This window comes from Pseudophryne corroboree, unplaced genomic scaffold, assembly GCF_028390025.1.
Source record: "Pseudophryne corroboree isolate aPseCor3 unplaced genomic scaffold, aPseCor3.hap2 scaffold_401, whole genome shotgun sequence".
NCBI classification, from domain to species: domain Eukaryota; kingdom Metazoa; phylum Chordata; class Amphibia; order Anura; family Myobatrachidae; genus Pseudophryne; species Pseudophryne corroboree.
In genome coordinates, this window is record NW_026970041.1 from 37,317 (window position 1) to 179,733 (window position 142,417).

At 44.5% G+C, this 142,417-nt stretch overlaps 33 non-coding genes and 1 pseudogene across 33 annotated transcripts; 1 reads left to right on the plus strand and 33 right to left on the minus strand.

The window, feature by feature from the left end:
- Positions 1 to 37,497: 37,497 nt before the first annotated feature.
- Positions 37,498 to 37,571, minus strand: TRNAN-AUU (transfer RNA asparagine (anticodon AUU)). Its single transcript has one exon. It is a non-coding gene; the product is annotated as a tRNA-Asn (tRNA).
- Positions 37,572 to 39,836: 2,265 nt separating this feature from the next.
- On the minus strand, positions 39,837 to 39,910 carry TRNAN-AUU (transfer RNA asparagine (anticodon AUU)). The gene has a single exon. It is a non-coding gene; the product is annotated as a tRNA-Asn (tRNA).
- Positions 39,911 to 44,513: 4,603 nt separating this feature from the next.
- TRNAN-AUU (transfer RNA asparagine (anticodon AUU)) lies at positions 44,514 to 44,587 on the minus strand. Its single transcript has one exon. It is a non-coding gene; the product is annotated as a tRNA-Asn (tRNA).
- A 9,716-nt stretch (positions 44,588 to 54,303) lies between these two features.
- Positions 54,304 to 54,466, minus strand: LOC135023901 (U1 spliceosomal RNA). Its single transcript, XR_010220791.1, has one exon. It is a non-coding gene; the product is annotated as a U1 spliceosomal RNA (small nuclear RNA).
- Positions 54,467 to 54,618: 152 nt separating this feature from the next.
- LOC135023906 (U1 spliceosomal RNA) lies at positions 54,619 to 54,782 on the minus strand. Its single transcript, XR_010220795.1, has one exon. It is a non-coding gene; the product is annotated as a U1 spliceosomal RNA (small nuclear RNA).
- A 671-nt stretch (positions 54,783 to 55,453) lies between these two features.
- Positions 55,454 to 55,616, minus strand: LOC135023936 (U1 spliceosomal RNA). Its single transcript, XR_010220825.1, has one exon. It is a non-coding gene; the product is annotated as a U1 spliceosomal RNA (small nuclear RNA).
- A 152-nt stretch (positions 55,617 to 55,768) lies between these two features.
- LOC135023930 (U1 spliceosomal RNA) lies at positions 55,769 to 55,932 on the minus strand. Its single transcript, XR_010220818.1, has one exon. It is a non-coding gene; the product is annotated as a U1 spliceosomal RNA (small nuclear RNA).
- A 670-nt stretch (positions 55,933 to 56,602) lies between these two features.
- Positions 56,603 to 56,765, minus strand: LOC135023933 (U1 spliceosomal RNA). The gene has a single exon (XR_010220822.1). It is a non-coding gene; the product is annotated as a U1 spliceosomal RNA (small nuclear RNA).
- Positions 56,766 to 56,917: 152 nt separating this feature from the next.
- On the minus strand, positions 56,918 to 57,081 carry LOC135023911 (U1 spliceosomal RNA). The gene has a single exon (XR_010220800.1). It is a non-coding gene; the product is annotated as a U1 spliceosomal RNA (small nuclear RNA).
- A 671-nt stretch (positions 57,082 to 57,752) lies between these two features.
- Positions 57,753 to 57,915, minus strand: LOC135023895 (U1 spliceosomal RNA). Its single transcript, XR_010220786.1, has one exon. It is a non-coding gene; the product is annotated as a U1 spliceosomal RNA (small nuclear RNA).
- Positions 57,916 to 58,067: 152 nt separating this feature from the next.
- On the minus strand, positions 58,068 to 58,231 carry LOC135023916 (U1 spliceosomal RNA). Its single transcript, XR_010220805.1, has one exon. It is a non-coding gene; the product is annotated as a U1 spliceosomal RNA (small nuclear RNA).
- A 671-nt stretch (positions 58,232 to 58,902) lies between these two features.
- Positions 58,903 to 59,065, minus strand: LOC135023934 (U1 spliceosomal RNA). The gene has a single exon (XR_010220823.1). It is a non-coding gene; the product is annotated as a U1 spliceosomal RNA (small nuclear RNA).
- A 152-nt stretch (positions 59,066 to 59,217) lies between these two features.
- LOC135023912 (U1 spliceosomal RNA) lies at positions 59,218 to 59,381 on the minus strand. Its single transcript, XR_010220801.1, has one exon. It is a non-coding gene; the product is annotated as a U1 spliceosomal RNA (small nuclear RNA).
- A 671-nt stretch (positions 59,382 to 60,052) lies between these two features.
- Positions 60,053 to 60,215, minus strand: LOC135023896 (U1 spliceosomal RNA). Its single transcript, XR_010220787.1, has one exon. It is a non-coding gene; the product is annotated as a U1 spliceosomal RNA (small nuclear RNA).
- Positions 60,216 to 60,367: 152 nt separating this feature from the next.
- Positions 60,368 to 60,531, minus strand: LOC135023917 (U1 spliceosomal RNA). The gene has a single exon (XR_010220806.1). It is a non-coding gene; the product is annotated as a U1 spliceosomal RNA (small nuclear RNA).
- Positions 60,532 to 61,204: 673 nt separating this feature from the next.
- LOC135023889 (U1 spliceosomal RNA) lies at positions 61,205 to 61,367 on the minus strand. The gene has a single exon (XR_010220780.1). It is a non-coding gene; the product is annotated as a U1 spliceosomal RNA (small nuclear RNA).
- A 152-nt stretch (positions 61,368 to 61,519) lies between these two features.
- Positions 61,520 to 61,683, minus strand: LOC135023913 (U1 spliceosomal RNA). The gene has a single exon (XR_010220802.1). It is a non-coding gene; the product is annotated as a U1 spliceosomal RNA (small nuclear RNA).
- Positions 61,684 to 73,040: 11,357 nt separating this feature from the next.
- LOC135023932 (U1 spliceosomal RNA) lies at positions 73,041 to 73,203 on the minus strand. The gene has a single exon (XR_010220820.1). It is a non-coding gene; the product is annotated as a U1 spliceosomal RNA (small nuclear RNA).
- Positions 73,204 to 73,874: 671 nt separating this feature from the next.
- On the minus strand, positions 73,875 to 74,037 carry LOC135023883 (U1 spliceosomal RNA). Its single transcript, XR_010220775.1, has one exon. It is a non-coding gene; the product is annotated as a U1 spliceosomal RNA (small nuclear RNA).
- Positions 74,038 to 74,189: 152 nt separating this feature from the next.
- Positions 74,190 to 74,353, minus strand: LOC135023923 (U1 spliceosomal RNA). Its single transcript, XR_010220812.1, has one exon. It is a non-coding gene; the product is annotated as a U1 spliceosomal RNA (small nuclear RNA).
- Positions 74,354 to 75,029: 676 nt separating this feature from the next.
- On the minus strand, positions 75,030 to 75,192 carry LOC135023900 (U1 spliceosomal RNA). The gene has a single exon (XR_010220790.1). It is a non-coding gene; the product is annotated as a U1 spliceosomal RNA (small nuclear RNA).
- Positions 75,193 to 75,344: 152 nt separating this feature from the next.
- On the minus strand, positions 75,345 to 75,508 carry LOC135023931 (U1 spliceosomal RNA). Its single transcript, XR_010220819.1, has one exon. It is a non-coding gene; the product is annotated as a U1 spliceosomal RNA (small nuclear RNA).
- A 686-nt stretch (positions 75,509 to 76,194) lies between these two features.
- LOC135023899 (U1 spliceosomal RNA) lies at positions 76,195 to 76,345 on the minus strand (annotated as a pseudogene).
- Positions 76,346 to 76,497: 152 nt separating this feature from the next.
- On the minus strand, positions 76,498 to 76,661 carry LOC135023929 (U1 spliceosomal RNA). The gene has a single exon (XR_010220817.1). It is a non-coding gene; the product is annotated as a U1 spliceosomal RNA (small nuclear RNA).
- A 671-nt stretch (positions 76,662 to 77,332) lies between these two features.
- LOC135023897 (U1 spliceosomal RNA) lies at positions 77,333 to 77,496 on the minus strand. Its single transcript, XR_010220788.1, has one exon. It is a non-coding gene; the product is annotated as a U1 spliceosomal RNA (small nuclear RNA).
- A 152-nt stretch (positions 77,497 to 77,648) lies between these two features.
- On the minus strand, positions 77,649 to 77,812 carry LOC135023918 (U1 spliceosomal RNA). The gene has a single exon (XR_010220807.1). It is a non-coding gene; the product is annotated as a U1 spliceosomal RNA (small nuclear RNA).
- Positions 77,813 to 78,484: 672 nt separating this feature from the next.
- LOC135023890 (U1 spliceosomal RNA) lies at positions 78,485 to 78,645 on the minus strand. The gene has a single exon (XR_010220781.1). It is a non-coding gene; the product is annotated as a U1 spliceosomal RNA (small nuclear RNA).
- Positions 78,646 to 78,796: 151 nt separating this feature from the next.
- LOC135023907 (U1 spliceosomal RNA) lies at positions 78,797 to 78,960 on the minus strand. The gene has a single exon (XR_010220796.1). It is a non-coding gene; the product is annotated as a U1 spliceosomal RNA (small nuclear RNA).
- A 671-nt stretch (positions 78,961 to 79,631) lies between these two features.
- Positions 79,632 to 79,794, minus strand: LOC135023905 (U1 spliceosomal RNA). Its single transcript, XR_010220794.1, has one exon. It is a non-coding gene; the product is annotated as a U1 spliceosomal RNA (small nuclear RNA).
- Positions 79,795 to 79,946: 152 nt separating this feature from the next.
- On the minus strand, positions 79,947 to 80,110 carry LOC135023915 (U1 spliceosomal RNA). The gene has a single exon (XR_010220804.1). It is a non-coding gene; the product is annotated as a U1 spliceosomal RNA (small nuclear RNA).
- A 673-nt stretch (positions 80,111 to 80,783) lies between these two features.
- Positions 80,784 to 80,946, minus strand: LOC135023904 (U1 spliceosomal RNA). Its single transcript, XR_010220793.1, has one exon. It is a non-coding gene; the product is annotated as a U1 spliceosomal RNA (small nuclear RNA).
- A 152-nt stretch (positions 80,947 to 81,098) lies between these two features.
- LOC135023914 (U1 spliceosomal RNA) lies at positions 81,099 to 81,262 on the minus strand. The gene has a single exon (XR_010220803.1). It is a non-coding gene; the product is annotated as a U1 spliceosomal RNA (small nuclear RNA).
- Positions 81,263 to 81,936: 674 nt separating this feature from the next.
- On the minus strand, positions 81,937 to 82,099 carry LOC135023898 (U1 spliceosomal RNA). The gene has a single exon (XR_010220789.1). It is a non-coding gene; the product is annotated as a U1 spliceosomal RNA (small nuclear RNA).
- A 3,898-nt stretch (positions 82,100 to 85,997) lies between these two features.
- Positions 85,998 to 86,071, plus strand: TRNAN-AUU (transfer RNA asparagine (anticodon AUU)). Its single transcript has one exon. It is a non-coding gene; the product is annotated as a tRNA-Asn (tRNA).
- Positions 86,072 to 142,417: the final 56,346 nt, after the last annotated feature.

The following is a 142,417-nucleotide window of genomic DNA, read 5'->3' on the forward strand; positions in this document are numbered from 1 at the left end:
CCTGCCTCAGTAACCCACTATACCAGTCACCCCTGCTTTAGTCACCCACTGTCACCCTATCACCCCTGCTTCAGTCACCCACTATCCCTGTCAACCCTGCCTCAGTCACCCACTATCTCCCAGTCACCCCTGCCTCAGTCAGCCACTATCCCTGTCACCCCTGCCTCAGTCTCTTACTGTCCCTGTCACCCCTGCCACAGTCATCCACTATCTCCCTATCACCCCTGCCTTAGTCATTTATTATACCTGTCACCCACTTTCTTCCCATACTTACCCAACCCCTTCCTATCACCCCTCCCTCAGTAACCCACTATCTCCCTGTCACCCACTATCTCCCAGTCACCCCGGCCTCAGTCACCCACTATCTCCCACTCATACATGCTTCAGTCACCCACTATCTCCCAGTCATCCCTGCCTCAGTCACCTACTGACACCAGTGTAGACATTTCTGCTGCGGCCTCTCCACTCTCCAGCGTGAACGTCCTGACGACTGAGGAAATCCGCTTCCTAGTTGAGGACTCCGGGAATGAACACTGCCGATATTGCTGTCAGATGACTTTCTACCCAACGGAGGATTTTTGATACTTCCAGCTTTGCCATGCAGTTTCGAGTGCCGCCTTGATGATTTGTGTACACTACCGTGGTGGCGTTGTCAGATTGTACTTGAACAGGCCTGTTTTGTACTAGAGGCAGGGCCAGTGTCAATTAATTGAACACTGCCTGCAATTCCAGAATGTATATCAGGAGGAGAGATTCCTCCCTGGTCCACCGACCCTGGAGAAAGTGTTGCTCCAACACCATGGCCCAGCCCAAAAGACTGGCATCCATTGTCAGGAGGACACAGTTGGAGATCCAGAAGGGATGGCCCCTGCTCAACTGTTGGTCCTGTAGCCACCAGCTCAGTGTCAGACGAACCTCCGGAGTCAAGGAGATCATTTGAGACATCATCCGATGAGGCAGGCCGTCCCACTTGTAGAGGATTAACCTCTGCAGAGGGCGGTAATGAAATTGAGCGTACTCTACCATATCGAAAGCCGACACCATGAGGTCTAGTACTTGCATCGCTGTGTGTATCAACACTCTTGGGCGAGAGAGGACGATACTGTCCTGAGGACTTTCTCTGGAGACAGAAACAATTGTTGGCTGTGTGTGTCCAGCAGTGCCCCTAGGTGCACAATGTTCCGAGCAGGGACCAGCGAGGACTTTTTTCAGTTGATGAGCCACCCGTGGACTTTTAGGAATTGGACCGCCAGTTCCAGATAACTGTGGAGAACCTCTTGGGAGTTCACCAGGATCAGCAAGTCGTCCAGATTTGGCAGGATCCTGATTCTCTGATGGTGAAGGGTCGTCATCACGGCCATGACCTTGGTGAATATCCGAGGTGCCGTGGCCAAACCAGAAGGCAGGACTTGAAATCCAAAAACAAACCAGGCACAACACTGCTTAGCTTCCATCATCAGATGAGATTGGACCAGTGGCGTAACTACTGCCCCCGCAGTCCTCGCGGTGGCTTGGGGGCGAGGGGCTGCGGGGGCGCCACTGATTTACAGCAGACTGACATGCGGACGAGCGTCCGCATGTCAGTCTGCAGTCTCCTTCCCTCCGCCGCTTTTTGGAGGGACACGGAGGGCACACAGCGCGCCTCCCTGTGTCCCTCCTGTTGCATCATCTCCGGCGGCCGCGGGTCTAATAGGGGGAAGTGCCGTCCGTGAGCTCTAATTGGCTCACGAACCGGCACTTCCCCCTATTAGACCCGCGGCCGCCGGAGATGATGCAGCAGGAGGGACACAGGAGAGACGAGCTGTGCCCTCCGTGTCCCTCCAAAAAGCGACGGCGGGGGGTGTGTGTAAATATCTGGCACTGGGGGCATATATGGCACGGGGGGGGGGGGAAGGAATATCTGGCCACTGGGGGAGATATCTGGCACTGGGGCATATATGGCACTGGGGGGGAATATCTGGCACTGGGGGCATATATGGCACTGGGGGGGGGGTATCTGGCACTGGGGGCATATATGGCACGGGGGGCATATATGGCACTGGGGGGAATATCTGGCACTGGGGGCATATATGGCACTGGGGGGGAATATCTGGCACTGGGGGCATATGTGTACCTGGCACATGGGGGGACGACTATATTTGGCACTGGGGCATGTAAGTACCTGGCACCGTGGGGGAATATCTGGCACTGGGGACATATGTGGCACTGGGAGCACAGCCCTAGCAACAAGGACTACCTCCTAGCAACGAGCATGACACCCAGTGCATGAAACATCTGGCAACGAGCATGACACCCAGTGCATGAAACACCTGGCAACGAGCATGACACCCAGTGCATGAAACCCCTGGCAACGAGCATGACACCCTGAGCATGAAAACCGCTGGCACCGTGCATGGAACCAAGAGCATGAAACCCCTGGCAACGAGCATGACACCCAGTGCATGAAACCCCTGACAACGAGCAGGTAATTGAAAAGTAATTAGAAGCCTTACTGTAGGACTTAATGTGTAATGGGCATTACGGTGTGTGGCATAATGTATCACGGACATTGCGGTGTGTGTCATAATGTGTCGCAGGCATTACGGTGTATGGTATACTATATCGCAGGCATTGTGATATGTGGTATAATGTCTCAGGGTCATTGCAGTGTGTGGCATAATGTATCACGGACATTGCGGTGTGTGTCATAATGTGTCAGGCATTACGGTGTGTGGTATACTATATCACGGGCATTGTGGTATGTGGTATAATGTCTCAGGGTCATTGCAGTGTGGCATAATACATAACGGGCATTGCGATGTGTGGCATAGGGTATAACGGGCAGGGCATTGCGGTATGTGTCACAGGCATTACGGTGTATGGTATACTATATCACGGGCATTGTGGTATAATGTCTCAAGGTCATTGCAGTGTGTGGCATAATGTGTCACAGGCATTGTATGTGCTATAATGTATCGGGCATTGCAGTGTGTGGCATAATGTATCACGGACATTGCGGTGTGTGTCATAATGTGTCACAGACATTGTATGTGCTATAATGTATCAGGGGCATTGCAGTGTGTAGCATAATGTATAACGGGCATTGCGATTCCTGTCATAATGTGTCACAGGCATTACGGTGTGTGGCATAATGTGTCACAGACATTACGGTGTGTGGCATAATGTGTCGGGGGCATTACAGTGTGTGCATATTGTGTCGTGCATTATTGTGTGCGGCATAATGTCTAAGGGCCATTGCAGTATGTGGCATAATGTATACTGGGCATTACTATAAGGAGGAAAAATGACAAATAATGTAAGGGGCATGAATCAGGATTATTTTTTCTTTCCTGTGGTGGCCAACGTATGGGCGTGCAGGTTGCAAAACTGGGGTATAAGGTAGTCTTTTCCTGCAATGCCACGCCCCTTTATGCAAAACCACGCCCACTCCAACAAAACCACGCCCCTTTTTTGACGCGCGCACCTTAGGCGCGCGCATATTTATCCCTTTCTTGCTCCCAATTATGGAGCATGAAGGGGGGGGGGGTGGGGGGCGCCGAAGAATTTTTTGGCTTGGGGGAGAAAAATTTCTAGTTACGCCACTGGATTGGACATATCCAGTGTGATGCGGCTGTAGATGATTTTTGCTGTTTCTAACTTCTACATCAATGAATAAGTTTCAAAATAGAATGCATCAAGAGAACGGTGTTGGTAGTATAAAACTACCTACAGCACCTGGTATTCCCAGGTGGTCTCACATCCAAGAACAAACCAGGCCTAAGATCAGGTGATATTGGGCATATACAGTGTGGTGTGGCTGTAGATGAGCTTAGTGGTTTCTGTTAGAGTTCTTCTACTTCTAACTACTCGTACATAAATGAATAAGCGGACGATTTATTAAACCTGGTGAAATGATAATTTGCATGGTGATAAAGTACCAGCCAATCAGCTCCTAATTGCCATGTCACAGGCTGGGTTTGAAAAATGACAGTTAGGAGCTGACTGGCTGGTACTTTATCACCTTGCACTTTATCAGTTCACCAGGCTTAATAGATCTGCCCCAATGTTTCAAAATGGAATGCATCAAGAGAACGGTGTTGGTATTGTAAAAATACACACAGCTCCTGGTATTTCCTGGTGGTCTCCCATCCAAGTACTAAAACCAGGACCAACACTGCTCAGCTTCCATGATCAGGAGAGATTGGGCAAATCCAGTGTGCTGTAGCTGTAGATGAGCTCGTGGTTTCTGTTAGAGCTCTTCTACTTCTAACTTCTGGTACATAAAAGAATATGTGTAAAAATTAAATGTACAGTACCAAGAAAAGGGTGTTGGTAGTTTAAAAACACCTAAAGAATCTGATAATACATGGATGGGAGACTGCTTGGTAGTAACAAAGTCCAATACTGCTTTGCTTCAAAGATCAAATGAGATTGGGCATATCCAGTGTGGTGTGGCTTTAGATAAGCTTTGTGGTTTCTGTTAGAGCTCTTCTACTTCTAACTACTGGTACATTAATGAATATGTATAAGGTTGTAGTTTATCCAATATCCCTTTACTACATTACCTCCCCCCCCCCCCCCTCCCCTCCCCTCCCCTCCTTATAGCTTCCTTTGTTCTATCCTCCTCGTGTGTGCGTTATTTGTTTTCTCATACGTCCTAGAGGATGCTGGGATCACATTAAGAACCATGGGGTATAGACGGGATCCGCAGGAGACATGGGCACTTTAAGACTTTCAAAGGGTGTGAACTGTCTCCTCCCTCTATGCCCCTCCTCCAGACTCCAGTTTTAGAATTGTGCCCAGTGAGACTGGATGCACTACAGGGGAGCTCTACTGAGTTTCTCTGAAAAGACTTATGTTAGTTTTTCTTATTTTCAGGGAGGCTGCTGGCAACAGTCTCCCTGCTTCGTGGAACTTAGGGGAGAGAAGTATGACCAACATCTAGTGAGTTCAATGGCTCTGCTTCTGGCTGACAGGACACCATTAGCTCCTGAGGGTGCTGATCGCTGGGTACGCCTAGATGCCCACTCCCGTAGCCTGCCATCACCCCCTTACAGAGCCAGAAGTCAGAAGACAGGCGAGTAGCAGAAGAACAGAAGACTTCTTCTCCAGTGACGGCATTCTGAGGTACCACGCAGCGAGCGGAATGCTGTGCGCCATGCTTCCACACAAACACAGGCACTGCAGGGTGCAGGGCATGTGGGTGGGTGGGGGGGGGCACCCTGGGCAGCATAAATTCCTCACAAAAGGCTGGCAAAAGTGGACATTAGTGCCTGGGCACTGTCCTTACCCCGCCAGCGTAATTAATTATTTGTTTCTGAGCGGGACAGAAGCGTGCCATTACAGCGGCGGGGCTTCTTCCTCACCTCACCAGCACATCTATAGAGCGTTACAAGTCTATCACTATAGAGTTTATTATTTCCCAGACTGTGTACTTTTGGCGCTGGGTTGTGAGCTGAAAAATCCTCTCTGTCCCTCTGACAGATTTACTGTAGGTCTATCCCCGATAAGCCGATGTGTCTGTGGGTACTTGGTACATATGTGTCAACATGTCGGTGGCTGAATGTTTTTCCCAAGAGGAAACTATATTAGGAATGCAGACATATGATGGTGGCCCTGTTGGCACCACCAATAACTGACTGGGTGAAAGTTTCAATAATATCAGAGTGAGGTTGGATAAATCTGTGTCCCAGACACAGACGTAGAGAATAGATGTGATGTTCATGGCTATGCTTCTTTTCCCTCAGGCCCGCAAAAATGTTACTACACACTGATACTGACTCGGATACTGATTCCTATGTCGACCATAATATTTCCTGATTAGATCCAATATTGGCAAGGAGCATTCAGTACATGATTGTGGATATTAAGGACATATTAACATCACTGAGGACCCTGCTGTTCCTGACAAAGGGGTCTATATGTATGTATATATAGATATATAATGAAAGCTGATGTAACGTTCCTCCATCTCTGTTTGAGAAAGTCTGGGCCAGCTCGACAAGATGGTTTCAAATCCCCAAAAGGTTTCCGATTGTTTATTCATTTCCTGCTGCGGACAGAATAAAGTGGGAGTCACCCCCTGTTCTGCACGGGGCCCTGTCACAAATCCAGCGGATCATATGCAGGAAGCTACATTATTTCTAGTTATGTAACCACGGGTACATTACTTAGACCTGCCATTACATGCGCATGGGTGAGTAGTAGTATTCAAGAATTGGTCGAATACCTTGTCTTCCGATATAGATATCTTGGAGAGATGGGATACTCCTTACGTTGGATCATATCAAGGACACTGCAGCATACTTACGACTGCAAGGGATATAGGACTCTTGAGTTCACGGGCCAATTTCATGGCAGTCTCGGATAGGAGGGCATTGTGGATTCACCAAGGGAATGCTGATGCTGACTCCAAGAAGAAAGGGAGTCTCTTCCCTATGAAGGTGAAGCCTTGTTTGGCAACGGCCTAGTTAATTTGATCTCGGCAGCTCCCGCAGGTAAGTCAACCTTCTTGCCCTATGTTCCCTCTCAACGGATGAAGACGCATCATTGTCTAACGCAGTCATTTTGTCCCAATAGATATGCAAGAAGTTAAGATTCCCCTTTCTTTGCAGGTAGAGGAAGGAGAAGAGGGAAGAGGTCTGTAGCCTCTTCAAGATCGCAGGAGCAGAGATCGTCCTCTGCTTCTGCCAAATCCACTGCATGACGCTGGGGCTCTCTTGCAGGAGCCCACACCAGTGGGGGCACGTCTAAAACACTTCAGTCAGTTCTGGATTAATTTGGACCTGGACTCGTGGGTTTTACAAATAGTGTCACAAGGGTACAAACTGGGGTTTCAAGACGTTCCCCCTCACCGATTGTTCAAATCGGCCTTAGTCAGCAGGGAGAAGGTTTTTATTCAAGCCTCTTCGTGCTCCCGAAGCCGGACGGCTCAGTCAGACCAATCTTAAATCTGAAATCCCTCAATTTCTACCTGAAGAAATTCAATTTCAAGATGGAATCTCTCAGGGTAGGGATCTCCAGTCCGGAGGAAGGAGATTTCATGGTTTTGGTAGACATAAGGATGCCTAATTACATGTTCCCGTTTAGCCACTGCATCAAGCTACCTGAGGTTTGCAATTCAGGATTGTCATTACCAATTTCAGACGTTGCCGTTTGGTCTGTCCACGGCTCCGAGGATTTTCACCAGGGTGATGGTGGAAATGATGGTTCTCCTTCGCAAGCAAGGAGTCACAATTATGCCGTACTTGGATGATCTCCTGATAAAGGCGAGATCCAGGGACCAGTTGGTGCAAAACATCTACTCTCCCTGACAGTTCTTCAACAACATGGTTGGCTCCTAAACTTGCCAAAATCGCAGTTGGTCCCAATGACGCGGTTGTTGTTTCTGGGAGTCATACTGGACACAGAAGAGGCTTTCTTCCAGTGGAAAGGCTATGGAGTTCCAGAGTCTGGTCAAACAAATTCTGAAACCAGCAAGAGTGTTAATCCATCAATGCATTCTGTTGCTGGGGAAGATGGTTGCGGCCTACGAGGCCATTCAGTTTGGCAGGTTCCATGCCAGAGTGTTTTCCAGTGGGACCTGTTGGACAAGTGGTCCGGATCCCACCTACACATGCACCGGAGGATAATCCAGTCTTCCAAGACCAGAATCTTACTCCATTGGTGGCTGCACAGTTCTCACCTCCTAGAGGGGCGATGGTTCGGGATCCAGGACTGGATCCTAGGGACCATGGATGCAACCCTCCGAGGCTGGGGAGCAGTCACACAGGGGGAAAACATCCAAGGAAGATGGTCAAGTCAGGAAAGTTTTCTCCACATAAATGTTCTGGAGTTAAGGGCCATTTAATAACTGCAGACACAGTACGCACTGGGACGGGTGCCCAGCATCCTCTACGGACTAAGAGAAAAGGATTTACCGGTAGGTATTAAAATCCTATTTTCTCTAACGTCCTAGAGGATGCTGGGGACTCCGTAAGGACCATGGGGATAGATAGGCTCCGCAGGAGACATGGGTACTTTAAGAAAGACTTTAGTTCTGGGTGTGCACTGGCTCCTCCCTCTATGCCCCTCCTCCAGACCTCAGTTTGATACTGTGCCCAGTGGAGACTGGGTGCTTTTCAGGAGCTCTCCTGAGCTTTCTGACAGAAAGTATTTTGTTAGGTTTTTAATTTTCAGGGAGCACTGCTGGCAACAGACTCCCTCATCGAGGGACTGAGGGGAGAGAAGCAGCCCTACTCTCTGAGTTGCAAGGTCCTGCTTCTTAGGCTACTGGACACCATTAGCTCCAGAGGGATTAGAGGGGCTGCGGGGGCGCCACTGATTTACAGCAGACTGACATGCGGACGAGCGTCCGCATGTCAGTCTGCAGTCTCCTTCCCTCCGCCGCTTTTTGGAGGGACACGGAGGGCACACAGCGCGCCTCCCTGTGTCCCTCCTGTTGCATCATCTCCGGCGGCCGCGGGTCTAATAGGGGGAAGTGCCGTCCGTGAGCTCTAATTGGCTCACGAACCGGCACTTCCCCCTATTAGACCCGCGGCCGCCGGAGATGATGCAGCAGGAGGGACACAGGAGAGACGAGATGTGCCCTCCGTGTCCCTCCAAAAAGCGACGGCGGGGGGTGTGTGTAAATATCTGGCACTGGGGGCATATATGGCACGGGGGGGGGGGGGGAAGGAATATCTGGCCACTGGGGGAGATATCTGGCACTGGGGCATATATGGCACTGGGGGGGAATATCTGGCACTGGGGGCATATATGGCACTGGGGGGGGGTATCTGGCACTGGGGGCATATATGGCACGGGGGGCATATATGGCACTGGGGGGAATATCTGGCACTGGGGGCATATATGGCACTGGGGGGGAATATCTGGCACTGGGGGCATATGTGTACCTGGCACATGGGGGGGACGACTATATTTGGCACTGGGGCATGTAAGTACCTGGCACCGTGGGGGAATATCTGGCACTGGGGACATATGTGGCACTGGGAGCACAGCCCTAGCAACAAGGACTACCTCCTAGCAACGAGCATGACACCCAGTGCATGAAACATCTGGCAACGAGCATGACACCCAGTGCATGAAACACCTGGCAACGAGCATGACACCCAGTGCATGAAACCCCTGGCAACGAGCATGACACCCTGAGCATGAAAACCGCTGGCACCGTGCATGGAACCAAGAGCATGAAACCCCTGGCAACGAGCATGACACCCAGTGCATGAAACCCCTGACAACGAGCAGGTAATTGAAAAGTAATTAGAAGCCTTACTGTAGGACTTAATGTGTAATGGGCATTACGGTGTGTGGCATAATGTATCACGGACATTGCGGTGTGTGTCATAATGTGTCGCAGGCATTACGGTGTATGGTATACTATATCGCAGGCATTGTGATATGTGGTATAATGTCTCAGGGTCATTGCAGTGTGTGGCATAATGTATCACGGACATTGCGGTGTGTGTCATAATGTGTCAGGCATTACGGTGTGTGGTATACTATATCACGGGCATTGTGGTATGTGGTATAATGTCTCAGGGTCATTGCAGTGTGGCATAATACATAACGGGCATTGCGATGTGTGGCATAGGGTATAACGGGCAGGGCATTGCGGTATGTGTCACAGGCATTACGGTGTATGGTATACTATATCACGGGCATTGTGGTATAATGTCTCAAGGTCATTGCAGTGTGTGGCATAATGTGTCACAGGCATTGTATGTGCTATAATGTATCGGGCATTGCAGTGTGTGGCATAATGTATCACGGACATTGCGGTGTGTGTCATAATGTGTCACAGACATTGTATGTGCTATAATGTATCAGGGGCATTGCAGTGTGTAGCATAATGTATAACGGGCATTGCGATTCCTGTCATAATGTGTCACAGGCATTACGGTGTGTGGCATAATGTGTCACAGACATTACGGTGTGTGGCATAATGTGTCGGGGGCATTACAGTGTGTGCATATTGTGTCGTGCATTATTGTGTGCGGCATAATGTCTAAGGGCCATTGCAGTATGTGGCATAATGTATACTGGGCATTACTATAAGGAGGAAAAATGACAAATAATGTAAGGGGCATGAATCAGGATTATTTTTTCTTTCCTGTGGTGGCCAACGTATGGGCGTGCAGGTTGCAAAACTGGGGTATAAGGTAGTCTTTTCCTGCAATGCCACGCCCCTTTATGCGAAACCACGCCCACTCCAACAAAACCACGCCCCTTTTTTGACGCGCGCACCTTAGGCGCGCGCATATTTATCCCTTTCTTGCTCCCAATTATGGAGCATGAAGGGGGGGGGGGGGGGCGCCGAAGAATTTTTTGGCTTGGGGGAGAAAAATTTCTAGTTACGCCACTGGATTGGACATATCCAGTGTGATGCGGCTGTAGATGATTTTTGCTGTTTCTAACTTCTACATCAATGAATAAGTTTCAAAATAGAATGCATCAAGAGAACGGTGTTGGTAGTATAAAACTACCTACAGCACCTGGTATTCCCAGGTGGTCTCACATCCAAGAACAAACCAGGCCTAAGATCAGGTGATATTGGGCATATACAGTGTGGTGTGGCTGTAGATGAGCTTAGTGGTTTCTGTTAGAGTTCTTCTACTTCTAACTACTCGTACATAAATGAATAAGCGGACGATTTATTAAACCTGGTGAAATGATAATTTGCATGGTGATAAAGTACCAGCCAATCAGCTCCTAATTGCCATGTCACAGGCTGGGTTTGAAAAATGACAGTTAGGAGCTGACTGGCTGGTACTTTATCACCTTGCACTTTATCAGTTCACCAGGCTTAATAGATCTGCCCCAATGTTTCAAAATGGAATGCATCAAGAGAACGGTGTTGGTATTGTAAAAATACACACAGCTCCTGGTATTTCCTGGTGGTCTCCCATCCAAGTACTAAAACCAGGACCAACACTGCTCAGCTTCCATGATCAGGAGAGATTGGGCAAATCCAGTGTGCTGTAGCTGTAGATGAGCTCGTGGTTTCTGTTAGAGCTCTTCTACTTCTAACTTCTGGTACATAAAAGAATATGTGTAAAAATTAAATGTACAGTACCAAGAAAAGGGTGTTGGTAGTTTAAAAACACCTAAAGAATCTGATAATACATGGATGGGAGACTGCTTGGTAGTAACAAAGTCCAATACTGCTTTGCTTCAAAGATCAAATGAGATTGGGCATATCCAGTGTGGTGTGGCTTTAGATAAGCTTTGTGGTTTCTGTTAGAGCTCTTCTACTTCTAACTACTGGTACATTAATGAATATGTATAAGGTTGTAGTTTATCCAATATCCCTTTACTACATTACCTCCCCCCCCCCCCTCCCCTCCCCTCCCCTCCTTATAGCTTCCTTTGTTCTATCCTCCTCGTGTGTGCGTTATTTGTTTTCTCATACGTCCTAGAGGATGCTGGGATCACATTAAGAACCATGGGGTATAGACGGGATCCGCAGGAGACATGGGCACTTTAAGACTTTCAAAGGGTGTGAACTGTCTCCTCCCTCTATGCCCCTCCTCCAGACTCCAGTTTTAGAATTGTGCCCAGTGAGACTGGATGCACTACAGGGGAGCTCTACTGAGTTTCTCTGAAAAGACTTATGTTAGTTTTTCTTATTTTCAGGGAGGCTGCTGGCAACAGTCTCCCTGCTTCGTGGAACTTAGGGGAGAGAAGTATGACCAACTTCTAGTGAGTTCAATGGCTCTGCTTCTGGCTGACAGGACACCATTAGCTCCTGAGGGTGCTGATCGCTGGGTACGCCTAGATGCCCACTCCCGTAGCCTGCCATCACCCCCTTACAGAGCCAGAAGTCAGAAGACAGGCGAGTAGCAGAAGAACAGAAGACTTCTTCTCCAGTGACGGCATTCTGAGGTACCACGCAGCGAGCGGAATGCTGTGCGCCATGCTTCCACACAAACACAGGCACTGCAGGGTGCAGGGCATGTGGGTGGGTGGGGGGGGGCACCCTGGGCAGCATAAATTCCTCACAAAAGGCTGGCAAAAGTGGACATTAGTGCCTGGGCACTGTCCTTACCCCGCCAGCGTAATTAATTATTTGTTTCTGAGCGGGACAGAAGCGTGCCATTACAGCGGCGGGGCTTCTTCCTCACCTCACCAGCACATCTATAGAGCGTTACAAGTCTATCACTATAGAGTTTATTATTTCCCAGACTGTGTACTTTTGGCGCTGGGTTGTGAGCTGAAAAATCCTCTCTGTCCCTCTGACAGATTTACTGTAGGTCTATCCCCGATAAGCCGATGTGTCTGTGGGTACTTGGTACATATGTGTCAACATGTCGGTGGCTGAATGTTTTTCCCAAGAGGAAACTATATTAGGAATGCAGACATATGATGGTGGCCCTGTTGGCACCACCAATAACTGACTGGGTGAAAGTTTCAATAATATCAGAGTGAGGTTGGATAAATCTGTGTCCCAGACACAGACGTAGAGAATAGATGTGATGTTCATGGCTATGCTTCTTTTCCCTCAGGCCCGCAAAAATGTTACTACACACTGATACTGACTCGGATACTGATTCCTATGTCGACCATAATATTTCCTGATTAGATCCAATATTGGCAAGGAGCATTCAGTACATGATTGTGGATATTAAGGACATATTAACATCACTGAGGACCCTGCTGTTCCTGACAAAGGGGTCTATATGTATGTATATATAGATATATAATGAAAGCTGATGTAACGTTCCTCCATCTCTGTTTGAGAAAGTCTGGGCCAGCTCGACAAGATGGTTTCAAATCCCCAAAAGGTTTCCGATTGTTTATTCATTTCCTGCTGCGGACAGAATAAAGTGGGAGTCACCCCCTGTTCTGCACGGGGCCCTGTCACAAATCCAGCGGATCATATGCAGGAAGCTACATTATTTCTAGTTATGTAACCACGGGTACATTACTTAGACCTGCCATTACATGCGCATGGGTGAGTAGTAGTATTCAAGAATTGGTCGAATACCTTGTCTTCCGATATAGATATCTTGGAGAGATGGGATACTCCTTACGTTGGATCATATCAAGGACACTGCAGCATACTTACGACTGCAAGGGATATAGGACTCTTGAGTTCACGGGCCAATTTCATGGCAGTCTCGGATAGGAGGGCATTGTGGATTCACCAAGGGAATGCTGATGCTGACTCCAAGAAGAAAGGGAGTCTCTTCCCTATGAAGGTGAAGCCTTGTTTGGCAACGGCCTAGTTAATTTGATCTCGGCAGCTCCCGCAGGTAAGTCAACCTTCTTGCCCTATGTTCCCTCTCAACGGATGAAGACGCATCATTGTCTAACGCAGTCATTTTGTCCCAATAGATATGCAAGAAGTTAAGATTCCCCTTTCTTTGCAGGTAGAGGAAGGAGAAGAGGGAAGAGGTCTGTAGCCTCTTCAAGATCGCAGGAGCAGAGATCGTCCTCTGCTTCTGCCAAATCCACTGCATGACGCTGGGGCTCTCTTGCAGGAGCCCACACCAGTGGGGGCACGTCTAAAACACTTCAGTCAGTTCTGGATTAATTTGGACCTGGACTCGTGGGTTTTACAAATAGTGTCACAAGGGTACAAACTGGGGTTTCAAGACGTTCCCCCTCACCGATTGTTCAAATCGGCCTTAGTCAGCAGGGAGAAGGTTTTTATTCAAGCCTCTTCGTGCTCCCGAAGCCGGACGGCTCAGTCAGACCAATCTTAAATCTGAAATCCCTCAATTTCTACCTGAAGAAATTCAATTTCAAGATGGAATCTCTCAGGGTAGGGATCTCCAGTCCGGAGGAAGGAGATTTCATGGTTTTGGTAGACATAAGGATGCCTAATTACATGTTCCCGTTTAGCCACTGCATCAAGCTACCTGAGGTTTGCAATTCAGGATTGTCATTACCAATTTCAGACGTTGCCGTTTGGTCTGTCCACGGCTCCGAGGATTTTCACCAGGGTGATGGTGGAAATGATGGTTCTCCTTCGCAAGCAAGGAGTCACAATTATGCCGTACTTGGATGATCTCCTGATAAAGGCGAGATCCAGGGACCAGTTGGTGCAAAACATCTACTCTCCCTGACAGTTCTTCAACAACATGGTTGGCTCCTAAACTTGCCAAAATCGCAGTTGGTCCCAATGACGCGGTTGTTGTTTCTGGGAGTCATACTGGACACAGAAGAGGCTTTCTTCCAGTGGAAAGGCTATGGAGTTCCAGAGTCTGGTCAAACAAATTCTGAAACCAGCAAGAGTGTTAATCCATCAATGCATTCTGTTGCTGGGGAAGATGGTTGCGGCCTACGAGGCCATTCAGTTTGGCAGGTTCCATGCCAGAGTGTTCCAGTGGGACCTGTTGGACAAGTGGTCCGGATCCCACCTACACATGCACCGGAGGATAATCCAGTCTTCCAAGACCAGAATCTTACTCCATTGGTGGCTGCACAGTTCTCACCTCCTAGAGGGGCGATGGTTCGGGATCCAGGACTGGATCCTAGGGACCATGGATGCAACCCTCCGAGGCTGGGGAGCAGTCACACAGGGGGAAAACATCCAAGGAAGATGGTCAAGTCAGGAAAGTTTTCTCCACATAAATGTTCTGGAGTTAAGGGCCATTTAATAACTGCAGACACAGTACGCACTGGGACGGGTGCCCAGCATCCTCTACGGACTAAGAGAAAAGGATTTACCGGTAGGTATTAAAATCCTATTTTCTCTAACGTCCTAGAGGATGCTGGGGACTCCGTAAGGACCATGGGGATAGATAGGCTCCGCAGGAGACATGGGTACTTTAAGAAAGACTTTAGTTCTGGGTGTGCACTGGCTCCTCCCTCTATGCCCCTCCTCCAGACCTCAGTTTGATACTGTGCCCAGTGGAGACTGGGTGCTTTTCAGGAGCTCTCCTGAGCTTTCTGACAGAAAGTATTTTGTTAGGTTTTTAATTTTCAGGGAGCACTGCTGGCAACAGACTCCCTCATCGAGGGACTGAGGGGAGAGAAGCAGCCCTACTCTCTGAGTTGCAAGGTCCTGCTTCTTAGGCTACTGGACACCATTAGCTCCAGAGGGATTGGTACGCAGGATCTCACCCTCGCCGTCCGTCCCAGAGCCGCGCCTCCGTCCCCCTTGCAGAGCCGGAAGATAGAAGCCGGGTGAGTATGAGAAGAAAAGAAGACTTCAGAGGCGGCAGAAGACTTCATGATCTTCACTGAAGTAACGCACAGCACTGCAGCTGTGCGCCATTGCTCCCATACACCTTACACACTCCGGTCACTGTAAGGGTGCAGGGCGCAGGGGGGGGGGGGGCACCCTGGGCAGCAATATAAACCTCTTTTTGGCAAAAATATAACACATATACAGCGGGGCACTGTATATATGTATGAGCCCCCACCAATTTTACAGTTTAAGCGGGACAGAAGCCTGCCGCCGAGGGTGCGGGGCTTCTCCCTCAGCACTCACCAGCGCCTGGGCAAACATTAAGTTACTGTGTATTCCTGGGTTATATAGCGCTGGGGTGTGTGCTGGCATACTCTCTCTCTGTCTCTCCAAAGGGCCTTGTGGGGAAACTGTCTTCAGAAAAAGCATTCCCTGTGTGTGTGGTGTGTCGGTACACATGTGTCGACATGTCTGAGGAAGAAGGCTATATTAGAGAGGAGCAGGAGCAAATGAATGTGGTGTCTCCGCCGACAGCTGATTGGATGGATATGTGGAATGTTTTAAATGCTAGTGTAAACTCATTGCACAAAAGATTAGACAAGGCTGAAGCTTTGGGACAGTCAGGGTCTCAACCCATGCCTGATCCTATGTTGCAGGGACTGTCAGGGTCTCATAAGCGCCCACTATCCCAGATTGTTGACACAGATACAGACACGGATTCTGACTGCAGTGTCGATTACGATGATGCAAAGTTACAGCCAAAATTGGCAAAATCCATTCGATATATGATTATGGCAATAAACTGCAGGGAGAACACATTTTCAGACGAATGTGGGAGGGCAGAAGGCTGCCTAATACTGAAGCACCCCCAAACAACAAACCAAATGCAACAACTACTGCAAGCATTCCTGGGGGAAGGCCTGCAGCAGATGGTTTTGCATATAGTGATGTCATCCAAGCAGTGGGCATAGTTGGCTGCAACCCTCGTCTGCATATGAAAAGAGAAAAGGGTCACGCAGGGCATGGCGGCCTTTGTGGGGTTGCGCTTGGATGACCCCTAAATCACTTTATACACCCCCACCCCCCATCAGTGTGGGCTCATGTTGGCCATGCCCCAGCCCCTGAAGCATTCAAGCTGATTTCTTGCAGCAGCTGGACCCAGAAACAGCTCCAGAGTTGCTCTACAAGACAAGTAAAAGGGTGTGAGCCCTGCAGCACCACCTGTAGTTTGCATACACACATATATAGGACAGCATCTCTTATATGCCCCAGGGTCAATAAAATAGTATCCTTATCTAGGGTATCCATCCCCTCAGATAAGGTATCCGTCCATGCCGCTACAGCACTACACACCCAGGCCGACGCAATTGCCGGTCTGAGTAAGGTACCTGAATGTGTATAAATGGACTTCAGGGTAATCTCCTGTTTGCGGTCAGCAGACTCTTTGAGGGTAGCCGTATACTGGGACGGGAGGGCTACCTTCTTGGATAAGCGTGTTAATGCTTTGTCCACCCTAGGGGAGGATTCCCATCGTAACCAATCCAATCCATTGATGGGAAAGGATACGCCATAAGAATCCTTTTGGAAATCTGCAGTCTTTTATCTGGAGATTCCCAAGCTTTTTCACATAACTCGTTCAGCTCGTGTGACCCCCTCAAAGGTTACCTCAGGCTTCTTTCCCTTGTACATATGTAACCTCTTGTCAGGGACAGGGGGTTCCTCTGTGATGTGCAAAACATCTTTTATTGCCATAATCATATATCGAATGGATTTTGCCAATTTTGGCTGTAACTTTGCATCATCGTAATCGACACTGGAGTCAGAATACGTGTCGGTATCTGTGTCAACAATCTGGGATAGTGGGCGCTTATGAGACCCTGACAGTCCCTGCAACATAGGATCAGGCATGGGTTGAGTCCCTGACTGTCCCAAAGCTTCAGCCTTGTCTAATCTTTTGTACAATGAGTTTACACTAGCATTTAAAACATTCCACATATCCATCCAATCAGGTGTCAGCGGAGACACCACATTCATTTGCTCCCGCTCCTCTCTAATATAGCCTTCTTCCTCAGACATGTCGACACACGTGTACCGACACACCACACACACAGGGAATACTTTTTCTGAAGACAGTTTCCCTACAAGGCCCTTTGGAGAGACAGAGAGAGAGTATGCCAGCACACTCCCCAGCGCTATATAACCCAGGAATAACACAGTAACTTAATGTTTGTCCAGTAGCGCTGCTGTATGTAATTTGCGCCGAATTATGTGCCCCCCCTCTCTTTTCAACCCTCTTCTCTACCATGGTATAAGCAGGGGAGAGTCCGGGGAGCTTCCTCTCAGCGGTGCTGTGGAGAAAAAATGGCGCTGGTGAGTGCTGAGGGAGAAGCCCCGCCCCCTCGGCGGCGGGCTTCTGTCCCGCTTAAACTGTAAAATTGGTGGGGGCTCATACATATATACAGTGCCCAGCTGTATATATGTTATATTTTTGCCAAAAAGAGGTTTATATTGCTGCCCAGGGCGCCCCCCCTGCGCCCTGCACCCTTACAGTGACCGGAGTATGTGAGGTGTATGGGAGCAATGGCGCACAGCTGCAGTGCTGTGCGCTACCTCAGTGAAGATCATGTACTCTGTGGAGCCCGTCTATCCCCATGGTCCTTACGGAGTCCCCAGCATCCTCTAGGACGTTAGAGAAACTAGGATTTTAATACCTACTGGTAAATCCTTTTCTCTTAGTCTGTTGAGGATGCTGGGCACCCGTCCCAGTGTGTACTGTGTCTGCAGTTATTAAATGGCCCTTAACTCCAGAACATTTATGTGGAGACAACTTTCCTGACTTGACCATCTTCCTTGGACGTTTTCCCCCTGTGTGACTGCTCCCCAGCCTCGGAGGGTTGCATCTGTGGTCCCTAGGATCCAGTCCTGGATCCCGAACCATCGCCCCTCTAGGAGGTGAGAACTGTGCAGCCACCAATGGAGTGAGATTCTGGTCTTGGAAGACAGGATTATCCTCCGGTGCATGTGTAGGTGGGATCCGGACCAATTGTCCAACAGGTCCCACTGGAACACTCTGGCATGGAACCTGCCAAACTGAATGGTCTCGTAGGCCACAACCATCTTCCCCAGCAACTGAATGCATTGATGGATTAACACTCTTGCTGGTTTCAGAATTTGTTTGACCAGACTCTGGATCTCCATAGCCTTTCCACAGGAAGAAAGCCTCTTCTGTGTCCAGTATGTGTTATGATTCCAGCACTCTGGTCAGAGAAGATCTTATGGCAAGGACCGGAGCACTGGAACGGAATGCTGGGGAAGGGAGCAGGACAGGAAAATAGCCCCTGGCGCCCTAACTCTGTTGTCAGAAATCTCCTGCGAGACTATGGTTTCTTGAGCCCTTGGCAGCCGCGTTTGAAGGGCGGATTATGTCTGCCCAACTTCGATGCCCCCCGGTCTTAATGAGAGACAAAGGGAAACCCGAGACAGGGTGATAACAAGAGGCCCTCTAACTAAACAACCAGGCCAGGTGCTAAGCAAACTCAAAACTATAATATGTGCGGAGAAACCGCCAGGAAAAAGGACAACCAAAATATCCACTTGTCCAATTCTCCTACCCGGCACCGCCGAGTACCAGAGAGGACTTGTGGAAGCGGAACCCTCCGCAAATGCTCCAAACACAAAATATAAAAGGTAAAGCGGCTGAGCCGCAACACACGGCAGAGCCGCAACTCACGAACACCACTGGATATAAAACGGTGATCAGTCAGGACTCCAGGGAACCAAACGACCTCTTGGGATGAGATGACAACTCCCGAATACCGGACTTCTGCGGACTGGAATGACCGGATACAGCAGGACTGGAAACAGACTCTCAGCAAACAAAGGCAGCATGCAGGAAGCTATTACCGGCATCTGTGAGAAGCCCTGGGAGTGTATTTAACAAGGAGTCCTCCAATCAGCTGCTAAAGGCTGATTAGAATAAATGCCGTGCAGCTGCCTTGCTGCACGGCCAGAGAGCAGGTGAATATCTTAATTTCCTAAAGCCTAGCAACGGGGAACGCGGTCCACCAGTGGCGTCCCCGTTGCTAGGGTCCGTGCGGCTCAGCGCGCCCGGCGTCTAGCGTTGCTAGGGAGCCGGCGGCTGTACGTGCACGGCATCTCTAGTTGCTAGGCGCCGGGCCGCGCAGACCATCAAGCGGACCCCGGCGCCTAACAGTACCCCCCCCTTGAGGAGGGGTCAAGGAACCCCTAAAGCCAGGTTTCTGAGGAAATTCCCGAAAAAATGCCCTCTTGAGCCTCGGGGCATGAAGATCCTTATCCAGGACCCAAGACCTTTCCTCCGGACCATAGCCTTTCCAGTGACCCAGAAAATACAGCCGATCCCGGGACAATTTGGAATCGAGAACCTTCTCTACCAAGAACTCCTGTTGTCCCTGTACATCCACTGGAGATCTACCCTGAGAGATCTTCCGAGGAAATCTACTGGAAGAAACGTATTGTTTCAACAGGGAACAATGAAACGTATTTCCAATCCTGAGAGATCTTGGTAAACGTAACCGAAAGGCAACTGGGTTGACTCTTTTAATAATAAGAAATGGCCCAATAAATTTGGGTCCCAGTCTAGCTGAGGATTGTCGAAGCCTGATGTTGCGAGTCGACAACCACACCCTATCTCCCACCTTAAAAGTGCAAGGACGTCGGAGCCTGTCAGAAAATTTCTTCTCTCGAAAGGCCGCTTTTCTGAGAGCAAGGTGCACCTTTTTCCAAATGGCTCTGAGATGGGAGGTTAAGGTAAGCGAGGAGACTGAGGAATGATGAAAAAAAGAATTAGCTCTGGGGTGAAAACCAAAAACTGAAAAGAATGGAGACTCTTTAGTGGAGGAATGACAAGAATTATTGTAAGCAAATTCAGCCAACGGAAGAAACTCGGACCAATCATTCTGGAGTTTGGCTGAATACAAGTGCAAATATTGTTTCAATGATTGGTTAACTCGTTCGGTTTGCCCGTTGGATTGTGGGTGGTAACCGGATGTTAACGACAATTTCATCTTCAATGAGGCACAAAAACATTTCCAGAATTGTGCGATGAATTGTGGACCCCGATCAGAAACAATATCAGTAGGCAACCCATGAAGCCTGAATACATGGCGGAGAAACAAAACTGCCAACCCTTGGGCAGAAGGCAATCGGGGAAGAGCAATAAAATGAGCCATTTTACTAAAACGGTCCACTACCACCCATATGACTCGGAATCCGGCTGAAAGGGGAAGGTCAACCACAAAATCCATGGAAATATGAGACCACGGCCTGAGAGGAACATTTAAGGGCATAAGTTGCCCGATGGGCAAGGAACGGGGAACCTTATGCTGTGCACAAACCTGACATGAATAAACAAATTCCTTGACGTCTTTAGAAAGACCAGGCCACCATACTGAGCGAGAGACTAACTCCAATGTCTTAGAGACTCCTGGATGCCCTGAAACTTTGTTATCATGGAATTCCGTTAAAACAGTAACTCTCAAAAACTCAGGGACGTAAAGACGACCAGCAGGAGTAATTCTAGGAGCTTGGTGTTGAAGCTGTTTTAACTGGGTAAATAAATCTTGTTTGAGGCCCGCCCAGATGACCGAAGATGGAAGTATAGGGGTAACAGGATTGTTATTGTGAACCGGAAGAAAGCTATGTGACAGGGCATCAGCCTTAGTATTCTTGGAACCAGGCCTGAAAGTGATTATAAATTTGAAACGCGTAAAAAATAATGCCCAACGTGCCTGCCGGGCATTAAGCCGCTTAGCCGATTCAATCTATTGCAGGTTCTTATGGTCAGTCAATACCGAAATAGTATGTTTTGCTCCCTCCAGCCAATGCCTCCACTCCTCGAAAGCCCATTTTACCGCCAGTAACTCCCGATTACCAACGTCATAGTTGGATTCAGCGGAGGAGAATTTCCTGGACATAAAGGCACAAGGATGTAACTCCAGAGACTCCGGATCCTTTTGAGAAAGGATAGCCCCCACTCCAACCTCCGAGGCATCAACCTCCACCACAAAGGGCAATTCCGGATTAGGATGTCTGACTGGAGCCGAGACAAAGGCTTGTTTCAAGGCCCGAAAGGACAACTCAGCTTCACGCGACCAGTTGGTAGGATCCGCTCCTTTCTTTGTCAGAGCTACAATGGGAGCAACCAGGTCAGAAAAAGAATGAATGAACCTCCTATAATAATTCGCAATCCCTAAAAAACGCTTAATTGCTTTTAAATTGGTGGGTTGCGCCCAACTAAGGATGGCCTGGAGTTTCTTTGGTTCCATGGAAAATTATGTACCCTAAAAAAGATACTTCCGTGACATGAAACTCACACTTCTCCAGCTTGGCATATAAATGATTCTCACATAACTTTTGAAGAACCAGACGCACCTGGGTAACATGTTGTTCCATTGATTTAGAAAAAATCAGGATGTCGTCTAAGTAAACGACCACAAATTTCCCTAGGAAGTCACGGAGCACATCGTTAATGAGGTCTTGAAAAACTGCCGGAGCATTGGACAGGCCGAACGGCATCACCAGGTATTCGTAGTGACCCGACTGAGTACTGAAGGCCGTTTTCCACTCATCTCCAGATTTAATTCGGATGAGGTTGTACGCTCCTCTAAGGTCAATTTTAGAAAAAATCACAGCAGAACGTAACTGATCAAAGAGTACAGAAATCAACGGCAAAGGATAGGTGTTTTTAACTGAGATCTTATTCAGGGCTCTAAAATCAATGCAAGGTCTAAGCGAGCCATCCTTTTTCTCCACAAAGAAGAAGCCTGCACTTAAAGGAGATTTTGATGGTCTAATAAATCCTTTCTCAAGGCTCTCCTTTACATAATCATTCATAGCCGCAGTTTCTGGCCCGGATAATGCATATAATCTTCCCTTTGGCAATGCGGCACCAGGAATTAACTCAATAGCACAATCATAAGGCCGATGGGGAGGCAGAATGTCCGCATTGCCTTTGGAGAAAACATCAGCAAACTCCTGGTATTCCACCGGAATGAGTTCTGGAATGATAGCTGCTACTCTGACTGGAAACGTGATACATTCCTTATCACAAAAAGTACCCCAATGTGAAATCTCCCCCGACCGCCAATCAATGGTGGGATTATGAAAGGCCAGCCAAGGGTGACCCAGAACAACTGGAACTGCTGGGCAATGTGTAAGAAAGAACTCGATTTTCTCGGAATGTAGAGCTCCTACTGTAAGTGTACGGAGAGAAATAATCCCATTAGACAGCGGACTCCCATCTAAGCCATGCATGGTGACACACCTACCCAAAGGTAACTGAGGAATGCCTAAGGCCTTAGCCCAAGTTAAATCCATAAAGTTTCCTGCAGCTCCACTGTCAACAAAAGCCGACACCAAAGAACTGAGGCTGCCAAAGGAACCTTTAACTGGGACTAAAAGGGAGTTATTCGAGGAGATAAGCTGCAGACCTAGGTGAACCCCCTCACAATTCACCTGGTCAAAGCGTTTCCCGACTTGTTTGGACAATTACGAGCAAAATGTCCCTTACCCCCACAGTACAGACAAAGACCAGAATTTTGCCTTCTGGCTCTTTCTTCAGGAGACAGCCCGGAGAGACCCATCTGCATGGTCTCCTCTACGTCTTCAGGAATGGAATATACACACGGACTTGACCTTACAGGTGCTCCTTTTTCAGCCCTCCGCTCTCTGAGACGACGATCAATCTTAATAGAAAGCTCCATGAGTTTATCGAGAGTCTCAGGAGCGGGGTACTGAAGGAGACTGTCTTTTATAGACTCTGATAAGCCGAGGCGAAACTGACTGCGCAGGGCTGGGTCATTCCAGCCACAGTCGTTCGACCAACGGCGAAACTCCGTACAACAAACCTCTGCAGGATTTCTACCCTGTCTGAGAGCGCGCAACTGACTTTCAGCGGACGCCTCTCTATCAGGGTCATCATACAAGAGCCCTAAAGACTCAAAAAAAGCGTCAATTGACAACAATGCCGGATCCTCTGCTCTTAAACCAAATGCCCAGGTCTGAGGATCCCCCTGGAGCAAAGAAATAATAAACCCGACCCGCTGAGATTCAGTACCCGAGGAAGTCGGTCTTAAACGAAAATAAAGTTTACAGGATTCTTTAAAATTAAAAAACTCTTTTCTATCACCAGAAAAACGGTCAGGCAAATGCATCTTTGGTTCAGGGACTACCCTTGGGGAAGCTCGCAAAAGATCTTCCTGCGACTTCACCCGAAGAGAAAGATCCTGAACCATCTGAGAAAGTTCTTGAATCTGGCTGACTAAGAGCTGACCAGGATTTGGCCCTAAACCTGTTGGATTCATGAGGCCGATAAACTCTCACAAAACTGAATGAGAAAAAATTAAACCCCGTTTAATTTTAAGTTTTGGTATGGCCGGTAATAATGTTATGATTCCAGCACTCTGGTCAGAGAAGATCTTATGGCAAGGACTGGAGCACTGGAACGGAATGCTGGGGAAGGGAGCAGGACAGGAAAATATCCCCTGGCGCCCTAACTCTGTTGTCTCACCCATGTTGTCAGAAATCCCCTGCGAGACTATGGTTTCTTGAGCCCTTGGCAGCCGCGTTTGAAGGGCGGATTATGTCTGCCCAACTTCGATGCCCCCCGGTCTTAATGAGAGACAAAGGGAAACCTGAGACAGGGTGATAACAAGAGGCCCTCTAACTAAACAACCAGGCCAGGGGCTAAGCAAACTCAAAACTATAATATGTGCGGAGAAACCGCCAGGAAAAAGGACAACCAAAATATCCACTTGTCCAATTCTACCCGGCACCGCCAAGTACCAGAGAGGACTTGTGGAAGCGGAACCCTCCGCAAATGCTCCAAACACAAAATATAAAAGGTAAAGCGGCTGAGCCGCAACACACGGCAGAGCCGCAACTCACGAACACCACTGGATATAAAACGGTGATCAGTCAGGACTCCAGGGAACCAAACGACCTCTTGGGATGAGATGACAACTCCCGAATACCGGACTTCTGCGGACTGGAATGACCGGATACAGCAGGACTGGAAACAGACTCTCAGCAAACAAAGGCAGCATGCAGGAAGCTATTACCGGCGTCTGTGAGAAGCCCTGGGAGTGTATTTAACAAGGAGTCCTCCAATCAGCTGCTAAAGGCTGATTAGAATAAATGCCGTGCAGCTGCCTTGCTGCACGGCCAGAGAGCAGGTGAATATCTTAATTTCCTAAAGCCTAGCAACGGGGAACGCGGTCCGCCAGTGGCGTCCCCGTTGCTAGGGTCCGTGCGGCTCAGCGCGCCCGGCGTCTAGCGTTGCTAGGGAGCCGGCGGCTGTACGTGCACGGCGTCTCTAGTTGCTAGGCGCCGGGCCGCGCAGACCATCAAGCGGACCCCGGCGCCTAACAGTATGACTCCCAAAAACAACAACCGCGTCATTGGGACCAACTGCGATTTTGGCAAGTTTAGGAGCCAACCATGTTGTTGAAGAACTGTCAGGGAGAGTGCAATGTTTTGCACCAACTGGTCCCTGGATCTCGCCTTTATCAGGAGATCATCCAAGTACGGGATAATTGTGACTCCTTGCTTGCGAAGGAGAACCATAATTTCCGCCATCACCCTGGTGAAAATCCTCGGAGCCGTGGACAGACCAAACGGCAATGTCTGAAATTGGTAATGACAATCCTGAATTGCAAACCTTAGGTAGCTTGAGGCAGTGGCTAAATGGGAACATGTAAGTAGGCATCCTTTATGTCTACCAAAACCATGAAATCTCCGTCCTCCGGACTGGAGATCACTGCCCTGAGAAATTCCATCTTGAAATTGAATTTCTTTAGGAAGAAATTGAGGGATTTCAGATTTAAGATTGGTCTGACTGAGCCGTCCGGCTTCGGGACCACGAAGAGGCTTGAATAAAAACCTTCTCCCTGCTGACTAAGGCCAATTTGAACAATCGGTGAGGGGGAACGTCTTGAAACCCCAGTTTGTACCCTTGGGACACTATTTGTAAAACCCACGAGTCCAGGTCCGAATGAATCCAGAACTGACTGAAGAGTTTTAGACGTGCCCCCACTGGTGTGGGCTCCTGCAAGAAAGCCCCAGTGTCATGCAGTGGATTTGGCAGAAGCAGAGGACAATCTCTGGTCCTGCGATCTTGAAGAGGCTACAGACCTCTTCCTTTTCCTTCCTCTACCTGCAAAGAAAGGGGAATCTAAACTTCTTGCATATCTATTGGGCCAAAATGACTGCGGTAGATAATGATGCGTCTTCATCCGTTGACAGGGAACATAGGGCAAGAAGGTTGACTTACCATTGAAATGAGGATGCATCTTGCTGCCTTTCCAATGAAGCAAGTTTAATTTAGTAATAGGTGAAAAACCATCCTTACAAAGGTGTTAATCAGAGACTTGGCTTTGTGGACACTTTTCAGAGAACAAATTTGTTAGCATAAAAATAAAGCCAGAAAATGAAGAGCTGTTTAATCACTCAATTGGATTTTTCTGCCAGCATATTTTTTTTCTCTGCAACCCACTGCTAAATTGTGCTTCCTAGCTGTTTTTATAAAATCACTGAATCAAATCTAACTCTGATTACATCAGAGAAGGCCAGGTACCCTACACCATAACAGGGGGTTTGAAATTTTGACTTGTCTACTTAAAGATCACCAAAATCTGATAACAAGGTCAATTAGGTCCCTGGGTGGGATTGAACCACCAACCTTATGGTTAATAGCCGTACATACTAACTGATTGCGCCACAGAGACACTTTGCAAAAGTTTATACTGACAAAGGCTAATAAGCATTCATCTAAAACGTTTCCTAGAAAAACTTTAAAAAGTCAATAATCTGGAGAGTTTTTGTAAGATGTTTCTTCCATCAACCAACGAAGAAACACATTGGTACTTTCCCATGATGAGTGAGTGCTTCAGGATCTCTTGCACTTACATGTGCAGCAGAGTACTGCAATGGAAGCATGCTGGGCCCATAACCCAGAGGTAGGCAGATTGAAACTATCCTCTGCTATATGCATTTTTGTGTTTGTTAATTAAAGTAATCCAAAACTGGGATTGATATTTTGTCTCTTTTATTTTTACTTAAAGTACAATAACTTTTACCATTTTAATTTGTTTTAATAGTATATTGACAGTATTGTTTACTTTCAAAAATCCACTTAATTTTCTTTACCCTATTATTAAAATGGTAATTGACAAAAACAAACTACATTGTCACCAGAAGAGCAATACAAAATGTACAAGTGATATATTAAAATCATCTTTCCAGCTTGAATTTCAATGATGCATTGGGGCAACGATTTTGTGAGAAACATCTTCACCCTTAAATAAAGATTTTCTTAATTCCTTACCTGTGTGCTAATTAGATATCACCTTGTTTTCACATTAAACAGACTTCCACATGAGAAAGCAGCAAGGATGCAGTGGCGTTAATGTTTCCTGGTGTCAACCTGTATTATTTCAGTAGACATTGAAATGAGGATGCATCTTGCTGCCTTTCCAATGAAGCAAGTTTAATTTAGTAATAGGTGAAAAACCATCCTTACAAAGGTGTTAATCAGAGACTTGGCTTTGTGGACACTTTTCAGAGAACAAATTTGTTAGCATAAAAATAAAGCCAGAAAATAAAGAGCTGTTTAATCACTCAATTGGATTTTTCTGCCAGCATATTTTTTTTCTCTGCAAACCACTGCTAAATTGTGCTTCCTAGCTATTTTTATAAAATCACTGAATCAAATCTAACTCTGATTACATCAGAGAAGGCCAGGTACCCTACACCATAACAGGGGGTTTGAAATTTTGACTTGTCTACTTAAAGATCACCAAAATCTGATAACAAGGTCAATTAGGTCCCTGGGTGGGATTGAACCACCAACCCTTTGGTTAATAGCCGTACATACTAACTGATTGCGCCACAGAGACACTTTGCAAAAGTATATACTGACAAAGGCTAATAAGCATTCATCTAAAACGTTTCCTAGAAAAACTTTAAAAAGTCAATAATCTGGAGAGTTTTTGTAAGATGTTTCTTCCATCAACCAACGAAGAAACACATTGGTACTTTCCCATGATGAGTGAGTGCTTCAGGATCTCTTGCACTTACATGTGCAGCAGAGTACAGCAATGGAAGCATGCTGGGCCCATAACCCAGAGGTAGGCAGATTGAAACTATCTTCTGCTATATGCATTTTTTTTTGTTAATTAAAGTAATCCAAAACTGGGATTGATATTTTGGCTCTTTTATTTTTACTTAAAGTACAACAACTTTTACCATTTTAATTTGTTTTAATAGTATATTGACAGTATTGTTTTCTTTCAAAAATCCACTTCATTTTCTTTACCCTATTATTAAAATGGTAATTGACAAAAACAAACTACATTGTCACCAGAAGAGCAATACAAAATGTACAAGTGATATATTAAAATCATATTTCCAGCTTGAATTTCAATGATGCATTGGGGCAACGATTTTGTGAGAAACATCTTCACCCTTAAATAAAGATTTTCTTAATTCCTTACCTGTGTGCTAATTAGATATCACCTTGTTTTCATATTAAACAGACTTCCACATGAGAAAGCAGCAAGGATGCAGTGGCGTTAATGTTTCCTGGTGTCAACTTGTATTATTTCAGTAGACATTGAAATGAGGATGCATCTTGCTGCCTTTCCAATTAAGCAAGTTTAATTTAGTAATAGGTGAAAAACCATCCTTACAAAGGTGTTAATCAGAGACTTGGCTTTGTGGACACTTTTCAGAGAACAAATTTGTTAGCATAAAAATAAAGCCAGAAAATGAAGAGCTGTTTAATCACTCAATTGGATTTTTCTGCCAGCATATTTTTTTTCTCTGCAACCCACTGCTAAATTGTGCTTCCTAGCTGTTTTTATAAAATCACTGAATCAAATCTAACTCTGATTACATCAGAGAAGGCCAGGTACCCTACACCATAACAGGGGGTTTGAAATTTTGACTTGTCTACTTAAAGATCACCAAAATCTGATAACAAGGTCAATTAGGTCCCTGGGTGGGATTGAACCACCAACCTTATGGTTAATAGCCGTACATACTAACTGATTGCGCCACAGAGACACTTTGCAAAAGTTCATACTGACAAAGGCTAATAAGCATTCATCTAAAACGTTTCCTAGAAAAACTTTAAAAAGTCAATAATCTGGAGAGTTTTTGTAAGATGTTTCTTCCATCAACCAACGAAGAAACACATTGGTACTTTCCCATGATGAGTGAGTGCTTCAGGATCTCTTGCACTTACATGTGCAGCAGAGTACTGCAATGGAAGCATGCTGGGCCCATAACCCAGAGGTAGGCAGATTGAAACTATCCTCTGCTATTTGCATTTTTTTTTGTTAATTAAAGTAATCCAAAACTGGGATTGATATTTTGTCTCTTTTATTTTTACTTAAAGTACAATAACTTTTACCATTTTAATTTGTTTTAATAGTATATTGACAGTATTGTTTTCTTTCAAAAATCCACTTCATTTTCTTTACCCTATTATTAAAATGGTAATTGACAAAAACAAACTACATTGTCACCAGAAGAGCAATACAAAATGTACAAGTTATATATTAAAATCATCTTTCCAGCTTGAATTTCAATGATGCATTGGGTCAACAATTTTGTGAGAAACATCTTCACCCTTAAATAAAGATTTTCTTAATTCCTTACCTGTGTGCTAATTAGATATCACCTTGTTTTCACATTAAACAGACTTCCACATGAGAAAGCAGCAAGGATGCAGTGGCGTTAATGTTTCCTGGTGTCAACCTGTATTATTTCAGTAGACATTGAAATGAGGATACATCTTGCTGCCTTTCCAATGAAGCAAGTTTAATTTAGTAATAGGTGAAAAACCATCCCTACAAAGGTGTTAATCAGAGACTTGGCTTTGTGGACACTTTTCAGAGAACAAATTTGTTAGCATAAAAATAAAGCCAGAAAATGAAGAGCTGTTTAATCACGCAATTTGATTTTTTTTGCCAGCATATTTCTTTTTCTCTGCAACCCACTGCTAAATTGTGCTTCCTAGATGTTTTTATAAAATCACTGAATCAAATCTAACTCTGATTACATCAGAGAAGGCCAGGTACCCTACACCATAACAGGGGGTATGAAATTTGACTTGTCTACTTAAAGATCACCAAAATCTGATAACAAGGTCAATTACGTCCCTGGGTGGGATTGAACCACCAACCTTTTGGTTAATAGCCGTACACACTAACTGATTGCACCACAGAGACACTTTGCAAAAGTCCATACTGACAAATGCTAATAAGCATTCATCTAAAACGTTTCCTAGAAAAACTTAAAAAAGTCAATAATCTGGAGAGTTTTTGTAAGATGTTTCTTCTATCAACCAACGAAGAAACACATTGGTACTTTCCCATGATGAGTGAGTGCTTCAGGATCTCTTGCACTTACATGTGCAGCAGAGTACAGCAATGGAAGCATGCTGGGCCCATAACCCAGAGGTAGGCAGATTGAAACTATCCTCTGCTATATGCATTTTTGTGTTTGTTAATTAAAGTAATCCAAAACTGGGATTGATATTTTGGCTCTTTTATTTTTACTTAAAGTACAATAACTTTTACCATTTTAATTTGTTTTAATAGTATATTGACAGTATTGTTTACTTTCAAAAATCCACTTAATTTTCTTTACCCTATTATTAAAATGGTAATTGACAAAAACAAACTACATTGTCACCAGAAGAGCAATACAAAATGTACAAGTGATATATTAAAATCATCTTTCCAGCTTGAATTTCAATGATGCATTGGGGCAACGATTTTGTGAGAAACATCTTCACCCTTAAATAAAGATTTTCTTAATTCCTTACCTGTTTGCTAATTAGATATCACCTTGTTTTCACATTAAACAGACTTCCACATGAGAAAGCAGCAAGGATGCAGTGGCGTTAATGTTTCCTGGTGTCAACCTGTATTATTTCAGTAGACATTGAAATGAGGATGCATCTTGCTGCCTTTCCAATGAAGCAAGTTTAATTTAGTAATAGGTGAAAAACCATCCTTACAAAGGTGTTAATCAGAGACTTGGCTTTGTGGACACTTTTCAGAGAACAAATTTGTTAGCATAAAAATAAAGCCAGAAAATAAAGAGCTGTTTAATCACTCAATTGGATTTTTCTGCCAGCATATTTTTTTTCTCTGCAAACCACTGCTAAATTGTGCTTCCTAGCTATTTTTATAAAATCACTGAATCAAATCTAACTCTGATTACATCAGAGAAGGCCAGGTACCCTACACCATAACAGGGGGTTTGAAATTTTGACTTGTCTACTTAAAGATCACCAAAATCTGATAACAAGGTCAATTAGGTCCCTGGGTGGGATTGAACCACCAACCTTTTGGTTAATAGCCGTACATACTAACTGATTGCGCCACAGAGACACTTTGCAAAAGTATATACTGACAAAGGCTAATAAGCATTCATCTAAAACGTTTCCTAGAAAAACTTTAAAAAGTCAATAATCTGGAGAGTTTTTGTAAGATGTTTCTTCCATCAACCAACGAAGAAACACATTGGTACTTTCCCATGATGAGTGAGTGCTTCAGGATCTCTTGCACTTACATGTGCAGCAGAGTACAGCAATGGAAGCATGCTGGGCCCATAACCCAGAGGTAGGCAGATTGAAACTATCTTCTGCTATATGCATTTTTTTTTGTTAATTAAAGTAATCCAAAACTGGGATTGATATTTTGGCTCTTTTATTTTTACTTAAAGTACAACAACTTTTACCATTTTAATTTGTTTTAATAGTATATTGACAGTATTGTTTTCTTTCAAAAATCCACTTCATTTTCTTTACCCTATTATTAAAATGGTAATTGACAAAAACAAACTACATTGTCACCAGAAGAGCAATACAAAATGTACAAGTGATATATTAAAATCATATTTCCAGCTTGAATTTCAATGATGCATTGGGGCAACGATTTTGTGAGAAACATCTTCACCCTTAAATAAAGATTTTCTTAATTCCTTACCTGTGTGCTAATTAGATATCACCTTGTTTTCATATTAAACAGACTTCCACATGAGAAAGCAGCAAGGATGCAGTGGCGTTAATGTTTCCTGGTGTCAACTTGTATTATTTCAGTAGACATTGAAATGAGGATGCATCTTGCTGCCTTTCCAATTAAGCAAGTTTAATTTAGTAATAGGTGAAAAACCATCCTTACAAAGGTGTTAATCAGAGACTTGGCTTTGTGGACACTTTTCAGAGAACAAATTTGTTAGCATAAAAATAAAGCCAGAAAATGAAGAGCTGTTTAATCACTCAATTGGATTTTTCTGCCAGCATATTTTTTTTCTCTGCAACCCACTGCTAAATTGTGCTTCCTAGCTGTTTTTATAAAATCACTGAATCAAATCTAACTCTGATTACATCAGAGAAGGCCAGGTACCCTACACCATAACAGGGGGTTTGAAATTTTGACTTGTCTACTTAAAGATCACCAAAATCTGATAACAAGGTCAATTAGGTCCCTGGGTGGGATTGAACCACCAACCTTATGGTTAATAGCCGTACATACTAACTGATTGCGCCACAGAGACACTTTGCAAAAGTTCATACTGACAAAGGCTAATAAGCATTCATCTAAAACGTTTCCTAGAAAAACTTTAAAAAGTCAATAATCTGGAGAGTTTTTGTAAGATGTTTCTTCCATCAACCAACGAAGAAACACATTGGTACTTTCCCATGATGAGTGAGTGCTTCAGGATCTCTTGCACTTACATGTGCAGCAGAGTACTGCAATGGAAGCATGCTGGGCCCATAACCCAGAGGTAGGCAGATTGAAACTATCCTCTGCTATTTGCATTTTTTTTTGTTAATTAAAGTAATCCAAAACTGGGATTGATATTTTGTCTCTTTTATTTTTACTTAAAGTACAATAACTTTTACCATTTTAATTTGTTTTAATAGTATATTGACAGTATTGTTTTCTTTCAAAAATCCACTTCATTTTCTTTACCCTATTATTAAAATGGTAATTGACAAAAACAAACTACATTGTCACCAGAAGAGCAATACAAAATGTACAAGTTATATATTAAAATCATCTTTCCAGCTTGAATTTCAATGATGCATTGGGTCAACAATTTTGTGAGAAACATCTTCACCCTTAAATAAAGATTTTCTTAATTCCTTACCTGTGTGCTAATTAGATATCACCTTGTTTTCACATTAAACAGACTTCCACATGAGAAAGCAGCAAGGATGCAGTGGCGTTAATGTTTCCTGGTGTCAACCTGTATTATTTCAGTAGACATTGAAATGAGGATACATCTTGCTGCCTTTCCAATGAAGCAAGTTTAATTTAGTAATAGGTGAAAAACCATCCCTACAAAGGTGTTAATCAGAGACTTGGCTTTGTGGACACTTTTCAGAGAACAAATTTGTTAGCATAAAAATAAAGCCAGAAAATGAAGAGCTGTTTAATCACGCAATTTGATTTTTTTTGCCAGCATATTTCTTTTTCTCTGCAACCCACTGCTAAATTGTGCTTCCTAGATGTTTTTATAAAATCACTGAATCAAATCTAACTCTGATTACATCAGAGAAGGCCAGGTACCCTACACCATAACAGGGGGTATGAAATTTGACTTGTCTACTTAAAGATCACCAAAATCTGATAACAAGGTCAATTACGTCCCTGGGTGGGATTGAACCACCAACCTTTTGGTTAATAGCCGTACACACTAACTGATTGCACCACAGAGACACTTTGCAAAAGTCCATACTGACAAATGCTAATAAGCATTCATCTAAAACGTTTCCTAGAAAAACTTAAAAAAGTCAATAATCTGGAGAGTTTTTGTAAGATGTTTCTTCTATCAACCAACGAAGAAACACATTGGTACTTTCCCATGATGAGTGAGTGCTTCAGGATCTCTTGCACTTACATGTGCAGCAGAGTACAGCAATGGAAGCATGCTGGGCCCATAACCCAGAGGTAGGCAGATTGAAACTATCCTCTGCTATATGCATTTTTGTGTTTGTTAATTAAAGTAATCCAAAACTGGGATTGATATTTTGGCTCTTTTATTTTTACTTAAAGTACAATAACTTTTACCATTTTAATTTGTTTTAATAGTATATTGACAGTATTGTTTACTTTCAAAAATCCACTTAATTTTCTTTACCCTATTATTAAAATGGTAATTGACAAAAACAAACTACATTGTCACCAGAAGAGCAATACAAAATGTACAAGTGATATATTAAAATCATCTTTCCAGCTTGAATTTCAATGATGCATTGGGGCAACGATTTTGTGAGAAACATCTTCACCCTTAAATAAAGATTTTCTTAATTCCTTACCTGTTTGCTAATTAGATATCACCTTGTTTTCACATTAAACAGACTTCCACATGAGAAAGCAGCAAGGATGCAGTGGCGTTAATGTTTCCTGGTGTCAACCTGTATTATTTCAGTAGACATTGAAATGAGGATGCATCTTGCTGCCTTTCCAATGAAGCAAGTTTAATTTAGTAATAGGTGAAAAACCATCCTTACAAAGGTGTTAATCAGAGACTTGGCTTTGTGGACACTTTTCAGAGAACAAATTTGTTAGCATAAAAATAAAGCCAGAAAATAAAGAGCTGTTTAATCACTCAATTGGATTTTTCTGCCAGCATATTTTTTTTCTCTGCAAACCACTGCTAAATTGTGCTTCCTAGCTGTTTTTATAAAATCACTGAATCAAATCTAACTCTGATTACATCAGAGAAGGCCAGGTACCCTACACCATAACAGGGGGTTTGAAATTTTGACTTGTCTACTTAAAGATCACCAAAATCTGATAACAAGGTCAATTAGGTCCCTGGGTGGGATTGAACCACCAACCTTTTGCTTAATAGCCGTACATACTAACTGATTGCGCCACAGAGACACTTTGCAAAAGTATATACTGACAAAGGCTAATAAGCATTCATCTAAAACGTTTCCTAGAAAAACTTTAAAAAGTCAATAATCTGGAGAGTTTTTGTAAGATGTTTCTTCCATCAACCAACGAAGAAACACATTGGTACTTTCCCATGATGAGTGAGTGCTTCAGGATCTCTTGCACTTACATGTGCAGCAGAGTACAGCAATGGAAGCATGCTGGGCCCATAACCCAGAGGTAGGCAGATTGAAACTATCTTCTGCTATATGCATTTTTTTTGTTAATTAAAGTAATCCAAAACTGGGATTGATATTTTGGCTCTTTTATTTTTACTTAAAGTACAACAACTTTTACCATTTTAATTTGTTTTAATAGTATATTGACAGTATTGTTTTCTTTCAAAAATCCACTTCATTTTCTTTACCCTATTATTAAAATGGTAATTGACAAAAACAAACTACATTGTCACCAGAAGAGCAATACAAAATGTACAAGTGATATATTAAAATCATATTTCCAGCTTGAATTTCAATGATGCATTGGGGCAACGATTTTGTGAGAAACATCTTCACCCTTAAATAAAGATTTTCTTAATTCCTTACCTGTGTGCTAATTAGATATCACCTTGTTTTCATATTAAACAGACTTCCACATGAGAAAGCAGCAAGGATGCAGTGGCGTTAATGTTTCCTGGTGTCAACTTGTATTATTTCAGTAGACATTGAAATGAGGATGCATCTTGCTGCCTTTCCAATTAAGCAAGTTTAATTTAGTAATAGGTGAAAAACCATCCTTACAAAGGTGTTAATCAGAGACTTGGCTTTGTGGACACTTTTCAGAGAACAAATTTGTTAGCATAAAAATAAAGCCAGAAAATGAAGAGCTGTTTAATCACTCAATTGGATTTTTCTGCCAGCATATTTTTTTTCTCTGCAACCCACTGCTAAATTGTGCTTCCTAGCTGTTTTTATAAAATCACTGAATCAAATCTAACTCTGATTACATCAGAGAAGGCCAGGTACCCTACACCGTAACAGGGGGTTTGAAATTTTGACTTGTCTACTTAAAGATCACCAAAATCTGATAACAAGGGAAATTAGGTCCCTGGGTGGGATTGAACCACCAACCTTATGGTTAATAGCCGTACATACTAACTGATTGCGCCACAGAGACACTTTGCAAAAGTCATTACTGACAAAGGCTAATAAGCATTCATCTAAAACGTTTCCTAGAAAAACTTTAAAAAGTCAATAATCTGGAGAGTTTTTGTAAGATGTTTCTTCCATCAACCAATGAAGAAACACATTGGTACTTTCCCATGATGAGTGAGTGCTTCAGGATCTCTTGCACTTACATGTGCAGCAGAGTACTGCAATGGAAGCATGCTGGGCCCATAACCCAGAGGTAGGCAGATTGAAACTATCCTCTGCTATATGCATTTTTTTTTTGTTAATTAAAGTAATCCAAAACTGGGATTGATATTTTGTCTCTTTTATTTTTACTTAAAGTACAATAACTTTTACCATTTTAATTTGTTTTAATAGTATATTGACAGTATTGTTTTCTTTCAAAAATCCACTTCATTTTCTTTACCCTATTATTAAAATGGTAATTGACAAAAACAAACTACATTGTCACCAGAAGAGCAATACAAAATGTACAAGTGATATATTAAAATCATCTTTCCAGCTTGAATTTCAATGATGCATTGGGGCAACGATTTTGTGAGAAAACATCTTCACCCTTAAATAAAGATTTTCTTAATTCCTTACCTGTGTGCTAATTAGATATCACCTTGTTTTCACATTAAACAGACTTCCACATGAGAAAGCAGCAAGGATGCAGTGGCGTTAATGTTTCCTGGTGTCAACCTGTATTATTTCAGTAGACATTGAAATGAGGATACATCTTGCTGCCTTTCCAATGAAGCAAGTTTATTTTAGTAATAGGTGAAAAACCATCCCTACAAAGGTGTTAATCAGAGACTTGGCTTTGTGGACACTTTTCAGAGAACAAATTTGTTAGCATAAAAATAAAGCCAGAAAATGAAGAGCTGTTTAATCACGCAATTTGATTTTTTTGCCAGCATATTTCTTTTTCTCTGCAACCCACTGCTAAATTGTGCTTCCTAGATGTTTTTATAAAATCACTGAATCAAATCTAACTCTGATTACATCAGAGAAGGCCAGGTACCCTACACCATAACAGGGGGTATGAAATTTGACTTGTCTACTTAAAGATCACCAAAATCTGATAACAAGGTCAATTACGTCCCTGGGTGGGATTGAACCACCAACCTTTTGGTTAATAGCCGTACACACTAACTGATTGCGCCACAGAGACACTTTGCGAAAGTACATACTGACAAATGCTAATAAGCATTCATCTAAAACGTTTCCTAGAAAAACTTAAAAAAGTCAATAATCTGGAGCGTTTTTGAAAGATGTTTCTTCTATCAACCAACGAAGAAACACATTGGTACTTTCCCATGATGAGTGAGTGCTTCAGGATCTCTTGCACTTACATGTGCAGCAGAGTACAGCAATGGAAGCATGCTGGGCCCATAACCCAGAGGTAGGCAGATTGAAACTATCCTCTGCTATATGCATTTTTTTTTTGTTAATTAAAGTAATCCAAAACTGGGATTGATATTATGGCTCTTTTATTTTTACTTAAAGTACAATAACTTTTACCATTTTAATTTGTTTTAATAGTATATTGACAGTATTGTTTTCTTTCAAAAATCCACTTTATTTTCTTTACCCTATTATTAAAATGGTAATTGACAAAAACAAACTACATTGTCACCAGAAGAGCAATACAAAATGTACAAGTGATATATTAAAATCATCTTTCCAGCTTGAATTTCAATGATGCATTGGGTCAACAAATTTGTGAGAAACATCTTCACCCTTAAATAAAGATTTTCTTAATTCCTTACCTGTGTGCTAATTAGATATCACCTTGTTTTCACATTAAACAGACTTCCACATGAGAAAGCAGCAAGGAAGCAGTGGCGTTAATGTTTCCTGGTGTCAACTTGTTCTATTTCAGTAGACATTGAAATGAGGATGCATCTTGCTGCCTTTCCAATGAAGCAAGTTTAATTTAGTAATAGGTGAAAAACCATCCTTACAAAGGTGTTAATCAGAGACTTGGCTTTGTGGACACTTTTCAGAGAACAAATTTGTTAGCATAAAAATAAAGCCAGAAAATGAAGAGCTGTTAAATCACTCGATTGGATTTTTCTGCCAGCATATTTTTTTTCTCTGCAACCCACTGCTAAATTGTGCTTCCTAGCTGTTTTTTTTATAAAATCACTGAATCAAATCTAACTCTGATTACATCAGAGAAGGCCATGTACCCTACACCATAAGAGGGGGTTTGAAATTTTGACTTGTCTACTTAAATATCACCAAAATCTGATCACAAGTTTAATCACGTCCCTGGGTGGGATTGAACCACCAACCTTTCGGTTAATAGCCGAACACACTAACCGATTGCGCCACAGAGACACTTTGCAAAAAGTGCATACTGACAAAGGCTAATAAGCATACATCTAGAACGTTTCCTAGAAAAACATTAAAAAATCAATAATCTGGAGAGTTTTTGTAAGATGTTTCTTCCATCAACCAACGAATAAACACATTGGTACTTTCCCATGATGAGTGAGTGCTTCAGGATCTCTTGCACTTACATGTGCAGCAGAGTACTGCAATGGAAGCATGCTGGACCCATAACCCAGAGGTAGGCAGATTGAAACTATCCTTTGCTATATGCATTTTTTTTGTTAATTTAAGTAATCAAAACTGGGATTGATATTTTTGCTCTTTTATTTTTACTTAAAGTACAATAACTTTTACCATTTTAATTTGTTTTAATAGTATATTGACAGTATAGTTTTCTTTCAAAAATCCACTTAATTTTCTTTACCCTGTTATTAAAATGGTAATTGACAAAACAAACTACATTGTCACCAGAAGAGCAATACAAAATGTACAAGTGATATATTAAAATCATCTTTCCAGCTTGAATTTCAATGATGCATTGGGGCAACAATTTTGTGAGAAACATCTTCACCCTTAAATAAAGATTTTCGTAATTCCTTACCTGTGTGCTAATTAGATATCACCTTGTTTTCACATTAAACAGACTTCCACATGAGAAAGCAGCAAGGATGCAGTGGCGTTAATGTTTCCTGGTGTCAACCTGTATTATTTCAGTAGACATTGAAATGAGGATGCATCTTGCTGCCTTTCCAATGAAGCAAGTTTAATTTAGTAATAGGTGAAAAACCATCCCTACAAAGGTGTTAATCAGAGACTTGGCTTTGTGGACACTTTTCAGAGAACAAATTTGTTAGCATAAAAATAAAGCAAGAAAATTAAGAGCTGTTAAATCAAGCAATTTGATTTTTTTGCAAGCATATTTCTTTTTCTCTGCAACCCACTGCTAAATTGTGCTTCCTAGATGTTTTTATAAAATCACTGAATCAAATCTAACTCTGATTACATCAGAGAAGGCCAGGTACCCTACACAATAAGAGGGGGTTTGAAATTTTGACTTGTCTACTTAAATATCACCAAAATCTGATGACAAGGTCAATTACGTCCCTGGGTGGGATTGAACCACCAACCTTTTGGTTAAAAGCCGTACACACTAACTGATTGTGCCACAGAGACACTTTGCAAAAGTACATACTGACAAAGGCTAATAAGCATTCATCTAAAACGTTTCCTAGAAAAACTTAATAAAGTCAATAATCTGGAGAGTTTTTGTAAGATGTTTCTTCTATCAACCAACGAAGAAACACATTGGTACTTTCCCATGATGAGTGAGTGCTTCAGGATCTCTTGCACTTACATGTGCAGCAGAGTACAGCAATGGAAGCATGCTGGGCCCATAACCCAGAGGTAGGCAGATTGAAACTATCCTCTGCTATATGCATTTTTTTTTTGTTAATTAAAGTAATCCAAAACTGGGATTGATATTATGGCTCTTTTATTTTTACTTAAAGTACAATAACTTTTACCATTTTAATTTGTTTTAATAGTATATTGACAGTATTGTTTTCTTTCAAAAATCCACTTTATTTTCTTTACCCTATTATTAAAATGGTAATTGACAAAAACAAACTACATTGTCACCAGAAGAGCAATACAAAATGTACAAGTGATATATTAAAATCATCTTTCCAGCTTGAATTTCAATGATGCATTGGGTCAACAAATTTGTGAGAAACATCTTCACCCTTAAATAAAGATTTTCTTAATTCCTTACCTGTGTGCTAATTAGATATCACCTTGTTTTCACATTAAACAGACTTCCACATGAGAAAGCAGCAAGGAAGCAGTGGCGTTAATGTTTCCTGGTGTCAACTTGTTCTATTTCAGTAGACATTGAAATGAGGATGCATCTTGCTGCCTTTCCAATGAAGCAAGTTTAATTTAGTAATAGGTGAAAAACCATCCTTACAAAGGTGTTAATCAGAGACTTGGCTTTGTGGACACTTTTCAGAGAACAAATTTGTTAGCATAAAAATAAAGCCAGAAAATGAAGAGCTGTTAAATCACTCGATTGGATTTTTCTGCCAGCATATTTTTTTTCTCTGCAACCCACTGCTAAATTGTGCTTCCTAGCTGTTTTTTTTATAAAATCACTGAATCAAATCTAACTCTGATTACATCAGAGAAGGCCATGTACCCTACACCATAAGAGGGGGTTTGAAATTTTGACTTGTCTACTTAAATATCACCAAAATCTGATCACAAGTTTAATCACGTCCCTGGGTGGGATTGAACCACCAACCTTTCGGTTAATAGCCGAACACACTAACCGATTGCGCCACAGAGACACTTTGCAAAAAGTGCATACTGACAAAGGCTAATAAGCATACATCTAGAACGTTTCCTAGAAAAACATTAAAAAATCAATAATCTGGAGAGTTTTTGTAAGATGTTTCTTCCATCAACCAACGAATAAACACATTGGTACTTTCCCATGATGAGTGAGTGCTTCAGGATCTCTTGCACTTACATGTGCAGCAGAGTACTGCAATGGAAGCATGCTGGACCCATAACCCAGAGGTAGGCAGATTGAAACTATCCTTTGCTATATGCATTTTTTTTGTTAATTTAAGTAATCAAAACTGGGATTGATATTTTTGCTCTTTTATTTTTACTTAAAGTACAATAACTTTTACCATTTTAATTTGTTTTAATAGTATATTGACAGTATAGTTTTCTTTCAAAAATCCACTTAATTTTCTTTACCCTGTTATTAAAATGGTAATTGACAAAACAAACTACATTGTCACCAGAAGAGCAATACAAAATGTACAAGTGATATATTAAAATCATCTTTCCAGCTTGAATTTCAATGATGCATTGGGGCAACAATTTTGTGAGAAACATCTTCACCCTTAAATAAAGATTTTCGTAATTCCTTACCTGTGTGCTAATTAGATATCACCTTGTTTTCACATTAAACAGACTTCCACATGAGAAAGCAGCAAGGATGCAGTGGCGTTAATGTTTCCTGGTGTCAACCTGTATTATTTCAGTAGACATTGAAATGAGGATGCATCTTGCTGCCTTTCCAATGAAGCAAGTTTAATTTAGTAATAGGTGAAAAACCATCCCTACAAAGGTGTTAATCAGAGACTTGGCTTTGTGGACACTTTTCAGAGAACAAATTTGTTAGCATAAAAATAAAGCAAGAAAATTAAGAGCTGTTAAATCAAGCAATTTGATTTTTTTGCAAGCATATTTCTTTTTCTCTGCAACCCACTGCTAAATTGTGCTTCCTAGATGTTTTTATAAAATCACTGAATCAAATCTAACTCTGATTACATCAGAGAAGGCCAGGTACCCTACACAATAAGAGGGGGTTTGAAATTTTGACTTGTCTACTTAAATATCACCAAAATCTGATGACAAGGTCAATTACGTCCCTGGGTGGGATTGAACCACCAACCTTTTGGTTAAAAGCCGTACACACTAACTGATTGTGCCACAGAGACACTTTGCAAAAGTACATACTGACAAAGGCTAATAAGCATTCATCTAAAACGTTTCCTAGAAAAACTTAATAAAGTCAATAATCTGGAGAGTTTTTGTAAGATGTTTCTTCTATCAACCAACGAAGAAACACATTGGTACTTTCCCATGATGAGTGAGTGCTTCAGGATCTCTTGCACTTACATGTGCAGCAGAGTACAGCAATGGAAGCATGCTGGGCCCATAACCCAGAGGTAGGCAGATTGAAACTATCCTCTGCTATATGCATTTTTTTGTTTGTTAATTAAAGTAATCCAAAACTGGGATTGATATTTTGGCTCTTTTATTTTTACTTAAAGTACAATAACTTTTACCATTTTAATTTGTTTTAATAGTATATTGACAGTATTGTTTTCTTTCAAAAATCCACTTAATTTTCTTTACACTATTATTAAAATGGTAATTGACAAAAACAAACTACATTGTCACCAGAAGAGCAATACAAAATGTACAAGTGATATATTGAAATCATCTTTCCAGCTTGAATTTCAATGATGCATTGGGGCAACGATTTTGTGAGAAACATCTTCACCCTTAAATAAAGATTTTCTTAATTCCTTACCTGTGTGCTAATTAGATATCACCTTGTTTTCACATTAAACAGACTTCCACATGAGAAAGCAGCAAGGATGCAGTGGCGTTAATGTTTCCTGGTGTCAACCTGTATTATTTCAGTAGACATTGAAATGAGGATGCATCTTGCTGCCTTTCCAATGAAGCAAGTTTAATTTAGTAATAGGTGAAAAACCATCCTTACAAAGGTGTTAATCAGAGACTTGGCTTTGTGGACACTTTTCAGAGAACAAATTTGTTAGCATAAAAATAAAGCCAGAAAATAAAGAGCTGTTTAATCACTCAATTGGATTTTTCTGCCAGCATATTTTTTTTCTCTGCAACCCACTGCTAAATTGTGCTTCCTAGCTTTTTTTTATAAAATCACTGAATCAAATCTAACTCTGATTACATCAGAGAAGGCCAGGTACCCTACACAATAACAGGGGGTATGAAATTTGACTTGTCTACTTAAAGATCACCAAAATCTGATAACAAGGTCAATTACGTCCCTAGGTGGGATTGAACCACTAACCTTTTGGTTAATAGCCGTACACACTAACTGATTGCGCCACAGAGACACTTTGCAAAAGTACAAACTGACAAATGCTAATAAGCATTCATCTAAAACGTTTCCTAGAAAAACTTAAAAAAGTCAATAATCTGGAGAGTTTTTGTAAGATGTTTCTTCTATCAACCAACGAAGAAACACATTGGTACTTTCCCATGATGAGTGAGTGCTTCAGGATCTCTTGCACTTACATGTGCAGCAGAGTACAGCAATGGAAGCATGCTGGGCCCATAACCCAGAGGTAGGCAGATTGAAACTATCCTCTGCTATATGCATTTTTTTTTGTTAATTAAAGTAATCCAAAACTGGGATTGATATTTTGGCTCTTTTATTTTTACTTAAAGTACAATAACTTTTACCATTTTAATTTGTTTTAATAGTATATTGACAGTATTGTTTTCTTTCAAAAATCCACTTAATTTTCTTTACCCTATTATTAAAATGGTAATTGACAAAAACAAACTACATTGTCACCAGAAGAGCAATACAAAATGTACAAGTGATATATTAAAATCATCTTTCCAGCTTGAATTTCAATGATGCATTGGGTCAACAAATTTGTGAGAAACATCTTCACCCTTAAATAAAGATTTTCTTAATTCCTTACCTGTGTGCTAATTAGATATCACCTTGTTTTCACATTAAACAGACTTCCACATGAGAAAGCAGCAAGGATGCAGTGGCGTTAATGTTTCCTGGTGTCAACCTGTATTATTTCAGTAGACATTGAAATGAGGATACATCTTGCTGCCTTTCCAATGAAGCAAGTTTATTTTAGTAATAGGTGAAAAACCATCCCTACAAAGGTGTTAATCAGAGACTTGGCTTTGTGGACACTTTTCAGAGAACAAATTTGTTAGCATAAAAATAAAGCCAGAAAATGAAGAGCTGTTTAATCACGCAATTTGATTTTTTTGCCAGCATATTTCTTTTTCTCTGCAACCCACTGCTAAATTGTGCTTCCTAGATGTTTTTATAAAATCACTGAATCAAATCTAACTCTGATTACATCAGAGAAGGCCAGGTACCCTACACCATAACAGGGGGTATGAAATTTGACTTGTCTACTTAAAGATCACCAAAATCTGATAACAAGGTCAATTACGTCCCTGGGTGGGATTGAACCACCAACCTTTTGGTTAATAGCCGTACACACTAACTGATTGCGCCACAGAGACACTTTGCGAAAGTACATACTGACAAATGCTAATAAGCATTCATCTAAAACGTTTCCTAGAAAAACTTAAAAAAGTCAATAATCTGGAGCGTTTTTGAAAGATGTTTCTTCTATCAACCAACGAAGAAACACATTGGTACTTTCCCATGATGAGTGAGTGCTTCAGGATCTCTTGCACTTACATGTGCAGCAGAGTACAGCAATGGAAGCATGCTGGGCCCATAACCCAGAGGTAGGCAGATTGAAACTATCCTCTGCTATATGCATTTTTTTTTTGTTAATTAAAGTAATCCAAAACTGGGATTGATATTATGGCTCTTTTATTTTTACTTAAAGTACAATAACTTTTACCATTTTAATTTGTTTTAATAGTATATTGACAGTATTGTTTTCTTTCAAAAATCCACTTTATTTTCTTTACCCTATTATTAAAATGGTAATTGACAAAAACAAACTACATTGTCACCAGAAGAGCAATACAAAATGTACAAGTGATATATTAAAATCATCTTTCCAGCTTGAATTTCAATGATGCATTGGGTCAACAAATTTGTGAGAAACATCTTCACCCTTAAATAAAGATTTTCTTAATTCCTTACCTGTGTGCTAATTAGATATCACCTTGTTTTCACATTAAACAGACTTCCACATGAGAAAGCAGCAAGGAAGCAGTGGCGTTAATGTTTCCTGGTGTCAACTTGTTCTATTTCAGTAGACATTGAAATGAGGATGCATCTTGCTGCCTTTCCAATGAAGCAAGTTTAATTTAGTAATAGGTGAAAAACCATCCTTACAAAGGTGTTAATCAGAGACTTGGCTTTGTGGACACTTTTCAGAGAACAAATTTGTTAGCATAAAAATAAAGCCAGAAAATGAAGAGCTGTTAAATCACTCGATTGGATTTTTCTGCCAGCATATTTTTTTTCTCTGCAACCCACTGCTAAATTGTGCTTCCTAGCTGTTTTTTTTATAAAATCACTGAATCAAATCTAACTCTGATTACATCAGAGAAGGCCATGTACCCTACACCATAAGAGGGGGTTTGAAATTTTGACTTGTCTACTTAAATATCACCAAAATCTGATCACAAGTTTAATCACGTCCCTGGGTGGGATTGAACCACCAACCTTTCGGTTAATAGCCGAACACACTAACCGATTGCGCCACAGAGACACTTTGCAAAAAGTGCATACTGACAAAGGCTAATAAGCATACATCTAGAACGTTTCCTAGAAAAACATTAAAAAATCAATAATCTGGAGAGTTTTTGTAAGATGTTTCTTCCATCAACCAACGAATAAACACATTGGTACTTTCCCATGATGAGTGAGTGCTTCAGGATCTCTTGCACTTACATGTGCAGCAGAGTACTGCAATGGAAGCATGCTGGACCCATAACCCAGAGGTAGGCAGATTGAAACTATCCTTTGCTATATGCATTTTTTTTGTTAATTTAAGTAATCAAAACTGGGATTGATATTTTTGCTCTTTTATTTTTACTTAAAGTACAATAACTTTTACCATTTTAATTTGTTTTAATAGTATATTGACAGTATAGTTTTCTTTCAAAAATCCACTTAATTTTCTTTACCCTGTTATTAAAATGGTAATTGACAAAAAAAACTACATTGTCACCAGAAGAGCAATACAAAATGTACAAGTGATATATTAAAATCATCTTTCCAGCTTGAATTTCAATGATGCATTGGGGCAACAATTTTGTGAGAAACATCTTCACCCTTAAATAAAGATTTTCGTAATTCCTTACCTGTGTGCTAATTAGATATCACCTTGTTTTCACATTAAACAGACTTCCACATGAGAAAGCAGCAAGGATGCAGTGGCGTTAATGTTTCCTGGTGTCAACCTGTATTATTTCAGTAGACATTGAAATGAGGATGCATCTTGCTGCCTTTCCAATGAAGCAAGTTTAATTTAGTAATAGGTGAAAAACCATCCCTACAAAGGTGTTAATCAGAGACTTGGCTTTGTGGACACTTTTCAGAGAACAAATTTGTTAGCATAAAAATAAAGCCAGAAAATGAAGAGCTGTTTAATCACTCAATTGGATTTTTCTGCCAGCATATTTCTTTTTCTCTGCAACCCACTGCTAAATTGTGCTTCCTAGCTGTTTTTATAAAATCACTGAATCAAATCTAACTCTGATTACATCAGAGAAGGCCAGGTACCCTACACCATAACAGGGGGTTTGAAATTTTGACTTGTCTACTTAAAGATCACCAAAATCTGATAACAAGGTCAATTACGTACCTGGGTGGGATTGAACCACCAACCTTTTGGTTAATAGCCGTACACACTAACTGATTGCGCCACAGAGACACATTGCAAAAGTATATACTGACAAGGGCTAATAAGCATTCATCTAAAACGTTTCCTAGAAAAACTTTAAAAAGTCAATAATCTGGAGAGTTTTTGTAAGATGTTTCTTCCATCAACCAACGAAGAAACACATTGGTACTTTCCCATGATGAGTGAGTGCTTCAGGATCTCTTGCACTTACATGTGCAGCAGAGTACAGCAATGGAAGCATGCTGGGCCCATAACCCAGAGGTAGGCAGATTGAAAATATCCTCTGCTATATGCTTTTTTTTTGTTAATTAAAGTAATCCAAAACTGGGATTGATATTTTGGCTCTTTTATTTTTACTTAAAGTACAATAACTTTTACCATTTTAATTTGTTTTAATAGTATATTGACAGTATTGTTTTCTTTCAAAAATCCACTTAATTTTCTTTACCCTATTATTAAAATGGTAATTGACAAAAACAAACTACATTGTCACCAGAAGAGCAATACAAAATGTACAAGTGATATATTAAAATCATCTTTCCAGCTTGAATTTCAATGATGCATTGGGGCAACGATTTTGTGAGAAACATCTTCACCCTTAAATAAAGATTTACTTAATTCCTTACCTGTGTGCTAATTAGATATCACCTTGTTTTCACATTAAACAGACTTCCACATGAGAAAGCAGCAAGGATGCAGTGGCGTTAATGTTTCCTGGTGTCAACCTGTATTATTTCAGTAGACATTGAAATGAGGATGCATCTTGCTGCCTTTCCAATGAAGCAAGTTTAATTTAGTAATAGGTGAAAAACCATCCCTACAAAGGTGTTAATCAGAGACTTGGCTTTGTGGACACTTTTCAGAGAACAAATTTGTTAGCATAAAAATAAACCAGAAAATGAAGAGCTGTTTAATCACTCAATTGGATTTTTTTGCCAGCATATTTTTTTTCTCTGCAACCCACTGCTAAATTGTGCTTCCTAGCTGTTTTTTTATAAAATCACTGAATCAAATCTAACTCTGATAACATCAGAGAAGGCCAGGTACCCTACACAATAAGAGGGGGTTTGAAATTTTGACTTGTCTACTTAAAGATTACCAAAATCTGAACACAAGGTCAATTACGTCCCTGGGTGGGATTGAACCACCAACCTTTTGGTTAATAGCCTTACACACTAACCAATTGCACCACAGAGACACTTTGCAAAAGTACATACTGACAAAATCTAATAAGCATTCATCTAGAACGTTTCCTAGAAAAACTTTAAAAAGTCAATAATCTGGAGAGTTTTTGTAAGATGTTTCTTCCATCAACCAATGAAGAAACACATTGGTACTTTCCCATGATGAGTGAGTGCTTCAGGATCTTTTGCACTTACATGTGCAGCAGAGTACTGCAATGGAAGCATGCTGGGCCCATAACCCAGAGGTAGGCAGATTGAAACTATCCTTTGCTATATGCATTTTTTTTGTTAATTAAAGTAATCCAAAACTGGGATTGATATTTTGGCTCTTTTATTTTTACTTAAAGTACAATAACTTTTACCATTTTAATTTGTTTTGATAGTATATTGACAGTATTGTTTTCTTTCAAAAATCCACTTAATTTTCTTTACCCTATTATTAAAATGGTAATTGACAAAAACAAACTACATTGTCACCAGAAGAGCAATACAAAATGTACAAGTGATATATTAAAATCATCTTTCCAGCTTGAATTTCAATGATGCATTGGGGCAACGATTTTGTGAGAAACATCTTCACCCTTAAATAAAGATTTTCTTAATTCCTTACCTGTGTGCTAATTAGATATCACCTTGTTTTCACATTAAACAGACTTCCACATGAGAAAGCAGCAAGGATGCAGTGGCGTTAATGTTTCCTGGTGTCAACTTGTATTATTTCAGTAGACATTGAAATGAGGATGCATCTTGCTGCCTTTCCAATGAAGCAAGTTTAATTTAGTAATAGGTGAAAAACCATCCCTACAAAGGTGTTAATCAGAGACTTGGCTTTGTGGACACTTTTCAGAGAACAAATTTGTTAGCATAAAAATAAACCAGAAAATGAAGAGCTGTTTAATCACTCAATTGGATTTTTTTGCCAGCATATTTTTTTTTCTCTGCAACCCACTGCTAAATTGTGCTTCCTAGCTGTTTTTTTTATAAAATCACTGAATCAAATCTAACTCTGATAACATCAGAGAAGGCCAGGTACCCTACACAATAAGAGGGGGTTTGAAATTTTGACTTGTCTACTTAAAGATCACCAAAATCTGAACACAAGGTCAATTACGTCCCTGGGTGGGATTGAACCACCAACCTTTTGGTTAATAGCCTTACACACTAACCAATTGCGCCACAGAGACACTTTGCCAAAGTACATACTGACAAAATCTAATAAGCATTCATCTAGAACGTTTCCTAGAAAAACTTTAAAAAGTCAATAATCTGGAGAGTTTTTGTAAGATGTTTCTTCCATCAACCAATGAAGAAACACATTGGTACTTTCCCATGATGAGTGAGTGCTTCAGGATCTTTTGCACTTACATGTGCAGCAGAGTACTGCAATGGAAGCATGCTGGGCCCATAACCCAGAGGTAGGCAGATTGAAACTATCCTTTGCTATATGCATTTTTTTTGTTAATTAAAGTAATCCAAAACTGGGATTGATATTTTGGCTCTTTTATTTTTACTTAAAGTACAATAACTTTTACCATTTTAATTTGTTTTGATAGTATATTGACAGTATTGTTTTCTTTCAAAAATCCACTTAATTTTCTTTACCCTATTATTAAAATGGTAATTGACAAAAACAAACTACATTGTCACCAGAAGAGCAATACAAAATGTACAAGTGATATATTAAAATCATCTTTCCAGCTTGAATTTCAATGATGCATTAGGGCAACGATTTTGTGAGAAACATCTTCACCCTTAAATAAAGATTTTCTTAATTCCTTACCTGTGTGATAATTAGATATCACCTTGTTTTCACATTAAACAGACTTCCACATGAGAAAGCAGCAAGGATGCAGTGGCGTTAATGTTTCCTGGTGTCAACTTGTATTATTTCAGTAGACATTGAAATGAGGATGCATCTTGCTGCCTTTCCAATGAAGCAATTTTAATTTAGTAATAGGTGAAAAACCATCCTTACAAAGGTGTTAATCAGAGACTTGGCTTTGTGGACACTTTTCAGAGAACAAATTTGTTAGCATAAAAATAAAGCCAGAAAATGAAGACCTGTTTAATCACTCAATTGGATTTTTCTGCCAGCATATTTTTTTTTTCTGCAAACCACTGCTAAATTGTGCTTCCTAGCTGTTTTTATAAAATCAATGAATCAAATCTAACTCTGATTACATCAGAGAAGGCCAGGTACCCTACACAATAAGATGGGGTTTGAAATTTTGACTTGTCTACTTAAATATCACCAAAATCTGATCACAAGGTCAATTACGTCCCTGGGTAGGATTGAACCACCAACCTTTTGGTTAATAGCCTTACACACTAACCAATTGCGCCACAGAGACACTTTGCAAAAGTACATACTGACAAAGGCTAATAAGCATTCATCTAGAACGTTTCCTAGAAAAACTTTAAAAAGTCAATAATCTGGAGAGTTTTTGTAAGATGTTTCTTCCATCAACCAATGAAGAAACACATTGGTACTTTCCCATGATGAGTGAGTGCTTCAGGATCTCTTGCACTTACATGTGCAGCAGAGTACTGCAATGGAAGCATGCTGGGCCCATAACCCAGAGGTAGGCAGATTGAAACTATCCTTTGCTATATGCATTTTTTTTGTTAATTAAAGTAATCCAAAACTGGGATTGATATTTTGGCTCTTTTATTTTTACTTAAAGTACAATAACTTTTACCATTTTAATTTGTTTTGATAGTATATTGACAGTATTGTTTTCTTTCAAAAATCCACTTAATTTTCTTTACCCTATTATTAAAAAAAATGGTAATTGACAAAAACAAACTACATTGTCACCAGAAGAGCAATACAAAATGTACAAGTGATATATTAAAATCATCTTTCCAGCTTGAATTTCAATGATGCATTGGGGCAACGATTTTGTGAGAAACATCTTCACCCTTAAATAAAGATTTTCTTAATTCCTTACCTGTGTGCTAATTAGATATCACCTTGTTTTCACATTAAACAGACTTCCACATGAGAAAGCAGCAAGGATGCAGTGGCGTTAATGTTTCCTGGTGTCAACCTGTATTATTTCAGTAGACATTGAAATGAGGATGCATCTTGCTGCCTTTCCAATGAAGCAAGTTTAATTTAGTAATAGGTGAAAAACCATCCCTACAAAGGTGTTAATCAGAGACTTGGCTTTGTGGACACTTTTCAGAGAACAAATTTGTTAGCATAAAAATAAAGCCAGAAAATGAAGAGCTGTTTAATCACTCAATTGTATTTTTTTGCCAGCATATTTTTTTTATCTGCAACCCACTGCTAAATTGTGCTTCCTAGCTGTTTTTTATAAAATCACTGAATCAAATCTAACTCTGATTACATCAGAGAAGGCCAGGTACCCTACACAATAAGAGGGGGTTTGAAATTTTGACTTGTCTACTTAAATATCACCAAAATCAGATCACAAGGTCAATTACATTCCTGGGTGGGATTGAACCACCAACCTTTTGTTAATAGCCTTACACACTAACCAATTGCGCCACAGAGACACTTTGCAAAAGTACATACTGACAAAGGCTAATAAGCATTCATCTAGAACGTTTCCTAGAAAAACTTTAAAAAGTCAATAATCTGGAGAGTTTTTGTAAGATGTTTCTTCCATCAACCAACGAAGAAACACATTGGTACTTTCCCATGATGAGTGAGTGCTTCAGGATCTCTTGCACTTACATGTGCAGCAGAGTACTGCAATGGAAGCATGCTGGGCCCATAACCCAGAGGTAGGCAGATTGAAATTATCCTTTGCTATATGCATTTTTTTTTGTTAATTAAAGTAATCCAAAACTGGGATTGATATTTTTGCTCTTTTATTTTTACTTAAAGTACAATAACTTTTACCATTTTAATTTGTTTTAATAGTATATTGACAGTATTGTTTTCTTTCAAAAATCCACTTAATTTTCTTTACCCTATTATTAAAATGGTAATTGACAAAAACAAACTACATTGTCACCAGAAGAGCAATACAAAATGTACAAGTGATATATTAAAATCATCTTTCCAGCTTGAATTTCAATGATGCATTGGGGCAACGATTTTGTGAGAAACATCTTCACCCTTAAATAAAGATTTTCTTAATTCCTTACCTGTGTGCTAATTAGATATCACCTTGTTTTCACATTAAACAGACTTCCACATGAGAAAGCAGCAAGGATGCAGTGGCGTTAATGTTTCCTGGTGTCAACCTGTATTATTTCAGTAGACATTGAAATGAGGATGCATCTTGCTGCCTTTCCAATGAAGCAAGTTTAATTTAGTAATAGGTGAAAAACCATCCCTACAAAGGTGTTAATCAGAGACTTGGCTTTGTGGACACTTTTCAGAGAACAAATTTGTTAGCATAAAAATAAACCAGAAAATGAAGAGCTGTTTAATCACTCAATTGGATTTTTTTGCCAGCATATTTTTTTTCTCTGCAACCCACTGCTAAATTGTGCTTCCTAGCTGTTTTTTATAAAACCACTGAATCAAATCTAACTCTGATAACATCAGAGAAGGCCAGGTACCCTACACAATAAGATGGGGTTTGAAATTTTGACTTGTCTACTTAAATATCACCAAAATATGATCACAAGGTCAATTACGTCGCTGGGTGGGATTGAACCACCAACCTTTTGGTTAATAGCCTTACACACTAACCAATTGCGCCACAGAGACACTTTGCAAAAGTACATACTGACAAAGGCTAATAAGCATTCATCTAGAACGTTTCCTAGAAAAACTTTAAAATGTCAATAATCTGGAGAGTTTTTGTAAGATGTTTCTTCCATCAACCAATGAAGAAACACATTGGTACTTTCCCATGATGAGTGAGTGCTTCAGGATCTCTTGCACTTACATGTGCAGCAGAGTACTGCAATGGAAGCATGCTGGGCCCATAACCCAGAGGTAGGCAGATTGAAACTATCCTTTGCTATATGCATTTTTTTTGTTAATTAAAGTAATCCAAAACTGGGATTGATATTTTGGATCTTTTATTTTTACTTAAAGTACAATAACTTTTACCATTTTAATTTGTTTTGATAGTATATTGACAGTATTGTTTTCTTTCAAAAATCCACTTAATTTTCTTTACCCTATTATTAAAATGGTAATTGACAAAAACAAACTACATTGTCACCAGAAGAGCAATACAAAATGTACAAGTGATATATTAAAATCATCTTTCCAGCTTGAATTTCAATGATGCATTGGGGCAACGATTTTGTGAGAAACATCTTCACCCTTAAATAAAGATTTTCTTAATTCCTTACCTGTGTGCTAATTAGATATCACCTTGTTTTCACATTAAACAGACTTCCACATGAGAAAGCAGCAAGGATGCAGTGGCGTTAATGTTTCCTGGTGTCAACCTGTATTATTTCAGTAGACATTGAAATGAGGATGCATCTTGCTGCCTTTCCAATGAAGCAAGTTTAATTTAGTAATAGGTGAAAAACCATCCCTACAAAGGTGTTAATCAGAGACTTGGCTTTGTGGACACTTTTCAGAGAACAAATTTGTTAGCATAAAAATAAAGCCAGAAATGAAGAGCTGTTTAATCACTCAATTGGATTTTTTTGCCAGCATATTTCTTTTTCTCTGCAACCCACTGCTAAATTGTGCTTCCTAGCTGTTTTAATAAAATCACTGAATCAAATCTAACTCTGATTACATCAGAGAAGGCTAGGTACCCTACACAATAAGAGGGGGTTTGAAATTTTGACTTGTCTACTTAAATATCACCAAAATCTGATCACAAGGTCAATTACGTCCCTGGGTAGAATTTAACCACCAACCTTTTGGTTAATAGCCGTACACACTAACCAATTGCGCCACAGAGACACTTTGCAAAAAGTACATACTGACAAAGGCTAATAAGCATTCATCTAGAACGTTTCCTAGAAAAACTTTAAAACGTCAATAATCTGGAGAGTTTTTGTAAGATGTTTCTTCCATCAACCAACAAAGAAACACATTGGTACTTTCCCATGATGAGTGAGTGCTTCAGGATCTCTTGCACTTACATGTGCAGCAGAGTACTGCAATGGAAGCATGCTGGGCCGATAACCCAGAGGTAGGCAGATTGAAACTATCCTCTGCTATATGCATTTTTTTTTAATTAAAGTAATCCAATATTGGGATTGATATTTTGGCTCTTTTATTTTTACTTAAAGTACAATAACTTTTACCATTTTAATTTGTTTAATAGTATATTGACAGTATTGTTTTCTTTCAAAAATCCACTTAATTTTCTTTACCCTATTATTAAAATGGTAATTGACAAAAACAAACTACATTGTCACCAGAAGAGCAATACAAAATGTACAAGTGATATATTAAAATCATCTTTCCAGCTTGAATTTCAATGATGCATTGGGGCAACGATTTTGTGAGAAACATCTTCACCCTTAAATAAAGATTTTCTTAATTCCTTACCTGTGTGCTAATTAGATATCACCTTGTTTTCACATTAAACAGACTTCCACATGAGAAAGCAGCAAGGATGCAGTGGCGTTAATGTTTCCTGGTGTCAACCTGTATTATTTCAGTAGATATTGAAATGACGATGCATCTTGCTGCCTTTCCAATGAAGCAAGTTTAATTTAGTAATAGGTGAAAAACCATCCCTACAAAGGTGTTAATCAGATACTTGGCTTTGTGGACACTTTTCAGAGAAAAAATTTGTTAGCATAAAAATAAAGCAAGAAAATGAAGAGCTGTTTAATCACTCAATTGGATTTTTTTGCCAGCATATTTCTTTTTCTCTGCAACCCACTGCTAAATTGTGCTTCCTAGCTGTTTTTTTTATAAAATCACTTAATCAAATCTAACTCTGATTACATCAGAGAAGGCCAGGTACCCTACACCACAAGAGGGGGTTTGAAATTTTGACTTGTCTACTTAAAGATCACCAAAATCTGATAACAAGGTAAATTACGTCCCTGGGTGGGATTGAACCACCAACCTTTTGGATAATAACCGAACACGCTAACTGATTGCGCCACAGAGACACTTTGCAAACGTACATTCTGACAAACGCTAATAAGCATTCATCTAGAACGTTTCCTAGAAAAACTTTAAAAAGTCAATAATCTGGAGAGTTTTTGTAAGATGTTTCTTCCATCAATCATCGAAGAACATTCAAGCTGATTTCTTGCAGCAGCTGGGCACTGTAACAGCTCCAGAGCTGCTCTGTAAGGGAACTAAAAGGGTGTGGGCCCTGCAGCACTACCTGTAGTTCGCATTGTGCGTTGGAAGGCACAAAGTAAGCAGACGGGAGAAGTCAGGATAGTGCGCAAGGGCATAGAAGGGAGCGGCTCAAGAAAAGAGAAGTGGAAACAGACAGCAAACTAGGCTGGAGAGAGACCTGAGACAAAGAGATCTGAATTATACGAGAGCCGACCAGGGGAAACACAAATTATGCAGTCGAGTTTCCCACATTTGGGGAAATAGCTGGAGCAGCACACACAGAGTGCAATGGGTGAGCCTTGCCCTGGGAGAAGCACCTTCATGATCATAGTATCTCACCTGGCAGGTAAGTAGGAGTTGGGCAAGAGCTGAGGAGGGTCGCTGCTCGGGCACCCCCCTGTCAAGTGAAGGAGATCCAACTGAGGCAGCACAAGAGAACTCTCGAAAGAAGAACAAGGCTAGAGGAAGATCTGAGACACAGAAATCTGGCTTTTACCAGAGCTGACCAGAGGAAAGCACAAACACAGTCCCCCACTACCACAAATTATGCAGTCGAGTTTCCCACATTTGGGGAAATCACAGGGGTCAGCATACCCAGAATGCAATGAATGAACCTCACCCTGGGAGAACAATCTTCATGACCATGGTATCTCCTATGCAAAATAAGTATGATTTGGGATAGGGCTGGGGAGGGCCGCTGCTCAGGCACATCTCTGTCAAGTAAAGGAGATTCAACTGAGGCAGCACAAGGGAACTCTCATCTGGGGACAACAACTGCAGGGAGAACACATATTTTCAGATGAACATGGGAGGGCAGAAGGCTGCCTAATACTGAAGCACCCCCAAACAACAAACCAAATGCAACAACTAGTACAAGCATTCCTGGGGGAAGGCCTGCAGCAGATGGATTTGCATATGGTGATGTCATCCAAGCAGTGGGTCAAAGTTGGCTTCAACCCTCGTCTGCATATGAAAAGAGAAAAGGGGCGTGCAGGGCATGGCGGCCTTTTGCGGCGCTTGGATGACCCCTAGTTCGCATTAAACACCTCCACCCTACTTCGGTGTGGGGCTCATGTTGGCTATGCCCCAGCCCCTGAAGCATTCAAGCTGATTACTTGCAGCAGCTGGGCACTGTAATAGCTCCAGAGCTGCTCTGTAAGGCAAGTAAAAGGGTGTGGGCCCTGCAGCACTACCTGTAGTTCGCATTGTGCGTTGGAAGGCACAAAGTAAGCAGATGGGAGAAGTCAAGATAGTGCGCAAGGGCATAGAAGGGAGCGGCTCAAGAAAAGAGAAGTTGAAACAGACAGCAAACTAGGCTGGAGAGAGACCTGAGACAAAGAGATCTGAATTATACGAGAGCTGACCAGGGGAAACACAAATTATGCAGTCAAGTTTCCCACATTTGGGGAAATCGCAGGAGCAGCACACCCAGAGTGCAATGGGTGAGCCTTGCCCTGGGAGAAGCACCTTCATGATCATAATATCTCACCTGGCAGGTAAGTAGGAGTTGGGCTTGAGCTGGGGAGGGTCGATGCTCGGGCACCCCCCTGTCAATTGAAGGAGATCCAACTGAGGCAGCACAAGGGAACTCTCGAAAGAAGAACAAGGCTAGAGGAAGATCTGAGACAAATAAATCTGACTTTTACCAGAGCTGACCAGAGGAAAGCACAAACACAGTCCCCCACTACCACAAATAATGCAGTCAAGTTTCCCACATTTGGGGAAATCATAGGAGTCAGCATACCCAGAATGCAATGAATGAACCTCACCCTGGGAGAACAATCTTCATGACCATGGTATCTCCTATGCAAAATAAGTATGATTTGGGATAGAGCTGGGGAGGGCCGCTGCTCAGGCACATCTCTGTCAAGTAAAGGAGATTCAACTGAGGCAGCACAAGGGAACTCTCATCTGGGGACAACAACTGCTGGGAGAACACATATTTTCAGATGAACATGGGAGGGCAGAAGGCTGCCTAATACTGAAGCACCCCCAAACAACAAACCAAATGCAACAACTAGTACAAGCATTCCTGGGGGAAGGCCTACAGCAGATGGATTTGCATATGGTGATGTCATCCAAGCAGTGGGTCAAAGTTGGCTTCAACCCTCGTCTGCATATGAAAAGAAAAAAGGGATGTGCAGGGCATGGCGTCCTTTTGTGGCGCTTGGATGACCCCTAATTCACATTAAACATCTCCACCCTCCTTCGGTGTGGGTCTCATGTTGGCTATGCCCCAGCCCCTGAAGCATTCAAGATGATTTCTTGCAGCAGCTGGGCACTGTAACAGCTCCAGAGCTGTTCTGAAAAGCATGTAAAAGGGTGTGGGCCCTGCAGCACTACCTGTAGTATGCATTGTGCGTTGGAAGGCACAAGTAAGCAGACGGGAGAGGTCAGGATAGTGCGCAAGGGCATAGAAGGGAGCGGCTCAAGAAAAGAGAAGTGGAAACAGACAGCAAACTAGGCTGGAGAAAGACCTGAGACAAAGAGATCTGAATTATACGAGAGCCGACCAGAGGAAACACAAATTATGCAGTCAAGTTTCCCACATTTGGGGAAATCGCAGGAGCAGCACACCCAGAGTGCAATGGGTGAGCCTTGCCCTGGGAGAAGCACCTTCCTGATCATAGTATCTCACCTGGCAGGTAAGTAGGAGTTGGGCTAGAGCTGGGGAGGGTCGCTGCTCGGGCACCCCCCTGTCAAGTGAAGGAGATCCAACTGAGGCAGCACAAGGGAACTCTCGAAAGAAGAACAAGGCTAGAGGAAGATCTGAGACATAGAAATCTGATTTTTACCAGAGCTGAGCAGAGGAAAGCACAAACACAGTCCCCCTCTACCACAAATAATGCAGTCGAGTTTCCCACATTTGGGGAAATCACAGGGGTCAGCATACCCAGAATGCAATGAATGAACCTCACCCTGGGAGAACAATCTTCATGACCATGGTATCTCCTATGCAAAATAAGTATGATTTGGGATAGGGCTGGGGAGGGCCGCTGCTCAGGCACATCTCTGTCAAGTAAAGGAGATTCAACTGAGGCAGCACAAGGGAACTCTCATCTGGGGACAACAACTGCAGGGAGAACACATATTTTCAGATGAACATGGGAGGGCAGAAGGCTGCCTAATACTGAAGCACCCCCAAACAACAAACCAAATGCAACAACTAGTGCAAGCATTCCTGGGGGAAGGCCTGCAGCAGATTGATTTGCATATGGTAATGCCATCCAAGCAGTGGGTCAAAGTTGGCTTCAACCCTCGTCTGCATATGAAAAGAGAAAAGGGGCATGCAGGGCATGGCGGCCTTTTGCGGCGCTTGGGTGACCCTTAGTTCGCATTAAACACCCCCACCCTCCTTCGGTGTGGGGCTCATGTTGGCAATGCCCCAGCCCCTGAAGCATTCAAGCTGATTTCTTGCAGCAGCTGGGCACTGTAACAGCTCCAGAGCTGCTCTGTGAGGCAAGTAAAAGGGTGTGGGCCCTGCAGCACTACCTGTAGTTTGCATTGTGTGTTGGAAGGCACAAAGTAAGCAGACGGGAGAAGTCAGGATAGTGCGCAAGGGCATAGAAGGGAGCGGCTCAAGAAAAGAGAAGTGGAAACAGACAGCAAACTAGGCTGGAGAGAGACCTGAGACAAAGAGATCTGAATTATACGAGAGCCGACCAGGGGAAACACAAATTATGCAGTCAAGTTTCCCACATTTGGGGAAATCACAGGGGCAGCACACCCAGAGTGCAATGGGTGAGCCTTGCCCTGGGAGAAGCACCAACATGATCATAGTATCTCACCTGGCAGGTAAGTAGGAGTTGGGCTAGAGCTGCGAAGGGTCGCTGCTCGGGTACCCCCCTGTCAAGTGAAGGAGATCCAACTGAGGCAGCACAAGGGAACTCTCGAAAGAGGAACAAGGCTAGAGGAAGATCTGAGACAAAGAAATCTGATTTTGACCAGAGTTGACCAGAAGAAAGCACAAACACAGTCCCCCACTACCACAAATAATGCAGTTGAGTTTCCCACATTTGGGGAAATCACAGGGGTCAGCATACCCAGAATGCAATGAATGAACCTCACCCTGGGAGAACAATCTTCATGACCATGGTATCTCCTATGCAAAATAAGTATGATTTGGGATAGGGCTGGGGAGGGCCGCTGCTCAGGCACATCTCTGTCAAGTAAAGGAGATTCAACTGAGGCAGCACAAGGGAACTCTCATCTGGGGACAACAACTGCAGGGAGAACACATATTTTCAGATGAACATGGGAGGGCAGAAGGCTGCCTAATACTGAAGCACCCCCAAACAACAAACCAAATGCAACAACTAGTGCAAGCATTCCTGGGGGAAGGCCTGCAGCAGATTGATTTGCATATGGTAATGCCATCCAAGCAGTGGGTCAAAGTTGGCTTCAACCCTCGTCTGCATATGAAAAGAGAAAAGGGGCATGCAGGGCATGGCGGCCTTTTGCGGCGCTTGGGTGACCCTTAGTTCGCATTAAACACCCCCACCCTCCTTCGGTGTGGGGCTCATGTTGGCAATGCCCCAGCCCCTGAAGCATTCAAGCTGATTTCTTGCAGCAGCTGGGCACTGTAACAGCTCCAGAGCTGCTCTGTGAGGCAAGTAAAAGGGTGTGGGCCCTGCAGCACTACCTGTAGTTTGCATTGTGTGTTGGAAGGCACAAAGTAAGCAGACGGGAGAAGTCAGGATAGTGCGCAAGGGCATAGAAGGGAGCGGCTCAAGAAAAGAGAAGTGGAAACAGACAGCAAACTAGGCTGGAGAAAGACCTGAGACAAAGAGATCTGAATTATACGAGAGCCGACCAGAGGAAACACAAATTATGCAGTCAAGTTTCCCACATTTGGGGAAATCGCAGGAGCAGCACACCCAGAGTGCAATGGGTGAGCCTTGCCCTGGGAGAAGCACCTTCCTGATCATAGTATCTCACCTGGCAGGTAAGTAGGAGTTGGGCTAGAGCTGGGGAGGGTCGCTGCTCGGGCACCCCCCTGTCAAGTGAAGGAGATCCAACTGAGGCAGCACAAGGGAACTCTCGAAAGAAGAACAAGGCTAGAGGAAGATCTGAGACATAGAAATCTGATTTTTACCAGAGCTGAGCAGAGGAAAGCACAAACACAGTCCCCCTCTACCACAAATAATGCAGTCGAGTTTCCCACATTTGGGGAAATCACAGGGGTCAGCATACCCAGAATGCAATGAATGAACCTCACCCTGGGAGAACAATCTTCATGACCATGGTATCTCCTATGCAAAATAAGTATGATTTGGGATAGGGCTGGGGAGGGCCGCTGCTCAGGCACATCTCTGTCAAGTAAAGGAGATTCAACTGAGGCAGCACAAGGGAACTCTCATCTGGGGACAACAACTGCAGGGAGAACACATATTTTCAGATGAACATGGGAGGGCAGAAGGCTGCCTAATACTGAAGCACCCCCAAACAACAAACCAAATGCAACAACTAGTGCAAGCATTCCTGGGGGAAGGCCTGCAGCAGATTGATTTGCATATGGTAATGCCATCCAAGCAGTGGGTCAAAGTTGGCTTCAACCCTCGTCTGCATATGAAAAGAGAAAAGGGGCATGCAGGGCATGGCGGCCTTTTGCGGCGCTTGGGTGACCCTTAGTTCGCATTAAACACCCCCACCCTCCTTCGGTGTGGGGCTCATGTTGGCAATGCCCCAGCCCCTGAAGCATTCAAGCTGATTTCTTGCAGCAGCTGGGCACTGTAACAGCTCCAGAGCTGCTCTGTGAGGCAAGTAAAAGGGTGTGGGCCCTGCAGCACTACCTGTAGTTTGCATTGTGTGTTGGAAGGCACAAAGTAAGCAGACGGGAGAAGTCAGGATAGTGCGCAAGGGCATAGAAGGGAGCGGCTCAAGAAAAGAGAAGTGGAAACAGACAGCAAACTAGGCTGGAGAGAGACCTGAGACAAAGAGATCTGAATTATACGAGAGCCGACCAGGGGAAACACAAATTATGCAGTCAAGTTTCCCACATTTGGGGAAATCACAGGGGCAGCACACCCAGAGTGCAATGGGTGAGCCTTGCCCTGGGAGAAGCACCAACATGATCATAGTATCTCACCTGGCAGGTAAGTAGGAGTTGGGCTAGAGCTGCGAAGGGTCGCTGCTCGGGTACCCCCCTGTCAAGTGAAGGAGATCCAACTGAGGCAGCACAAGGGAACTCTCGAAAGAGGAACAAGGCTAGAGGAAGATCTGAGACAAAGAAATCTGATTTTGACCAGAGTTGACCAGAAGAAAGCACAAACACAGTCCCCCACTACCACAAATAATGCAGTTGAGTTTCCCACATTTGGGGAAATCACAGGGGTCAGCATACCCAGAATGCAATGAATGAACCTCACCCTGGGAGAACAATCTTCATGACCATGGTATCTCCTATGCAAAATAAGTATGATTTGGGATAGGGCTGGGGAGGGCCGCTGCTCAGGCACATCTCTGTCAAGTAAAGGAGATTCAACTGAGGCAGCACAAGGGAACTCTCATCTGGGGACAACAATTGCTGGGAGAACACATATTTTCAGATGAACATGGGAGGGCAGAAGGCTGCCTAATACTGAAGCACCCCCAAACAACAAACCAAATGCAACAACTAGTGCAAGCATTCCTGGGGGAAGGCCTGCAGCAGATTGATTTGCATATGGTAATGCCATCCAAGCAGTGGGTCAAAGTTGGCTTCAACCCTCGTCTGCATGTCAAAAAAGAGAAAAGGGGCGTGCAGGGCATGGCGGCCTTTTGCGGCGCTTGGATGACCCCTAGTTCGCATTAAACACCTCCACCCTCCTTCGGTGTTGGGCTCATGTTGGCTATGCCCCAGCCCCTGAAGCATTCAAGCTGATTTCTTACAGCAGCTGGGCACTGTAACAGCTCCAGAGCTGCTCTGTAAGGCAAGTAAAAGGGTGTGGGCCCTGCAGCACTACCTGTAGTTTGCATTGTGCATTGGAAGGCACAAAGTAAGCAGACGGGAGAAGTCAGGATAGTGCGCAAGGGCATAGAAGGGAGCGGCTCAAGAAAAGAGAAGTGGAAACAGACAGCAAACTAGGCTGGAGAGAGACCTGAGACAAAGAGATCTGAATTATACGAGAGCCGACCAGGGGAAACACAAATTATGCAGTCAAGTGTCCCACATTTGGGGAAATTGCAGGAGCAGCACACCCAGAGTGCAATGGGTGAGCCTTGCCCTGGGAGAAGCACCTTCATGATCATAGTATCTCACCTGGCAGGTAAGTAGGAGTTGGGCTAGAGCTGGGGAGGGTCGCTGCTCGGGCACCCCCCTGTCAAGTGAAGGAGATCCAACTGAGGCAGCACAAGGGAACTCTTGAAAGAGGAACAAGGCTAGAGGAAGATCTGAGACAAAGAAATCTGACTTTTACCAGAGCTGACCAGAGGAAAGCACAAACACAGTCCCCCTCTACCACAAATAATGCAGTCGAGTTTCCCACATTTGGGGAAATCACAGGGGTCAGCATACCCAGAATGCAATGAATGAACCTCACCCTGGGAGAACAATCTTCATGACCATGGTATCTCCTATGCAAAATAAGTATGATTTGGGATAGGGCTGGGGAGGGCCGCTGCTCAGGCACATCTCTGTCAAGTAAAGGAGATTCAACTGAGGCAGCACAAGGGAACTCTCATCTGGGGACAACAACTGCAGGGAGAACACATATTTTCAGATGAACATGGGAGGGCAGAAGGCTGCCTAATACTGAAGCACCCCCAAACAACAAACCAAATGCAACAACTAGTACAAGCATTCAACCCTCATCTGCATATGAAAAGAGAAAAGGGGCGTGCAGGGCATGGCGGCCTTTTGCGGCGCTTGGATGACCCCTAGTTCACATTAAACACCTCCACCCTCATTCGGTGTGGGGCTCATGTTGGCTATGCCCCAGCCCCTGAAGCATTCAAGCTGATTTCTTGCAGCAGCTGGGCACTGTAACAGCTCCAGAGCTGCTCTGTAAGGCAAGTAAAAGGGTGTGGGCCCTGCAGCACTACCTGTAGTTCGCATTGTGCGTTGGAAGGCACAAAGTAAGCAGACGGGAGAAGTCAGGATAGTGCGCAAGGGCATAGAAGGGAGCGGCTCAAGAAAAGAGAAGTGGAAACAGACAGCAACGCTAGACGCCGGGCGCGCTGAGCCGCACGGACCCTAGCAACGGGGACGCCACTGGCGGACCGCGTTCCCCGTTGCTAGGCTTTAGGAAATTAAGATATTCACCTGCTCTCTGGCCGTGCAGCAAGGCAGCTGCACGGCATTTATTCTAATCAGCCTTTAGCAGCTGATTGGAGGACTCCTTGTTAAATACACTCCCAGGGCTTCTCACAGACGCCGGTAATAGCTTCCTGCATGCTGCCTTTGTTTGCTGAGAGTCTGTTTCCAGTCCTGCTGTATCCGGTCATTCCAGTCCGCAGAAGTCCGGTATTCGGGAGTTGTCATCTCATCCCAAGAGGTCGTTTGGTTCCCTGGAGTCCTGACTGATCACCGTTTTATATCCAGTGGTGTTCGTGAGTTGCGGCTCTGCCGTGTGTTGCGGCTCAGCCGCTTTACCTTTTATATTTTGTGTTTGGAGCATTTGCGGAGGGTTCCGCTTCCACAAGTCCTCTCTGGTACTCGGCGGTGCCGGGTAGGAGAATTGGACAAGTGGATATTTTGGTTGTCCTTTTTCCTGGCGGTTTCTCCGCACATATTATAGTTTTGAGTTTGCTTAGCCCCTGGCCTGGTTGTTTAGTTAGAGGGCCTCTTGTTATCACCCTGTCTCGGGTTTCCCTTTGTCTCTCATTAAGACCGGGGGGCATCGAAGTTGGGCAGACATAATCCGCCCTTCAAACGCGGCTGCCAAGGGCTCAAGAAACCATAGTCTCGCAGGGGATTTCTGACAACACGGGTGAGACAACAGAGTTAGGGCGCCAGGGGCTATTTTCCTGTCCTGCTCCCTTCCCCAGCATTCCGTTCCAGTGCTCCAGTCCTTGCCATAAGATCTTCTCTGACCAGAGTGCTGGAATCATAACATTATTACCGGCCATACCAAAACTTAAAATTAAACGGGGTTTAATTTTTTCTCATTCAGTTTTGTGAGAGTTTATCGGCCTCATGAATCCAACAGGTTTAGGGCCAAATCCTGGTCAGCTCTTAGTCAGCCAGATTCAAGAACTTACTCAGATGGTTCAGGATCTTTCTCTTCGGGTGAAGTCGCAGGAAGATCTTTTGCGAGCTTCCCCAAGGGTAGTCCCTGAACCAAAGATGCATTTGCCTGACCGTTTTTCTGGTGATAGAAAAGAGTTTTTTAATTTTAAAGAATCCTGTAAACTTTATTTTCGTTTAAGACCGACTTCCTCGGGTACTGAATCTCAGCGGGTCGGGTTTATTATTTCTTTGCTCCAGGGGGATCCTCAGACCTGGGCATTTGGTTTAAGAGCAGAGGATCTGGCATTGTTGTCAGTTGACGCTTTTTTTGAGTCTTTAGGGCTCTTGTATGATGACCCTGATAGAGAGGCGTCCGCTGAAAGTCAGTTGCGCGCTCTCAGACAGGGTAGAAATCCTGCAGAGGTTTATTGTACGGAGTTTCGCCGTTGGTCGAACGACTGTGGCTGGAATGACCCAGCCCTGCGCAGTCAGTTTCGCCTCGGCTTATCAGAGTCTATAAAAGACAGTCTCCTTCAGTACCCCGCTCCTGAGACTCTCGATAAACTCATGGAGCTTTCTATTAAGATTGATTGTCGTCTCAGAGAGCGGAGGGCTGAAAAAGGAGCACCTGTAAGGTCAAGTCCGTGTGTATATTCCATTCCTGAAGACGTAGAGGAGACCATGCAGATGGGTCTCTCCCGGCTGTCTCCTGAAGAAAGAGCCAGAAGGCAAAATTCTAGTCTTTGTCTGTACTGTGGGGGTAAGGGACATTTTGCTCGTAATTGTCCGAACAAGTCGGGAAACGCTTTGACCAGGTGAATTGTGAGGGGGTTCACCTAGGTCTGCAGCTTATCTCCTCGAATAACTCCCTTTTAGTCCCAGTTAAAGTTTCCTTTGGCAGCCTCAGTTCTTCGGTGTCGGCTTTTGTTGACAGTGGAGCTGCAGGAAACTTTATGGATTTAACTTGGGCTAAGGCCTTAGGCATTCCTCAGTTACCTTTGGGTAGGTGTGTCACCATGCATGGCTTAGATGGGAGTCCGCTGTCTAATGGGATTATTTCTCTCCGTACACCCCCTGTACTACTTACAGTAGGAGCTCTACATTCCGAGAAAATCGAGTTCTTTCTTACACATTGCCCAGCAGTTCCAGTTGTTCTGGGTCACCCTTGGCTGGCCTTTCATAATCCCACCATTGATTGGCGGTCGGGGGAGATTTCACATTGGGGTACTTTTTGTGATAAGGAATGTATCACGTTTCCAGTCAGAGTAGCAGCTATCATTCCAGAACTCATTCCGGTGGAATACCAGGAGTTTTCTGATGTTTTCTCCAAAGGCAATGCGGACATTCTGCCTCCCCATCGGCCTTATGATTGTGCTATTGAGTTAATTCCTGGTGCCGCATTGCCAAAGGGAAGATTATATGCATTATCCGGGCCAGAAACTGCGGCTATGAATGATTATGTAAAGGAGAGCCTTGAGAAAGGATTTATTAGACCATCAAAATCTCCTTTAAGTGCAGGCTTCTTCTTTGTGGAGAAAAAGGATGGCTCGCTTAGACCTTGCATTGATTTTAGAGCCCTGAATAAGATCTCAGTTAAAAACACCTATCCTTTGCCGTTGATTTCTGTACTCTTTGATCAGTTACGTTCTGCTGTGATTTTTTCTAAAATTGACCTTAGAGGAGCGTACAACCTCATCTGAATTAAATCTGGAGATGAGTGGAAAACGGCCTTCAGTACTCAGTCGGGTCACTACGAATACCTGGTGATGCCGTTCGGCCTGTCCAATGCTCCGGCAGTTTTTCAAGACCTCATTAACGATGTGCTCCGTGACTTCCTAGGGAAATTCGTGGTCGTTTACTTAGACGACATCCTGATTTTTTCTAAATCAATGGAACAACATGTTACCCAGGTGCGTCTGGTTCTTCAAAAGTTATGTGAGAATCATTTATATGCCAAGCTGGAGAAGTGTGAGTTTCATGTCACGGAAGTATCTTTTTTAGGGTACATAATTTCCCCTCAGGGATTTTCCATGGAACCAAAGAAACTCCAGGCCATCCTTAGTTGGGCGCAACCCACCAATTTAAAAGCAATTAAGCGTTTTTTAGGGTTTGTGAATTATTATAGGAGGTTCATTCATTCTTTTTCTGACCTGGTTGCTCCCATTGTAGCTCTGACAAAGAAAGGAGCGGATCCTACCAACTGGTCGCGTGAAGCTGAGTTGTCCTTCCGGGCCTTGAAACAAGCCTTTGTCTCGGCTCCAGTCCTCAGACATCCTAATCCGGAATTGCCCTTTGTGGTGGAGGTTGATGCCTCGGAGGTTGGAGTGGGGGCTATCCTTTCTCAAAAGGATCCGGAGTCTCTGGAGTTACATCCTTGTGCCTTTATGTCAAGGAAATTCTCCTCCGCTGAATCCAACTATGACGTTGGTAATCGGGAGTTACTGGCGGTAAAATGGGCTTTCGAGGAGTGGAGGCATTGGCTGGAGGGAGCAAAACATACTATTTCGGTATTGACTGACCATAAGAACCTGCAATACATTGAATCGGCTAAGCGGCTTAATGCCCGGCAGGCACGTTGGGCATTATTTTTTACGCGTTTCAAATTTATAATCACTTTCAGGCCTGGTTCCAAGAATACTAAGGCTGATGCCCTGTCACATAGCTTTCTTCCGGTTCACAATAACAATCCTGTTACCCCCATACTTCCATCTTCGGTCATCTGGGCGGGCCTCACACAAGATTTATTTACCCAGTTAAAACAGCTTCAACACCAAGCTCCTAGAATTACTCCTGCTGGTCGTCTTTACGTCCCTGAGTTTTTGAGAGTTACTGTTTTAACGGAATTCCATGATAACAAAGTTTCAGGGCATCCAGGAGTCTCTAAGACATTGGAGTTAGTCTCTCGCTCAGTATGGTGGCCTGGTCTTTCTAAAGACGTCAAGGAATTTGTTTATTCATGTCAGGTTTGTGCACAGCATAAGGTTCCCCGTTCCTTGCCCATCGGGCAACTTATGCCCTTAAATGTTCCTCTCAGGCCGTGGTCTCATATTTCCATGGATTTTGTGGTTGACCTTCCCCTTTCAGCCGGATTCTGAGTCATATGGGTGGTAGTGGACCGTTTTAGTAAAATGGCTCATTTTATTGTTCTTCCCTGATTGCCTTCTGCCCAAGGGTTGGCAGTTTTGTTTCTCCGCCATGTATTCAGGCTTCATGGGTTGCCTACTGATATTGTTTCTGATCGGGGTCCACAATTCATCGCACAATTCTGGAAATGTTTTTGTGCCTCATTGAAGATGAAATTGTCGTTAACATCCGGTTACCACCCACAATCCAACGGGCAAACCGAACGAGTTAACCAATCATTGAAACAATATTTGCGCTTGTATTCAGCCAAACTCCAGAATGATTGGTCCGAGTTTCTTCCGTTGGCTGAATTTGCTTACAATAATTCTTGTCATTCCTCCACTAAAGAGTCTCCATTCTTTTCAGTTTTTGGTTTTCACCCCAGAGCTAATTCTTTTTTTCATCATTCCTCAGTCTCCTCGCTTACCTTAACCTCCCATCTCAGAGCCATTTGGAAAAAGGTGCACCTTGCTCTCAGAAAAGCGGCATTTCCAGAGAAGAAATTTTCTGACAGGCTCCGACGTCCTTGCACTTTTAAGGTGGGAGATAGGGTGTGGTTGTCGACTCGCAACATCAGGCTTCGACAATCCTCGGCTAGACTGGGACCCAAATTTATTGGGCCATTTCTTATTATTAAAAGAGTCAACCCAGTTGCCTTTCGGTTACGTTTACCAAGATCTCTCAGGATTGGAAATACGTTTCATTGTTCCCTGTTGAAACAATATGTTTCTTCCAGTAGATTTCCTCGGAAGATCTCTCAGGGTAGATCTCCAGTGGATGTACAGGGACAACAGGAGTTCTTGGTAGAGAAGGTTCTCGATTCCAAATTGTCCCGGGATCGGCTGTATTTTCTGGTTCACTGGAAAGGCTATGGTCCGGAGGAAAGGTCTTGGGTCCTGGATAAGGATCTTCATGCCCCGAGGCTCAAGAGGGCATTTTTTCGGGAATTTCCTCAGAAACCTGGCTTTAGGGGTTCCTTGACCCCTCCTCAAGGGGGGGGTACTGTTAGGCGTCGGGGTCCGCTTGATGGTCTGCGCGGCCCGGCCCCTAGCAACTAGAGATGCCGTGCACGTACAGCCGCCGGCTCCCTAGCAATGCTAGACGCCGGGCGCGCTGAGCCGCACGGACCCTAGCAACGGGGACGCCACTGGCGGACCGCGTTCCCCGTTGCTAGGCTTTAGGAAATTAAGATATTCACCTGCTCTCTGGCCGTGCAGCAAGGCAGCTGCACAGCATTTATTCTAATCAGCCATTAGCAGCTGATTGGAGGACTCCTTGTTAAATACACTCCCAGGGCTTCTCACAGATGCCGGTAATAGCTTCCTGCATGCTGCCTTTGTTTGCTGAGAGTCTGTTTCCAGTCCTGCTGTATCCGGTCATTCCAGTCCGCAGAAGTCCGGTATTCGGGAGTTGTCATCTCATCCCAAGAGGTCGTTTGGTTCCCTGGAGTCCTGACTGATCACCGTTTTATATCCAGTGGTGTTCGTGAGTTGCGGCTCTGCCGTGTGTTGCGGCTCAGCCGCTTTACCTTTTATATTTTGTGTTTGGAGCATTTGCGGAGGGTTCCGCTTCCACAAGTCCTCTCTGGTACTCGGCGGTGCCGGGTAGGAGAATTGGACAAGTGGATATTTTGGTTGTCCTTTTTCCTGGCGGTTTCTCCGCACATATTATAGTTTTGAGTTTGCTTAGCCCCTGGCCTGGTTGTTTAGTTAGAGGGCCTCTTGTTATCACCCTGTCTCGGGTTTCCCTTTGTCTCTCATTAAGACCGGGGGGCATCGAAGTTGGGCAGACATAATCCGCCCTTCAAACGCGGCTGCCAAGGGCTCAAGAAACCATAGTCTCGCAGGGGATTTCTGACAACACGGGTGAGACAACAGAGTTAGGGCGCCAGGGGCTATTTTCCTGTCCTGCTCCCTTCCCCAGCATTCCGTTCCAGTGCTCCGGTCCTTGCCATAAGATCTTCTCTGACCAGAGTGCTGGAATCATAACACATACTGGACACAGAAGAGGTTTTCTTCCAGTGGAAAGGCTATGGAGATCCAGAGTCTGGTCAAACAAATTCTGAAACCAGCAAGAGTGTTAATCCATCAATGCATTCAGTTGCTGGGGAAGATGGTTGTGGCCTACGAGGACATTCAGTTTGGCAGGTTCCATGCCAGAGTGTTCCAGTGGGACCTGTTGGACAAGTGGTCCGGATCCCACCTACACATGCACCGGAGGATAATCCTGTCTTCCAAGACCAGAATCTCACTCCATTGGTGGCTGCACAGTTCTCACCTCCTAGAGGGGCGATGGTTCGGGATCCAGGACTGGATCCTAGGGACCACAGATGCAACCCTCCGAGGCTGGGGAGCAGTCACACAGGGGGAAAACGTCCAAGGAAGATGGTCAAGTCAGGAAAGTTGTCTCCACATAAATGTTCTGGAGTTAAGGGCCATTTAATAACTGCAGACACAGTACACACTGGGACGGGTGCCCAGCATCCTCAACAGACTAAGAGAAAAGGATTTACCGGTAGGTATTAAAATCCTAGTTTCTCTAACGTCCTAGAGGATGCTGGGGACTCCGTAAGGACCATGGGGATAGACGGGCTCCACAGAGTTCATGATCTTCACTGAGGTAGCGCACAGCACTGCAGCTGTGCGCCATTGCTCCCATACACCTCACATACTCCGGTCACTGTAAGGGTGCAGGGCGCAGGGGGGGCGCCCTGGGCAGCAATATAAACCTCTTTTTGGCAAAAATATAACATATATACAGCTGGGCACTGTATATATGTATGAGCCCCCACCAATTTTACAGTTTAAGCGGGACAGAAGCCCGCCGCCGAGGGGGCGGGGCTTCTCCCTCAGCACTCACCAGCGCCATTTTTTCTCAACAGCACCGCTGAGAGGAAGCTCCCCGGACTCTCCCCTGCTTATACCACGGTAGAGAAGAGGGTTGAAAAGAGAGGGGGGGCACATAATTCGGCGCAAATTACATACAGCAGCGCTACTGGACAAACATTAAGTTACTGTGTTATTCCTGGGTTATATAGCGCTGGGGAGTGTGCTGGCATACTCTCTCTCTGTCTCTCCAAAGGGCCTTGTGGGGAAACTGTCTTCAGAAAAAGTATTCCCTGTGTGTGTGGTGTGTCGGTACACGTGTGTCGACATGTCTGAGGAAGAAGGCTATATTAGAGAGGAGCGGGAGCAAATGAATGTGGTGTCTCCGCTGACACCTGATTGGATGGATATGTGGAATGTTTTAAATGCTAGTGTAAACTCATTGTACAAAAGATTAGACAAGGCTGAAGCTTTGGGACAGTCAGGGACTCAACCAATGCCTGATCCTATGTTGCAGGGACTGTCAGGGTCTCATAAGCGCCCACTATCCCAGATTGTTGAAACACATACCGACACGGATTCTGACTCCAGTGTCGATTACGATGATGCAAAGTTACAGCCAAAATTGGCAAAATCCATTCGATATATGATTATGGCAATAAAAGATGTTTTGCACATCACAGAGGAACCCCCTGTCCCTGACAAGAGGGTACATATGTACAAGGGAAAGAAGCCTGAGGTAACCTTTGAGGGGGTCACACGAGCTAAACGAGTTATGTGAAAAAGCTTGGGAATCTCCAGATAAAAGACTGCAGATTTCCAAAAGGATTCTTATGGCGTATCCTTTTCCATCAACGGATAGGTTACGATGGAAATCCTCCCGTAGGATGGACAAAGCATTAACACGCACAGCTACAGTTGGAAAATCAAATTTTTTACCTTATGTTCCCTCACAGCATAAGAAAGCTCCGCATTATCAAATGCAGTCCTTTCGGTCACAAAGAAACAAGAAAGTGCGAGGTGCGTCCTTTCTTGCCAGAGGTAGGGGCAGAGGAATAAAGCTGCACAACACAGCTAGTTCCCAGGAACAGAAGTCCTCCCCGGCCTCTACAAAATCTACCTCATGACGCTGGGGCTCCACTGGCAGAGTCCGGCCCATGTGATGTCATGCAGCTGCTCTGACCACGCCTCCTGTTTCTCCGTTGCCGACCCCATTTTGAAACCGTGCCCCCGCACCGCTCCATCTTCGACTTGGAAATGGAGTGTTGTTGACCCCCCTCCCCCCCCCCCCTTCACCGATTCACAGGCAGAGGTGATCGCATTATCTGCGGGGTGCCGCAGAAAATGCAGGCGGATGCGTATGCTCTTAGCAGTTTTTGCAGTTGGATTGCGATCCAACCTGAATCAGGCCCCATTACCTATCACAATGCACTGCGGGTAGTACAAAATGGGGTTAATATAGGAGAAAAAAACCCCAGAGCTGTGTTCCTTAACTGTCCCCGGTGGCTAGTGGAGCGGCTGCCCAGTAATCAGTGTCCACGCCAGTGCGCACACGGCCCGCCCCCATCAGCGGCCTCGTGATCCCGGAGGGCGGTGTGTGTGTGACTGACCTTAGGAAGAAACCGGAGCCTCCGCTGCAGTGACCCAGCAACCGGGGCACGGGAGTATACTGCGCCACTGGGAGTGATGGAGCTGCAGTAAAGAGGTCTATTAGACCTAGCCTGCTGCAGCCCTTGTAGATTCTTATAAAAAAAGTTCTTCTTTTCTTGCCAAAATTAATAGCTAAGAATAGGCTGCCTGAGGCAGCCCCCTGTTAAGTGGCCTGCTACTGAAGGCACCAACTACAAACTGAGCTCCCTGTTCATGGAAGCGAGGTTATAGAGGAGTGGGCGCTGAGCATCTTGGGAACAGTCAAAAGCTTTGAGCCTGTTGGTGCCTCAGATCAAGATCCTACTCTGGTGTACATATACAATGTGAATCCTTGTGGAGTCCAGTGTACCCCACAGAAGAAATGAATGCGTCACACCCATTGGCAGCAACATTAGAATAGCTGCTGATGGGCACAATTGAGAAAGGAAGGGGGGAAAACATTTGAATCCAGCACATATATGTAATTTGAATATGTAATTTGTACCTTCCTACTTTAAAATGTAATGGATGAACCTCACCCTGTGAGAGCTATCTTCATGATCAAGAGATCTCATATGCAAGATAAGTATGTATTGGGATAGGGCTGTGGAGGGCGGCTGCTCGGGCACACCCCTGTCAAGTTAAGGAGATTCAACTGAGGAAGCACAAGGGAACTCTCATCTGGGAACAACAACTGCAGGGAGAACACATTTTCAGACGAATGTGGGAGGGCAGAAGGCTGCCTAATACTGAAGCACCCCCAAACAACAAACCAAATGCAACAACTACTGCAAGCATTCCTGGGGGAAGGCCTGCAGCAGATGGATTTGCATATAGTGATGTCATCCAAGCAGTGGGCATAGTTGGCGTCAACCCTCGTCTGCATATGAAAAGAGAAAAGGGTCACGCAGGGCATGGCGGCCTTTGTGGGGTTGCGCTTGGATGACCCCTAAATCGCTTTATACACCCCCACCCCCCATCAGTGTGGGCTCATGTTGGCCATGCCCCAGCCCCTGAAGCATTCAAGCTGATTTCTCGCAGCAGCTGGACCCAGAAACAGCTCCAGAGTTGCTCTACAAGACAAGTAAAAGTGTGTGAGCCCTGCAGCACCACCTGTAGTTTGCATACACACATATATAGGACAGCATCTCTTATATGCCCCAGGGTCAATAAAATAGTATCCTTATCTAGGGTATCCATCCCCTCAGATAAGGTATCCGTCCATGCCGCTACAGCACTACACACCCAGGCCGACGCAATTGCCGGTATTAGTAAGGTACCTGAATGTGTATAAATGGACTTCAGGGTAATCTCCTGTTTGCGGTCAGCAGACTCTTTGAGGGTAGCCGTATACTGGGACGGGAGGGCTACCTTCTTGGATAAGCGTGTTAATGCTTTGTCCACCCTAGGGGAGGATTCCCATCGTAACCAATCCATTGATGGGAAAGGATACGCCATAAGAATCCTTTTGGAAATCTGCAGTCTTTTAGCTGGAGATTCCCAAGCTTTTTCACATAACTCGTTCAGCTCGTGTGACCCCCTCAAAGGTTACCTCAGGCTTTTTCACCTTGTACATATGTACCCTCTTGTCAGGGACAGGGGGTTCCTTTCTGATGTGCAAAACATCTTTTATTGCCATAATCATATATCGAATGGATTTTGCCAATTTTGGCTGTAACTTTGCATCATCGTAATCGACACTGGAGTCAGAATCCGTGTCTGTATCTGTGTCAACAATCTGGGATAGTGGGCGCTTATGAGACCCTGACAGTCCCTGCAACATAGGATCAGGCATGGGTTGAGACCCTGACTGTCCCAAAGCTTCAGCCTTGTCTAATATTTTGTGCAATGAGTTTACACTAGCATTTAATTCATTCCACATATCCATCCAATTAGCTGTCGGCGGAGACACCACATTCATTTGCTCCTGCTCCTCTCTAATATAGCCTTCTTCCTCAGACATGTCGAAACACGTGTACCGACACACCACACACACAGGGAATGCTTTTTCTGAAGACAGTTTCCCCACAAGGCCCTTTGGAGAGACAGAGAGAGAGTATGCCAGCACACACCCCAGCGCTATATAACTCAGGAATACACAGTAACTTAATGTTTGCCCAGTAGTCACAAGGGAACTCTCGAAAGAAGAACAAGGCTAGAGGAAGATCTGAGACAAAGAAATCTGACTTTTACCAGAGCTGACCAGAGGAAAGCACAACACAGTCCCCCACTACCACAAATAATGCAGTCGAGTTTCCCACATTTGGGGAAATCACAGGGGTCATCATACCCAGAATGCAATGAATGAACCTCACCCTGGGAGAACAATCTTCATGACCATGGTATCTCCTATGCAAAATAAGTATGATTTGGGATAGGGCTGGGGAGGGCCGCTGCTCAGGCACATCTCTGTCAAGTAAAGGCGATTCAACTGAGGCAGCACAAGGGAACTCTCATCTGGGGACAACAACTGCAGGGAGAACACATATTTTCAGATGAACATGGGAGGGCAGAAGGCTGCCTAATACTGAAGCACCCCCAAACAACAAACCAAATGCAACAACTAGTGCAAGCATTCCTGGGGAAAGGCCTGCAGCAGATGGATTTGCATATGGTGATGTCATCCAAGCAGTGGGTCAAAGTTGGCTTCAACCCTCGTCTGCATATGAAAAGAAAAAAGGGATGTGCAGGGCATGGCGGCCTTTTGCGGCGCTTGGATGACCCCTAATTCGCATTAAACACCTCCACCCTCCTTCGGTGTGGGGCTCATGTTGGCTATGCCCCAGCCCCTGAAGCATTCAAGCTGATTTCTTGCAGCAGCTGGGCACTGTAACAGCTCCAGAGCTGCTCTGTAAGGCAACTAAAAGGGTGTGGGCCCTGCAGCACTACCTGTAGTTCGCATTGTGCGTTGGAAGGCACAAAGTAAGCAGACGGGAGAAGTCAGGATAGTGCGCAAGGGCATAGAAGGGAGCGGCTCAAGAAAAGAAAAGTGGAAACAGACAGCAAACTAGGCTGGAGAGAGACCTGAGACAAAGAGATCTGAATTATACGAGAGCCGACCAGAGGAAACACAAATTATGCAGTCAAGTGTCCCACATTTGGGGAAATCGCAGGAGCAGCACACCCAGAGTGCAATGGGTGAGCCTTGCCCTGGGAGAAGCACCTTCCTGATCATAGTATCTCACCTGGCAGGTAAGTAGGAGTTGGGCTAGAGCTGGGGAGGGTCGCTGCTCGGGCACCCCCCTGTCAAGTGAAGGAGATCCAACTGAGGCAGCACAAGGGAACTCTCGAAAGAAGAACAAGGCTGGAGGAAGATCTGAGACAAAGAAATCTGACTTTTACCAGAGCTGACCAGAGGAAAGCACAAACACAGTCCCCCACTACCACAAATAATGCAGTCGAGTTTCCCACATTTGGGGAAATCACAGGGGTCAGCATACCCAGAATGCAATGAATGAACCTCACCCTGGGAGAACAATCTTCATGACCATGGTATCTCCTATGCAAAATAAGTAGGATTTGGGATAGGGCTGGAGAGGGCCGCTGCTCAGGCATATCTTTGTCATGTAAAGGAGATTCAACTGAGGCAGCACAAGGGAACTCTCATCTGGGGACAACAACTGCAGGGAGAACACATATTTTCAAATGAACATGGGAGGGCAGAAGGCTGCCTAATACTGAAGCACCCCCAAACAACAAACCAAATGCAACAACTAGTACAAGCATTCCTGGGGGAAGGTCTGCAGAAGACGGATTTGCATACAGTGATGTCATCCAAGCAGTGGGCCAAAGTTGGCTGGAACCCTCATCTGCATATGAAAAGAGAAAAGGGGTATGCAGGGCATGGCGGACTTTTTGCGGCACTTGGCTGACCCTTAGTTTGCATTAAACACCCCCACCCTCCTTCGGTGTGGGGCTCATGTTGGCAATGCCCCAGCCCCTGAAGCATTCAAGCTGAATTCTTGCAGCAGCTTGGCACTGTAACAGCTCCAGAGCTGCTCTGTAAGGCAAGTAAAATGTTGTGGGCCCTGTAGCACTACCTGTAGTTTGCATTGTGCATTGGAAGGCACAAAGTAAGCAGACAGGAGGAGAAGTCGGGATAGTGCACAAGGGTATAGAAGGGAGGGGCTCAAAAAAAAAAGAAGTGGAAACAGACAGCAAACTAGGCTGGAGAGAGACCTAAGACAAAGAAATCTGAATTATATGAAAGCCGACCAGTGGAAACACAAATTATGCAGTCAAGTTTCCCACATTTGGGGAAATCACAGGGGCAGCACACCCAGAGTGCAATGGGTGAGTCTTGCCCAGGGAGAAGCACCTTCATGATCATAGTATCTCACCTGGCAGGTAAGTAGGAGTTGGGCTAGAGCTGGGGAGGGTCGCTGCTCGGGCACCCCCCTGTCAAATGAAGGAGATCCAACTGAGGCAGCACAAGGAAACTCTCGAAAGAAGAACAAGGCTAGAGGAAGATCTGAGACAAAGAAATCTGACTTTTACCAGAGCTGACCAGAGGAAAGCACAAACACAGTCTCCCACTACCACAAATAATGCAGTCGAGTTTCCCACATTTGGGGAAATCATAGGGGTCAGCATACCCAGAATGCAATGAATGAACCTCACCCTGGGAGAACAATCTTCATGACCATGGTATCTCCTATGCAAAATAAATATGATTTGGGATAGGACTGGGGAGGGCCGCTGCTCAGGCACATCTCTGTCAAGTAAAGGAGATTCAACTGAGGCAGCACAACGGAACTCTCATCTGGGGACAACAACTGCAGGGAGAACACATATTTTCAGATGAACATGGGAGGGCAGAAGGCTGCCTAATACTGAAGCACCCCCAAACAACAAACCAAATGCAACAACTAGTGCAAGCATTCCTGGGGGAAGGCCTGCAGCAGATGGATTTGCATATGGTGATGTAATCCAAGCAGTGGGTCAAAGTTGGCTTCAACCCTCGTCTGCATATGAAAAGAGAAAAGGGGCGTGCAGGGCATGGCAGCCTTTTGCGGCGCTTGGATGACCCCTAGTTCGCATTAAACACCCCCACCCTCCTTCGGTGTGGGGCTCATGTTGGCAATGCCCCAGCCCCTGAAGCATTCAAGCTGATTTCTTGCAGCAGCTTGGCACTGTAACAGCTCCAGAGCTGCTCTGTAAGGCAAGTAAAAGGTTGTGGGCCCTGCAGCACTACCTGTAGTTTGCATTGTGCATTGGAAGGCACAAAGTAAGCAGACAGGAGGAGAAGTCAGGATAGTGCACAAGGGTATAGAAGGGAGGGGCTAAAAAAAAAAAGAAGTGGAAACAGACAGCAAACTAGGCTGGAGAGAGACCTGAGACAAAGAGATCTGAATTATACGAGAGCTGACCTGGGGAAACACAAATTATGCAGTTAAGTTTCCCACATTTGGGGAAATCGCAGGAGCAGCACACCCAGAGTGCAATGGGTGAGCTTGCCCTGGGAGAAGCACCTTCATGATCATAGTATCTCACCTGGCAGGTAAGTAGGAGTTGGGCTAGACCTGGGGAGGGTCGCTGCTCGGGCACCCCCCTGTCAAATGAAGGAGATCCAACTGAGGCAGCACAAGGGAACTCTCGAAAGAAGAACAAGGCTAGAGGAAGATCTGAGACAAAGAAATCTGACTTTTACCAGAGCTGACCAGAGGAAAGCACAAACACAGTCCCCCACTACCACAAATAATTCAGTCGAGTTTCCCACATTTGGGGAAATCACAGGGGTCAGCATACCCAGAATGCAATGAATGAACCTCGCCCTGGGAGAACAATCTTCATGACCATGGTATCTCCTATGCAAAATAAGTATGATTTGGGATAGGGCTGGGGAGGGCCGCTGCTCAGGCACATCTCTGTCAAGTAAAGGAGATTCAACTGAGGCAGCACAAGGGAACTCTCATCTGGGGACAACAACTGCTGGGAGAACACATATTTTCAGATGAACATGGGAGGGCAGAAGGCTGCCTAATACTGAAGCACCCCCAAACAACAAACCAAATGCAACAACTAGTGCAAGCATTCCTGGGGGAAGGCCTGCAGCAGATTGATTTGCATATGGTAATGCCATCCAAGCAGTGGGTCTAAGTTGGCTTCAACCCTCGTCTGCATATGAAAAGAGAAAAGGGGCGTGCAGGGCATGGCGGCCTTTTGCGGCGCTTGGATGACCCCTAGTTCGCATTAAACACCTCCACCCTCCTTCGGTGTGGGGCTCATGTTGGCTATGCCCCAGCTCCTTAAGCATTCAAGCTGATTTCTTGCAGCAGCTGGGCACTGTAACAGCTCCAGAGCTGCTCTGTAAGGCAAGTAAAAGGGTGTGGGCCCTGCAGCACTACCTGTAGTTCGCATTGTGCGTTGGAATGCACAAAGTAAGCAGACGGGAGAAGTCAGGATAGTGTGCAAGGGCATAGAAGGGAGCGGCTCAAGAAAAGAGAAGTGGAAACAGACAGCAAACTAGGCTGGAGAGAGACCTGAGACAAAGAGATCTGAATTATACGAGAGCCGACCAGGGGAAACACAAATTATGCAGTCAAGTGTCCCACATTTTGGGGAAATCGCAGGAGCAGCACACCCAGAGTGCAATGGGTGAGCCTTGCCCTGGGAGAAGCATCTTCATAATCATAGTATCTCACCTGGCAGGTAAGTAGGAGTTGGGCTAGAGCTGGGGAGGGTCGCTGCTCAAGCACCCCCCTGTCAAGTGAAGGAGATCCAACTGAGGCAGCACAAGGGAACTCTCGAAAGAAGAATAAGGCTAGAGGAAGAAATGAGACAAAGAAATCTGACTTTTACCAGAGCTGACCAGAGGAAAGCACAAACACAGTCCCCCACTACCACAAATAATGCAGTCGAGTTTCCCACATTTGGGGAAATCACAGGGGTCAGCATACCCAGAATGCAATGAATGAACCTCACCCTGGGAGAACAATCTTCATGACCATGGTATCTCCTACGCAAAATAAGTATGATTTGGGATAGGGCTGGGGAGGGCCGCTGCACAGGCACATCTCTGTCAAGTAAAGGAGATTCAACTGAGGCAGCACAAGGGAACTCTCATCTGGGGACAACAACTGCAGGGAGAACACATATTTTCAGATGAACATGGGAGGGCAGAAGCCTGCCTAATACTGAAGCACCCCCAAACAACAAACCAAATGCAACAACTAGTGCAAGCATTCCTGTGGGAAGGCCTGCAGCAGATTGATTTGCATATGGTAATGCCATCCGAGCAGTGGATTAAAGTTGGCTTCAACCCTCGTCTGCATATGAAAAGAGAAAAGGGGCGTGCAGGGCATGGCGGCCTTTTGCGGTGCTTGGATGACCCCTAGTTCGCATTAAACACCTCCACCCTCCTTCGGTGTGGGGCTCATGTTGGCTATGCCCCAGCCCCTGAAGCATTCAAGCTGATTTCTTGCAGCAGCTGGGCACTGTAACAGCTCCAGAGCTGCTCTGTAAGGCAAGTAAAAGGGTGTGGGCTCTGCAGCACTACCTGTAGTTTGCATTGTGCATTGGAAGGCACAAAGTAAGCAGATGGGAGAAGTCAGGATAGTGCGCAAGGGCATAGAAGGGAGCGGCTCAAGAAAAGAGAAGTGGAAACAGACAGCAAACTAGGCTGGAGAGAGACCTGAGACAAAGAGATCTGAATTATACGAGAGAAGACCAAGGGAAAAAAAATTATGCAGTCAAGTTTCCCACATTTGGGGAAATCGCAGGAGCAGCACACCCAGAGTGCAATGGGTGAGCCTTGCCCTGGGAGAAGCACCTTCATGATCATAGTATCTCACCTGGCAGGTAAGTAGGAGTTGGGCTAGAGCTGGGGAGGGTCGCTGCTCGTTCACCCCCTGTCAAGTGAAGGAGATCCAACTGAGGCAGCGCAAGGGAACTCTCGAAAGAAGAACAAGGCTAGAGGAAGAAATGAGACAAAGAAATCTGACTTTTACCAGAGCTGACCAGAGGAAAGCACAAACACAGTCCCCCACTACCACAAATAATGCAGTCGAGTTTCCCACATTTGGGGAAATCACAGGGGTCAGCATACCCAGAATGCAATGAATGAACCTCACCCTGGGAGAACAATCTTCATGACCATGGTATCTCCTATGCAAAATAAGTATGATTTGGGATAGGGCTGGGGAGGGCCGCTGCTCAGGCACATCTCTGTCAAGTAAAGGAGATTCAACTGAGGCAGCACAAGGGAACTCTCATCTGGGGACAACAACTGCAGGGAGAACACATATTTTCAGATGAACATGGGAGGGCAGAAGGCTGCCTAATACTGAAGCACCCCCAAACAACAAACCAAATGCAACAACTAGTTCAAGCATTCCTGGGGGAAGGCCTGCAGCAGATGGATTTGCATATGGTGATGTCATTTAAGCAGTGGGTCAAAGTTGGCTTCAACCCTCGTCTGCATATGAAAAGAGAAAAGGGGCGTGCAGGGCATGGCGGCCTTTTTCGGCGCTTGGATGACCCCTAGTTCGCATTAAACACCTCAACCCTCCTTCGGTGTGGGGCTCATGTTGGCTATGCCCCAGCCCCTTAAGCATTCAAGCTGATTTCTTGCAGCAGCTGGGCACTGTAACAGCTCCAGAGCTGCTCTGTAAGGCAAGTAAAAGGGTGTGGGCCCTGCAGCACTACCTGTAGTTCGCATTGTGCGTTGGAATGCACAAAGTAAGCAGACGGGAGAAGTCAGGATAGTGCGCAAGGGCATAGAAGGGAGCGGCTCAAGAAAAGAGAAGTGGAAACAGACAGCAAACTAGGCTGGAGAGTGACCTGAGACAAAGAGATCTGAATTATACGAGAGCCGACCAGGGGAAACACAAATTATGCACTCAAGTGTCCCACATTTGGGGAAATCGCAGGAGCAGCACACCCAGAGTGCAATGGGTGAGCCTTGCCCTGGGAGAATCACCTTCATGATCAAAGTATCTCACCTGGCAGGTAAGTAGGAGTTGGGCTAGAGCTGGGGAGGGTCGCTGCTCGGGCCCCCCCCTGTCAAGTGAAGGAGATCCAACTGAGGCAGCACAAGGGAACTCTCAAAAGAAGAACAAGGCTAGAGGAAGATCTGAGACAAAGAAATCTGACTTTTACCAGAGCTGAACAGAGGAAAGCACAAACACAGTCCCCCACTACCACAAATAATGCAGTCGAGTTTCCCACATTTGGGGAAATCACAGGGGTCAGCATACCCAGAATACAATGAATGAGCCTCACCCTGGGAGAACAATCTTCATGACCATGGTATCTCCTATGCAAAATAAGTATGATTTGGGATAGGGCTGGGGAGGGCCGCTGCTCAGGCATATCTCTGTCAAGTAAAGGAGATTCAACTGAGGCAGCACAAGGGAACTCTCATCTGGGGACAACAACTGCAGGGAGAACACATATTTTCAAATGAACATGGGAGGGCAGAAGGCTGCCTAATACTGAAGCACCCCCAAACAACAAACCAAATGCAATAACTAGTACAAGCATTCCTGGGGGAAGGTCTGCAGAAGACGGATTTGCATACAATGATGTCATCCAAGCAGTGGGCCAAAGTTGGCTGGAACCCTCATCTGCATATGAAAAGAGAAAAGGGGTATGCAGGGCATGGCGGCCTTTTGCGGCGCTTGGATTACCCTTAGTTCGCATTAAACACCCCCACCCTCCTTCGGTGTGGTGCTCATGTTGGCAATGCCCCAGCCCCTGAAGCATTCAAGCTGATTTCTTGCAGCAGCTTGGCACTGTAACAGCTCCAGAGCTGCTCTGTAAGGCAAGTAAAAGGGTGTGGGCCCTGCAGCACTACCTGTAGTTCGCATTGTGCATTGGAAGGCACAAAGTAAGCAGACAGGAGGAGAAGTCAGGATAGTGCACAAGGGTATAGAAGGGAGGGGCTCAAAAAAAAGAAGTGGAAACAGACAGCAAACTAGGCTGGAGAGAGACCTGAGACAAAGAGATATGAATTATATGAAAGCAGACCAGTGGAAACACAAATTATGCAGTCAAGTGTCCCACATTTGGGGAAATCGCAGGAGCAGCACACCCAGAGTGCAATGGGTGAGCCTTGCCCTGGGAGAAGCACCTTCCTGATCATAGTATCTCACTTGGCACGTAAGTAGGAGTTGGGCTAGAGCTGGGGAGGGTCGCTGCTCGGGCACCCCCCTGTCAAGTAAAGGAGATCCAACTGAGGCAGCACAAGGGAACTCTCGAAAGAAGAACAAGGCTAGAGGAAGATCTGAGACAAAGAAATCTGACTTTTACCAGAGCTGACCAGAGGAAAGCACAAACACAGTCCCCCACTACCACAAATAATGCAGTCGAGTTTCCCACATTTGGGGAAATCACAGGGGGTAGCATACTCAGAATGCAATGAATGAACCTCACCCTGGGAGAACAATCTTCATGACCATGGTATCTCCTATGCAAAATAAGTATGATTTGGGATAGGGCTGGGGAGGGCCGCTGCTCAGGCATATCTCTGTCAAGTAAAGGAGATTCAACTGAGGCAGCACAAGGGAACTCTCATCTGGGGACAACAACTGCAGGGAGAACACATATTTTCAGATGAACATGGGACGGCAGAAGGCTGCCTAATACTGAAGCACCCCCAAACAACAAACCAAATGCAACAACTAGTACAAGCATTCCTGGGGGAAGGTCTGCAGAAGACGGATTTGCATACAGTGATGTCATCCAAGCAGTGGGCCAAAGTTGGCTGGAACCCGCATCTGCATATGAAAAGAGAAAAGGGGTATGCAGGGCATGGCGGCCTTTTGCGGCGCTTGGATGACCCTTAGTTCGCATTAAACACCCCCACCCTCCTTCGGTGTGGGGCTCATGTTGGCAATGCCCCAGCCCCTTAAGCATTCAAGCTGATTTCTTGCAGCAGCTTGGCACTGTAACAGCTCCAGAGCTGCTCTGTAAGGCAAGTAAAAGGGTGTGGGCACTGCAGCACTACCTGTAGTTCGCATTGTGCGTTGGAAGGCACAAAGTAAGCAGACAGGAGGAGAAGTCAGGATAGTGCACAAGGGTATAGAAGGGAGGGGCTAAAAAAAAAAGAAGTGGAAACAGACAGCAAACTAGGCTGGAGAGAGACCTGAGACAAAGAGATCTGAATTATATGAAAGCAGACCAGTGGAAACACAAATTATGCAGTCAAGTGTCCCACATTTGGGGAAATCGCAGGAGCAGCACACCCAGAGTGCAATGGGTGAGCCTTGCCCTGGGAGAAGCACCTTCCTGATCATAGTATCTCACTTGGCACGTAAGTAGGAGTTGGGCTAGAGCTGGGGAGGGTCGCTGCTCGGGCACCCCCCTGTCAAGTGAAGGAGATCCAACTGAGGCAGCACAAGGGAACTCTCAAAAGAAGAACAAGGCTAGAGGAAGATCTGAGACAAAGAAATCTGACCTGTTTTTCCCAAGAGGAAACTATATTAGGAATGCAGACATATGATGGTGGCCCTGTTGGCACCACCGATAACTGACTGGGTAAATGTTTCAGTAATATCAGAGTAAGGTTGGATAAATCTGTGTCCCAGACACAGACGTAGAGAATAGATGTGATATTCATGGCTATGTTTCTTTTCCCTCAGGCCCCGCTGGGTCGCAAAAATGTTATTTTGCCCAGTTACTACACACTGATACTGACACGGATACTGATACTTATGTCGACCATAAGTTTCCTGATTAGATCCAATATTGGCAAGGAGCATTCAGTACATGATTGTGGATATTATGGACATATTAAAATCACTGAAGACCCTGCTGTTCCTGACAAAGGGGTCTATATGTATGTATATATAGATATATAATGAAAGCTGATGTAACGTTCCTCCATCTCTGTTTGAGAAAGTCTGGGCCAGCTCGACAAAATGGTTTCAAATCCCCAAAAGGATTCTGGTTGTTTATTCATTTCCCGCCGCGGACAGAATACAAATACATGTGCATGGGTGAGTAGTAGTATTCAAGAATTGGTCGAAAACCTTGTCATCCGATATAGATACCCTGGAGAGATGGGATACTCCTTACGTTGTATCATATCAAGGACACTGCAGCATACTTACGTGAGACTGCAAGGGATATAGGACTCTTGAGTTCACGGGCCAATTTCATGGCAGTGTCGGATAGGAGGGCATTGTGGATTCACCAAGAGAATGCTGATGCTGACTCCAAGAAGAAAGGGAGTCTCTTCCCTATGAAGGTGAAGCCTTGTTTGGTGATATCTAATTAGCACACAGGTAAGGAATTAAGAAAATCTTTATTTAAGGGTGAAGATGTTTCTCACAAAATCGTTGCCCCAATGCATCGTTGAAATTCAAGCTGGAAAGATGATTTTAATATATCACTTGTACATTTTGTATTGCTCTTCTGATGACAATGTAGTTTGTTTTTGTCAATTACCATTTTAATAATAGGGTAAAGAAAATTAAGTGGATTTTTGAAAGAAAACAATACTGTCAATATACTATTAAAACAAATTAAAATGGTAAAAGTTATTGTACTTTAAGTAAAAATAAAAGAGACAAAATATCAATCCCAGTTTTGGATTACTTTAATTAACAAAAAAAAATGCATATAGCAGAGGATAGTTTCAATCTGCCTACCTCTGGGTTATGGGCCCAGCATGCTTCCATTGCTGTACTCTGCTGCACATGTAAGTGCAAGAGATCCTGAAGCACTCACTCATCATGGGAAAGTACCAATGTGTTTCTTCGTTGGTTGATAGAAGAAACATCTTACAAAAACTCTCCAGATTATTGACTTTTTTAAGTTTTTCTAGGAAACGTTTTAGATGAATGCTTATTAGCATTTGTCAGTATGTACTTTTGCAAAGTGTCTCTGTGGCGCAATCAGTTAGTATGTACGGCTATTAACCAAAAGGTTAGTGGTTCAATCCCACCCAGGGACGTAATTGACCTTGTTATCAGATTTTTGTGATCTTTAAGTAGACAAGTCAAATTTCATACCCCCTGTTATTGTGTAGGGTACCTGGCCTTCTCTGATGTAATCAGAGTTAGATTTGATTCAGTGATTTTATAAAAAAAGCTAGGAAGCACAATTTAGCAGTGGGTAGCAGAGAAAAAAAATATGCTGGCAGAAAAATCCAATTGAGTGATTAAACAGCTCTTTATTTTCTGGCTTTATTTTTATGCTAACAAATTTGTTCTCTGAAAAGTGTCCACAAAGCCAAGTCTCTGATTAACACCTTTGTAAGGATGGTTTTTCACCTATTACTAAATTAAACTTGCTTCATTGGAAAGGCAGCAAGATGCATCCTCATTTCAATGTCTACTGAAATAATACAGGTTGACACCAGGAAACATTAACGCCACTGCATCCTTGCTGCTTTCTCATGTGGAAGTCTGTTTAATGTGAAAACAAGGTGTTATCTAATTAGCACACAGGTAAGGAATTAAGAAAATCTTTATTTAAGGGTGAAGATGTTTCTCACAAAATCGTTGCCCCAATGCATCATTGAAATTCAAGCTGGAAAGATGATTTTAATATATCACTTGTACATTTTGTATTGCTCTTCTGGTGACAATGTAGTTTGTTTTTGTCAATTACCATTTTAATAATAGTGTAAAGAAAATTAAGTGGATTTTTGAAAGAAAACAATACTGTCAATATACTATTAAAACAAATTAAAATGGTAAAAGTTATTGTACTTTAAGTAAAAATAAAAGAGCCAAAATATCAATCCCAGTTTTGGATTACTTTAATTAACAAACAAAAAAATGCATATAGCAGAGGATAGTTTCAATCTGCCTACCTCTGGGTTATGGGCCCAGCATGCTTCCATTGCTGTACTCTGCTGCACATGTAAGTGCAAGAGATCCTGAAGCACTCACTCATCATGGGAAAGTACCAATGTGTTTCTTCGTTGGTTGATAGAAGAAACATCTTACAAAAACTCTCCAGATTATTGACTTTATTAAGTTTTTCTAGGAAACGTTTTAGATGAATGCTTATTAGCCTTTGTCAGTATGTACTTTTGCAAAGTGTCTCTGTGGCACAATCAGTTAGTGTGTACGGCTTTTAACCAAAAGGTTGGTGGTTCAATCCCACCCAGGGACGTAATTGACCTTGTCATCAGATTTTGGTGATATTTAAGTAGACAAGTCAAAATTTCAAACCCCCTCTTATTGTGTAGGGTACCTGGCCTTCTCTGATGTAATCAGAGTTAGATTTGATTCAGTGATTTTATAAAAACATCTAGGAAGCACAATTTAGCAGTGGGTTGCAGAGAAAAAGAAATATGCTTGCAAAAAAATCAAATTGCTTGATTTAACAGCTCTTAATTTTCTTGCTTAATTTTTATGCTAACAAATTTGTTCTCTGAAAAGTGTCCACAAAGCCAAGTCTCTGATTAACACCTTTGTAGGGATGGTTTTTCACCTATTACTAAATTAAACTTGCTTCATTGGAAAGGCAGCAAGATGCATCCTCATTTCAATGTCTACTGAAATAATACAGGTTGACACCAGGAAACATTAACGCCACTGCATCCTTGCTGCTTTCTCATGTGGAAGTCTGTTTAATGTGAAAACAAGGTGATATCTAATTAGCACACAGGTAAGGAATTACGAAAATCTTTATTTAAGGGTGAAGATGTTTCTCACAAAATTGTTGCCCCAATGCATCATTGAAATTCAAGCTGGAAAGATGATTTTAATATATCACTTGTACATTTTGTATTGCTCTTCTGGTGACAATGTAGTTTTTTTTGTCAATTACCATTTTAATAACAGGGTAAAGAAAATTAAGTGGATTTTTGAAAGAAAACTATACTGTCAATATACTATTAAAACAAATTAAAATGGTAAAAGTTATTGTACTTTAAGTAAAAATAAAAGAGCAAAAATATCAATCCCAGTTTTGATTACTTAAATTAACAAAAAAAATGCATATAGCAAAGGATAGTTTCAATCTGCCTACCTCTGGGTTATGGGTCCAGCATGCTTCCATTGCAGTACTCTGCTGCACATGTAAGTGCAAGAGATCCTGAAGCACTCACTCATCATGGGAAAGTACCAATGTGTTTATTCGTTGGTTGATGGAAGAAACATCTTACAAAAACTCTCCAGATTATTGATTTTTTTATGTTTTTCTAGGAAACGTTCTAGATGTATGCTTATTAACCTTTGTCAGTATGCGCTTTTTGCAAAGTGTCTCTGTGGCGCAATCGGTTAGTGTGTTCGGCTATTAACCGAAAGGTTGGTGGTTCAATCCCACCCAGGGACGTAATTAAACTTGTGATCAGATTTTGGTGATATTTAAGTAGACAAGTCAAAATTTCAAACCCCCTCTTATGGTGTAGGGTACATGGCCTTCTCTGATGTAATCAGAGTTAGATTTGATTCAGTGATTTTATAAAAAAACAGCTAGGAAGCACAATTTAGCAGTGGGTTGCAGAGAAAAAAAATATGCTGGCAGAAAAATCCAATCGAGTGATTAAACAGCTCTTCATTTTCTGGCTTTATTTTTATGCTAACAAATTTGTTCTCTGAAAAGTGTCCACAAAGCCAAGTCTCTGATTAACACCTTTGTAAGGATGGTTTTTCACCTATTACTAAATTAAACTTGCTTAATTGGAAAGGCAGCAAGATGCATCCTCATTTCAATGTCTACTGAAATAATACAAGTTGACACCAGGAAACATTAACGCCACTGCATCCTTGCTGCTTTCTCATGTGGAAGTCTGTTTAATATGAAAACAAGGTGATATCTAATTAGCACACAGGTAAGGAATTAAGAAAATCTTTATTTAAGGGTGAAGATGTTTCTCACAAAATCGTTGCCCCAATGCATCATTGAAATTCAAGCTGGAAATATGATTTTAATATATCACTTGTACATTTTGTATTGCTCTTCTGGTGACAATGTAGTTTGTTTTTGTCAATTACCATTTTAATAATAGGGTAAAGAAAATGAAGTGGATTTTTGAAAGAAACCAATACTGTCAATATACTATTAAAACAAATTAAAATGGTAAAAGTTGTTGTACTTTAAGTAAAAATAAAAGAGCCAAAATATCAATCCCAGTTTTGGATTTCTTTAATTAACAAAAAAAATGCATATAGCAGAAGATAGTTTCAATCTGCCTACCTCTGGGTTATGGGCCCAGCATGCTTCCATTGCTGTACTCTGCTGCACATGTAAGTGCAAGAGATCCTGAAGCACTCACTCATCATGGGAAAGTACCAATGTGTTTCTTCGTTGGTTGATGGAAGAAACATCTTACAAAAACTCTCCAGATTATTGACTTTTTAAAGTTTTTCTAGGAAACGTTTTAGATGAATGCTTATTAGCCTTTGTCAGTATACACTTTTACAAAGTGTCTCTGTGGCGCAATCAGTTAGTATGTACGGCTATTAACCAAAAGGTTGGTGGTTCAATCCCACCCAGGGACCTAATTGACCTTGTTATCAGATTTTGGTGATCTTTAAGTAGACAAGTCAAAATTTCAAACCCCCTGTTATGGTGTAGGGTACCTGGCCTTCTCTGATGTAATCAGAGTTAGATTTGATTCAGTGATTTTATAAAAACAGCTAGGAAGCACAATTTAGCAGTGGTTTGCAGAGAAAAAAAATATGCTGGCAGAAAAATCCAATTGAGTGATTAAACAGCTCTTTATTTTCTGGCTTTATTTTTATGCTAACAAATTTGTTCTCTGAAAAGTGTCCACAAAGCCAAGTCTCTGATTAACACCTTTGTAAGGATGGTTTTTCACCTATTACTAAATTAAACTTGCTTCATTGGAAAGGCAGCAAGATGCATCCTCATTTCAATGTCTACTGAAATAATACAGGTTGACACCAGGAAACATTAACGCCACTGCATCCTTGCTGCTTTCTCATGTGGAAGTCTGTTTAATGTGAAAACAAGGTGATATCTAATTAGCACACAGGTAAGGAATTAAGAAAATCTTTATTAAAGGGTGAAGATGTTTCTCACAAAATCGTTGCCCCAATGCATCATTGAAATTCAAGCTGGAAAGATGATTTTAATATATCACTTGTACATTTTGTATTGCTCTTCTGGTGACAATGTAGTTTGTTTTTGTCAATTACCATTTTAATAATAGGGTAAAGAAAATTAAGTGGATTTTTGAAAGAAAACAATACTGTCAATATACTATTAAAACAAATTAAAATGGTAAAAGTTATTGTACTTTAAGTAAAAATAAAAGAGCCAAAATATCAATCCCAGTTTTGGATTACTTTAATTAACAAACAAAAAAATGCATATAGCAGAGGATAGTTTCAATCTGCCTACCTCTGGGTTATGGGCCCAGCATGCTTCCATTGCTGTACTCTGCTGCACATGTAAGTGCAAGAGATCCTGAAGCACTCACTCATCATGGGAAAGTACCAATGTGTTTCTTCGTTGGTTGATAGAAGAAACATCTTACAAAAACTCTCCAGATTATTGACTTTTTTAAGTTTTTCTAGGAATCGTTTTAGATGAATGCTTATTAGCAATTGTCAGTATGGACTTTTGCAAAGTGTCTCTGTGGCGCAATCAGTTAGTGTGTACGGCTATTAACCAAAAGGTTGGTGGTTCAATCCCACCCAGGGACGTAATTGACCTTGTTATCAGATTTTGGTGATCTTTAAGTAGACAAGTCAAATTTCATACCCCCTGTTATGGTGTAGGGTACCTGGCCTTCTCTGATGTAATCAGAGTTAGATTTGATTCAGTGATTTTATAAAAACATCTAGGAAGCACAATTTAGCAGTGGGTTGCAGAGAAAAAGAAATATGCTGGCAAAAAAATCAAATTGCGTGATTAAACAGCTCTTCATTTTCTGGCTTTATTTTTATGCTAACAAATTTGTTCTCTGAAAAGTGTCCACAAAGCCAAGTCTCTGATTAACACCTTTGTAGGGATGGTTTTTCACCTATTACTAAATTAAACTTGCTTCATTGGAAAGGCAGCAAGATGTATCCTCATTTCAATGTCTACTGAAATAATACAGGTTGACACCAGGAAACATTAACGCCACTGCATCCTTGCTGCTTTCTCATGTGGAAGTCTGTTTAATGTGAAAACAAGGTGATATCTAATTAGCACACAGGTAAGGAATTAAGAAAATCTTTATTTAAGGGTGAAGATGTTTCTCACAAAATTGTTGACCCAATGCATCATTGAAATTCAAGCTGGAAAGATGATTTTAATATATCACTTGTACATTTTGTATTGCTCTTCTGGTGACAATGTAGTTTGTTTTTGTCAATTACCATTTTAATAATAGGGTACAGAAAATGAAGTGGATTTTTGAAAGAAAACAATACTGTCGATATTCTATTAAAACAAATTAAAATGGTAAAAGTTATTGTACTTTAAGTAAAAATAAAAGAGACAAAATATCAATCCCAGTTTTGGATTACTTTAATTAACAAAAAAAAATGCATATAGCAGAGGATAGTTTCAATCTGCCTACCTCTGGGTTATGGGCCCAGCATGCTTCCATTGCAGTACTCTGCTGCACATGTAAGTGCAAGAGATCCTGAAGCACTCACTCATCATGGGAAAGTACCAATGTGTTTCTTCGTTGGTTGATGGAAGAAACATCTTACAAAAACTCTCCAGATTATTGACTTTTTAAAGTTTTTCTAGGAAACGTTTTAGATGAATGCTTATTAGCCTTTGTCAGTATGAACTTTTGCAAAGTGTCTCTGTGGCGCAATCAGTTAGTATGTACGGCTATTAACCATAAGGTTGGTGGTTCAATCCCACCCAGGGACCTAATTGACCTTGTTATCAGATTTTGGTGATCTTTAAGTAGACAAGTCAAAATTTCAAACCCCCTGTTATGGTGTAGGGTACCTGGCCTTCTCTGATGTAATCAGAGTTAGATTTGATTCAGTGATTTTATAAAAATAGCTAGGAAGCACAATTTAGCAGTGGGTTGCAGAGAAAAAAAATATGCTGGCAGAAAAATCCAATTGAGTGATTAAACAGCTCTTCATTTTCTGGCTTTATTTTTATGCTAACAAATTTGTTCTCTGAAAAGTGTCCACAAAGCCAAGTCTCTGATTAACACCTTTGTAAGGATGGTTTTTCACCTATTACTAAATTAAACTTGCTTCATTGGAAAGGCAGCAAGATGCATCCTCATTTCAATGTCTACTGAAATAATACAAGTTGACACCAGGAAACATTAACGCCACTGCATCCTTGCTGCTTTCTCATGTGGAAGTCTGTTTAATATGAAAACAAGGTGATATCTAATTAGCACACAGGTAAGGAATTAAGAAAATCTTTATTTAAGGGTGAAGATGTTTCTCACAAAATCGTTGCCCCAATGCATCATTGAAATTCAAGCTGGAAATATGATTTTAATATATCACTTGTACATTTTGTATTGCTCTTCTGGTGACAATGTAGTTTGTTTTTGTCAATTACCATTTTAATAATAGGGTAAAGAAAATGAAGTGGATTTTTGAAAGAAACCAATACTGTCAATATACTATTAAAACAAATTAAAATGGTAAAAGTTGTTGTACTTTAAGTAAAAATAAAAGAGCCAAAATATCAATCCCAGTTTTGGATTTCTTTAATTAACAAAAAAAATGCATATAGCAGAAGATAGTTTCAATCTGCCTACCTCTGGGTTATGGGCCCAGCATGCTTCCATTGCTGTACTCTGCTGCACATGTAAGTGCAAGAGATCCTGAAGCACTCACTCATCATGGGAAAGTACCAATGTGTTTCTTCGTTGGTTGATGGAAGAAACATCTTACAAAAACTCTCCAGATTATTGACTTTTTAAAGTTTTTCTAGGAAACGTTTTAGATGAATGCTTATTAGCCTTTGTCAGTATACACTTTTACAAAGTGTCTCTGTGGCGCAATCAGTTAGTATGTACGGCTATTAACCAAAAGGTTGGTGGTTCAATCCCACCCAGGGACCTAATTGACCTTGTTATCAGATTTTGGTGATCTTTAAGTAGACAAGTCAAATTTCATACCCCCTGTTATTGTGTAGGGTACCTGGCCTTCTCTGATGTAATCAGAGTTAGATTTGATTCAGTGATTTTATAAAAACAGCTAGGAAGCACAATTTAGCAGTGGTTTGCAGAGAAAAAAAATATGCTGGCAGAAAAATCCAATTGAGTGATTAAACAGCTCTTTATTTTCTGGCTTTATTTTTATGCTAACAAATTTGTTCTCTGAAAAGTGTCCACAAAGCCAAGTCTCTGATTAACACCTTTGTAAGGATGGTTTTTCACCTATTACTAAATTAAACTTGCTTCATTGGAAAGGCAGCAAGATGCATCCTCATTTCAATGTCTACTGAAATAATACAGGTTGACACCAGGAAACATTAACGCCACTGCATCCTTGCTGCTTTCTCATGTGGAAGTCTGTTTAATGTGAAAACAAGGTGATATCTAATTAGCACACAGGTAAGGAATTAAGAAAATCTTTATTAAAGGGTGAAGATGTTTCTCACAAAATCGTTGCCCCAATGCATCATTGAAATTCAAGCTGGAAAGATGATTTTAATATATCACTTGTACATTTTGTATTGCTCTTCTGGTGACAATGTAGTTTGTTTTTGTCAATTACCATTTTAATAATAGGGTAAAGAAAATTAAGTGGATTTTTGAAAGAAAACAATACTGTCAATATACTATTAAAACAAATTAAAATGGTAAAAGTTATTGTACTTTAAGTAAAAATAAAAGAGCCAAAATATCAATCCCAGTTTTGGATTACTTTAATTAACAAACAAAAAAATGCATATAGCAGAGGATAGTTTCAATCTGCCTACCTCTGGGTTATGGGCCCAGCATGCTTCCATTGCTGTACTCTGCTGCACATGTAAGTGCAAGAGATCCTGAAGCACTCACTCATCATGGGAAAGTACCAATGTGTTTCTTCGTTGGTTGATAGAAGAAACATCTTACAAAAACTCTCCAGATTATTGACTTTTTTAAGTTTTTCTAGGAATCGTTTTAGATGAATGCTTATTAGCAATTGTCAGTATGGACTTTTGCAAAGTGTCTCTGTGGCGCAATCAGTTAGTGTGTACGGCTATTAACCAAAAGGTTGGTGGTTCAATCCAACCCAGGGACGTAATTGACCTTGTTATCAGATTTTGGTGATCTTTAAGTAGACAAGTCAAATTTCATACCCCCTGTTATGGTGTAGGGTACCTGGCCTTCTCTGATGTAATCAGAGTTAGATTTGATTCAGTGATTTTATAAAAACATCTAGGAAGCACAATTTAGCAGTGGGTTGCAGAGAAAAAGAAATATGCTGGCAAAAAAATCAAATTGCGTGATTAAACAGCTCTTCATTTTCTGGCTTTATTTTTATGCTAACAAATTTGTTCTCTGAAAAGTGTCCACAAAGCCAAGTCTCTGATTAACACCTTTGTAGGGATGGTTTTTCACCTATTACTAAATTAAACTTGCTTCATTGGAAAGGCAGCAAGATGTATCCTCATTTCAATGTCTACTGAAATAATACAGGTTGACACCAGGAAACATTAACGCCACTGCATCCTTGCTGCTTTCTCATGTGGAAGTCTGTTTAATGTGAAAACAAGGTGATATCTAATTAGCACACAGGTAAGGAATTAAGAAAATCTTTATTTAAGGGTGAAGATGTTTCTCACAAAATTGTTGACCCAATGCATCATTGAAATTCAAGCTGGAAAGATGATTTTAATATATCACTTGTACATTTTGTATTGCTCTTCTGGTGACAATGTAGTTTGTTTTTGTCAATTACCATTTTAATAATAGGGTACAGAAAATGAAGTGGATTTTTGAAAGAAAACAATACTGTCGATATTCTATTAAAACAAATTAAAATGGTAAAAGTTATTGTACTTTAAGTAAAAATAAAAGAGACAAAATATCAATCCCAGTTTTGGATTACTTTAATTAACAAAAAAAAATGCATATAGCAGAGGATAGTTTCAATCTGCCTACCTCTGGGTTATGGGCCCAGCATGCTTCCATTGCAGTACTCTGCTGCACATGTAAGTGCAAGAGATCCTGAAGCACTCACTCATCATGGGAAAGTACCAATGTGTTTCTTCGTTGGTTGATGGAAGAAACATCTTACAAAAACTCTCCAGATTATTGACTTTTTAAAGTTTTTCTAGGAAACGTTTTAGATGAATGCTTATTAGCCTTTGTCAGTATGAACTTTTGCAAAGTGTCTCTGTGGCGCAATCAGTTAGTATGTACGGCTATTAACCATAAGGTTGGTGGTTCAATCCCACCCAGGGACCTAATTGACCTTGTTATCAGATTTTGGTGATCTTTAAGTAGACAAGTCAAAATTTCAAACCCCCTGTTATGGTGTAGGGTACCTGGCCTTCTCTGATGTAATCAGAGTTAGATTTGATTCAGTGATTTTATAAAAATAGCTAGGAAGCACAATTTAGCAGTGGGTTGCAGAGAAAAAAAATATGCTGGCAGAAAAATCCAATTGAGTGATTAAACAGCTCTTCATTTTCTGGCTTTATTTTTATGCTAACAAATTTGTTCTCTGAAAAGTGTCCACAAAGCCAAGTCTCTGATTAACACCTTTGTAAGGATGGTTTTTCACCTATTACTAAATTAAACTTGCTTCATTGGAAAGGCAGCAAGATGCATCCTCATTTCAATGGTAAGTCAACCTTCTTGCCCTATGTTCCCTGTCAACGGATGAAGACGCATCATTATCTACCGCAGTCATTTTGGCCCAATAGATATGCAAGAAGTTTAGATTCCCCTTTCTTTGCAGGTAGAGGAAGGAAAAGGAAGAGGTCTGTAGCCTCTTCAAGATTGCAGGACCAGAGATTGTCCTCTGCTTCTGCCAAATCCACTGCATGACACTGGGGCTTTCTTGCAGGAGCCCACACCAGTGGGGGCACGTCTAAAACTCTTCAGTCAGTTCTGGATTCATTCGGACCTGGACTCGTGGGTTTTACAAATAGTGTCCCAAGGGTACAAACTGGGGTTTCAAGACGTTCCCCCTCACCGATTGTTCAAATTGGCCTTAGTCAGCAGGGAGAAGGTTTTTATTCAAGCCTCTTCGTGGTCCCGAAGCCGGACGGCTCAGTCAGACCAATCTTAAATCTGAAATCCCTCAATTTCTTCCTAAAGAAATTCAATTTCAAGATGGAATTTTCTCAGGGCAGTGATCTCCAGTCCGGAGGACGGAGATTTCATGGTTTTGGTAGACATAAAGGATGCCTACTTACATGTTCCCATTTAGCCACTGCCTCAAGCTACCTAAGGTTTGCAATTCAGGATTGTCATGACCAATTTCAGACATTGCCGTTTGGTCTGTCCACGGCTCCGAGGATTTTCACCAGGGTGATGGTGGAAATTATGGTTCTCCTTCGCAAGCAAGGAGTCACAATTATCCCGTACTTGGATGATCTCCTGATAAAGGCGAGATCCAGGGACCAGTTGGTGCAAAACATTGCACTCTCCCTGACAGTTCTTCAACAACATGGTTGGCTCCTAAACTTGCCAAAATCGCAGTTGGTCCCAATGACGCGGTTGTTGTTTTTGGGAGTCATACTGTTAGGCGCCGGGGTCCGCTTGATGGTCTGCGCGGCCCGGCGCCTAGCAACTAGAGACGCCGTGCACGTACAGCCGCCGGCTCCCTAGCAACGCTAGACGCCGGGTGCGCTGAGCCGCACGGACCCTAGCAACGGGGACGCCACTGGCGGACCGCGTTCCCCGTTGCTAGGCTTTAGGAAATTAAGATATTCACCTGCTCTCTGGCCGTGCAGCAAGGCAGCTGCACGGCATTTATTCTAATCAGCCTTTAGCAGCTGATTGGAGGACTCCTTGTTAAATACACTCCCAGGGCTTCTCACAGACGCCGGTAATAGCTTCCTGCATGCTGCCTTTGTTTGCTGAGAGTCTGTTTCCAGTCCTGCTGTATCCGGTCATTCCAGTCCGCAGAAGTCCGGTATTCGGGAGTTGTCATCTCATCCCAAGAGGTCGTTTGGTTCCCTGGAGTCCTGACTGATCACCGTTTTATATCCAGTGGTGTTCGTGAGTTGCGGCTCTGCCGTGTGTTGCGGCTCAGCCGCTTTACCTTTTATATTTTGTGTTTGGAGCATTTGCAGAGGGTTCCGCTTCCACAAGTCCTCTCTGGTACTTGGCGGTGCCGGGTAGGAGAATTGGACAAGTGGATATTTTGGTTGTCCTTTTTCCTGGCGGTTTCTCCGCACATATTATAGTTTTGAGTTTGCTTAGCCCCTGGCCTGGTTGTTTAGTTAGAGGGCCTCTTGTTATCACCCTGTCTCAGGTTTCCCTTTGTCTCTCATTAAGACCGGGGGGCATCGAAGTTGGGCAGACATAATCCGCCCTTCAAACGCGGCTGCCAAGGGCTCAAGAAACCATAGTCTCGCAGGGGATTTCTGACAACATGGGTGAGACAACAGAGTTAGGGCGCAAGGGGCTATTTTCCTGTCCTGCTCCCTTCCCCAGCATTCCGTTCCAGTGCTCCAGTCCTTGCCATAAGATCTTCTCTGACCAGAGTGCTGGAATCATAACATTATTACCGGCCATACCAAAACTTAAAATTAAACGGGGTTTAATTTTTTCTCATTCAGTTTTGTGAGAGTTTATCGGCCTCATGAATCCAACAGGTTTAGGGCCAAATCCTGGTCAGCTCTTAGTCAGCCAGATTCAAGAACTTACTCAGATGGTTCAGGATCTTTTTCTTCGGGTGAAGTCGCAGGAAGATCTTTTGCGAGCTTCCCCAAGGGTAGTCCCTGAACCAAAGATGCATTTGCCTGACCGTTTTTCTGGTGATAGAAAAGAGTTTTTCAATTTTAAAGAATCCTGTAAACTTTATTTTCGTTTAAGACCGACTTCCTCGGGTACTGAATCTCAGCGGGTCGGGTTTATTATTTCTTTGCTCCAGGGGGATCCTCAGACCTGGGCATTTGGTTTAAGAGCAGAGGATCCGGAATTGTTGTCAATTGACGCTTTTTTTGAGTCTTTAGGGCTCTTGTATGATGACCCTGATAGAGAGGCGTCCGCTGAAAGTCAGTTGCGCGCTCTCAGACAGGGTAGAAATCCTGCAGAGGTTTATTGTACGGAGTTTCGCCGTTGGTCGAACGACTGTGGCTGGAATGACCCAGCCCTGCGCAGTCAGTTTCGCCTCGGCTTATCAGAGTCTATAAAAGACAGTCTCCTTCAGTACCCCGCTCCTGAGACTCTCGATAAACTCATGGAGCTTTCTATTAAGATTGATCGTCGTCTCAGAGAGCGGAGGGCTGAAAAAGGAGCACCTGTAAGGTCAAGTCCGTGTGTATATTCCATTCCTGAAGACGTAGAGGAGACCATGCAGATGGGTCTCTCCCGGCTGTCTCCTGAAGAAAGAGCCAGAAGGCAAAATTCTGGTCTTTGTCTGTACTGTGGGGGTAAGGGACATTTTGCTCGTAATTGTCCAAACAAGTCGGGAAACGCTTTGACCAGGTGAATTGTGAGGGGGTTCACCTAGGTCTGCAGCTTATCTCCTCGAATAACTCCCTTTTAGTCCCAGTTAAAGTTTCCTTTGGCAGCCTCAGTTCTTTGGTGTCGGCTTTTGTTGACAGTGGAGCTGCAGGAAACTTTATGGATTTAACTTGGGCTAAGGCCTTAGGCATTCCTCAGTTACCTTTGGGTAGGTGTGTCACCATGCATGGCTTAGATGGGAGTCCGCTGTCTAATGGGATTATTTCTCTCCGTACACCCCCTGTACTACTTACAGTAGGAGCTCTACATTCCGAGAAAATCGAGTTCTTTCTTACACATTGCCCAGCAGTTCCAGTTGTTCTGGGTCACCCTTGGCTGGCCTTTCATAATCCCACCATTGATTGGCGGTCGGGGGAGATTTCACATTGGGGTACTTTTTGTGATAAGGAATGTATCACGTTTCCAGTCAGAGTAGCAGCTATCATTCCAGAACTCATTCCGGTGGAATACCAGGAGTTTGCTGATGTTTTCTCCAAAGGCAATGCGGACATTCTGCCTCCCCATCGGCCTTATGATTGTGCTATTGAGTTAATTTCTGGTGCCGCATTGCCAAAGGGAAGATTATATGCATTATCCGGGCCAGAAACTGCGGCTATGAATGATTATGTAAAGGAGAGCCTTGAGAAAGGATTTATTAGACCATCAAAATCTCCTTTAAGTGCAGGCTTCTTCTTTGTGGAGAAAAAGGATGGCTCGCTTAGACCTTGCATTGATTTTAGAGCCCTGAATAAGATCTCAGTTAAAAACACCTATCCTTTGCCGTTGATTTCTGTACTCTTTGATCAGTTACGTTCTGCTGTGATTTTTTCTAAAATTGACCTTAGAGGAGCGTACAACCTCATCCGAATTAAATCTGGAGATGAGTGGAAAACGGCCTTCAGTACTCAGTCGGGTCACTACGAATACCTGGTGATGCCGTTCGGCCTGTCCAATGCTCCGGCAGTTTTTCAAGACCTCATTAACGATGTGCTCCGTGACTTCCTAGGGAAATTCGTGGTCGTTTACTTAGACGACATCCTGATTTTTTCTAAATCAATGGAACAACATGTTACCCAGGTGCGTCTGGTTCTTCAAAATTTATGTGAGAATCATTTATATGCCAAGCTGGAGAAGTGTGAGTTTCATGTCACGGAAGTATCTTTTTTAGGGTACATAATTTTCCATGGAACCAAAGAAACTCCAGGCCATCCTTAGTTGGGCGCAACCCACCAATTTAAAAGCAATTAAGCGTTTTTTAGGGTTTGCGAATTATTATAGAAGGTTCATTCATTCTTTTTCTGACCTGGTTGCTCCCATTGTAGCTCTGACAAAGAAAGGAGCGGATCCTACCAACTGGTCGCGTGAAGCTGAGTTGTCCTTTCGGGCCTTGAAACAAGCCTTTGTCTCGGCTCCAGTCCTCAGACATCCTAATCCGGAATTGCCCTTTGTGGTGGAGGTTGATGCCTCGGAGGTTGGAGTGGGGGCTATCCTTTCTCAAAAGGATCCGGAGTCTCTGGAGTTACATCCTTGTGCCTTTATGTCCAGGAAATTCTCCTCCGCTGAATCCAACTATGACGTTGGTAATCGGGAGTTACTGGCGGTAAAATGGGCTTTCGAGGAGTGGAGGCATTGGCTGGAGGGAGCAAAACATACTATTTCGGTATTGACTGACCATAAGAACCTGCAATAGATTGAATCAGCTAAGCGGCTTAATGCCCGGCAGGCACGTTGGGCATTATTTTTTTTACGCGTTTCAAATTTATAATCACTTTCAGGCCTGGTTCCAAGAATACTAAGGCTGATGCCCTGTCACATAGCTTTCTTCCGGTTCACAATAACAATCCTGTTACCCCCATACTTCCATCTTCGGTCATCTGGGCGGGCCTCACACAAGATTTATTTACCCAGTTAAAACAGCTTCAACACCAAGCTCCTAGAATTACTCCTGCTGGTCGTCTTTACGTCCCTGAGTTTTTGAGAGTTACTGTTTTAACGGAATTCCATGATAACAAAGTTTCAGGGCATCCAGGAGTCTCTAAGACATTGGAGTTAGTCTCTCGCTCAGTATGGTGGCCTGGTCTTTCTAAAGACGTCAAGGAATTTGTTTATTCATGTCAGGTTTGTGCACAGCATAAGGTTCCCCGTTCCTTGCCCATCGGGCAACTTATGCCCTTAAATGTTCCTCTCAGGCCATGGTCTCATATTTCCATGGATTTTGTGGTTGACCTTCCCCTTTCAGCCGGATTCCGAGTCATATGGGTGGTAGTGGACCGTTTTAGTAAAATGGCTCATTTTATTGCTCTTCCCCGATTGCCTTCTGCCCAAGGGTTGGCAGTTTTGTTTCTCCGCCATGTATTCAGGCTTCATGGGTTGCCTACTGATATTGTTTCTGATCGGGGTCCACAATTCATCGCACAATTCTGGAAATGTTTTTGTGCCTCATTGAAGATGAAATTGTCGTTAACATCCGGTTACCACCCACAATCCAACGGGCAAACCGAACGAGTTAACCAATCATTGAAACAATATTTGCGCTTGTATTCAGCCAAACTCCAGAATGATTGGTCCGAGTTTCTTCCGTTGGCTGAATTTGCTTACAATAATTCTTGTCATTCCTCCACTAAAGAGTCTCCATTCTTTTCAGTTTTTGGTTTTCACCCCAGAGCTAATTCTTTTTTTCATCATTCCTCAGTCTCCTCGCTTACCTTAACCTCCCATCTCAGAGCCATTTGGAAAAAGGTGCACCTTGCTCTCAGAAAAGCGGCCTTTCGAGAGAAGAAATTTTCTGACAGGCTCCGACGTCCTTGCACTTTTAAGGTGGGAGATAGGGTGTGGTTGTCGACTCGCAACATCAGGCTTCGACAATCCTCAGCTAGACTGGGACCCAAATTTATTTGGCCATTTCTTATTATTAAAAGAGTCAACCCAGTTGCCTTTCGGTTACGTTTACCAAGATCTCTCAGGATTGGAAATACGTTTCATTGTTCCCTGTTGAAACAATACGTTTCTTCCAGTAGATTTCCTCGGAAGATCTCTCAGGGTAGATCTCCAGTGGATGTACAGGGACAACAGGAGTTCTTGGTAGAGAAGGTTCTCGATTCCAAATTGTCCCGGGATCGGCTGTATTTTCTGGTTCACTGGAAAGGCTATGGTCCGGAGGAAAGGTCTTGGGTCCTGGATAAGGATCTTCATGCCCCGAGGCTCAAGAGGGCATTTTTTCGGGAATTTCCTCAGAAACCTGGCTTTAGGGGTTCCTTGACCCCTCCTCAAGGGGGGGGTACTGTTAGGCGCCGGGGTCCGCTTGATGGTCTGCGCGGCCCGGCGCCTAGCAACTAGAGATGCCGTGCACGTACAGCCGCCGGCTCCCTAGCAACGCTAGACGCCGGGCGCGCTGAGCCGCACGGACCCTAGCAACGGGGACGCCACTGGTGGACCGCGTTCCCCGTTGCTAAGTTTTAGGAAATTAAGATATTCACCTGCTCTCTGGCCGTGCAGCAAGGCAGCTGCACAGCATTTATTCTAATCAGCCTTTAGCAGCTGATTGGAGGACTCCTTGTTAAATACACTCCCAGGGCTTCTCACAGATGCCGGTAATAGCTTCCTGCATGCTGCCTTTGTTTGCTGAGAGTCTGTTTCCAGTCCTGCTGTATCCGGTCATTCCAGTCCGCAGAAGTCCGGTATTCGGGAGTTGTCATCTCATCCCAAGAGGTCGTTTGGTTCCCTGGAGTCCTGACTGATCACCGTTTTATATCCAGTGGTGTTCGTGAGTTGCGGCTCTGCCGTGTGTTGCGGCTCAGCCGCTTTACCTTTTATATTTTGTGTTTGGAGCATTTGCGGAGGGTTCCGCTTCCACAAGTCCTCTCCGGTACTCGGCGGTGCCGGGTAGGAGAATTGGACAAGTGGATATTTTGGTTGTCCTTTTTCCTGGCGGTTTCTCCGCACATATTATAGTTTTGAGTTTGCTTAGCCCCTGGCCTGGTTGTTTAGTTAGAGGGCCTCTTGTTATCACCCTGTCTCGGGTTTCCCTTTGTCTCTCATTAAGACCGGGGGGCATCGAAGTTGGGCAGACATAATCCGCCCTTCAAACGCGGCTGCCAAGGGCTCAAGAAACCATAGTCTCGCAGGGGATTTCTGACAACACGGGTGAGACAACAGAGTTAGGGCGCCAGGGGCTATTTTCCTGTCCTGCTCCCTTCCCCAGCATTCCGTTCCAGTGCACCGGTCCTTGCCATAAGATCTTCTCTGACCAGAGTGCTGGAATCATAACACATACTGGACACAGAAGAGGTTTTCTTCCAGTGGAAAGGCTATGGAGATCCAGAGTCTGGTCAAACAAATTCTGAAACCAGCAAGAGTGTTAATCCATCAATGCATTCAGTTGCTGGGGAAGATGGTTGTGGCCTACGAGACCATTCAGTTTGGCAGGTTCCATGCCAGAGTGTTCCAGTGGGACCTGTTGGACAATTGGTCCGGATCCCACCTACACATGCACCGGAGGATAATCCTGTCTTCCAAGACCAGAATCTCACTCCATTGGTGGCTGCACAGTTCTCACCTCCTAGAGGGGCGATGGTTCGGGATCCAGGACTGGATCCTAGGGACCACAGATGCAACCCTCCGAGGCTGGGGAGCAGTCACACAGGGGGAAAACGTCCAAGGAAGATGGTCAAGTCAGGAAAGTTGTCTCCACATAAATGTTCTGGAGTTAAGGGCCATTTAATAACTGCAGACACAGTACACACTGGGACGAGTGCCCAGCATCCTCAACAGACTAAGAGAAAAGGATTTACCGGTAGGTATTAAAATCCTAGTTTCTCTAACGTCCTAGAGGATGCTGGGGACTCCGTAAGGACCATGGGGATAGACGGGCTCCACAGAGTTCATGATCTTCACTGAGGTAGCGCACAGCACTGCAGCTGTGCGCCATTGCTCCCATACACCTCACATACTCCGGTCACTGTAAGGGTGCAGGGCGCAGGGGGGGCGCCCTGGGCAGCAATATAAACCTCTTTTTAGCAAAAATATAACATATATACAGCTGGGCACTGTATATATGTATGAGCCCCCACCAATTTTACAGTTTAAGCGGGACAGAAGCCCGCCGCCGAGGGGGCGGGGCTTCTCCCTCAGCACTCACCAGCGCCATTTTTTCTCCACAGCACCGCTGAGAGGAAGCTCCCCGGACTCTCCGCTGCTTATACCACGGTAGAGAAGAGGGTTGAAAAGAGAGGGGGGCACATAATTCGGCGCAAATTACATACAGCAGCGCTACTGGACAAACATTAAGTTACTGTGTTATTCCTGGGTTATATAGCGCTGGGGAGTGTGCTGGCATACTCTCTCTCTGTCTCTCCAAAGGGCCTTGTGGGGAAACTGTCTTCAGAAAAAGTATTCCCTGTGTGTGTGGTGTGTCGGTACACGTGTGTCGACATGTCTGAGGAAGAAGGCTATATTAGAGAGGAGCGGGAGCAAATGAATGTGGTGTCTCCGCTGACACCTGATTGGATGGATATGTGGAATGTTTTAAATGCTAGTGTAAACTCATTGTACAAAAGATTAGACAAGGCTGAAGCTTTGGGACAGTCAGGGACTCAACCCATGCCTGATCCTATGTTGCAGGGACTGTCAGGGTCTCATAAGCGCCCACTATCCCAGATTGTTGACACAGATACCGACACGGATTCTGACTCCAGTGTCGATTACGATGATGCAAAGTTACAGCCAAAATTGGCAAAATCCATTCGATATATGATTATGGCAATAAAAGATGTTTTGCACATCACAGAGGAACCCCCTGTCCCTGACAAGAGGGTACATATGTACAAGGGAAAGTAACCTTTGAGGGGGTCACACGAGCTGAACGAGTTATGTGAAAAAGCTTGGGAATCTCCAGATAAAAGACTGCAGATTTCCAAAAGGATTCTTATGGCGTATCCTTTTCCATCAACGGATAGGTTACGATGGAAATCCTCCCGTAGGATGGACAAAGCATTAACACGCACAGCTACAGTTGGAAAATCAAATTTTTTACCTTATGTTCCCTCACAGCATAAGAAAGCTCCGCATTATCAAATGCAGTCCTTTCGGTCACAAAGAAACAAGAAAGTGCGAGGTGCGTCCTTTCTTGCCAGAGGTAGGGGCAGAGGAATAAAGCTGCACAACACAGCTAGTTCCCAGGAACAGAAGTCCTCCCCGGCCTCTACAAAATCTACCTCATGACGCTGGGGCTCCACTGGCAGAGTCCGGCCCATGTGATGTCATGCAGCTGCTCTGACCACGCCTCCTGTTTCTCAGTTGCCGACCCCATTTTGAAACCGTGCCCCCGCACCGCTCCATCTCCGACTTGGAAATGGAGTGTTGTTGACCCCCCTCCCCCCCCCCCCTTCACCGATTCACAGGCAGAGGTGATCGCATTATCTGCGGGGTGCCGCAGAAAATGCAGGCGGATGCGTATGCTCTTAGCAGTTTTTGCAGTTGGATTGCGATCCAACCTGAATCAGGCCCCATTACCTATCACAATGCACTGCGGGTAGTACAAAATGGGGTTAATATAGGAGAAAAAACCCCAGAGCTGTGCTCCTTAACTGTCCCTGGTGGCTAGTGGAGCGGCTGCCCAGTAATCAGTGTCCACGCCAGTGCGCACACGGCCCGCCCCCATCAGCGGCCTCGTGATCCCGGAGGGCGGTGTGTGTGTGACTGACCTTAGGAAGAAACCGGAGCCTCCGCTGCAGTGACCCAGCAACCGGGGCACGGGAGTATACTGCGCCACTGGGAGTGATGGAGCTGCAGTAAAGAGGTCTATTAGACCTAGCCTGCTGCAGCCCTTGTAGATTCTTATAAAAAAAGTTCTTCTTTTCTTGCCAAAATTAATAGCTAAGAATAGGCTGCCTGAGGAAGCCCCCTGTTAAGTGGCCTGCTACTGAAGGCACCAACTACAAACTGAGCTCCCTGTTCATGGAAGCGAGGTTATAGAGGAGGGGGCGCTGAGCATCTTGGGAACAGTCAAAAGCTTTGAGCCTGTTGGTGCCTCAGATCAAGATCCTACTCTGGTGTACATATACAATGTGAATCCTTGTGGAGTCCAGTGTACCCCACAGAAGAAATGAATGCGTCACACCCATTGGCAGCAACATTAGAATAGCTGCTGATGGGCACAATTGAGAAAGGAAGGGGGGAAAACATTTGAATCCAGCACATATATGTAATTTGAATATGTAATTTGTACCTTCCTACTTTAAAATGTAATGGATGAACCTCACCCTGTGAGAACTATCTTCATGATCAAGAGATCTCATATGCAAGATAAGTATGTGTTGGGATAGGGCTGTGGAGGGCGGCTGCTCGGGCACACCCCTGTCAAGTTAAGGAGATTCAACTGAGGAAGCACAAGGGAACTCTCATCTGGGAACAACAACTGCAGGGAGAACACATTTTCAGACGAATGTGGGAGGGCAGAAGGCTGCCTAATACTGAAGCACCCCCAAACAACAAACTAAATGCAACAACTACTGCAAGCATTCCTGGGGGAAGGCCTGCAGCAGATGGATTTGCATATAGTGATGTCATCCAAGCAGTGGGCATAGTTGGCTGCAACCCTCGTCTGCATATGAAAAGAGAAAAGGGTCACGCAGGGCATGGCGGCCTTTGTGGGGTTGCGCTTGGATGACCCCTAAATCGCTTTATACACCCCCACCCCCCATCAGTGTGGGCTCATGTTGGCCATGCCCCAGCCCCTGAAGCATTCAAGCTGATTTCTTGCAGCAGCTGGACCCAGAAACAGCTCCAGAGTTGCTCTAAAAGACAAGTAAAAGGGTATGAGCCCTGCAGCACCACCTGTAGTTTGCATACACACATATATAGGACAGCATCTCTTATATGCCCCAGGGTCAATAAAATAGTATCCTTATCTAGGGTATCCATCCCCACAGATAAGGTATCCGTCCATGCCGCTACAGCACTACACACCCAGGCCGACGCAATTGCCGGTCTGAGTAAGGTACCTGAATGTGTATAAATGGACTTCAGGGTAATCTCCTGTTTGCGGTCAGCAGACTCTTTGAGGGTAGCCGTATACTGGGACGGGAGGGCTACCTTCTTGGATAAGCGTGTTAATGCTTTGTCCACCCTAGGGGAGGATTCCCATCGTAACCTATCCATTGATGGGAAAGGATACGCCATAAGAATCCTTTTGGAAATCTGCAGTCTTTTATCTGGAGATTCCCAAGCTTTTTCACATAACTCGTTCAGCTCGTGTGACCCCCTCAAAGGTTACCTCAGGCTTTTTCACCTTGTACATATGTACCCTCTTGTCAGGGACAGGGGGTTCCTCTCTGATGTGCAAAACATCTTTTATTGCCATAATCATATATCGAATGGATTTTGCCAATTTTGGCTGTAACTTTGCATCATCGTAATCGACACTGGAGTCAGAGTCCGTGTCTGTATCTGTGTCAACAATCTGGGATAGTGGGCGCTTATGAGACCCTGACAGTCCCTGCAACATAGGATCAGGCATGGGTTGAGACCCTGACTGTCCCAAAGCTTCAGCCTTGTCTAATCTTTTGTGCAATGAGTTTACACTAGCATTTAAAACATTCCACATATCCATCCAATCAGCTGTCGGCGGAGACACCACATTCATTTGCTCCTGCTCCTCTCTAATATAGCCTTCTTCCTCAGACATGTCGACACATGTGTACCGACACACCACACACACAGGGAATGCTTTTTCTGAAGACAGTTTCCCCACAAGGCCCTTTGGAGAGACAGAGAGAGAGTATGCCAGCACACACCCCAGCGCTATATAACCCAGGAATACACAGTAACTTAATGTTTGCCCAGTAGTACTGCAGCATGTAATTTGCGCCAAATTATGTGCCCCCCCCCCCCCCTCTTTTCAACTCTCTTGTCTACCGTGGTATAAGCAGGGGAGAGTCCGGGGAGCTTCCTCTCAGCGGTGCTGTGAAGAAAAAATGGCGCTGGTGAGTGCTGAGGGAGAAGCCCCGCACCCTCGGCGGCAGGCTTCTGTCCCGCTTAAACTGTAAAATTGGCGGGGGCTCATACATATATACAGTGCCCCGCTGTATATGTGTTATATTTTTGCCAAAAAGAGGTTTATATTGCTGCCCAGGGTGCCCCCCCCCCCCCTGCGCCCTGCACCCTTACAGTGACCGGAGTGTGTGAGGTGTATGGGAGCAATGGCGCACAGCTGCAGTGCTGTGCGTTACTTCAGTGAAGATCATGAAGTCTTCTGCCGCCTCTGAAGTCTTCTTTTCTTCTCATACTCACCCGGCTTCTATCTTCCGGCTCTGCAAGGGGGACGGAGGCGCGGCTCTGGGACGGACGGCGAGGGTGAGATCCTGCGTACCAATCCCTCTGGAGCTAATGGTGTCCAGTAGCCTAAGAAGCAGGACCTTGCAACTCAGAGAGTAGGGCTGCTTCTCTCCCCTCAGTCCCTCGATGAGGGAGTCTGTTGCCAGCAGTGCTCCCTGAAAATTAAAAACCTAACAAAATACTTTCTGTCAGAAAGCTCAGGAGAGCTCCTGAAAAGCACCCAGTCTCCACTGGGCACAGTATCAAACTGAGGTCTGGAGGAGGGGCATAGAGGGAGGAGCCAGTGCACACCCAGAACTAAAGTCTTTCTTAAAGTACCCATGTCTCCTGCGGAGCCTATCTATCCCCATGGTCCTTACGGAGTCCCCAGCATCCTCTAGGACGTTAGAGAAAATAGGATTTTAATACCTACCGGTAAATCCTTTTCTCTTAGTCCGTAGAGGATGCTGGGCACCCGTCCCAGTGCGTACTGTGTCTGCAGTTATTAAATGGCCCTTAACTCCAGAACATTTATGTGGAGAAAACTTTCCTGACTTGACCATCTTCCTTGGATGTTTTCCCCCTGTGTGACTGCTCCCCAGCCTCGGAGGGTTGCATCCATGGTCCCTAGGATCCAGTCCTGGATCCCGAACCATCGCCCCTCTAGGAGGTGAGAACTGTGCAGCCACCAATGGAGTAAGATTCTGGTCTTGGAAGACAGGATTATCCTCCGGTGCATGTGTAGGTGGGATCCGGACCACTTGTCCAACAGGTCCCACTGGAACACTCTGGCATGGAACCTGCCAAACTGAATGGCCTCGTAGGCCGCAACCATCTTCCCCAGCAACAGAATGCATTGATGGATTAACACTCTTGCTGGTTTCAGAATTTGTTTGACCAGACTCTGGAACTCCATAGCCTTTCCACTGGAAGAAAGCCTCTTCTGTGTCCAGTATGACTCCCAGAAACAACAACCGCGTCATTGGGACCAACTGCGATTTTGGCAAGTTTAGGAGCCAACCATGTTGTTGAAGAACTGTCAGGGAGAGTAGATGTTTTGCACCAACTGGTCCCTGGATCTCGCCTTTATCAGGAGATCATCCAAGTACGGCATAATTGTGACTCCTTGCTTGCGAAGGAGAACCATCATTTCCACCATCACCCTGGTGAAAATCCTCGGAGCCGTGGACAGACCAAACGGCAACGTCTGAAATTGGTAATGACAATCCAGAATTGCAAACCTTAGGTAGCTTGATGCAGTGGCTAAACGGGAACATGTAATTAGGCTTCCTTATGTCTACCAAAACCATGAAATCTCCTTCCTCCGGACTGGAGATCCCTACCCTGAGAGATTCCATCTTGAAATTGAATTTCTTCAGGTAGAAATTGAGGGATTTCAGATTTAAGATTGGTCTGACTGAGCCGTCCGGCTTCGGGAGCATGAAGAGGCTTGAATAAAAACCTTCTCCCTGCTGACTAAGGCCGATTTGAACAATCGGTGAGGGGGAACGTCTTGAAACCCCAGTTTGTACCCTTGTGACACTATTTGTAAAACCCACGAGTCCAGGTCCAAATTAATCCAGAACTGACTGAAGTGTTTTAGACGTGCCCCCACTGGTGTGGGCTCCTGCAAGAGAGCCCCAGCGTCATGCAGTGGATTTGGCAGAAGCAGAGGACGATCTCTGCTCCTGCGATCTTGAAGAGGCTACAGACCTCTTCCCTCTTCTCCTTCCTCTACCTGCAAAGAAAGGGGAATCTTAACTTCTTGCATATCTATTGGGACAAAATGACTGCGTTAGACAATGATGCGTCTTCATCCGTTGAGAGGGAACATAGGGCAAGAAGGTTGACTTACCTGCGGGAGCTGCCGAGATCAAATTAACTAGGCCGTTGCCAAACAAGGCTTCACCTTCATAGGGAAGAGACTCCCTTTCTTCTTGGAGTCAGCATCAGCATTCCCTTGGTGAATCCACAATGCCCTCCTATCCGAGACTGCCATGAAATTGGCCCGTGAACTCAAGAGTCCTATATCCCTTGCAGTCGTAAGTATGCTGCAGTGTCCTTGATATGATCCAACGTAAGGAGTATCCCATCTCTCCAAGATATCTATATCGGAAGACAAGGTATTCGACCAATTCTTGAATACTACTACTCACCCATGCGCATGTAATGGCAGGTCTAAGTAATGTACCCATGGTTACATAACTAGAAATAATGTAGCTTCCTGCATATGATCCGCTGGATTTGTGACAGGGCCCCGTGCAGAACAGGGGGTGACTCCCACTTTATTCTGTCCGCAGCAGGAAATGAATAAACAATCGGAAACCTTTTGGGGATTTGAAACCATCTTGTCGAGCTGGCCCAGACTTTCTCAAACAGAGATGGAGGAACGTTACATCAGCTTTCATTATATATCTATATATACATACATATAGACCCCTTTGTCAGGAACAGCAGGGTCCTCAGTGATGTTAATATGTCCTTAATATCCACAATCATGTACTGAATGCTCCTTGCCAATATTGGATCTAATCAGGAAATATTATGGTCGACATAGGAATCAGTATCCGAGTCAGTATCAGTGTGTAGTAACATTTTTGCGGGCCTGAGGGAAAAGAAGCATAGCCATGAACATCACATCTATTCTCTACGTCTGTGTCTGGGACACAGATTTATCCAACCTCACTCTGATATTATTGAAACTTTCACCCAGTCAGTTATTGGTGGTGCCAACAGGGCCACCATCATATGTCTGCATTCCTAATATAGTTTCCTCTTGGGAAAAACATTCAGCCACCGACATGTTGACACACATGTACCAAGTACCCACAGACACATCGGCTTATCGGGGATAGACCTACAGTAAATCTGTCAGAGGGACAGAGAGGATTTTTCAGCTCACAACCCAGCGCCAAAAGTACACAGTCTGGGAAATAATAAACTCTATAGTGATAGACTTGTAACGCTCTATAGATGTGCTGGTGAGGTGAGGAAGAAGCCCCGCCGCTGTAATGGCACGCTTCTGTCCCGCTCAGAAACAAATAATTAATTACGCTGGCGGGGTAAGGACAGTGCCCAGGCACTAATGTCCACTTTTGCCAGCCTTTTGTGAGGAATTTATGCTGCCCAGGGTGCCCCCCCCCCCCACCCACATGCCCTGCACCCTGCAGTGCCTGTGTTTGTGTGGAAGCATGGCGCACAGCATTCCGCTCGCTGCATGGTACCTCAGAATGCCGTCACTGGAGAAGAAGTCTTCTGTTCTTCTGCTACTCGCCTGTCTTCTGACTTCTGGCTCTGTAAGGGGGTGATGGCAGGCTACGGGAGTGGGCATCTAGGCGTACCCAGCGATCAGCACCCTCAGGAGCTAATGGTGTCCTGTCAGCCAGAAGCAGAGCCATTGAACTCACTAGAAGTTGGTCATACTTCTCTCCCCTAAGTTCCACGAAGCAGGGAGACTGTTGCCAGCAGCCTCCCTGAAAATAAGAAAAACTAACATAAGTCTTTTTAGAGAAACTCAGTAGAGCTCCCCTGTAGTGCATCCAGTCTCACTGGGCACAATTCTAAAACTGGAGTCTGGAGGAGGGGCATAGAGGGAGGAGACAGTTCACACCCTTTGAAAGTCTTAAAGTGCCCATGTCTCCTGCGGATCCCGTCTATACCCCATGGTTCTTAATGTGATCCCAGCATCCTCTAGGACGTATGAGAAAACAAATAACGCACACACGAGGAGGAGAGAACAAAGGAAGCTATAAGGAGGGGAGGGGAGGGGAGGGGGGGGGGGGGGAGGTAATGTAGTAAAGGGATATTGGATAAACTACAACCTTATACATATTCATTAATGTACCAGTAGTTAGAAGTAGAAGAGCTCTAACAGAAACCACAAAGCTTATCTAAAGCCACACCACACTGGATATGCCCAATCTCATTTGATCTTTGAAGCAAAGCAGTATTGGACTTTGTTACTACCAAGCAGTCTCCCATCCATGTATTATCAGATTCTTTAGGTGTTTTTAAACTACCAACACCCTTTTCTTGGTACTGTACATTTAATTTTTACACATATTCTTTTATGTACCAGAAGTTAGAAGTAGAAGAGCTCTAACAGAAACCACGAGCTCATCTACAGCCACAGCACACTGGATTTGCCCAATCTCTCCTGATCATGGAAGCTGAGCAGTGTTGGTCCTGGTTTTAGTACTTGGATGGGAGACCACCAGGAAATACCAGGAGCTGTGTGTATTTTTACAATACCAACACCGTTCTCTTGATGCATTCCATTTTGAAACATTGGGGCAGATCTATTAAGCCTGGTGAACTGATAAAGTGCAAGGTGATAAAGTACCAGCCAGTCAGCTCCTAACTGTCATTTTTCAAACCCAGCCTGTGACATGGCAATTAGGAGCTGATTGGCTGGTACTTTATCACCATGCAAATTATCATTTCACCAGGTTTAATAAATCATCCGCTTATTCATTTATGTACGAGTAGTTAGAAGTAGAAGAACTCTAACAGAAACCACTAAGCTCATCTACAGCCACACCACACTGTATATGCCCAATATCACCTGATCTTAGGCCTGGTTTGTTCTTGGATGTGAGACCACCTGGGAATACCAGGTGCTGTAGGTAGTTTTATACTACCAACACCGTTCTCTTGATGCATTCTATTTTGAAACTTATTCATTGATGTAGAAGTTAGAAACAGCAAAAATCATCTACAGCCGCATCACACTGGATATGTCCAATCCAGTGGCGTAACTAGAAATTTTTCTCCCCCAAGCCAAAAAATTCTTCGGCGCCCCCCCCCCCCCCCTTCATGCTCCATAATTGGGAGCAAGAAAGGGATAAATATGCGCGCGCCTAAGGTGCGCGCGTCAAAAAAGGGGCGTGGTTTTGTTGGAGTGGGCGTGGTTTCGCATAAAGGGGCGTGGCATTGCAGGAAAAGACTACCTTATACCCCAGTTTTGCAACCTGCACGCCCATACGTTGGCCACCACAGGAAAGAAAAATAATCCTGATTCATGCCCCTTACATTATTTGTCATTTTTCCTCCTTATAGTAATGCCCAGTATACATTATGCCACATACTGCAATGGCCCTTAGACATTATGCCGCACACAATAATGCACGACACAATATGCACACACTGTAATGCCCCCGACACATTATGCCACACACCGTAATGTCTGTGACACATTATGCCACACACCGTAATGCCTGTGACACATTATGACAGGAATCGCAATGCCCGTTATACATTATGCTACACACTGCAATGCCCCTGATACATTATAGCACATACAATGTCTGTGACACATTATGACACACACCGCAATGTCCGTGATACATTATGCCACACACTGCAATGCCCGATACATTATAGCACATACAATGCCTGTGACACATTATGCCACACACTGCAATGACCTTGAGACATTATACCACAATGCCCGTGATATAGTATACCATACACCGTAATGCCTGTGACACATACCGCAATGCCCTGCCCGTTATACCCTATGCCACACATCGCAATGCCCGTTATGTATTATGCCACACTGCAATGACCCTGAGACATTATACCACATACCACAATGCCCGTGATATAGTATACCACACACCGTAATGCCTGACACATTATGACACACACCGCAATGTCCGTGATACATTATGCCACACACTGCAATGACCCTGAGACATTATACCACTTATCACAATGCCTGCGATATAGTATACCATACACCGTAATGCCTGCGACACATTATGACACACACCGCAATGTCCGTGATACATTATGCCACACACCGTAATGCCCATTACACATTAAGTCCTACAGTAAGGCTTCTAATTACTTTTCAATTACCTGCTCGTTGTCAGGGGTTTCATGCACTGGGTGTCATGCTCGTTGCCAGGGGTTTCATGCTCTTGGTTCCATGCACGGTGCCAGGGGTTTTCATGCTCAGGGTGTCATGCTCGTTGCCAGGGGTTTCATGCACTGGGTGTCATGCTCGTTGCCAGGTGTTTCATGCACTGGGTGTCATGCTCGTTGCCAGATGTTTCATGCACTGGGTGTCATGCTAGTTGCTAGGAGGTAGTCCTTGTTGCTAGGGCTGTGCTCCCAGTGCCACATATGTCCCCAGTGCCAGATATTCCCCCACGGTGCCAGGTACTTACATGCCCCAGTGCCAAATATAGTCGTCCCCCCCATGTGCCAGGTACACATATGCCCCCAGTGCCAGATATTCCCCCCCAGTGCCATATATGCCCCCAGTGCCAGATATTCCCCCCAGTGCCATATATGCCCCCCGTGCCATATATGCCCCCAGTGCCAGATACCCCCCCCCAGTGCCATATATGCCCCCAGTGCCAGATATTCCCCCCCAGTGCCATATATGCCCCAGTGCCAGATATCCCCCCCAGTGCCAGATATGCCCCCAGTGCCAGATATTCCCCCCAGTGCCAGAAATGCCCCAGTGCCAGATATTCCTCCCTCCCCCCCCCCCGTGCCATATATGCCCCCAGTGCCAGATATTTACCCCCCCCCCCGCCGTCGCTTTTTGGAGGGACACGGAGGGCACAGCTCGTCTCTCCTGTGTCCCTCCTGCTGCATCATCTCCAGCGGCCGCGGGTCTAATAGGGGGAAGTGCCGGTTCGTGAGCCAATTAGAGCTCACGGATGGCACTTCCCCCTATTAGACCCGCGGCCGCCGGAGATGATGCAGCAGGAGGGACACAGGGAGGCGCGCTGTGTGCCCTCCGTGTCCCTCCAAAAAGCGGCGGAGGGAAGGAGACTGCAGACTGACATGCGGACGCTCGTCCGCATGTCAGTCTGCTGTAAATCAGTGGCGCCCCCGCAGCCCCTCGTCCCCAAGCCACCGCGAGGACTGCGGGGGCAGTAGTTACGCCACTGGTCCAATCTCATCTGATGATGGAAGCTAAGCAGTGTTGTGCCTGGTTTGTTTTTGGATTTCAAGTCCTGACTTCTGGTTTGGCCACGGCACCTCGGATATTCACCAAGGTCATGGCCGTGATGACGACCCTTCACCATCAGAGAATCAGGATCCTGCCAAATCTGGACGACTTGCTGATCCTGGTGAACTCCCAAGAGGTTCTCCACAGTTATCTGGAACTGGCGGTCCAATTCCTAAAAGTCCACGGGTGGCTCATCAACTGAAAAAAGTCCTCGCTGGTCCCTGCTCGGAACATTGTGCACCTAGGGGCACTGCTGGACACACACAGCCAACAATTGTTTCTGTCTCCAGAGAAAGTCCTGAAAATTCAGGACAGTATCGTCCTCTCTCGCCCAAGAGTGTTGATACACACAGCGATGCAAGTACTAGACCTCATGGTGTCGGCTTTCGATATGGTAGAGTACGCTCAATTTCATTACCGCCCTCTGCAGAGGTTAATCCTCTCCAAGTGGGACGGCCTGCCTCATCGGATGATGTCTCAAATGATCTCCTTGACTCCGGAGGTTCGTCTGACACTGAGCTGGTGGCTACAGGACCAACAGTTGAGCAGGGGCCATCCCTTCTGGATCTCCAACTGTGTCCTCCTGACAATGGATGCCAGTCTTTTGGGCTGGGCCATGGTGTTGGAGCAACACTTTCTCCAGGGTCGGTGGACCAGGGAGGAATCTCTCCTCCTGATATACATTCTGGAATTGCAGGCAGTGTTCAATTAATTGACACTGGCCCTGCCTCTAGTACAGAACAGGCCTGTTCAAGTACAATCTGACAACGCCACCACGGTAGTGTACACAAATCATCAAGGCGGCACTCGAAACTGCATGGCAAAGCTGGAAGTATCAAAAATCCTCCGTTGGGTAGAAAGTCATCTGACAGCAATATCGGCAGTGTTCATTCCCGGAGTCCTCAACTAGGAAGCGGATTTCCTCAGTCGTCAGGACGTTCACGCTGGAGAGTGGAGAGGCCGCAGCAGAAATGTCTGCACTGGTGTCAGTAGGTGACTGAGGCAGGGATGACTGGGAGATAGTGGGTGACTGAAGCATGTATGAGTGGGAGATAGTGGGTGACTGAGGCCGGGGTGACTGGGAGATAGTGGGTGACAGGGAGATAGTGGGTTACTGAGGGAGGGGTGATAGGAAGGGGTTGGGTAAGTATGGGAAGAAAGTGGGTGACAGGTATAATAAATGACTAAGGCAGGGGTGATAGGGAGATAGTGGATGACTGTGGCAGGGGTGACAGGGACAGTAAGAGACTGAGGCAGGGGTGACAGGGATAGTGGCTGACTGAGGCAGGGGTGACTGGGAGATAGTGGGTGACTGAGGCAGGGTTGACAGGGATAGTGGGTGACTGAAGCAGGGGTGATAGGGTGACAGTGGGTGACTAAAGCAGGGGTGACTGGTATAGTGGGTGACTGAGGCAGGGATCGCAGATATAGTGGTTGACTGAGGCAGCGGTGACTGGGAGATAGTGGGTAACTGAGGCATGGGTGACAGGGAAAGTGTGTGACTCAGGCAGGGGTGATAGGGAGATAGTGGGCTGCATATCTCTGCCTCACTGCAGCAGCACATTCCTGCTTCAATGACAGCAGCACATCCCTACCTCACTTATAGCAGCACATCCCTGCCTCGCTGACAGCAGCACATCCCTGCCTCGCTGACAGCAGCACATCCCTGCCTCGCTGACAGCAGCACATCCCTGCTTCACTGACAGCAGCACATCCCTGCTTCGCTGACAGCAGCACATCCCTGCTTCGCTGACAGCAGCACATCCCTGCCTCGCTGACAGCAGCACATCCCTGTCTCGCTGACAGCAGCACAGCACTGCTTCGCTGACAGCAGCACATCACTGCTTCACTACCAGCAGCACATCCCTGCCTCACTGGCAGCAGCACATCCCTGCCTTACTGACAGCTGTATATAGGGCCTAATTCAGACCTGATCCCTGCTGTGCATATTCACACAACAGGAGATCAGGTCTGAAGTGCGTGTGTGCTGGTGCCGCAGTGCACCGGCACATGCCAGAGATGCGATCAGCATCTCTGCCCAGTGAGCGCCTCTGCCTGATTGACAGGCAGAGGCGGTCACTGGGCAGGAGGAGTCGGGCCAGCGGCGTTGTGCCGCCATTTTGGGGGCACAGTCAGGACAACGCAGACATGACCGGACCGTATGGGGGCGGGCCGTGACGGCTGCGTGACCCGGACAGCAACGGGCCTTATTTACTAAAATCTCAGATAAATTTTATGGCATTTATGTGCAGTCTAGTATGCACAGTTGATAGAGTGTTGATCTTGCACTATCAATGTAAGCCTCACATAGGTTTGATACACATGTAAGTTTGTTTTTATTTTACTACATTGTGGTTTGTGGCTCTATACCATGTAATGCATGTCTTTTAACAGTAGTCAAGTCTTCCAATGTGCTTGTTAGTGAAACCCAATAGATAGCTTTATTTTATTTTGTTTCTTCAAATATTGAATGCATATGTCTTATAACTTTTTTTTTTTTCAATATACAGGTTGAGTATCTGTATATACATTTTTATTATAAGATTTTCAATGACACAAGTACATCCAAGTTGCAGATTATGGATTGTGAAGGACAAATCAACCATATAAACAATTTAAGCAATTTAAATTGCATGCAGGTAGTAGAATATCAAACTCCTTGGATGAGAGTTGGTCGTAATAAACTAGGATAGAAAAGAATAAAGTAGAAAATAAGATTTTAAACCTACCGGTAAATCTTTTTCTCGTAGTCCGTAGAGGATGCTGGGGACTCCGTAAGGACCATGGGGATAGACGGGCTCCACAGGAGACATGGGCACTTTAAGAAAGACTTTAGTTCTGGGTGTGCACTGGCTCCTCCCTCTATGCCACAGTTAGAGAAACTGTACCCAGAGGAGACGGACAGTATGAGGAAAGGATTTTGTTAATCCAGGGCAAGATTCATACCAGCCACACCAATCACACCGTATAACTTGTGATAAACTACCCAGTTATCAGTATGAAAAAACAACATAGCATCAGTGCAGGACCGATGCAACTATAACATAACCCTTATTGAAGCAATAACTATATACAAGTATTGCAGAAGTAGTCCGCACTTGGGACGGGCGCCCAGCATCCTCTACGGACTACGAGAAAAAGATTTACCAGTAGGTTTAAAATCTTATTTTCTCTAACGTCCTAGAGGATGCTGGGGACTCCGTAAGGACCATGGGGATTATACCAATGCTCCAAAACGGGCGGGAGAGTGCGGATGACTCTGCAGCACCGATTGAGCAAACATGAGTTCCTCCTCAGCCAGGGTATCAAACTTATAGTATTTTGCAAAGGTGCATGAACCCGACCAAGTAGCAGCTTGACACAGCTGTAGTGCCGAGACCCCTCGGGCAGCCGCCCAAGAAGAGCCCACTTTCCTCGTGGAATGGGCCTTGACCGATTTCAGTAACTGCAATCCAGCCATAGAATGCGCTTGCTGAATCGTGTTACAAATCCGGCGAGCAATAGCCTGCTTTGAAGCAGGGGCACCAATCTTGTTGGTTGCATACAGGACAAACAGCGCTTCAGTTTTCCTGACTCTAGCCGTCCTGGCCACGTAAATTTTCAAAGCCCTAACCACATCAAGTAACTCGGAATCCTCCAAGTCACGCGTAGCCACAGGCACCACAATAGGTTGGTTCATATGAAAAGATGAGACCACTTTTGGTAGGAATTGAGGACGGGTCTGCAATTCCGCTCTATCCACATGGAATACCAAATATGGGCTTTTATGTGACAAAGCCGCTAATTCCGACACTCGCCTAGCCGAAGCCAAGGCTAATAACATGACCACCTTCCATGTGAGATATTTTAACTCCACTGTTTTAAGTGGTTCAAACCAGTGTAATTTTAGAAAACTTAACACCACGTTAAGGTCCCAAGGTGCCACCGGAGGCACAAAAGGAGGCTGAATATGCAGCACTCCTTTTACAAAAGTCTGAACTTCTGGAAGAGAAGCCAATTCTTTTTGAAAGAAAATGGATAAGGCCGAAATCTGGACCTTAATAGAGCCTAATTTTAGGCCCAAATTCACTCCAGTTTGTAGGAAGTGAAGGAAATGGCCCAGATGGAATTCTTCCGTAGGAGCATTCCTGGCCTCACACCAAGAAACATAATTTCGCCATATACGGTGTAATGTTTTAACGTTACATCCTTCCTAGCCTTTATCAGCGTAGGGATGACCTCAACCGGAATGCTAGGATCCGGCATTCAACCGCCATGCCGTCAAACGCAGCCGCGGTAAGTCTTGGAACAGACAGGGCCCCTGATGCAACAGGTCCTGTCTTAGAGGGAGAGGCCACAGATCTTCTGTGAGCATTTCCTGCAGATCCGGATACCAGGTCCTCCGTGGCCAATCTGGAACAATGAGGATTGTTCTCACTCCTCTTTGTCTTATTATCCTCAACACCTTGGGTATGAGAGGAAGAGGAGGAAATACCGACCGGAACACCCACGGTGTCACTAGGGCGTCTACAGCTACTGCCTGAGGGTCTCTTGACCTTGCGCAATACCTCTGTAGCTTTTTGTTGAGCCGGGACGGCATCATGTCTATCTGTGGCAGTTCCCACTGACTTGTAATCTGTGCAAAGACTTCCTGATGAAGTCCCCACTCTCCCGGATGTAGGTCGTGTCTGCTGAGGATGTCTGCTTCCCAGTTGTCCACTCCCGGAATGAACACTGCTGACAGTGCGCTTGCGTGATTCTCCACCCAGCGAAGAATTCTGGTGGCTTGTGCCATCGCCACTCTGCTTCTTGTGCCGCCTTGGCGGTTTACATGAGCCACTGCGGTGACGTTGTCTGACTGGATCAGAACCGGTTGGTCGCAAAGTAAGGTCTCCGCTTGACGTAGGGCATTGTATATGGCCCTTAGTTCCAGGATGTTGATGTGAAGACAAGTCTCTTGACTTGACCAAAGACCTTGGAAATTTCTTCCCTGTGTGACTGCTCCCCAACCTTGGAGGCTTGCGTCTGTGGTCACCAGGATCCAGCCCTGAATGCTGAATCTGCATCCCTCGAGAAGGTGAGCACTCTGCAGCCACCACAAGAGTGATACCCTGACCCTGGGGGACAGGGTGATCAACCAATGCATCTGTAAATGTGACCCGGACCACTTGTCCAGTAGGTCCCATTGGAAAGTCCTCGCATGGAACCTGCCGAATGGAATGGCCTCGTATGATGCCACCATCTTTCCCAGGACTCGAGTGCAGTGATGCACTGACACCTGTTTTGGTTTCAATAGGTTCCTGACAAGAGTCATGAGTTCCTGGGCCTTTTCTATCAGGAGATAAACCTTCTTCTGGTCTGTGTCCAGAATCATGCCCAAGAAAGACAGACGAGTAGTAGGAATCAACTGCGACTTCGGGAAATTGAGAATCCAGCCGTGTTGCTGTAACACTTTCAGTGAAAGTGATACGCTGTTCAGCAACTGCTCTCTTGATCTCGCTTTTATGAGATCGCCCAAGTACGGGATAATTGTGACACCTTGCTTGCACAGGAGCACCATCATTTCCGCCATTACCTTGGTGAAAATTCTCAGGGCCATGGAGAGACCAAACAGCAACGTCTGAAATTGGCAATGACAGTCCTGTACCGCAAATCTGAGTTACGCCTGATGAGGTGGATAAATGGGGACATGAAGGTATGCATCCTGTACACAAATGCGGACAACAGGTGTCAAGCCGTGTGTTGCCTTTGTCAAGCTGTAATAAGTAGGGATAAGGACGTTAACCACCTCGGAACATCCTCCCTTATACGTCACCTGCAGCGCATTCATCATAAGTCAGTGACAAGTTCAAAAACTTTGGATGACAGCGGAAGCAGTCCACTAACCACTAAATCCCTTCCTCTTGTAACCAAGCTCCTGCAAACCACACCACCAACTCCCTCAGTGTCAATTTCCTCCTTAGACAGGAGAGCCAATAGTCCTGCAGGCCATGTCACTGGCAAGTCTGACGAGTCCTCTCCTGCCTGGGATTCCTCCGATGCATCCTTGAGTGTAACGCCTACTGCTGCTGGCGCTGCTGTTGTTGCTGCTGGGAGTCGATCGTCATCCCAGAGGGGAAGTCGGAAGACCACTTGTACTTCTTCCAGTAAGCAATTGACTGTCCAACAGTCCTTTGCGAGGAAGATGAAATATCACAGCAGTCATCCTGCTGCAAAGCGGATAACTCAGGTCTGGGTGGTGAAAAACGTGGTTCCGGTATCCATCGTTAATTTAGAGGCAACTAGAGACTTGATTGAGGTACTGTGTCCACGGTACCAAATACCCTCTAGGTTCCATTTCTCTAGGCAGGCGATACCGAAAATGTACACAGACCTCAGAAAAAGAGTCACCAGTGTCCTAAAAAATGCAGTTGTACCCAATGTCCACTTGTCTGTGGTTAAGTGGAGCAGGGCAGACTCAGGACTATATGACTGTGACAGCCCACTGGGTAGATGTATTGCCTCCCGCAGCAAGAACAGCAGCGGCGGCACCAGTAGCAGCATCTCGCAATTGACAACTCGTTCCTAGGCAGGCTACGCTTTGTATCACCGCTTTCCATAAGAGGCACACAGCTGACAACCTCTTACGGAAACTGAGGAACATCATCGCAGAATGGCTTACCCCAATTGAACTCTCCTGGGGATTTGTGACATCGGACAACGCCACCAATATTGTGCGTGCATTACATCTGGGCAAATTCCAGCACGTCCCATGTTTTGCACATACATTGAACTTGGTGGTGCAGAATTATTTAAAAAACGACAGGGGCGTGCAAGAGATGCTGTCGGTGGCCCGAAGAATTGCGGGCCACTTTCTGCCTTCAGCCACCGCATGCCGAAGACTGGAGCACCACCAAACATTCCTGAACCTGCCCTGCCATCATCTAAAGCAAGAGGTGGTAACGAGGTGGAATTCAACCCTCTATATGCTTCAGAGGATGGAGGAGCAGCAAAAGGCCATTCAAGCCTATACATCTGCCCACGATATAGGCAAAGGAGGGGGAATGCACCAGACTCAAGCGCAGTGGAGAATGATTTCAACGTTGTGCAAGGTTCTGCAACCCTTTGAACTTTCCACACGTGAAGTCAGTTCAGACACTGCCAGCCTGAGTCAGGTCATTCCCCTCATCAGGCTTTTGCAGAAGAAGCTGGAGACATTGAAGGAGGAGCTAAAACAGAGCGATTCAACTAGGCATGTGGGACTTGTGGATGGAGCCCTTAATTTGCTTAACCAGGATTCAATCTGTTGAAATCAGAGCACTACATTTTGGCCGCCGTGCTCGATCCTAGATTTAAAACCTACATTGTATCTCTCTTTCCGGCAGACACAAGTCTGCAGAGGTTCAAAGACCTGCTGGTGAGAAAATTGTCAAGTCAAGCGGAACGTGACCCGTCAACAGCTCCTCCTTCACATTCTCCCGCAACTGGGGGTGCGAGGAAAAGGCTAAGAATTCCGAGCCCACCCGCTGGCGGTGATGCAGGGCAGTCTGGAGTGAGTGCTGACATCTGGTCCAGACTGAAGGACCTGGCAACGATTACTGACATGTCGTCTACTGTCACTGCATATGATTCTGTCACCTTTGAAAGAATGGTGGAGAAAAAGAGGCAATTTGGAGGCCCTTGCACAAACTGGCTTTATTCTACCTAAGTTGCCCTCCCTCCAGTGTGTACTCCGAAAGAGTGTTTAGTGCGGCCGCTCACCTTGTCAGCAATCGGCGTACAAGGTTACTTCCAGAAAATGTGGAGAAGATGATGATCATCAAAATTAATTATAATCAATTCCTCCGTGGAGACATTCACCAGCAATTGCCTCCAGAAAGTACACAGGGATCTGAGATGGTGGATTCCAGTGGGGACAAATTAATAATCTGTGAGGAGGGGGATGTACACAGTGAAAGGGGTGAGGAATCGGAGGATGATGAGGTGGACATCTTGCCTCTGTAGAGCCAGTTTGTGCAAGGAGAGATTGATTGATTCTTTTTTGGTGGGGGCCCAAACCAACCAGTCATTTCAGTCAGTCGTGTGGCAGACCCTGTCGCTGAAATGATGGGTTCGTCAATGTTTTTCTTTTCAATCTAAACCCCTGCAGTTTTCTGTAAGCATCTGCTTCGCTATGATGATCAACAAGTCACAAGGGAAAACACTCAGGGCTGGAGGCGTAGATCTTAGGACCAGCTGCTACAAGCATGGCAGAGGTGTCACTATCACTGGTGACACCCAGAGAGGCGGCGAGGGAGATTGTAATGCAGTGCGCGCAGATAAGCAGCGCAATGGTAAAAAGGAGGCATGGTCTCATAGGTAGGGGCGTGGCCTGAATCACCATTTTGTTGCTGCGGGTATCCCGGGGGTTGGGGGCTGTACCCGGGGACTAGTGTGTGAGTGGTGCTGGCTCCTGCACAGTGACAGAAACTGGGTGTTGCACGTAATGTCACAGTGAAACACCCATATTCTGTCACTGAAGAATAGCCGGCACTTTGGTGTCACCCCACTTGGCGGGTGACACTCGGGTGTGTGCCGCAACCCCGTTGTGATGCCACTGACCCATGGGAAGCTTTACGTGGCTTACCCATGTGTTAGTAGCCCCAAGCATCTTTTGTGTTAGTCCCTGAAGAAAAACTTCAAATATTGTTTACAATTTTGTAATCAATGGCCTAATTCAGTAAGGATTGCAAATTCTGCTAAGTAACAGAATTTGCAATCCTTTGGTTCGCATGCTGGGGCCACCCATCACAGGGCATGGCCACCCAGCATGCCGCCTCCCTTCTTGACCACGCTGAAATTGCAGTCTCAGTGCAGTTCAGCGTGATCATAAAAAATGGGTTAGCCTCCTGTTGGTGCAGACTGTACGTGTGCGCAGGAAGCCGCCACCATTTTTGTGATCGCAACGGCTGCATGTGATGTCATGCAGCCGCTCTGACCACGCCTCCTGTTTCTCCGTTGAAGCCCTGCCCCCGCACCGCTCCATCTCCGACTTTGAAATGGAGTGTTGCTGACCCCCCCCCCCCGCACCGATTGACAGTCACAGAAAATGCAGGCGCATGCGTATGCTCTTAGCAATTTTTGCAGTTGGATTGCTTATTGTGATTGCAATCCAACCTGAATCAGGCTCTATTACCTATCACAATGCACTGCAGGTAGTACAAAATGGGGTTAATATAGGAGAAAACCCCCCAGAGCTGTGCTCCTTAACTGTCCCTGGTGGCTAGTGGAGCGGCTGCCCAGTAATCAGTGTCCACGCCAGTGCGCACACGGCCCGCCCCCTACAGCCATGCTGGATCACGGTATAGTGTGGGCACAGAAGCCCCTTACCTCCCTTTCATCAGCGGCCTCGTGATCCCGGAGGGCGGTGTGTGTGTGACTGACCTTAGGAAGAAACCGGAGCCTCCGCTGCAGTGACCCAGCAACCAGGGCACGGGAGTATACTGCGCCGCTGGGAGTGATGGAGCTGCAGTAAAGATGTCTATTAGACCTAGCCTGCTGCAGCCCTTGTACATTCTTATAGGTGATATTTAAGTAGACAAGTCAAAATTTCAAACCCCCTCTTATGGTGTAGGGTACATGGCCTTCTCTGATGTAATCAGAGTTAGATTTGATTCAGTTATTTTATAAAAAAACAGCTAGGAAGCACAATTTAGCAGTGGGTTGCAGAGAAAAAAAATATGCTGGCAGAAAAATCCAATCGAGTGATTAAACAGCTCTTCATTTTCTGGCTTTATTTTTATGCTAACAAATTTGTTCTCTGAAAAGTGTCCACAAAGCCAAGTCTCTGATTAACACCTTTGTAAGGATGGTTTTTCACCTATTACTAAATTAAACTTGCTTCATTGGAAAGGCAGCAAGATGCATCCTCATTTCAATGTCTACTGAAATAATACAAGTTGACACCAGGAAACATTAACGCCACTGCTTCCTTGCTGCTTTCTCATGTGGAAGTCTGTTTAATGTGAAAACAAGGTGATATCTAATTAGCACACAGGTAAGGAATTAAGAAAATCTTTATTTAAGGGTGAAGATGTTTCTCACAAATTTGTTGACCCAATGCATCATTGAAATTCAAGCTGGAAAGATGATTTTAATATATCACTTGTACATTTTGTATTGCTCTTCTGATGACAATGTAGTTTGTTTTTGTCAATTACCATTTTAATAATAGGGTAAAGAAAATGAAGTGGATTTTTGAAAGAAAACAATACTGTCAATATACTATTAAAACAAATTAAAATGGTAAAAGTTATTGTACTTTAAGTAAAAATAAAAGAGCCAAAATATCAATCCCAGTTTTGGATTACTTTAATTAACAAAAAAAAAATGCATATAGCAGAGGATAGTTTCAATCTGCCTACCTCTGGGTTATGGGCCCAGCATGCTTCCATTGCTGTACTCTGCTGCACATGTAAGTGCAAGAGATCCTGAAGCACTCACTCATCATGGGAAAGTACCAATGTGTTTCTTCGTTGGTTGATAGAAGAAACATCTTACAAAAACGCTCCAGATTATTGACTTTTTTAAGTTTTTCTAGGAAACGTTTTAGATGAATGCTTATTAGCATTTGTCAGTATGTACTTTTTCAAAGTGTCTCTGTGGCGCAATCAGTTAGTGTGTACGGCTATTAACCAAAAGGTTGGTGGTTCAATCCCACCCAGGGACGTAATTGACCTTGTTATCAGATTTTGGTGATCTTTAAGTAGACAAGTCAAATTTCATACCCCCTGTTATGGTGTAGGGTACCTGGCCTTCTCTGATGTAATCAGAGTTAGATTTGATTCAGTGATTTTATAAAAACATCTAGGAAGCACAATTTAGCAGTGGGTTGCAGAGAAAAAGAAATATGCTGGCAAAAAAATCAAATTGCGTGATTAAACAGCTCTTCATTTTCTGGCTTTATTTTTATGCTAACAAATTTGTTCTCTGAAAAGTGTCCACAAAGCCAAGTCTCTGATTAACACCTTTGTAGGGATGGTTTTTCACCTATTACTAAATTAAACTTGCTTCATTGGAAAGGCAGCAAGATGTATCCTCATTTCAATGTCTACTGAAATAATACAGGTTGACACCAGGAAACATTAACGCCACTGCATCCTTGCTGCTTTCTCATGTGGAAGTCTGTTTAATGTGAAAACAAGGTGATATCTAATTAGCACACAGGTAAGGAATTAAGAAAATCTTTATTTAAGGGTGAAGATGTTTCTCACAAAATCGTTGCCCCAATGCATCATTGAAATTCAAGCTGGAAAGATGATTTTAATATATCACTTGTACATTTTGTATTGCTCTTCTGGTGACAATGTAGTTTGTTTTTGTCAATTACCATTTTAATAATAGGGTAAAGAAAATGAAGAGGATTTTTGAAAGAAAACAATACTGTCAATATACTATTAAAACAAATTAAAATGGTAAAAGTTATTGTACTTTAAGTAAAAATAAAAGAGACAAAATATCAATCCCAGTTTTGGATTACTTTAATTAACAAAAAAAAATGCATATAGCAGAGGACAGTTTCAATCTGCCTACCTCTGGGTTATGGGCCCAGTATGCTTCCATTGCAGTACTCTGCTGCACATGTAAGTGCAAGAGATCCTGAAGCACTCACTCATCATGGGAAAGTACCAATGTGTTTCTTCACTGGTTGATGGAAGAAACATCTTACAAAAACTCTCCAGATTATTGACTTTTTAAAGTTTTTCTAGGAAACGTTTTAGATGAATGCTTAGTAGCCTTTGTCAGTATGGACTTTTGCAAAGTGTCTCTGTGGCGCAATCAGTTAGTATGTACGGCTATTAACCATAAGGTTGGTGGTTCAATCCCACCCAGGGACCTAATTTTCCTTGTTATCAGATTTTGGTGATCTTTAAGTAGACAAGTCAAAATTTCAAACCCCCTGTTACGGTGTAGGGTACCTGGCCTTCTCTGATGTAATCAGAGTTAGATTTGATTCAGTGATTTTATAAAAACAGCTAGGAAGCACAATTTAGCAGTGGGTTGCAGAGAAAAAAATATGCTGGCAGTAAAATCCAATTGAGTGATTAAACAGCTCTTCATTTTCTGGCTTTATTTTTATGCTAACAAATTTGTTCTCTGAAAAGTGTCCACAAAGCCAAGTCTCTGATTAACACCTTTGTAAGGATGGTTTTTCACCTATTACTAAATTAAACTTGCTTCATTGGAAAGGCAGCAAGATGCATCCTCATTTCAATGTCTACTGAAATAATACAAGTTGACACCAGGAAACATTAACGCCACTGCATCCTTGCTGCTTTCTCATGTGGAAGTCTGTTTAATATGAAAACAAGGTGATATCTAATTAGCACACAGATAAGGAATTAAGAAAATCTTTATTTAAGGGTGAAGATGTTTCTCACAAAATTGTTGCCCCAATGCATCATTGAAATTCAAGCTGGAAATATGATTTTAATATATCACTTGTACATTTTGTATTGCTCTTCTGGTGACAATGTAGTTTGTTTTTGTCAATTACCATTTTAATAATAGGGTAAAGAAAATGAAGTGGATTTTTGAAAGAAAACAATACTGTCAATATACTATTAAAACAAATTAAAATGGTAAAAGTTGTTGTACTTTAAGTAAAAATAAAAGAGCCAAAATATCAATCCCAGTTTTGGATTACTTTAATTAACAAAAAAAAAAATGCATATAGCAGAAGATAGTTTCAATCTGCCTACCTCTGGGTTATGGGCCCAGCATGCTTCCATTGCTGTACTCTGCTGCACATGTAAGTGCAAGAGATCCTGAAGCACTCACTCATCATGGGAAAGTACCAATGTGTTTCTTCGTTGGTTGATGGAAGAAACATCTTACAAAAACTCTCCAGATTATTGACTTTTTAAAGTTTTTCTAGGAAACGTTTTAGATGAATGCTTATTAGCCTTTGTCAGTATGTACTTTTGCAAAGTGTCTCTGTGGCGCAATCAGTTAGTATGTACGGCTATTAACCAAAAGGTTGGTGGTTCAATCCCACCCAGGGACGTAATTGACCTTGTTATCAGATTTTGGTGATCTTTAAGTAGACAAGTCAAAATTTCAAACCCCCTGTTATGGTGTAGGGTACCAGGCCTTCTCTGATGTAATCAGAGTTAGATTTGATTCAGTGATTTTATAAAAACAGCTAGGAAGCACAATTTAGCAGTGGTTTGCAGAGAAAAAAAATATGCTGGCAGAAAAATCCAATTGAGTGATTAAACAGCTCTTTATTTTCTGGCTTTATTTTTATGCTAACAAATTTGTTCTCTGAAAAGTGTCCACAAAGCCAAGTCTCTGATTAACACCTTTGTAAGGATGGTTTTTCACCTATTACTAAATTAAACTTGCTTCATTGGAAAGGCAGCAAGATGCATCCTCATTTCAATGTCTACTGAAATAATACAGGTTGACACCAGGAAACATTAACGCCACTGCATCCTTGCTGCTTTCTCATGTGGAAGTCTGTTTAATGTGAAAACAAGGTGATATCTAATTAGCACACAGGTAAGGAATTAAGAAAATCTTTATTTAAGGGTGAAGATGTTTCTCACAAAATCGTTGCCCCGATGCATCATTGAAATTCAAGCTGGAAAGATGATTTTAATATATCACTTGTACATTTTGTATTGCTCTTCTGGTGACAATGTAGTTTGTTTTTGTCAATTACCATTTTAATAATAGGGTAAAGAAAATGAAGTGGATTTTTGAAAGAAAACAATACTGTCAATATACTATTAAAACAAATTAAAATGGTAAAAGTTATTGTACTTTAAGTAAAAATAAAAGAGCCAAAATATCAATCCCAGTTTTGGATTACTTTAATTAACAAACAAAAAAATGCATATAGCAGAGGATAGTTTCAATCTGCCTACCTCTGGGTTATGGGCCCAGCATGCTTCCATTGCTGTACTCTGCTGCACATGTAAGTGCAAGAGATCCTGAAGCACTCACTCATCATGGGAAAGTACCAATGTGTTTCTTCGTTGGTTGATAGAAGAAACATCTTACAAAAACTCTCCAGATTATTGACTTTTTTAAGTTTTTCTAGGAAACGTTTTAGATGAATGCTTATTAGCATTTGTCAGTATGTACTTTTGCAAAGTGTCTCTGTGGCGCAATCAGTTAGTGTGTACGGCTATTAACCAAAAGGTTGGTGGTTCAATCCCACTCAGGGACGTAATTGACCTTGTTATCAGATTTTGGTGATCTTTAAGTAGACAAGTCAAATTTCATACCCCCTGTTATGGTGTAGGGTACCTGGCCTTCTCTGATGTAATCAGAGTTAGATTTGATTCAGTGATTTTATAAAAACATCTAGGAAGCACAATTTAGCAGTGGGTTGCAGAGAAAAAGAAATATGCTGGCAAAAAAATCAAATTGCGTGATTAAACAGCTCTTCATTTTCTGGCTTTATTTTTATGCTAACAAATTTGTTCTCTGAAAAGTGTCCACAAAGCCAAGTCTCTGATTAACACCTTTGTAGGGATGGTTTTTCACCTATTACTAAATTAAACTTGCTTCATTGGAAAGGCAGCAAGATGTATCCTCATTTCAATGTCTACTGAAATAATACAGGTTGACACCAGGAAACATTAACGCCACTGCATCCTTGCTGCTTTCTCATGTGGAAGTCTGTTTAATGTTAAAACAAGGTGATATCTAATTAGCACACAGATAAGGAATTAAGAAAATCTTTATTTAAGGGTGAAGACGTTTCTCACAAAATTGTTGACCCAATGCATCATTGAAATTCAAGCTGGAAAGATGATTTTAATATATCACTTGTACATTTTGTATTGCTCTTCTGGTGACAATGTAGTTTGTTTTTGTCAATTACCATTTTAATAATAGGGTAAAGAAAATGAAGTGGATTTTTGAAAGAAAACAATACTGTCAATATACTATTAAAACAAATTAAAATGGTAAAAGTTATTGTACTTTAAGTAAAAATAAAAGAGACAAAATATCAATCCCAGTTTTGGATTACTTTAATTAACAAAAAAAAATGCATATAGCAGAGGATAGTTTCAATCTGCCTACCTCTGGGTTATGGGCCCAGCATGCTTCCATTGCAGTACTCTGCTGCACATGTAAGTGCAAGAGATCCTGAAGCACTCACTCATCATGGGAAAGTACCAATGTGTTTCTTCGTTGGTTGATGGAAGAAACATCTTACTAAAACTCTCCAGATTATTGACTTTTTAAAGTTTTTCTAGGAAACGTTTTAGATGAATGCTTATTAGCCTTTGTCAGTATGGACTTTTGCAAAGTGTCTCTGTGGCGCAATCAGTTAGTATGTACGGCTATTAACCATAAGGTTGGTGGTTCAATCCCACCCAGGGACCTAATTGACCTTGTTATCAGATTTTGGTGATCTTTAAGTAGACAAGTCAAAATTTCAAACCCCCTGTTATGGTGTAGGGTACCTGGCCTTCTCTGATGTAATCAGAGTTAGATTTGATTCAGTGATTTTATAAAAACAGCTAGAAAGCACAATTTAGCAGTGGGTTGCAGAGAAAAAAAATATGCTGGCAGAAAAATCCAATTGAGTGATTAAACAGCTCTTCATTTTCTGGCTTTATTTTTATGCTAACAAAATTGTTCTCTGAAAAGTGTCCACAAAGCCAAGTCTCTGATTAACACCTTTGTAAGGATGGTTTTTCACCTATTACTAAATTAAACTTGCTTCATTGGAAAGGCAGCAAGATGCATCCTCATTTCAATGGTAAGTCAAGCTTCTTGCCCTATGTTCCCTGTCAACGGATGAAGACGCATCATTATCTACCGCAGTCATTTTTGCCCAATAGATATGCAAGAAGTTTAGATTCCCCTTTCTTTGCAGGTAAAGGAAGGAAAAGGAAGAGGTCTGTAGCCTCTTCAAGATCGCAGGACCAGAGATTGTCCTCTGCTTCTGCCAAATCCACTGCATGACACTGGGGCTTTCTTGCAGGAGCCCACACCAGTGGGGGCACGTCTAAAACTCTTCAGTCAGTTCTGGATTCATTCGGACCTGGACTCGTGGGTTTTACAAATAGTGTCCCAAGGGTACAAACTGGGGTTTCAAGACGTTCCCCCTCACCGATTGTTCAAATTGGCCTTAGTCAGCAGGGAGAAGGTTTTTATTCAAGCCTCTTCGTGGTCCCGAAGCCGGACGGCTCAGTCAGACCAATCTTAAATCTGAAATCCCTCAATTTCTTCCTAAAGAAATTCAATTTCAAGATGGAATTTCTCAGGGCAGTGATCTCCAGTCCGGAGGACGGAGATTTCATGGTTTTGGTAGACATAAAGGATGCCTACTTACATGTTCCCATTTAGCCACTGCCTCAAGCTACCTAAGGTTTGCAATTCAGGATTGTCATTACCAATTTCAGACATTGCCGTTTGGTCTGTCCACGGCTCCGAGGATTTTCACCAGGGTGATGGCGGAAATTATGGTTCTCCTTCGCAAGCAAGGAGTCACAATTATCCCGTACTTGGATGATCTCCTGATAAAGGCGAGATCCAGGGACCAGTTGGTGCAAAACTTTGCACTCTCCCTGACAGTTCTTCAACAACATGGTTGGCTCCTAAACTTGCCAAAATCGCAGTTGGTCCCAATGACGCGGTTGTTGTTTTTGGGAGTCATACTGTTAGGCGCCGGGGTCCGCTTGATGGTCTGCGCGGCCCGGCGCCTAGCAACTAGAGACGCCGTGCACGTACAGCCGCCGGCTCCCTAGCAACGCTAGACGCCGGGCGCGCTGAGCCGCACGGACCCTAGCAACGGGGACGCCACTGGCGGACCGCGTTCCCCGTTGCTAGGCTTTAGGAAATTAAGATATTCACCTGCTCTCTGGCCGTGCAGCAAGGCAGCTGCACGGCATTTATTCTAATCAGCCTTTAGCAGCTGATTGGAGGACTCCTTGTTAAATACACTCCCAGGGCTTCTCACAGACGCCGGTAATAGCTTCCTGCATGCTGCCTTTGTTTGCTGAGAGTCTGTTTCCAGTCCTGCTGTATCCGGTCATTCCAGTCCGCAGAAGTCCGGTATTCGGGAGTTATCATCTCATCCCAAGAGGTCGTTTGGTTCCCTGGAGTCCTGACTGATCACCGTTTTATATCCAGTGGTGTTCGTGAGTTGCGGCTCTGCCGTGTGTTGCGGCTCAGCCGCTTTACCTTTTATATTTTGTGTTTGGAGCATTTGCGGAGGGTTCCGCTTCCACAAGTCCTCTCTGGTACTTGGCGGTGCCGGGTAGGAGAATTGGACAAGTGGATATTTTGGTTGTCCTTTTTCCTGGCGGTTTCTCCGCACATATTATAGTTTTGAGTTTGCTTAGCCCCTGGCCTGGTTGTTTAGTTAGAGGGCCTCTTGTTATCACCCTGTCTCAGGTTTCCCTTTGTCTCTCATTAAGACCGGGGGGCATCGAAGTTGGGCAGACATAATCCGCCCTTCAAACGCGGCTGCCAAGGGCTCAAGAAACCATAGTCTCGCAGGGGATTTCTGACAACACGGGTGAGACAACAGAGTTAGGGCGCCGGGGGCTATTTTCCTGTCCTGCTCCCTTCCCCAGCATTCCGTTCCAGTGCTCCAGTCCTTGCCATAAGATCTTCTCTGACCAGAGTGCTGGAATCATAACATTATTACCGGCCATACCAAAACTTAAAATTAAACGGGGTTTAATTTTTTCTCATTCAGTTTTGTGAGAGTTTATCTGCCTCATGAATCCAACAGGTTTAGGGCCAAATCCTGGTCAGCTCTTAGTCAGCCAGATTCAAGAACTTACTCAGATGGTTCAGGATCTTTCTCTTCGGGTGAAGTCGCAGGAAGATCTTTTGCGAGCTTCCCCAAGGGTAGTCCCTGAACCAAAGATGCATTTGCCTGACCGTTTTTCTGGTGATAGAAAAGAGTTTTTTTAATTTTAAAGAATCCTGTAAACTTTATTTTCGTTTAAGACCGACTTCCTCGGGTACTGAATCTCAGCGGGTCGGGTTTATTATTTCTTTGCTCCAGGGGGATCCTCAGACCTGGGCATTTGGTTTAAGAGCAGAGGATCCGGCATTGTTGTCAATTGACGCTTTTTTTGAGTCTTTAGGGCTCTTGTATGATGACCCTGATAGAGAGGCGTCCGCTGAAAGTCAGTTGCGCGCTCTCAGACAGGGTAGAAATCCTGCAGAGGTTTATTGTACGGAGTTTCGCCGTTGGTCGAACGACTGTGGCTGGAATGACCCAGCCCTGCGCAGTCAGTTTCGCCTCGGCTTATCAGAGTCTATAAAAGACAGTCTCCTTCAGTACCCCGCTCCTGAGACTCTCGATAAACTCATGGAGCTTTCTATTAAGATTGATCGTCGTCTCAGAGAGCGGAGGGCTGAAAAAGGAGCACCTGTAAGGTCAAGTCCGTGTGTATATTCCATTCCTGAAGACGTAGAGGAGACCATGCAGATGGGTCTCTCCCGGCTGTCTCCTGAAGAAAGAGCCAGAAGGCAAAATTCTGGTCTTTGTCTGTACTGTGGGGGTAAGGGACATTTTGCTCGTAATTGTCCGAACAAGTCGGGAAACGCTTTGACCAGGTGAATTGTGAGGGGGTTCACCTAGGTCTGCAGCTTATCTCCTCGAATAACTCCCTTTTAGTCCCAGTTAAAGTTTCCTTTGGCAGCCTCAGTTCTTTGGTGTCGGCTTTTGTTGACAGTGGAGCTGCAGGAAACTTTATGGATTTAACTTGGGCTAAGGCCTTAGGCATTCCTCAGTTACCTTTGGGTAGGTGTGTCACCATGCATGGCTTAGATGGGAGTCCGCTGTCTAATGGGATTATTTCTCTCCGTACACCCCCTGTACTACTTACAGTAGGAGCTCTACATTCCGAGAAAATCGAGTTCTTTCTTACACATTGCCCAGCAGTTCCAGTTGTTCTGGGTCACCCTTGGCTGGCCTTTCATAATCCCACCATTGATTGGCGGTCGGGGGAGATTTCACATTGGGGTACTTTTTGTGATAAGGAATGTATCACGTTTCCAGTCAGAGTAGCAGCTATCATTCCAGAACTCATTCCGGTGGAATACCAGGAGTTTGCTGATGTTTTCTCCAAAGGCAATGCGGACATTCTGCCTCCCCATCGGCCTTATGATTGTGCTATTGAGTTAATTTCTGGTGCCGCATTGCCAAAGGGAAGATTATATGCATTATCCGGGCCAGAAACTGCGGCTATGAATGATTATGTAAAGGAGAGCCTTGAGAAAGGATTTATTAGACCATCAAAATCTCCTTTAAGTGCAGGCTTCTTCTTTGTGGAGAAAAAGGATGGCTCGCTTAGACCTTGCATTGATTTTAGAGCCCTGAATAAGATCTCAGTTAAAAACACCTATCCTTTGCCGTTGATTTCTGTACTCTTTGATCAGTTACGTTCTGCTGTGATTTTTTCTAAAATTGACCTTAGAGGAGCGTACAACCTCATCCGAATTAAATCTGGAGATGAGTGGAAAACGGCCTTCAGTACTCAGTCGGGTCACTACGAATACCTGGTGATGCCGTTCGGCCTGTCCAATGCTCCGGCAGTTTTTCAAGACCTCATTAACGATGTGCTCCGTGACTTCCTAGGGAAATTCGTGGTCGTTTACTTAGACGACATCCTGATTTTTTCTAAATCAATGGAACAACATGTTACCCAGGTGCGTCTGGTTCTTCAAAAGTTATGTGAGAATCATTTATATGCCAAGCTGGAGAAGTGTGAGTTTCATGTCACGGAAGTATCTTTTTTAGGGTACATAATTTCCCCTCAGGGATTTTCCATGGAACCAAAGAAACTCCAGGCCATCCTTAGTTGGGCGCAACCCACCAATTTAAAAGCAATTAAGCGTTTTTTAGGGTTTGCGAATTATTATAGGAGGTTCATTCATTCTTTTTCTGACCTGGTTGCTCCCATTGTAGCTCTGACAAAGAAGGAGCGGATCCTACCAACTGGTCGCGTGAAGCTGAGTTGTCCTTCCGGGCCTTGAAACAAGCCTTTGTCTCGGCTCCAGTCCTCAGACATCCTAATCCGGAATTGCCCTTTGTGGTGGAGGTTGATGCCTCGGAGGTTGGAGTGGGGGCTATCCTTTCTCAAAAGGATCCGGAGTCTCTGGAGTTACATCCTTGTGCCTTTATGTCCAGGAAATTCTCCTCCGCTGAATCCAACTATGACGTTGGTAATCGGGAGTTACTGGCGGTAAAATGGGCTTTCGAGGAGTGGAGGCATTGGCTGGAGGGAGCAAAATATACTATTTCGGTATTGACTGACCATAAGAACCTGCAATAGATTGAATCGGCTAAGCGGCTTAATGCCCGGCAGGCACGTTGGGCATTATTTTTTACGCGTTTCAAATTTATAATCACTTTCAGGCCTGGTTCCAAGAATACTAAGGCTGATGCCCTGTCACATAGCTTTCTTCCGGTTCACAATAACAATCCTGTTACCCCCATACTTCCATCTTCGGTCATCTGGGCGGGCCTCACACAAGATTTATTTACCCAGTTAAAACAGCTTCAACACCAAGCTCCTAGAATTACTCCTGCTGGTCGTCTTTACGTCCCTGAGTTTTTGAGAGTTACTGTTTTAACGGAATTCCATGATAACAAAGTTTCAGGGCATCCAGGAGTCTCTAAGACATTGGAGTTAGTCTCTCGCTCAGTATGGTGGCCTGGTCTTTCTAAAGACGTCAAGGAATTTGTTTATTCATGTCAGGTTTGTGCACAGCATAAGGTTCCCCGTTCCTTGCCCATCGGGCAACTTATGCCCTTAAATGTTCCTCTCAGGCCGTGGTCTCATATTTCCATGGATTTTGTGGTTGACCTTCCCCTTTCAGCCGGATTCCGAGTCATATGGGTGGTAGTGGACCGTTTTAGTAAAATGGCTCATTTTATTGCTCTTCCCCGATTGCCTTCTGCCCAAGTGTTGGCAGTTTTGTTTCTCCGCCATGTATTCAGGCTTCATGGGTTACCTACTGATATTGTTTCTGATCGGGGTCCACAATTCATCGCACAATTCTGGAAATGTTTTTGTGCCTCATTGAAGATGAAATTGTCGTTAACATCCGGTTACCACCCACAATCCAACGGGCAAACCGAACGAGTTAACCAATCATTGAAACAATATTTGCGCTTGTATTCAGCCAAACTCCAGAATGATTGGTCCGAGTTTCTTCCGTTGGCTGAATTTGCTTACAATAATTCTTGTCATTCCTCCACTAAAGAGTCTCCATTCTTTTCAGTTTTTGGTTTTCACCCCAGAGCTAATTCTTTTTTTCATCATTCCTCAGTCTCCTCGCTTACCTTAACCTCCCATCTCAGAGCCATTTGGAAAAAGGTGCACCTTGCTCTCAGAAAAGCGGCCTTTCGAGAGAAGAAATTTTCTGACAGGCTCCGACATCCTTGCACTTTTAAGGTGGGAGATAGGGTGTGGTTGTCGACTCGCAACATCAGGCTTCGACAATCCTCAGCTAGACTGGGACCCAAATTTATTGGGCCATTTCTTATTATTAAAAGAGTCAACCCAGTTGCCTTTCGGTTACGTTTACCAAGATCTCTCAGGATTGGAAATACGTTTCATTGTTCCCTGTTGAAACAATACGTTTCTTCCAGTAGATTTCCTCGGAAGATCTCTCAGGGTAGATCTCCAGTGGATGTACAGGGACAACAGGAGTTCTTCGTAGAGAAGGTTCTCGATTCCAAATTGTCCCGGGATCGGCTGTATTTTCTGGTTCACTGGAAAGGCTATGGTCCGGAGGAAAGGTCTTGGGTCCTGGATAAGGATCTTCATGCCCCGAGGCTCAAGAGGGCATTTTTTCGGGAATTTCCTCAGAAACCTGGCTTTAGGGGTTCCTTGACCCCTCCTCAAGGGGGGGTACTGTTAGGCGCCGGGGTCCGCTTGATGGTCTGCGCGGCCCGGCGCCTAGCAACTAGAGATGCCGTGCACGTACAGCCGCCGGCTCCCTAGCAACGCTAGACGCCGGGCGCGCTGAGCCGCACGGACCCTAGCAACGGGGATGCCACTGGTGGACCGCGTTCCCCGTTGCTAGGCTTTAGGAAATTAAGATATTCACCTGCTCTCTGGCCGTGCAGCAAGGCAGCTGCACGGCATTTATTCTAATCAGCCTTTAGCAGCTGATTGGAGGACTCCTTGTTAAATACACTCCCAGGGCTTCTCACAGATGCCGGTAATAGCTTCCTGCATGCTGCCTTTGTTTGCTGAGAGTCTGTTTCCAGTCCTGCTGTATCCGGTCATTCCAGTCCGCAGAAGTCCGGTATTCGGGAGTTGTCATCTCATCCCAAGAGGTCGTTTGGTTCCCTGGAGTCCTGACTGATCACCGTTTTATATCCAGTGGTGTTCGTGAGTTGCGGCTCTGCCGTGTGTTGCGGCTCAGCCGCTTTACCTTTTATATTTTGTGTTTGGAGCATTTGTGGAGGGTTCCGCTTCCACAAGTCCTCTCTGGTACTCGGCGGTGCCGGGTAGGAGAATTGGACAAGTGGATATTTTGGTTGTCCTTTTTCCTGGCGGTTTCTCCGCACATATTATAGTTTTGAGTTTGCTTAGCCCCTGGCCTGGTTGTTTAGTTAGAGGGCCTCTTGTTATCACCCTGTCTCGGGTTTCCCTTTGTCTCTCATTAAGACCGGGGGGCATCGAAGTTGGGCAGACATAATCCGCCCTTCAAACGCAGCTGCCAAGGGCTCAAGAAACCATAGTCTCGCAGGGGATTTCTGACAACACGGGTGAGACAACAGAGTTAGGGCGCCAGGGGCTATTTTCCTGTCCTGCTCCCTTCCCCAGCATTCCGTTCCAGTGCTCCGGTCCTTGCCATAAGATCTTCTCTGACCAGAGTGCTGGAATCATAACACATACTGGACACAGAAGAGGTTTTCTTCCAGTGGAAAGGCTATGGAGATCCAGAGTCTGGTCAAACAAATTCTGAAACCAGCAAGAGTGTTAATCCATCAATGCATTCAGTTGCTGGGGAAGATGGTTGTGGCCTACGAGGCCATTCAGTTTGGCAGGTTCCATGCCAGAGTGTTCCAGTGGGACCTGTTGGACAATTGGTCCGGATCCCACCTACACATGCACCGGAGGATAATCCTGTCTTCCAAGACCAGAATCTCACTCCATTGGTGGCTGTACAGTTCTCACCTCCTAGAGGGGCGATGGTTCGGGATCCAGGACTGGATCCTAGGGACCACAGATGCAACCCTCCGAGGCTGGGGAAAACGTCCAAGGAAGATGGTCAAGTCAGGAAAGTTGTCTCCACATAAATGTTCTGGAGTTAAGGGCCATTTAATAACTGCAGACACAGTACACACTGGGACGGGTGCCCAGCATCCTCAACAGACTAAGAGAAAAGGATTTACCGGTAGGTATTAAAATCCTAGTTTCTCTAACGTCCTAGAGGATGCTTGGGACTCCGTAAGGACCATGGGGATAGACGGGCTCCACAGAGTTCATGATCTTCACTGAGGTAGCGCACAGCACTGCAGCTGTGCGCCATTGCTCCCATACACCTCACATACTCCGGTCACTGTAAGGGTGCAGGGCGCAGGGGGGGCGCCCTGGGCAGCAATATATACCTCTTTTTGGCAAAAATATAACATATATACAGCTGGGCACTGTATATATGTATGAGCCCCCACCAATTTTACAGTTTAAGCGGGACAGAAGCCCGCCGCCGAGGGGGCAGGGCTTCTCCCTCAGCACTCACCAGCGCCATTTTTTCTCCACAGCACCGCTGAGAGGAAGCTCCCCGGACTCTCCCCTGCTTATACCACGGTAGAGAAGAGGGTTGAAAAGAGAGGGGGGGGCACATAATTCGGCCCAAATTACATACAGCAGCGCTACTGGACAAACATTAAGTTACTGTGTTATTCCTGGGTTATATAGCGCTGGGGAGTGCGCTGGCATACTCTCTCTCTGTCTCTCCAAAGGGCCTTGTGGGGAAACTGTCTTCAGAAAAAGTATTCCCTGTGTGTGTGGTGTGTCGGTACACGTGTGTCGACATGTCTGAGGAAGAAGGCTATATTAGAGAGGAGCGGGAGCAAATGAATGTGGTGTCTCCGCTGACACCTGATTGGATGGATATGTGGAATGTTTTAAATGCTAGTGTAAACTCATTGTACAAAAGATTAGACAAGGCTGAAGCTTTGGGACAGTCAGGGACTCAACCCATGCCTGATCCTATGTTGCAGGGACTGTCCGGGTCTCATAAGCGCCCACTATCCCAGATTGTTGACACAGATACCGACACGGATTCTGACTCCAGTGTCGATTACGATGATGCAAAGTTACAGCCAAAATTGGCAAAATCCATTCGATATATGATTATGGCAATAAAAGATGTTTTGCACATCACAGAGGAACCCCCTGTCCCTGACAAGAGGGTACATATGTACAAGGGAAAGAAGCCTGAGGTAACCTTTGAGGGGGTCACACGAGCTGAACGAGTTATGTGAAAAAGCTTGGGAATCTCCAGATAAAAGACTGCAGATTTCCAAAAGGATTCTTATGGCGTATCCTTTTCCATCAACGGATAGGTTACGATGGAAATCCTCCCGTAGGATGGACAAAGCATTAACACGCACAGCTACAGTTGGAAAATCAAATTTTTTACCTTATGTTCCCTCACAGCATAAGAAAGCTCCGCATTATCAAATGCAGTCCTTTCGGTCACAAAGAAACAAGAAAGTGCGAGGTGCGTCCTTTCTTGCCAGAGGTAGGTGCAGAGGAATAAAGCTGCACAACACAGCTAGTTCCCAGGAACAGAAGTCCTCCCCGACCTCTACAAAATCTACCTCATGACGCTGGGGCTCCACTGGCAGAGTCCGGCCCATGTGATGTCATGCAGCTGCTCTGACCACGCCTCCTGTTTCTCCGTTGCTGACCCCATTTTGAAACCGTGCCCCCGCACCGCTCCATCTCCGACTTGGAAATGGAGTGTTGTTGACCCCCCTACCCCCCCCCCCCCCTTCACCGATTCACAGGCAGAGGTGATCGCATTATCTGCGGGGTGCCGCAGAAAATGCAGGCGGATGCGTATGCTCTTAGCAGTTTTTGCAGTTGGATTGCGATCCAACCTGAATCAGGCCCCATTACCTATCACAATGCACTGCGGGTAGTACAAAATGGGGTTAATATAGGAGAAAAAACCCCAGAGCTGTGCTCCTTAACTGTCCCTGGTGGCTAGTGGAGCGGCTGCCCAGTAATCAGTGTCCACGCCAGTGCGCACACGGCCCGCCCCCATCAGCGGCCTCGTGATCCCGGAGGGCGGTGTGTGTGTGACTGACCTTAGGAAGAAACCGGAGCCTCCGCTGCAGTGACCCAGCAACCGGGGCACGGGAGTATACTGCGCCACTGGGAGTGATGGAGCTGCAGTAAAGAGGTCTATTAGACCTAGCCTGCTGCAGCCCTTGTAGATTCTTATAAAAAAAGTTCTTCTTTTCTTGCCAAAATTAATAGCTAAGATTAGGCTGCCTGAGGCAGCCCCCTGTTAAGTGGCCTGCTACTGAAGGCACCAACTACAAACTGAGCTCCCTGTTCATGGAAGCGAGGTTATAGAGGAGGGGGCGCTGAGCATCTTGGGAACAGTCAAAAGCTTTGAGCCTGTTGGTGCCTCAGATCAAGATCCTACTCTGGTGTACATATACAATGTGAATCCTTGTGGAGTCCAGTGTACCCCACAGAAGAAATGAATGCGTCACACCCATTGGCAGCAACATTAGAATAGCTGCTGATGGGCACAATTGAGAAAGGAAGGGGGGAAAACATTTGAATCCAGCACATATATGTAATTTGAATATGTAATTTGTACCTTCCTACTTTAAAATGTAATGGATGAACCTCACCCTGTGAGAACTATCTTCATGATCAAGAGATCTCATATGCAAGATAAGTATGTGTTGGGATAGGGCTGTGGAGGGCGGCTGCTCGGGCACACCCCTGTCAAGTTAAGGAGATTCAACTGAGGAAGCACAAGGGAACTCTCATCTGGGAACAACAACTGCAGGGAGAACACATTTTCAGACGAATGTGGGAGGGCAGAAAGCTGCCTAATACTGAAGCACCCCCAAACAACAAACCAAATGCAACAACTACTGCAAGCATTCCTGGGGGAAGGCCTGCAGCAGATGGATTTGCATATAGTGATGTCATCCAAGCAGTGGGCATAGTTGGCTGCAACCCTCGTCTGCATATGAAAAGAGAAAAGGGTCACGCAGGGCATGGCGGCCTTTGTGGGGTTGCGCTTGGATGACCCCTAAATCGCTTTATACACCCCCACCCCCCATCAGTGTGGGCTCATGTTGGCCATGCCCCAGCCCCTGAAGCATTCAAGCTGATTTCTTGCAGCAGGTGGACCCAGAAACAGCTCCAGAGTTGCTCTACAAGACAAGTAAAAGGGTGTGAGCCCTGCAGCACCACCTGTAGTTTGCATACACACATATATAGGACAGCATCTCTTATGTGCCCCAGGGTCAATAAAATAGTATCCTTATCTAGGGTATCCATCCCCTCAGATAAGGTATCCGTCCATGCCGCTACAGCACTACACACCCAGGCCGACGCAATTGCCGGTCTGAGTAAGGTACCTGAATGTGTATAAATGGACTTCAGGGTAATCTCCTGTTTGCGGTCAGCAGACTCTTTGAGGGTAGCCGTATACTGGGACGGGAGGGCTACCTTCTTGGATAAGCGTGTTAATGCTTTGTCCACCCTAGGGGAGGATTCCCATCGTAACCTATCCATTGATGGGAAAGGATACGCCATAAGAATCCTTTTGGAAATCTGCAGTCTTTTATCTGGAGATTCCCAAGCTTTTTCACATAACTCGTTCAGCTCGTGTGACCCCCTCAAAGGTTACCTCAGGCTTTTTCACCTTGTACATATGTACCCTCTTGTCAGGGACAGGGGGTTCCTCTGTGATGTGCAAAACATCTTTTATTGCCATAATCATATATCGAATGGATTTTGCCAATTTTGGCTGTAACTTTGCATCATCGTAATCGACACTGGAGTCAGAATCCGTGTCTGTATCTGTGTCAACAATCTGGGATAGTGGGCGCTTATGAGACCCTGACAGTCCCTGCAACATAGGATCAGGCATGGGTTGAGACCCTGACTGTCCCAAAGCTTCAGCCTTGTCTAATCTTTTGTGCAATGAGTTTACACTAGCATTTAAAAAATTCCACATATCCATCCAATCAGCTGTCGGCGGAGACACCACATTCATTTGCTCCTGCTCCTCTCTAATATAGCCTTCTTCCTCAGACATGTCGACACACGTGTACCGACACACCACACACACAGGGAATGCTTTTTCTGAAGACAGTTTCCCCACAAGGCCCTTTGGAGAGACAGAGAGAGAGTATGCCAGCACACACCCCAGCGCTATATAACCCAGGAATACACAGTAACTTAATGTTTGCCCAGTAGTACTGCAGCATGTAATTTGCGCCAAATTATGTGCCCCCCCCCTCTTTTCAACTCTCTTGTCTACCGTGGTATAAGCAGGAGAGAGTCCGGGGAGCTTCCTCTCAGCGGTGCTGTGAAGAAAAAATGGCGCTGGTGAGTGCTGAGGGAGAAGCCCCGCACCCTCGGCGGCAGGCTTCTGTCCCGCTTAAACTGTAAAATTGGCGGGGGCTCATACATATATACAGTGCCCCGCTGTATATGTGTTATATTTTTGCCAAAAAGAGGTTTATATTGCTGCCCAGGGTGCCCCCCCCCCCCCCCTGCGCCCTGCACCCTTACAGTGACCGGAGTGTGTGAGGTGTATGGGAGCAATGGCGCACAGCTGCAGTGCTGTGCGTTACTTCAGTGAAGATCATGAAGTCTTCTGCCGCCTCTGAAGTCTTCTTTTCTTCTCATACTCACCCGGCTTCTATCTTCCGGCTCTGCAAGGGGGACGGAGGCGCGGCTCTGGGACGGACGGCGAGGGTGAGATCCTGCGTACCAATCCCTCTGGAGCTAATGGTGTCCAGTAGCCTAAGAAGCAGGACCTTGCAACTCAGAGAGTAGGGCTGCTTCTCTCCCCTCAGTCCCTCGATGAGGGAGTCTGTTGCCAGCAGTGCTCCCTGAAAATTAAAAACCTAACAAAATACTTTCTGTCAGAAAGCTCAGGAGAGCTCCTGAAAAGCACCCAGTCTCCACTGGGCACAGTATCAAACTGAGGTCTGGAGGAGGGGCATAGAGGGAGGAGCCAGTGCACACCCAGAACTAAAGTCTTTCTTAAAGTACCCATGTCTCCTGCGGAGCCTATCTATCCCCATGGTCCTTACGGAGTCCCCAGCATCCTCTAGGACGTTAGAGAAAATAGGATTTTAATACCTACCGGTAAATCCTTTTCTCTTAGTCCGTAGAGGATGCTGGGCACCCGTCCCAGTGCGTACTGTGTCTGCAGTTATTAAATGGCCCTTAACTCCAGAACATTTATGTGGAGAAAACTTTCCTGACTTGACCATCTTCCTTGGATGTTTTCCCCCTGTGTGACTGCTCCCCAGCCTCGGAGGGTTGCATCCATGGTCCCTAGGATCCAGTCCTGGATCCCGAACCATCGCCCCTCTAGGAGGTGAGAACTGTGCAGCCACCAATGGAGTAAGATTCTGGTCTTGGAAGACAGGATTATCCTCCGGTGCATGTGTAGGTGGGATCCGGACCACTTGTCCAACAGGTCCCACTGGAACACTCTGGCATGGAACCTGCCAAACTGAATGGCCTCGTAGGCCGCAACCATCTTCCCCAGCAACAGAATGCATTGATGGATTAACACTCTTGCTGGTTTCAGAATTTGTTTGACCAGACTCTGGAACTCCATAGCCTTTCCACTGGAAGAAAGCCTCTTCTGTGTCCAGTATGACTCCCAGAAACAACAACCGCGTCATTGGGACCAACTGCGATTTTGGCAAGTTTAGGAGCCAACCATGTTGTTGAAGAACTGTCAGGGAGAGTAGATGTTTTGCACCAACTGGTCCCTGGATCTCGCCTTTATCAGGAGATCATCCAAGTACGGCATAATTGTGACTCCTTGCTTGCGAAGGAGAACCATCATTTCCACCATCACCCTGGTGAAAATCCTCGGAGCCGTGGACAGACCAAACGGCAACGTCTGAAATTGGTAATGACAATCCTGAATTGCAAACCTCAGGTAGCTTGATGCAGTGGCTAAACGGGAACATGTAATTAGGCATCCTTATGTCTACCAAAACCATGAAATCTCCTTCCTCCGGACTGGAGATCCCTACCCTGAGAGATTCCATCTTGAAATTGAATTTCTTTAGGTAGAAATTGAGGGATTTCAGATTTAAGATTGGTCTGACTGAGCCGTCCGGCTTCGGGAGCACGAAGAGGCTTGAATAAAAACCTTCTCCCTGCTGACTAAGGCCGATTTGAACAATCGGTGAGGGGGAACGTCTTGAAACCCCAGTTTGTACCCTTGTGACACTATTTGTAAAACCCACGAGTCCAGGTCCAAATTAATCCAGAACTGACTGAAGTGTTTTAGACGTGCCCCCACTGGTGTGGGCTCCTGCAAGAGAGCCCCAGCGTCAAGCAGTGGATTTGGCAGAAGCAGAGGACGATCTCTGCTCCTGCGATCTTGAAGAGGCTACAGACCTCTTCCCTCTTCTCCTTCCTCTACCTGCAAAGAAAGGGGAATCTTAACTTCTTGCATATCTATTGGGACAAAATGACTGCGTTAGACAATGATGCGTCTTCATCCGTTGAGAGGGAACATAGGGCAAGAAGGTTGACTTACCTGCGGGAGCTGCCGAGATCAAATTAACTAGGCCGTTGCCAAACAAGGCTTCACCTTCATAGGGAAGAGACTCCCTTTCTTCTTGGAGTCAGCATCAGCATTCCCT